We start from the raw sequence: 101836 nt of genomic DNA, 5'->3' as shown, positions 1-101836 counted from the left end.
GCGTGAAAGCGAGACAGACAGACAGACAGAGATACTTGCGCATTTATAATATTAGTATAGATGACGCCCGCAACTCCGTTACGCCAAAAACCGTTTATCGCGCGAGATCCGTGCTTTTTTCCCGGATAAAAATTATCCTATGTTTTTTCCCGAGACTCAAAGTATCTCCATTGAACATTTCAGCAAAATTCGTTTAGCGGTTTGGGCGTGAAGAGGTAACAGACAGACAGACACACTTTCACATTTGTAATATTAGTATGGAAGTATGCATCTTACAGATTTTTGTTTGATGCGTTGCCCTATTGTAATCAGTTCTATTTTTTTCCTAAAACATGCCTGAAACCTGCCATGTGATGACAGCATCACTCATTGTCTTTCGAAAGTGCCACTACCCTTACCCAAATACAGGTACCAAGTACCCACTACCAAGTAAATGCGGTGTATTTCTTTTCTGATAATTTAACCTTAGCAGAGAGTGAAGCACCATGGGATTTTAGTGGGTAGACCCCAACCTGGTTAGTCCCACCTACCTACCCGGGCCGGTGTCCCCAATTCGCCGGGGATGAAGCATTTCCCTATAAAAAAGGGTATAAAGTAACTGTTACTGAAAATAAGAGTTTTACTACGCGTCCACATGCTATCCATACTAATTTTGTAAATATACGAAAGTGTGTCTGTATGTCTGTCTGTAATCTGTATGTTACCTCTTCACGCCCAAACCACTGCACTGATTTTACTGTTTGGTATGGAATATCGAGAAACGTTTAGTCCCGGGACTACATCTAACATTGGAAACTTTTAATGTCGGAAAAATGTACGGTTTCATTCAATTGCGGGAAATTATTCATTAAGTATTAACTATTTAATAAGTCTGTACATAACATAGATTTAACGCCTCCGTGGTCTAGTGGTTAGAGCGTCGCTCTCGACTTCCGGAGGTCGTGGGTTCGAATCCCGCGTTGGAAACATGTTATTTCCAAGTTTGGTTAGGACAATGCAGGCTGATCACCTGATTGTCTGACAAGTAAGATGATCCATGCGTCGGATGGGCATGTAAAAAGTCGGTCCTGCGCCTGATCTCTCACCAGTCGTATCGGTCTTCCGTCCCACTGGGTTATGAGAGTAAAGGAATAGAGAGTGCTCCTGTGTACTGCGCACACACTTGGGCACTATAAAATTACTCCTGCGTACCTGGTCTGGTTTCAATGAAACCGGCCACCGTCACCGAAACCGGTGTGGGGAGTATTATTATTATTATTAACATAGATGACTATGATATTGTAATACTTCATTTATTTTCCAACAAAATTAAAAAGGTAAACTATTGAAGTCTCTTCAGGTTGAGTGATGAGGCCGTGGAAGTTGAGCTCTGTCGCCGGCTCGCACTTGACCGGTTTTATTTTTGGCTGACACAGTTTCTGAAACACCTGAAAAATATTGTGTTGCTAGTAAAAGTAGGATTCATTAAATTGACTATTTATTATTATTTTTAATACACAGTAAAATCAAAACAATACAAGACGGTTGTTTACATTGGTATCTAAGCTGGATTGTAAAGTAAAACTATGTGCATACAACGAATCTGAAATTAACAAGTTTAAGTTCCTTTATTAATATATTATATAATAATACTTAATTATAACATGATATTGTGTTATGTAGTAATATTATATTCATACTTCAAAGTATTTCGAAATAAACTACGACAGTATATTATAAGTTTATGAAATAAACAGTTTTTTTTTCATTTGATTCTCATCCCCCTAACTGTTTCAGGGCTTGTTGCTATCTTATTACATTTATTTTGTACTACATTATTAAAATTTCTTATACATATAATTTCAAATAAATTGCTAAATACCCACTAGGTAAAGGTTCAATAAATATTAAATATCGTTCTAATTAAAATTACAATTTACAAAATAATAATATGTCAAAATTAAAACAATAAAAAAAATAAAAAAAAATACGGCACAACGTTCAACTACCCTAATATCACAGCTTACAATCACAATAGTTTACTACAATTTCTCTTGTTCGCAACACACACTATCGTCTTACAAAAAGAGAGAAACAAATCTCTCTTTTTCCCCCCAGGATGGCAGATTCTCACCCGTCATCGATGTGCCCAATTCTTGCTCAATATCATATCTATTTCTAGCAAAAATTGGACACTCGAGTAACAGGTGAGGAACCGTCTCCTCAACTCCTGGCTGACACAGGCACGACGGATCCTCCTTCAACTTGAATCTGTGCAAGTAGAAGGCGAATCCGCCGTGTCCAGTCAGAATCTGTGTGGTGTGGTGTGTGATGTCTATCTTGAAATAAAAATAAACAGGTTATGGAGGATGTCTTTCAGAATTTTTATTAAAAATGTCCAATTCAATATTATAATCCTTAACAAAATCATTGTGTTGCCTGGCCATGCGCTTTAACGGACAGATCGGTTTATGTGGGTTGGGGCATACAACTTTTAGTAAATCTGGCTAGCGGCTATTATTGGATATGCCGGCGTAAACGAAGAGATTGCAAAATGCAAACCAAACATTTCGTACTCTACTTTCACTTTGTAAGCACTGCTCGAAGTCGAACGCGGTACGATCATCAATTAGAACCGAGTAACACATTTGAATATTCTCTATCTGTGTTCTCTTATTCATCATCAGTCTGTGGCTCAAGGGCGTCGCCAAGGGGGGGCAAAGAGGGGCAGAGAGAGATTCTAAATAAGTTGCCAAATATAATGCAAACAACGACCACTATAAATTAAAATCTGATAATTAAAAAAAAATACAATGTTATAATAACTTATTTACAAGTTTTTTATTGCATCGTCAAGAGCTCGTGCTCGTAGCTTTACACATAGGACTCTGTACTGTCACAGAATATATTATACTAGCGACCCGCCCCGGCTTCGCACGGGTATAAAATAAATTATGGCCTAAGTCACTGAAAAAAATGATTAAAATCGATTCAGTAGTTTGATTTTAAATAATTTATATTCATTATTATAAATCTATTGTGTCTGCGATTCCCATGATCGAGGTAATAATAATAAATATTTACGTGGACTCTCCGGGCGAGCACACCCGCGCGGCGCGCCTTGACGACGCCCAATTCGCAACGTGCAGCAGAAATCGTAATATTTTAATTTCGCCATAACATTAAAACCAAACGTCCAATTTTAATTATTCAAAGACCAAATATTATCTACATTAACTGTACTTAGTAATGAAATAATTTATTTTGATAAGAATTAATGCCATGAGTAAAATAAAGGCATTTAAATGTAGTCCAAAAACATTTCAAGATTTTTTAATAAAAAAATGGTTATTGTGCCTCACTCAACATAGATAGGTATAGTGTGTCGCGGACTTTTTTGTAGATATTTAAAAGATCTACAATTATTTAGTACATTTTATGGTTCTATCTTTTATAGTTTAGGCAGCGTACGCGAAAAAAGTAACATTTCTGGTTGATTTTTTACACCTTGCGTCCGAAAATCCCAAATATCTTACGGAAGCCCATGTTCAGCAGAATTAATGTAGGATTCCAATGGTAAAAGAATCTTGCAAATCGGTCCAGTAGTTTCGGAGCCTATTCAAGACAAACAAACAAACAATCAAATCTTTCCTCTTTATAATAGTAGTGTAGATGTAGATTTATAATATAGTACTAAGATGTTTTTACAATCGCTGTAGACACAATAGACATGTAGATGTAAGGCTCGTAGTACAAGTGAAAACCTTCGTGTGCTGTCGACTTTACCTACAATTCATACCTACTTTTCTCATTCGTAGAGAATGAGAAAAGTATGAATTGTAGTAGGTAAAGTCAACTTGCCCCCCCCTGCGCCATCCACAGTTCATAAATTATGATAGAAGCATTAAAAAAACTAGGCCTTTACATCCGTTGTGGATGATTTATACAGTATTTTTCAGAGCGAAGTAACCACTCTGTTTTTATTATTCTGTGTAACCACTTCTCAAATACTGTAGTGCCTGGGACAAGATTTTTAAATGTCCGTATGGTTACCCAAGCGCATACGGCATTCTCGCATCATAGTCGGCCTAGTCCAGAGGAAAGAACATAATTCAAAAGCACATAATTTCATACAAAAATGACAGAGCGGAAGCGGTTGCGGTAGCGGGAGCGGTATCTGGGGCGATAGCTAAATAAAATAAAAAGTTTTTTATTAGGGTTCCGTACCCAAAGGGTAAAAACGGAACCCTATTACTAAGACTTCGTTGTCTGTCCGTCTGTCTGACTATCCGTCAGTCCGTCAGTCAATAATGGCTTTTTTGAAAATATCAAGTGCCTTACCTGTGTAAGGCACTTGATATTTTCAAAAAAGCCTTAATTATAAATATGTCTACTTCAATAATTATTATTAATAATATTAAAATGTAGATAAGGGGTGTTTTTTATATGGGAGTCCCATACAAAAAAAACACAATTTTTGGCCTATTTCTACTTTATAACGGTACAGAAACCTTCGTGCGCGAGTCCGACTTGCACTTGGCCGATTATTTTAAAACAGCTCAAAACTATATTCCAAACTAGGGGCAACGCAAAGTTTTTTTTTAATAATACAAGGGGGGCAGACGAGCAAACGGGTCACCTGATGGAAAGCAACTACCGTCGTCCATTGACACTCGCAACATTAGAACAAGAGCTGCACCTTGCGTTGCCGGCCTTTTAAGAGGGAATACGCTCTCTTGTTGAAGTTTTGCAGAAAATACTGCTGGTGACAGTTCGTTCCAGAGTTTTTAAAGTGTGCGGCAGAAAGTTTCTTTACTTTATTTTGTTTGATTTATCTTTGAAAATACTTTGAAGCCGTTTCTCTTCCATATTAAAAACTTCTTAGAAATAAGGCCCAATACAGATCATATCATTACAATACAGGGTGTAACAAAAATAATAAATAATACTTTAGGGTGTGTACGTGTTCCTTGTAGAGAGTTCACTGTGAAAGTAGCAGCGCTGAAAGACCAGATTTTTTTTTCACTTTTTTATGGAGAAAATCGTGACGCTCGGGCCCTTGCCCATACAAAAGTGAAAAAAAATTTCGTCTTTCAGTGCTGCTACTTCCACAGTGAACTCTCTAAAAGGAACACGTACACACTCACTTATTTTTGGTACACACTGTAAATGCGAAAGTGTTTGTCTGTCTGTCTGTCTGTTACCTCTTCTCGCCCAAACCGCTGAACCGATTTAGCTTAAATTCGGTATGGAGATACTTTGAGTCCCGAGGAAGGACATAGAGTACTTTTTATTCCGGAAAAATGTACAGTTCCCGCGCGATATACTAGTTTTGGCGCTAGTTGCGGGCGTCATCTAGTTACAATATAAGTTCAAAGTCGTGACTTGCTGGCACACAGCGACTGCCACACCTTGAAATACTTCTTTGTCTCTGAGGCCACTTCCCTGTAACAAAACCACAGGTCTTTGACATTACGTTCAGTGATACATTTCTAAATATTTAGGGTGGGTTGCACCAACTAACTTAAACTTTTACTTTAACTGTAAGTTTAACTACAATGTAAAATGTCAAATCTTTGGTTAAAGTTAAAAATGGACGCCGTCAAGATGCCATATTTAACCATAACCATAGAGCTCGAAAAGTTATTATTAAACTAACGCTGTCATCATACAAAAACGCCATTTTTGACAATTCTCCTTTACCAGCAGCGCCCCCGCCCACGTTCATTTATAACCTTGTTGGACCAGCTGTTATCTGTCAATTTCTCCGGTCAAAGTTAAGGTTAAAGTTAAAGTTAAATTTAGCCTTAACTCCATAACTTTAACTCCTCCGTGGTCCAGTAGTTAAGAGCGTGACTCTTGACTCGGAGGTCGTGGGTGCGATTCCCGCGTTGGAAACATGTTATTTCCAAGTTTGGTAAGGACAATGCAGGCTGAGACCTAATTGTCTGAAAACTAAGATGATCCATGTGTCGGATGGGCATGTAAAAAGTCGGCCCTGCGCCTGATCTCTCGCCAGTCGTGTCGGTCTTTCGTCCCACTGGGCTATGAAAGTAAAGGAAAAGAGAGTTCTCTTGGGTACTGCGCATACACTTGGGCACTATAAAATTCCTGCGTACGTCCTGACCTGGTTTCAAAGAAACCAGCCTCCGCCACCGAAACCGGTGTGGTGATATTATCATAAAATTACTAACTTTAGTTTAAAAACTTTATTGGTGTTTGCAATAATTTTAAAACATTTTTTTTTCGGATTTTATCTTTAACAAAAATACAAAAAGTTTGATAGTACGTAAGTCTTGTATATTTTATTTACCATGTTTTTTCCACGGAAGCCCGGAAATGGACATGACAAACTACACCACAGGATCAATTTCCGGTTTTCTTATTTTCTTCCGATTCTTTTCCTTATTTTTGCAGAACTTGATGTATCTTGTTTTCCTGAAAATAGTGTGTCTTATATTATAAGTGAATTAAAATATTTTACGGCTTTTTAGGTGGTTTGTAAATGGTCTACGACTTCCAACATTACAGATTTTACGTTTTTTAACGAAAAAACCGTAAAATTTTTCGAGATAAAAATAATCCTAAGTACCTATGTATTTCCCTGGACTTAAAATATTTGTGTATAGGTACCAAATTACATAAAAATCAGTTCAGTGGTTCCAAAGTGAAGAAGCAACGGACAGACACACTTTCTCATTTTAATATTAGTATGGTTAATAATATTATGGATATTACAGATTCACAAATTTTTCACAAAACAGAGTTTTGGTGGTCATGTCCGTGGTCATAAACTCCGTGGTCATGACTTTACAAACTGTAACGTTCTATTTCGATTTTTTTAAGTTTATTATAACATAATATAATATTATTATGAACCCTTTGTTAATTATTCACAATATCGCGCACAAGACGTGTACACAGTGTTACAACTTCAAAAAGTACGCTTATAATTTTCCCGCCAAAACTCCGTTTAAGTTTTATTGAAAAAGACTAAGTGCTAAAATTTTTATGTCAATTTTATTTTCCCGTATTTTATATTTTGACAATGGTTTATTTAATATATTTAAAAAAAAGACGGGTTGCACTCCGGGAGTGCCGGCAGAAGTGAAAACTTGATTATTAACGTTAACGTGCATTTTTTTTTGCACTCTTCTTTATCAACATGCAAATGATTTATAATAACAATAAACAAATCACTCTCTGTATAAGCACCGGCGCTGACGCTGAGTAATGAAATGATAAAACGAAACAAATCTCTTCTCACTCGCATGCGCCTGAAAATATATCTAGTACTTATTGTTTTTGTTTCACTGCTGCCGTGCCGCGGCGCCGTGCTGCTCGCCCGCCTGGCACTTGTCGTTTCATACTAACTGTCTGAACCTGTTTTCGCGCGACGCCGCGGTGCCGTGCGGTAAATAGTAGGCATCGGATTAACGATTAACGGACTTCTGCATATTAACGGAAGTTAACGAGTCCGTTAATATGTTTAAAAGTTAACTTAAAAGTTAATCCGTTAATCAAAATGTTAACTTCGGTAATTAACGATTAACGGATTAACGAGTTAATGCCCAGCTATGTTCTTGGGATACATCCTGGAGACAGACAGACAGACATACAGACAGACGGACAGACAACGAAGTCTTAGTAATAGGGTCCCGCTTTTACCCTTTGGGTACAGAACCCTAAAAATGATACCGTACTGAAAAATAATTGTAGGTAGGGTAAATGACTAATAGATTGGACAGTACTAGTCATTGGAAAAAGCACAAAAACAACATATTTATTAATGTTGCTTTAAAAACTGACTGTTTTTCTTTAAAAACGGGCATTTTCTTACTTTAAATATAGGAAATTTTTAGAGCAACATAAATAAATATTGTGTTTTTGTGCTTTTTCCAATGACTGGTACTGTCCAATCTGCTAGTCATTTACCTTACACAAGAATCAAAGGCTAGCCGAAGTGCCGAAAAAAAAATGACACTTGAGTCTTGACACTTGAAAGTTGACACATGACATGTTGTGACATTGTGATTTCGTAAAACTTGAAAATTTAAAGAATTAAAACTCTGAATTTTAATTTGTTTATTATTTAAATGTATTTAAACAAAATATTATAACAAAGTTTTTGCAATGACAACATCAACAACATCAACGGAGAAGGTCCCTAAAGACTGTACAGCGTGCAGACTTACTGGAGCAGTCGGTCTTGTCGGCATTGGAGCATACCTTGCTAATATTGCCTGGAAAAATAAAACTACACCCGGAAAACTTGTAATATCAACACTGTCACTAGGTAAGTATTATCGCTATTCAAGATTTTGTTTCTTATTTACTAAGATATCCTTATACTTAACTGAAAAAGTGTTGGTTGTGAGATGTATGGAAGCTCTGTCATATCTCTAGCTAACTATTATATAGGTCTACCAGAATCTGATGGCAAATTTTGACGGCAGATTTACAAAAAATATTCTTGGTCATTGGATACATTTTTATATTTGCATGTTTCACACAGAATAAGCCGCTATAAGGAAAAAAAAGGATCAAATGTTTTATTCCAATTACCCCGGCATTGCTAGAGTCAATTTAATTTCTCACTTTTTGCCATCAGATTCTGGTAGACCTATTGCTCTTTTATAAATTTATATGAGTTGGGTTAACTTCTATGTAAGTAAATTTTGAGATCGGCATTTTAAAACAAATAGTATTACAGATTATTGTTTACTTTGAGGAACATAACCATCAAAATTTTTTTTTGCTGGTTTTGAATTGTAATAATTGTTTATTTAAAACTATTAACATTTAAGTTTTTTTTCTTTCAGCTTTCATGACACTTGGAGTGCAGAGATATAAAAACGAGTTCCCGTTTCACAAAGTCAACAGTTCATTAAAAACTAAACTATGAATTAATAATGGTAGAGTATTTTTACAAAATTATCTCGATAGATGGTATGAGTATTTAGACAGTATCACTCAATAATCAACTACCAAGTTCCTTCAGTAAAGTGGAATAAGCGGAATATTATAAATGCCAAAATTCAGTTATTGGACAGTAATTACTGTTTATAGAGGCTTAGGGTGGGTTGCACGGTGCACCAGAGGCGTGGTTGTAGTTACAGTTATGGTTATAGTTAACCCATCGATCGTGGAATAATGCGACACAATAGCTTATCTATTGTTATCGCGGCCAGATGCGGCCGCTTAGGTCTTCATGAATTAAGGCTAACTTTAACCTTAACTTTGACAGATGACAGCTGGTCCGACAAGGCTTTAAATGAACGTGGGCGGGGGCGCTGCTGGTAAAGGAGAACTGTCAAAAATTGCGTTTTTGTATGATGACAGCGTTAGTTCCTTTTTTCGCCACATTCATTTTAACGCTTGTCGAGCTCAAGATTATCGTTAAATATGGCGTCCATTATTGACTTTAACCAAAGATTTGACATTTTGCATTGTAGTTAAAGTTGAAATTAAAGTTATAGTTAAAGTAATTTAGTGGACCCACCCTTAATGCTACATTTAACAATTATTCACACAAACTTAACCCAGTCTAGCTTACACAGGTCTGCATAAAGAATAGCAAAGTTTTTGAGCATAAGAGACATTAATTGTCATAATAATTATATCCGTCTGATGTCCAGATGTTCAAAATTGGTTAATAATACTACACACTGTCACTTGACAGGATGAACTAGCCAAGGAGATTTAAAGACAGATACTCCATAACAGAACCCTCAATAAATGAAAATCCCACAGCAAAACATTGTATATTTCTTTTGAACTGTATTATTACAAACTTGTTGTGTGTTGTGTAACTTTTTTTAGGAAGATAGAATAAATTATTATAATATTTTAAGAGTTATGTAGTTCATGAAATCATCTTGTAGTATAAATATCATTATAATTATGGTTAGTTACTTTATTGTTGCAGTTTATCACACTGTTGTTATGCCATTAAATTGTTTATGGTAAGATTAAACAAAATTATTGTAGTTTTATTGTTCCTATAATTACAATTTTATGCATTATGTAGTATGATATTTTAAACATTACTTGTTATTTACTTTTGGTTATATAAAAAGTAAGTAGCGGCATCTGTAGTGGTAGTTGTTCATTAGTTAGAATATTTTGTAACCTTGATAGCGAATATCACTGTTTTCTTGTCACTGCCACATAGTACCAACAGTCTATCATAGATGGCGCTGGAAGTTTTTTTATTTTATATTAGAAATTAGAAACAAGTAGTCAGGGTTCCCTACATTTTTTTTATTACTATCGAGCTAATTTTTTTAAGTAGTTTCATTTTCTATGGAACCCTACCTTACCTAGCCTAACCATGTTCTAGGGAAACCTGCCTAAAGCACACAGATCACTTGATACCGTGAAGCCAAACGAGCGTAATTTATGAGTTGTGAGTCGCAGAATTTCGGTCGCGTAAATATCTTTTCATACAAATCATGACTCACAAAATTACGCTCGTGTGAATCAAACAGGACTTTTGTATGAGACTGAATGCAGCAGAATTTCTGCCAGCCGAAATTCTGCGCCTCACAACTCACACATTACGTTCGTTTGGCTACACTCTTACACTCGCAATAATTGTGGTTTTTTTTTTATGAAATAAGGGGGCAAACGAGCAAACGGGTCACCTGATGGAAAGCAACTTCCGTCGCCCATGGACACTCGCAGCATCAGAAGAGCTGCAGGTGCGTTGCCGGCCTTTTAAGAGGGAATAGGGGAGGTTAGGGATGGGAAGGGAATAGGGGAGGGTAAGGAAGGGAATAGGGTAGGGGATTGGGCCTCCGGTAAACTCACTCACTCGGCGAAACACAGCGCTAGCGCTGTTTCACGCCGGTTTTCTGCGAGAACGTGGTATTTCTCCGGTCGAGCCGGCCCATTCGTGCCGAAGCATGGCTCTCCCACGTAATGTCACTGTTGTTCCGCCCAAACATTTCTGATCGACAATTCTGAATGGATAAAGCTTCCAGTAGCATTATCCATTCAGTCAAACTATCTTAGTGGGAGTTTTGACGTGGGAGAGCCATGCTTCGGCACGAATGGGCCGGCTCGACCGGAGAAATACCACGTCCTCACAGAAAACCGGCGTGAAACAGCGCTTGCGCTGTGTTTCGCCGAGTGAGTGAGTTTACCGGAGGCCCAATCCCCTACCCTATTCCATTCCCTACTTTCCCTTATTCCGTTCCCTTTCCATCCCTACCTTCCTCTATTACCCTATTCCCTCTTAAAAGGCCGGCAACGCACCTGCATCTCTTCTGATGCTGCGAGTGTCCATGGGCGACGGAAGTTGCTTTCCATCAGGTGACCCGTTTGCTCGTTTGCCCCCTTAGTTTATAAAAAAAAAAAAACGGCGGCACTTCGAGGCATTTAATGATTACTTTACTTTAAAAGTTTAAGGTAAAGACAGAAAATGGAAGGACATTATGTCGAAATCCCATTAAATTAAAGTTAAGTAAACATTAAATTATTAAACGAATTCTCTGCCATTAGATTTGTCTTTATCGTATTAACGACGAGTGCATCTCAGTCCCGCTTTGTATAAAATAGAGATATTATAGTTGGAATGATCGTAATAATATACCTATATTTTTAATCCTTTTATTAGTTAGGTACCTATAGTTACTTATAGAATTATTCTATTTAGTTATCTAAACATATAAATAAAATTGGAGTGTATGTTTGTAATATTGAAAGAACCTTTTTTTACTACATACATATGAATGTATATAGGGTACAGACACCAAAACAACATTTTTTTAAATTTTTGTTTGTATGTCTGTCTGTTTGTTCCGGCTAATATCTGAAATGGCTAGAGCGATTTTGACGGGAATTTTTTAGGCACATAGCTGATGTAGTAAGGAACAACTTAGGCTACTTTTTAACCGACTTCCGAAAAGGAGGAGGATATATTTCACCTTTTTATAAAGGAACCCTAAAATGCATTTTTTTTCTCTTCTTCATCTTTGCTTAAATCACATTTTGCTGACGCGGACGAAGTCGCGGGCAACAGCTAGTAACTTATAAGTATACCTACTTGACGCCCGTAACTCAGTGGCGCCAAAATTCGTTTATCGCGCGAAAACCGTACATTTTTCCAGAATATAAATATCCTTAGATGTCGTTTTCCGGGTATCAAAGTATCTCCATACAAAATTTCAGCAAAATCGGATTAGCAGTTCGAGCGTGAAGAGGTAACAAACAGACAGATAGACACACTTTCGCATTTATAATATATAATCTAGTAATAGATGACCGTTGCGCCAAAATTCGTATATCGCGCGGAAACCGTGCATTTATCCGGGATAAAAAGTATCCTATGTCCTTTCCCGTACTTTTATTCCCGACTCATAGTATCTCCATACCAAATCGGTTCAGCGGTTTGGGCGTGAAGAAGTATCAGACAGACAGATGGACAAAAAGACAGACAGACACACTATCGCTTTAATTTATAATATTAGTATGGAAGTGTGGTTAGAACGTCTCGGAATCGTTCAAGGTAAGTATTTACTTAGTAAGAGGCTACGTAAAAAGGCAGCTTAGGGCCACAGTAATAAGAAATGTCTAATTAAGTATATTTAGCGCAGGCTCCTAGGTACCGATTCCCGTAAGTCGAATAAAACTTCGACCGCGGGCCGCCTTACTCGCCCATGATATGCCGTAATAGGCGTGAGTGGGACAACCTGCGAAGCCAGTTTCGAGTTGTGAGAATCGGGCGCTAGGCTCGCTATATAATGTTTACTGAAGCACACACGGTACAGGGAAACCCTCGAAGATACTTGGACTATTTATATCGAGATAAATTAAAAAGTATTGATCGTTTCATTTAAATTGGGGGACAAACATTTACGCGGCTTCAAAAGCTCAAACGAAAACGGAGCTTAATTCGAGACAATTCTGTGAAAAAATATTTTTATTGGTTTTGTAGGTTTCAGGAGCAAATTGCGTAACTTCAAAACTAAGTCGAGTTAAGTCAGGCTCATCTGATAGATCACGACTTTTTTTATGAAATAAGGGGGCAAACGAGCAAACGGGTCACCTGATGGAAAGCAACTTCCGTCGCCCATGAACACTCGCAGCATCAGGAGAGGTGCGTTGCCAGCCTTTTAAGAGGGAATAGGGTAGGGGATTGGGTCTCCGGTAAACTCACTCACTCGGCGAAACTGTTTCACGCCGGTTTTCTGTGAGAACGTGGTATTTCTCCGGTCGAGCCGGCCCATTCGTGCCGAAGCATGGCTCTCCCACGTATAAGGCATCTAAGGCCAGCAATAGACGGACCACATCTTGCAGTCGGTCTCGGTCGGTTGCCGCACGGCGACAGACGCAGTATCTACCTTCTCAAAGTAGGTACTTGTTTTGAATCTGTTCGCAATCAAACATTTATGAGTTTAAAGAGTTTTGTCTTATCAGAGCGCGTTTGAAGGTTTGACATTTCATGAGAATACAATTTTTTAGTTTGATAGGAAACGGGCTGGATTGAACAAGCAATGAGTTTCTAAAATACTTAGTAACATAGAATATCATTGTTAACAAGAAACGAAACTTCATTAATGTTGTATTAAAATATTATAACCTGGGTGCAGATCTTTCATAGAGATAGCACAAAGTTAAAAGTGACTCATTATTCTATTTTTAAACCTTCCAACCAACCAACCTTCGTTTAAAAACCTGTAAGTTCTAAAGATAGCCTAGGTACCTACATCATATTATGTCTCTTAGGTATAAAGCTTATAAGGATAGAGTTAGAAGACTTTATAAGTTAGAAAGTAAAGCTTAAACTTTCAAAGCTTTGTTTAAGCCTTACCAGGCAAAGTAATTGTGTCGAGATTCGAGAAAGTGTTAAATGTGCCAGTATAATATATAACTGATTTCAAATAAATTTTTTATCAAGATAATGTAAATTCTGGGAAAAGCGTAGGATAGTTTGCATGCCGAAAAAATACGAAATAATAAGCTTATTTCAGCGTGACAAAGTTGCTGGTAAAATCTAGACATAATCGGTCTTACTACAAAAGATTTAAACACCTGTTGAACAGTTGATTAGAGAAAAATTCAATACAAAAATGGTATCAAAACAACTGTTCAATAGATGTTTAGTTTTTTGTGGTAAGACCGTAAAATTCTAACTTAACACGTCTAAAAATAGGTTAAACGTGCTTTCATGGTTTCGTAGGGCGCTCGTCAAAAGCTCTAAATGTGTCGTAGAAGTCGAGAAGTAGTGCTCATTAGTAGATATACTTTAAAAAAATTATGATCTAGATTCATATGCCTGCGACTCCGTTGCTCAAGTTTACGTGCTTATGCAAAGTGTAACGAAACTAAGTGATAATACTTTAGGGTGTGTATGTGTCCCTTATATACAGTTCACTGCGAAAGTAGCAGCGCTGAGCGAGCACTTTTTGTGATTGTACGGCCCCTCGTCATGAATTACAAAGGTGAAAAAAAAGTTACTCTTTCAGAGCTGCTACTTTCACAGCGAACTCTATATAGGGGACCCATTCACACCCTAAAGTATTGTGATTTAGTTTTGTTACACTCTGTATAGTAGATTAATTATATGCCTTTTAACAAGACCCAAAGCGTCTCCATACCAAATTGCTTCAAATCGGTTTAACTGCTTATACGTCAGAAGTAAACAGACAGACAAACTTTCGCATTTATAATATATTATTAGTAGGATATGTTTGATCAGTCGTAGGTATAAGTAATCAGACTTCTTTCCACTTCTTAGTTCTTGACTAGTGCAGTAGCAAAGTGTCGGTACACCATCGGCTTATCTTATGAATATTACATTACAATGTTAATGCCCTCTACAATCATTACTTTTCCATGGAAATGACTTGCACTATGAAAATACAAGGATTCCTGAAAGACGTTAAGAGTGTATTTCAGTAGATATGTAAGTAATATCAGGGACTTTTCAAAATCGTAATTTGGTACGGTTATGTCATTTTTCAAGCCCCACTGACAAGACGATTAAGATCAGTGATAGTCAAACATTTTTTTATACGGGCCACGAACATAATATTTTCGTCTTGGTGTAAACCGCACCCAACATTATTTAGGGTCAAAAAAATATCATTGAGTATTCTTAATAAACGATTTAAAAGTGTTTTTTTTTTTTGTTGTTTAACATCACTCGGGCCACCGATAAAGTTGAGAATAGCTGACTTAGAATGACTTGACATAGCCCGTCTAAATAACGTAGGTCCGCCACCAATACAACGGAATTTTAAAATAAAATACAGTTTTCAATTCAGACCATACGAAGAAAGCAGGAAGAAAATTCGCCGAAAATATGTCAGGAAATTAGTATTATAAGGAGCGTACCGTAATATATATATTGTTAACACAAGAAAATGGGAAGATGAAGGGTTTTATAGCCAATTTGTTCAAACACAACAGAATGACTACAACGACCATTGACTTCACATTACTGGCGTTAGGACAGACATTGTTAATGTGTAGAATGTCTCCAATACGAGTGCCCCAATGACCTTTTCAACTTGTTATGTACGGGCTTTTAAGTAACTGGTACAGGCAACTTAAGCAACAGAAAATAACAACAGTGTAATGGAGAAGAGTAAAATAATAGATAATCAATATAACAATTAATTATTAATAATATAACAGTCGCCATTGCGTGCTGTATTTTACCTTTCATTGGAAGTCTTATCAAGAAGTTATTGCCCGTATGGCATAAAGGGCTTAAGTCTTCATCAGTTATAGTCAACACTCAACAGTGTAGATGACAAGAAATTCTATTGTGAATATGAACATGACATTTGTTGCCGTTTCAAGCTGACAAATAAGTAGCTGTACGACGAACTATTATGCACCAATGTGTTGCACTTGCATAGAAACAACAATTTATATGTTCTCAGGGGCCCGTCTTTTAACCGACTTCCAAAAAAGAAGGAGGTTACCTGCAATATATAAATAGATAAATAAATAAACATTTTTATTTCGGTCTATGGACCATATTATAGTGTTAGTTAACATTTTACTAAATATTATCAATAGTGACGATCGCGATATTTGAAGTACGAAGTACTTATTATGAAACAACATGTTGCACAAAAACAATATTATGTTCAACAGCCTATCCTTTCTTCAATATCATAGATAGCGACGCAATAAGGCAACATTGAACGGACCACGCCGCCGACGTAAACAAGTCACGTTAATGATAAGACGGCGCCTCAGTCGCAGCCCGCCCGCCCAACGGCCAACGCACGTAACATGGGTACGTACGCCATATGTTTCGAATTTCGAACGTTTACTTTTTTATTGCAATGCTCTAACGCCAAAGGCTTAGGTATTCGAGGATTTTAGAGTGAGATGTGTTGATTTTATAATTTGAGTACCTATCTGAGATAATAAATAAATTGATTGGTATCTCTAATTAAGCTAAAATATAATTTAGGGTTATTTTTTATTGGCTTTAAGCTGGGTACAATTTATATAAAAAATGCAATAAAGCAAAGTCCAAAGATTAAAAAAACAATTCGTGGTTTTGCATTTATTTTTTACAACGCAGCAACGTTTTATTTCCTATATTTCCAATACAAAAGAGATAAGTGGATCGATGTTCGTTATCAGATAAGTCGGAGGATAGTGAGGCACCCTGGGGGACGCCGAGCACGGCTAGTGTCCTCCCCCCTCAAGCGTATAGGGGGGAATGGGATAGCACTAGCAACGCTTGGAGTGCAGCCCTAGGGGCTATGGGGGGAGCCGGCACCGTGCTGATCATAGCCGCGCTGCTCCTCATCTTCCGGAGACCACGGCGGAGTGACCAGCCCGTACTAGCTCCTATGGACGTTGGACAGAATGTGAGTACCTACAACTTTTACATAGTTAATACAATGTTATACAGTTAGTTAGCGTCGTATGGGATGGGAATGTGTGGTTGCCAAAACCCGATAATAAAGAAAAAGTTATGCAGTTTACAGTGTATAGTATGAGTACACCTTAAGCATATTATGCAATTACAGAGTATAACATGATATACAGTATACAGTGTTCTTGTTTCTACTATGTAGACTGTCTAAATCGTGGACACAAGCTTTTCGGATACCTTAAGGCCTACTTGCACAGATCTGGGTTAAAGTTGACCTCAGATTAAATGTTATCTCTTTCATAAAATATATGAAGAATGTAAGAGATAACACACTATTTATCCTGGTATTAATTTTATCCTAAATCTGCGCAAGTGGACCTAAGAGAACAGAACAATGCAGTAACACATCGCTCGCGCCTCTTTTCCGAGGTGTCAAGCCACTAACATTTTTTACCTTTTATAAAATTCATTACACTATAATGTTATTATTATAATGTAACATTGGAGTCTGCATACTCATGATGGATGTTTTGATTACGAAGTAGGTATATTTTCTATGAGGTACCTGCGAATACTATAATTTCCATTATCCAAATGCCATTACATTTTAATAAAAAATATTAAAACATGTCATCGTAAAAGAGTAAATACCAAAAATAATTAAGGTAAACGTTGTCTAACTCTAAAAATAATTTCTTGCAAGTTTTTCATTTACTTCATAAATGAAAAACTCGCAAGAAATTATTACAGCTTTCTCGAGGCTTAGCCTGGCTTCATTTTAATTAAACAAATAATAATCTATACATTTTTAATCAAAACTTAGGCATGTAAAAACGAAACTATTTTGTATACTTCTGAGATACACCACCAATTATAAAGTTAACATTCACGCACTCAGATACATTTAATAATTAGTAATTACTCAACTATAATTTAATGAAAAGTTTGACATACATAATTTTGAGTTTATGTCAAAGTTTTTAACTTAAAGTTACCGCTGACTGCACTCTGAGTGAGGACTGAGGCCGTTAGGCGATTAAATAATAAATAGTCTCTTGATGTCCATATTTTGTCCTTATATCTATCAATGACCTTTTCTAAGTTAAAGAAAATACAATATTATTTACTGAAAGTGAATAGTGTACGCACTGTTGAAGAGTGTTTATAATATTCAAAGCCATACTAAAGAGCACATACTGTAAACGCAGTCACCGTAAAATTAAGTTGAGGGGTGAGCTGGAATATCTGATAGCGTATTCGTAATGTTATCAAATATCAAATGACGGTGTCATAATATGATATATTGCTACAAATTTTTTCACGCTAGAGGCAGCACCAGCCCAGGCAGTAAGGCTCGCGGCGAGGCGAGCACTCTCAGTGTCATATAATTTTAAACTTTATCTTCATTATTGTAATGCATAGTATCGCTTGAGAAGTCTACGGCCGCCCGTGGCCGCTCGTGGCCGCTCGTGGCCGCTCGTGGCCGCTGGGATTTCTCAAGCGATACTATGTATCACAATAATGAAGATAAAGTTTAAAATCATATGACACTGAAAGTGCTCGCCTCGCCGCTGCCATTCCGGTGTGGCGCGGCCCGAAATAAAAAGTTTTGTTCATTGGTCGGATTGTTTATTGTATGCGCTGGTAGTACTCTTTGCGTTTTATGAATTTTTATATATGAGAAGGTAAGGTTTTTATTACTTTTCGAAAATGTAGCTGTCAATTGTTTCTGCTAATCTGAGATTCACTGCTGTCAAAAGAAGATAGATATAATATTATAATACTGGTACATAGGTACCACCAGCTTTGCTCATTTTAATATAAAAATAATAATATTTTTATTTCATACTCGGTGACCCGGTTAACTTCATATCATTTCCCTCCGTATATAAACCTTTCTCTGAACTTCCACGAATATTTCAAGACTAAAAATAGCCAAATCGGTTCAGCCATTCCCAAGTTATAGCGAGACTAACAAAATTGATTTTGTTAGTTAAAATTCATTTTTATTTGTATAGATTACTTTAGCATGAATGTATGTTAACCTTTTATTAGTATATGTATCCTAGTATGTGTATATTATAATAATTAAGGTTGACCTTTGATTCCAAAGTCTTCTGGCAAGCAAAAAAGGTTTCACGCCGCCTGGGAAATTGATGCGCCGTAACGAGTTTATACCCGCCCTTAACTTTATCTAAATTAAATGGGATTTTTATTTGGACCTTTAACCTTTATTATAGTTTTAAAACAAATCAAAACTTATATTATATAATTATTATTATTAAAAAACATGATTAACCCTTTAACTTTTTTAGTACTTATGTAGTTGACGCCGTTGGTTCCGTAGTTAGTACATTTTTATTTTTTGTATCAGTATACAGTACTATTTTGACTGTTTGTTAACTTTTTAATAAATACAAAATAATTGGGTTCAAATGATCAAGTTGATTGAAGTTATACTCTCAACTCGCCTAAGTTAATCAATTTTCGAAAGTTTATTTAAAGAAACATTCAAACAAGACAAGTTTAGTGTAAAAATAAATTCAGTTATCGTTACGAAAGCTTTTATTTCCCTCATTGCCTTTTTCTATGTAAAGTTGCTCATAACAATAATCCATATAGTGAAGAGAATCACCAAATCGTTATTATGCCCTAAATATATGTAAAAATATAATATTATGATCCTTATCCTGACAGGTATATTAGATTTCGTTTGTGATTAATACATTATATAATCGAAGTGTCTAGTCGTCCGCTAATAAAATAAATCTTAGTCGTCCGATTACCGGATGAATTAAAAAAAAATTAGTCGTCCGGTAAGCGGATGGATTATTATTTTTATATTCATCCGGTAATCGGACGACTAAGATTTATTTTATTCATCCGTATAGCGGACGTCTAGCAACAGCTTACGATGGTGTCTAGTCGTCCGCTAAACGGATGAATAATATAAATTTTAGTCGTCCGATTACCGGACGACTAGCAACAGCCTTATATAACTTCCTGTTTTATTTTACACTTGATTGTAATAAATCTGAACGAACGCAAATGTGTGTCAGTTACCTTTATGTTCAAAATGCAAAACAGTTAATTTAGATGAATTTGATATTGAAATAGATATTATAGTCACTGCTGCACTCAGAGAATATTAATCACTTAACTGTAATTATTAAATGAAGAATTCGACATAAGCATTTAAGCAGATAGCAGCAAGATTTAAGTAATTAATATTCGTCCATAGTGCGACAGTTACCGAAAAGACAGGATAGTTGTTATCGGTAATTACGGTCTCGGCGAACTAATCAAGTTTCGGTTTTCGAAGTAATTACGGGCAATGTCGAGTAGTTTGTAACTTTATCTCACAAACAAAGACAGAATTAATAGAAAAAATACGCTGTAAAGATGGCTGTCCGACCTTTGCCAAAAGCGACCGCGACTGCCATAAATTCAAATAATTAAATGCCACTTTTTGACCTAGGCTATAGGTTCAGTTTTGCTCTACACCGTTGAAAAGTAGCATGCAGAGGCGGCATGGGTCGCTAGACCAATGTCGGTAAATGAAACCAATAGCCTAAGCCACGAAGTGGTATTTTTATGGTTCCCAAAATGTAAATACGCTATAAAAAGCTATTACTAGGACTTCGTTGTCTGTCTGTCTGTCTGTCTGTCTCCAGACTGTATCTTAAGAACCGCTAAAGCTAGACTTCTGAAATTTTCACAGATTGTGTATTTCTATTGCCGCTATAATAACAAATATTAAAAACAAAATAAAATTATTAGTTAATGGGGGCTCCCATACAACAAACGTTTTTTAGCCTTTTTTGCTCTAAATCAATAATGGCAACAAGTAGACACTTGAAATTTTCACAAAATCTTCAATTATGTTATGTGTATTTTCATAATAAAAAATTAAATAGTAGGAGTCCTAAACATAAAATACGGTCCCATCCTGAAGAAAGCGTGAAACTTGGCATGAATGTAGCTGTCATATGTGTGCTTCAATGTAGATATGGAAGCACGTCCAGAAATAATGGTTTCCCCCCTTCTCCCCTCTTTTTATCTCCCTCATTTCGGTTTTTCGAATTTTGGACGAAAACGATAAGACTGAGGAGCTTACTCTTCAAAGATGAAATCATCGTCGATAAATTACCTAAACAACGATACTACATTATATAGTGGTAAGATTAATTTATTTCTGTTTACAGCCACCAACGTATTAGGAAATTGTAAAAAAAATGCAAACTTTTTTTTCTTGCTCCATTTATAGGAAAACGACAAGAGTGGTGTTAAAATAGGTTAAAGAAGTTAGATACCTTATACACTGAGCTACAAATTGACACCTATTTCATAGTCGTAGGGGCATTACTTCCAGAGTTACAGCTTGCCGCGTCCGACTCAAGTACTCGTTTTTTTACCTTTTTACAATTGCTTAGATTTAGAGCTAAGGGTTTCAAGAAATTTATTAAAAATACAGTAAAATACAGTGAAAATTATGTAGTTGTCATATATGTGCTTTAATGTGGATATAGAAACATGCCAAAAATTATTTTTTCCCCCATCATCCCCTCCCCGCCTTCATATATGCTAAATCGTGGTTTTTCTTATTTTTATGAAAACGGGTTCAGCTATCAGAAAACTGTCAAAGAACAATATATTGTTTATTAAATTCTCTACAATATTGTCTTTGGACGTATGTTGATAGGACTTAAAGTTTACAAAATATGTACGTGCAACTTTGAAGTTTTTTTTCTTAATGCAAACATTTTACCATAGATAGTACTATATTTTGTGTACTAAATACCTAAAAGCAAAGCTATGGCGACAGTAGGGGTGCGGGGCGGTGGAGTGGGATGTAGCCTTGCCTGCCCGACCCGACGGGCAACGACCGATCAGTCCGCCCGCTTCGTCTGAGCTACGCGGATGTGGCATGCTTCTATATCCACAATAAAGCACATATATGACAACTAACTTCTTTAGCCTATTTTAACACCACTCTTGTCATTTTCCTATAAATGGAGCAAGAAAAAAAAGTTAGCATTTTTTTTACAATTTCCTAATACGTTGGTGGCTGTAAACAGAAATATATTAATCTTACCACTATATAATGTAGTATCGTTGTGTAGGTAATTTATCGACGATGATTTCTTCTCTGAACAGTAAACTCCTCAGTCTTATCGTTTTCGTCGAAAATTCGAAAAACCGAAATGAGGGAGATAAAAAGAGGGGGGAAGGGGGGAAAACATTGATTCTGGACGTGCTTCCATATCTACATTGAAGCACATTTATGACAGCTACATTCATGCCAAGTTTCATGCTTTCTTCAGAATGGTACCATAAAATTGATTTTTGTTAGGACAAGGAGCCGTACTAAAATTAAAATTGAATTATATTTAAGAAACACAAACACACCTATACAAAAAGAAACACAATTTGGCCTATTTTTGGTCTATAACATTACGGAACCCCTCGTGCGCGAGTCCGACTCGCACTTGGAAGATTTTTTATTTTTATTTTTGTCGGTCGCGGTTGCCACCTTAAGATCGTGATCGGGCGCAATATATTTTCATCAAACAGTGTCTTGGGGAGTTAGATTGAACTTCGATAAAGTTACGAAACAACGTGACGGTACTCGTAAACACCCTGTCAAACGATTCCGATAAGAATTTAAATCAGCAAAGGCCCTCAGGTTTAGTAAATACTTATATTTAATTTAATGTATGTTTTACATAAGCTTTGAACATTTTCTGTGAAACTATATTCATAAAATTAAGGAAATTATGTTTTTTATGGGGCGTTAAAAATAATTAAAAAGTAATAGTGTATGTCTGTCTGTTATCTATTACGTTTTAACTGCTAAATCCATTTAGATAAAATTTGGCATGTAGATATTATATTATTTTTTGAATCCTGGTAACGTAAAATAATTTAACTGCAGATAAATTTACGGTTACCGCGAGGTAAATTAATTTTTGCGTTTCTTATGCATACAAGATTTTCAAGTCTCGAATATGTCTTCTTATTAATTCAATAACGATTAACATAGACCAATCAACAATCAGAGAAAACAGGAAAAGACGTCTGTTTCGTATACTAATGAAAATTGACCTTTCCCTTTAATTAATCACAAAATGTAGGTTAATTTTCTTTCCGACTGATGAAAAAGATAATCTTAAGTACGAGTTGACTTTTTAATTAATTTAATATGCAATAAGAAATACTAATGTTGAACGTTAAGCCTGTTACCTTGTTGTAAATAAATTAAATTAATGTGAAATGAAAAAATTTAAAGGTTTAGAAAAATTAAGGATATTTTAGGCATTTCATTTTTTATTACTAAGTACCTACTGACATTCTGACACTATAAACCAAAAGACTGACGGCGGAGGCGGAGGCGGAAAAGACTCGGAGACATAATATAATTACTCAACGTTAAATGATGAAAAGTTTGACAGAATTTAATATTGACTGTCTTTTTTTTATGAAATCAAATCTTTATATTAATACGTGAGAGAAAAACTTTGTAACCCTTTTTACGAAAAATGGGGAAACATAGGTGCATGAAATTTCGCACAGTTATAGTTTATATGGTGAAGGAGTGTATCGAACTAATATTATTTTAAAATTATGCTTTTATAATATATATTTTTAACAAATAAAACGTTACACACACTACGACACTACCTACTAGAAAAAATGACAGATTTTTGAGTGACAAGCCTATACATTATTTTTTTATTTATGGTTGGAGTCTGTTGACAACAAGTTGACAAATTGAAAATGGATTATTGTTTTTTTTTTATTTAATTTTAGATACTATTAGACAATGCTTAAACGGCCAGTTTGAGATCAGCTGAGTCCCAGAGACAAGAATTGAAAAAAACTATGATGAAGTCAATATTTTTTACAAAATATAGGTAGTAGTCCTAATGTCGTTGCAAGTAAGGTCGAATTTCGACCATTGGGCGATCTCTAGTATTCATTAAATCTCCTCAATCTCAAATTTGGACCCGTACTTTAGGCGCGATGTTAAAACAAAAACCCTTGCATTTGCTAATAAAGGTATTGTATAAAGCGCCATCTGAATTAAGTTCCACGAACTTCACGAAGCTTTTCATGTGGTAGTAGAGAAAAGAAAAGCTCATCTGGGCTTTACGTAATACTCGAAAACGCCAACAGATGTCTCTGATAACATTCTCGTAGCACCCTCTACGCCGTAGAGCCACCTCGTAGAGGCTCTACGAGCGGTCTACGCGAATTCAAAAAATTCTCGTAGCACCCTCTACGCCGTAGAGCTACCTCGTAGCGGCTCTACGGGTGGTCTACGCGAACAACAATTTACTCGTAACGTGTAGTGCCCGGTTTTTGGACAGGAGTTTCTATTTACTAGTGCTTTTGATTGGCTCACATCAAATAGTTACTCAAGAACGCTATTGAAAAGGAAAACTTCTGTCATAAAATCTTAGAAACAGGGCATAGAACATATAACATAATTATTTTCTGTGAGAATCTGTGTATATTTCCAAGAGATTGAAAATAATTGTGTATTCAACAGTTACAAATAGATCATACTACATTATGAGTTCGAAACCATATTGTAAATGTTAAAAGATTGACAATCATGTAATTCATTAGAAGCAGAATAATTAAATTAGTTTAGTAGAGCAAAGCAGGAATTTCTTTCTTTAAGACGTAATACACAAACACGCACGCAAAAGCCTCTGCAGGTATAACTAATAGTCATCAACAGAAACTAAAATCTATTGTTCTAATAGAAATAATTTTTGACTACCTCTGTGGCTCAGTTAGCTAGACTTCGACTTAAGCTGAAGGTCGCGGATTCGAATTCAACTGAGGGGACAAAAAGTTAATTTCTCTAAAAACTTATTTCTCTTACTTATTATAAAATCTGAATTAATAATTATTGTAGGTAAATTAAATTGTTATATTTAGCATAAGGTACGATGGGATTGACATCGTCTTTTTGTACAAAAATTCCTTTAAATAAAAAAAGAAAAAAATCGGAATTATGTATGGCATGAAATAAATGAATTTCCGTTGTCTGGTTAACACAACTTCTAGAACTAAGCACGGGGCCTGAAAAAAAATACAAAAGTTGTAAAGGTTATCTCAGTATTGTTAACCGATAGTACAATATTCACGTGCCGTCGCCCGGCTGAGTGCATCCCGGCCCGATAAAAGCAATAACACCAATATACACCACACCCCTCCCCCCTGCGCCCCCTCCCGTGCCCGCACACCACCTCGCACCGTCAGCAAAACAGATCGTTTTAGATCTGAATTGAAAATGTCAAGAAAAAATCCTATATCTTTTTCCTGTGAGATAATGTATGGTTTATTAAAAAACTTGAGAGGTGTCTAGGGACACCCGAATGGAACGAAGTTATTTCTTATATTCAAAAAACATGTATACACTCAGAACTTCGCTACAAGAATTTTACATTTGATACAGCTAATAAACCATGAAAATGTACTGAGGCACACTTTAGTATCCATACAAATGTTATAAATGCGAAAGTGTCTCTGTTAAATATCTGTAACATCTTCATGTCCAAACTACGAATAAAATAAAAAAACTAAGGAAACGTAACTCCTATACTTCAACCGTTTCAAAGGTTCCATTTCGCACACTACAATATGACAATAGCTACGAAACACTAACACTCAAATTTACGAAAGAAAACCGTTGATAATAATTGTCACTTGTATTAAGACACAAAAATGTGTGTCGAATACATGCATAAATATGCATGTATTCGGGTCACATTTTGTAGCCTCTTGGTGCAATTTTTTTGACGGAGTTACTCTTCCGTAGTTTTTATTATTCGTAGTGTCCAAACCTTTAAACAGATTTTGCTGAAATTTGCTATGGGCATACGAGTACTTTGAGTCCCGGGGAGGGACATAGGACACTCCTTATCCCAGAAAAATGTTCGGTTCCGTCGCGATTTTGGCGCAACAGAGTTGCGGGCGTCATCTAATAATTAATTTTCCATATAAATATTATTCAAATGAAAAAATAAAGAAGATTTTATATTTAACTAGCTGTCCCTTGTAACGTTTCTTTGCCATATAAAGTATTTCGCCCATATTATTTTATTGAAGTGACTAAATAAGTATGTCACCATGGCAACGTCCATCGCTATCCTGTCGCACAAACAATGGTCGCCGTCAGTCTCGAGTTGTAATAATTTACTATTATTTATTCAACAAATGCACTTATCAATATAAAAAGTACGCAGTAGCCGATTCTCAGACCCACTGAATATGCATATAAAATTTGGTTAAAATCAGTAAAGCCGTTTCGGAGGAGTACGCGGCCTAACATTGTGACTCGAGAATTTTATATATAAGATTATAAAACCTTCTTTATTTTGCTGACGCTACAAACAAGCGGTATGCCTTTTTAGCTTTATTGCGTAACGTTATTACAAACTTAACACATTTTTACTACGGCACATTACTATATCCGCTAAGATATTATCGTAAAATGCCATATTTTAATGTATATGTAATATGTATTTATGCGAACGTAATATCTTGATGGTATGCTTCCCAATGTACACAACTATGTATGATCGGAAGTACCACCGAAGAAAATGATTCATAGGCTGTTGACGAACCTACGTCATTTTGTCGGTTTATGTCAATTCAATATTAGTCGCGATCTGTTGGCTGGGCTTAACATAACGCGACCAAATTACGAAGGTCTACAATATCTATGAATCAACTTCTCTGATAGTAGTACTAGTCCAGCACGAATCGGCGCATGAGTACCGAAAACTATTCCACCTCAATTTTTTATGCGATCCTCTTCAAAGTGACCTCCTGCTGATATAAATGCATGTTGCCATGGCGCAACCCGGGGCCATATTGTTTAAACAAAGTTGTAATACTACGAAAAAAAGTTAAAAATGTCGAAATCTGAAGTAGACGAAAAAATGTGTTTTTTGTATGGAAGCACCCCTTAATTATTTAGTTTATTTAATTTGATTAATTAATTATTATTAAAGTATACAACTTAGTTTTTTGTGAACATTTAATGTGCCTATGTAGCTGTTGCCAGAGTTGCATAAAACTCACGTTTTCTCTATGGGAGCACTCTTTGAATATTTTATTTTTTGTATTTGTTGTTATAACGGCAAAGATATGCAGATTGCAGAATTTGTAAAAATATCAAAAGTCTAGCTATAGCGGTTCTTGAGATACAGCCTGGAGATAGACGGACAGACATCGAAGTCTTAGTAATAGGGTCCCGCTTTTGCCCCTTTAGTGCAAAATCCTTAAAACCATTATTACAAAAAAATAATAGAATAAAATATGCTCAAGCCGGAAATCAAATAATTTTAAAAAAATACGTATGATACTCGGAGACTGGCGCGGTAAAGCTATTACATAGCATTTTTATCAACTTAAGCAATAATTATAATTCGCATACAATATCCAGTTGCACGCACACAAACACCGTTCTAAAGTCTGGCAACTCCGCACTGCTGTGCCATAATAAAAGGAGAGGAAGTAAGTTATCTTCATACAAAGGCACCGCGCGCGCCTTATATGTGTGCGCCATAGTATCAATGCGTCGCCACGTACGGCACACAACAAAATCTCGGCGGTACCAGCCTCTAAAACTCGCCGAGATTTTGTTGTGTGCCGTACGTGGCGACGCATTGATACTATGGCGCACACATACAAGCCGCGCGCGGTGCCTTTGTATGAAGATAACGTACTTCCCCTCCTTTTACTATTGCTGTGCCAGTCGGAGTGCGGTGTGTTAGGTTTTTTCGTTACGGGAGTTTTTGATTCGGTCGCCGCGCTCAAAGCCCGCGATAAAAGCTATACAATAGCAAAAAAAATCTACATGTACTATCAAAGGTTAAATTTCAACCATTTTATACAATTTCTAATTGGGCGGGGCCGCGTGCAACTTCTAAGCAACATTACTATTCGTACTCCGTATGGTATCGTGTAGTAATTACAGTACTATAAATCAATATGAGATAGTACGGCGGTAGGGCGGGGGCGGGGGCGGGCGGGGACGTGCGTCACATTGATCGATGCAGTACTTGTTGCCGCCCCACGATGTGCCATCGTAGATACAGTAGAAGATATTTTTTATAAAATAAGGGGGCAAACGAGCAAACGAGTCACCTGATAGAAATCAACCACCGTTGCCATTTTTTATAAAATAAGGGGGCATACGAGCAAATGGATCACCTGATGGAAAGCAACTACCGTTGCCCATGGATACTAGCAACATTAGAAGAGCTGCAGGTGCCGGCCTTTTAAGAGGGAATACGCTCTCTTCTTGAAGGTTTGCAGGTCGTATCGGTTCTGGCTGTCCAGGTATACTTACCTGCGTATTTGTAGCAGTCAATTTTTCTACAAAATAGTTATAGTGTACTTACAGTATAAAATTTTTCATAAAGTTAACAACTCTCTCCGAGCGATCTTAAAATTGCGCCCGCGCCGTAGTGTAACCTCATAATTCTGCACAGCCTGTCAATTATTTGTTATTACAAAACAGAAACTTTTTATTGTCTTCCTAATTAATATTAATAATTATTTTAATCTTATATATAAAATTCTCGTATCACAATGTTAGGCCGCGTACTCCTCCGAAACGGCTTTACTGATTGTAACCAAATTTTATATGCATATTCAGTAGGTCTGAGAATCGGCTACTGGGTACTTTTTATATTGATAAGTGCATTTTCTGAATAAATAATAGTAAATTATTACAACTCGAGGCTGACGGCGACCATTGTTTGTGCGACGGGATAGCGATGGATGTTGCCATGGTGACATACTTATTTAGTCACTTCAATAAAATAATACGGGCGAATTTACTTTATATGGCAAAGAAACGTTTGCCGGGACAGCTAGTATTCTTATAAACTTATCCTTCAGCAGATGATAGAATATTCCCTTACATTAATAAAATACAGATGCAACCACAAACGAATCTATTCATAATGTTGTATCTATGGCCCTGTGTTCAACAGGCACAAAGGCAGGAATATATTTCAGTTTGGAGCTCACCCAAATATCCATGTATTATTTATTATTAAATAATAATTATGTGAGCTGCCATAATCTACAGGTTTTTTGAAAATTTAAACAAACTAGCTTTTTGTGACGAGGATTTTTAAGTACGTGACGTAATATGACAGCTGTTTGAAACGAAAAACCGTACGTAGCTCCCCCTGGTGGCAGATGGTATCTGTTATTTAGAGCTACACACTCAACTGAGATATATAAGAGCTCTAACAGAGCTTCATTTCTTTTTTTTTATCAACATCATAATAGGTATATTGTATGTGCCAAATTTTTATCACAAAACTAGCTGTAACGTTTTTTTTTTTTTTATGAAAGGGGGTAAACAGGCAAACGGGTCACCTGATGGAAAGCAACTTCCGTCGCCCATGGACACTCGCAGCATCAGAAGAGCTGTAGGTGCGTTGCCGGCCTTTAAGGAGGGAATAGGGTAATAGGGGAGGGTAGGGATGGGAAGGGAATAGGGGAGGGTAGGGAAGGGAATAGGGTAGGGGATTGGGCCTCCGGTAAACTCACTCGATCGGTGAAACACAGCGCAAGCGCTGTTTCACGCCGGTTTTCTGTGAGAACGTGGTATTTCTCCGGTCGAACCGGCCCATTCGTGCCGAAACATGGCTCTCCCACGTTCAAAATATTTTGCCTTATAAATTATTTCTATTGTTCTTTATCAATATAAAAAGTAGATTTAACCTATTCTCAGGCCTAACAAATGTACATACAAAATTTCATTAAAATCGGTTGAGCCGTTTTGGAGAAGTTCGCGCACTAATACCTGCTAATACTGTGACACGAGAATTTAATATATTAGATAGATGCATATATCCAAAACAACGCAAGAGGTAGGCCGTAGGAGGTGTAATGCTAAGTACTGACATGCGGTTTTGCTCGATAGTTTTACTGCAAATCGAGTAATAATGACTGTGTGGACCGCAAAACTGACAGCTCGAAGGCTCGCATCAAGTCGCTCGAAGGCTCGCATCGAGCCGGTTTGATGGAATGAAATATCTCGATTTAGAATAAAACTATCGAGCAATGCTGAATGTGTGGACGAAATCCCGAGCCGCGGGTTTTGCTCGACGTTATGGCTCGATCGAGCAAAACCGTATGTGAGTACTTAGCTTTATGTTGACTTGTAATTAACCAGTTTCATTTTTTTTTTTAGTTTGTTTTTTTTTTTTTTTAACGGACGTTGTTCGTAGAGTCCACATCCTGAGGATACTCCGGTGTTGGGGCGAAACGCGCGTCGAGGTTTTCAACCTGCATGGTGGTGAGGGGCCTTGCACGGATTTGCCAACATTATTGCTTGTGTGGTGGTGGTGTTTGCAAGTTCTTGCATGCGAGTGTACGCATAGGCAGTGTGGGAGGAGGGAGGTGCTGTACGCATGCCTATGCGTACACTCACTCATTTACTTAAAGGTGGAAGTTTATTTCGCGGAATATTGCTAAAAAAAAATAACAAACTAAATTTAAACTATGGATTTCCGCAAAGTAACGCCTGATTCCATTAACTAGTTTCATTTCTATCTCTCGCGACTCGTGAGTGATGTTTTTTTTTCTTTCTTATATTGAATCGGCAATATGTTTCAGTTCATTCGCGTTAAATGAAAGGTATTGCCGATCCTCATGATGATTTGTCTTTCGGAGCGAAAGACGCAAAATGTAAAGGGAAAATAAAGTACATTCCAAGTACAAGTTATCCGTGATATTATATTAAAACTGCTAGACATTATTACTGACTCCTTACTTGTTTGAATAATCATAATTAATCGGTCCTTCAATAATTTCTACTATATACACTTACAGTAAATTATACATATTCAATGAAAGACATAAAAATTTTAAGACGTGCCACTGAGGCACACCAAGAAATAAGTACGTAAGGAAGTGTACCGCCAGCAAAAGGCTGCACGCTTCATAAACCGAACTATTCTCAACTCGACAACTGACGACATTAACTTTTACTGCCCGGGTAGGGGGGCAGGGGGGGAAGAGAGAGGGAGGCCACATACACCTCGCCAAGCATAAATTATATGCTACGTTAGCTGTAGCTAAAGGTGCTGTTATGCGAAGTGATTTGAGACGAAGCGATATGAAGCGATCTGGCCAAAAACCGGAGCAGGCAACACCTATGTCCAGTGTCCACAATATGCAATTTCATCTTCAATTTTCGTGATCGTCTTTTTATTTAACTTTCGTTTGGCATATTCATTAATTGAATGCGTCAAAATCCACCCGCGTTGGTAAGAAAAGTGTCATAGCGTCGCGGGCATGCCTCAGGTGCGATGTTGACTGCGCTATAACGCATGCCCTTGATGAACAAAAAAGGCACAGTGTGGACGGACAAAGCTAACGCGTATGTTTCATTTAATTTCGTATCGTCAGGCGTCCTGTCAGGCTGGCTTGCAGTAAGTCAGACGTGCTAGAATAGGTTCTATATTTTTATTATATCATCTAGAGATGATAACGACAGATTTTATCTTATCTTATATCTTTAAACGAGCAATAATTCTTGTATATAATTGGAATCTCTTAATCGGCTCCAACGATTTTCATGAAATTTAGTAAGTATATAGGGGGTTTCAGGTGCGATAAATCGCTCTAGCTAGGGATCATTTTTTGAAAATGTCATTATATTCGTGTTTTATCGAATACCGAGCAAAGCTCGGTCAAATAGCTAGTTTTTATTATATCGTGCAAAATCTGCTATCAAACGTCTATTGCTTACTTATCGCCGTATTTTTTTAAATTACCAACATATGACGCGGCAATTGCGCGACCTTTCTGCAAAATATCTCTTTAGATCGTCATGCAGATCAATCGGTCGCCCCCTTTTGATCGAGGCAGTCTAACTAACCCCTAACATATTCTGTGGAAGCTATTAGCTATAAATGCAGCACTAAACCGCTGAACTGGACTTTTATAATCCGAAATGAAATTGTTAGCAAAAATATTTTCACTTGCCCTATTCAAAGGAAAAGTTTACGAGTTCTAAGAGCAAAAACTTTATCAAAATAAGTCGAAAAAATAAATATGTATCTACTTAATCAAAAATTTTATTACAAAATAATTAACTTTGATATTTTTTAAACAACCCACTTACAATCTATGTATTGGATTTAGAAATAGGCCGTACAGGCCGTGCGGCCTAGGGACGGCAGCGTTTATAGAGGGCCGAAAGATTTCGTACATGGGCGGAAATAAAGTGACTCATAAAAATATAAATTTGGCACTGCTGAGTGTTGGTATATAAATATCCATACTTCCATACTAATATTATAAATGCGAAAGTGTGTCTGTCTGTCTGTCCGTCTGTCTGTCTATCTGTCTATCTGTTACCTCTTCACGCCCAAACCGCTTAACCGATTTGGCATGGAGATACTTTTAGTCCCGGGAAAGGACATAGGATACTTTTTGACACATAAAAATGCACGGGTCCTGCGCGATAAAGGAGTTTTGGAGCAACGGAGTTGCGGGCATTATCTAGTTAAATATATAAAACACTTTTCATTAAAATATAGCAAGCTCGGTAAAGATCGTGCTATGGCGGTATCTCATATTAATGATTACTTTTAACTTTACGAGTGTTTATAAGATATAAGTTGGTAAGGTTCTTGCACACCTGAACTTGGTAAAACCTCTCTCTTCAACTTTTGATGCTTAAGTTCTTAAGCTGGGCATACACGAGCCATTTATTCGAAACAGTTGCAATTCACACACTTCAAATAGAAGGTTAATTTGTAGATTTTTGATACGACTTTTCATGGTGTTGTATTTTAATTAAAATTGCTAAAAACAATCATGAACGATGTTAGACCTTGAATATGCCATTTGGTTGTTCGGATGGCTCGTATATTTCCTTCTTTAAAGGTCCTTCATAGTACGATTATTTTACTAAGGTTGATGACAATTTTAGGATTCCGTGCCCAAAGAGTAAAAACGGACCCTATTACTGAGATTTCGATGTCTGTCCGTCTGTTTGTCTCCAGGCTGTATCAGTATCTCAAGAACTACTATAGCTAGACTATAGAAATTTTCATTGTGTATTTCTATATATAAAAGTTAATGTTTAAGGGCTGTCATACAAAAAAAAAACACAAATTTTGCCTACTTTTGCTCTGTAACGGTACGAGTCCGACTTGCACTTGGCCGATTTTACAATTTACTAAGTAAGTACTAGGTTACCATAAAAAGCCTATTTGAGTATAATATTGAATATCTCAGTCGTAAACGCGAATATTCCTGTGTTCCTGGTTTATAGTACCATCGTTATGAGGCTTAACACCTTTTTTATGGTGTTTATGTCCTTAGAACATAAAACTCAGTTTAGCGCTTTTTAAGATGCTATGTATTTAAAATGCCAATAAGACGCGGGAGGCAGGAAAACGATTTGTTAATAAATCCGTATGCGTTATTCAACAATAAAATGTAAAGAAAACTAGTACTAAGAAACTAGATACAAGAAAACTGGAAGAAATCGAAAAAAGTTTCTTATCCAATTGGAGTTAAAATGTTTCAGGGATGTTTTTTTCTTTATTCATAATCATACAAGTATAAAAATGTTTCATACAGAGTAAATTTTTTTAAATGCGTTTTATATTATGCAAACAAAATATTTTTAGTATGTCATGGGAATCTGATAACATTTGTGTTGGTTCAGTGCACACACAGAATATTGTTTTTTGTTTCGCAGTGCGCAGCGTCAATATTTCAAAAGACTTGAAAATAGGGTTGGTACTGAATGGCGAAAATGTGAAAACTCCGACCGAACGTATATTCGACAGAAAAAATTTCTATACAAGGAAGACGCCAACTACGTCAAAAACCTCATAAATGAAAGTGGCCAAGAACACAGAAGCGGGGCCATTAATTGGACCAGCTTTTTGCCTCCTCCATTATATGCAGAAAAGTCCCATCTACGCCTCTAGAGACAACTACTAAGAAGTGTAGCATTTTTTGTGTAGCTGAAATTTTTTCAAGTAGGAAAATTACGCTGTTAGCACACCCACGATGCGAGTGCGAAAAAGCGGCTAACAGATCTTCTATTTCAGACGTCAAACGGCAAAAATATGTTGCATCTCGCTCTGTCGCTATTTCTTCGTGTTTTCGCAGTTTGCATCGTTGTAATACTAACGATGTTACTGCAGTTGAATATTTTGGGTACATCTAGCAGTGTTATCATTATGCAATGTTTGAAAGCTAGTAACATTATCAAGCTGTAACTGTAGACTAAATACAACATCAATATGCTTCATACTTTAGCAATATAATATTATTTACTATTTGACGTGGGAGAGCCATGCTTCGGCACGAATGGGCCCGTTCGACCGGAGAACCGGCGTAAACAGCGCTTGCGCTGTGTTTCGCCGAGTGAGTGAGTTTACCGGAGGCCCAACCCCTTACCCGTTTCCCTCCTCTACCCTCCCCTATTTACTTCCCTATTACTCTATTCCCTCTTAAAAGGCCGGCAACGCACCTGCAGCTCTTCTGATGCTGCGAGTGTCCATGGGCGACGGAAGTTGCTATCCATCAGGTGACCCGTTTGCTCGTTTCCCCCCTTATTTCATAAAAAAAAAACATGAATACTATTCAGTCTTAAAATTGTTATGAAATAAAAATCAACGCTATAGAGATATTCAAGTTTTTCAATTATGATTCGAGTCAAACTTAGGTATGAAGGTGAAACAAAAAGTTTGTAAAGAATACAAAGTGTGTTGAGACCCTAACGTGAGTTACGCGCCTGAATACACATGGGAAGAAACGACAAACAAAGGTTCGCTCCAAACGTATTGTGCAGAGGTTCTCAAACTGTTTTGTTTCATATAACTTTTTCACTTCCACATTCAAAGTTTGGTTGGATCTGGTCGGCTCCTGAAGCTATACTACCAATTTCTACATCTCGAAATAAAATGAATATTTACTTTCGTTTTCATAGAAAGATTTCATAGATATCTACTTGGTTTTTACGAGTAACGCGCAGAACCTCCTAAAAATATTCAACTGGCCATAATTTATTGATAGGGGAAGTAAACTAACACTTAAATTTATTTGCATCCATACGACGTACCATACCCCGCTCACGATTATGGTTGATCATTGTTTGTCGATGTAGACCCCCGTCAAGTCTCACTTGAACCCCTGGGGGTCCATCTGGACCACCTTGGGAATAACTGGTATAATGTATAGGTATAACATAACTTCAATAAACATTTCGAAGTTGTACGTTATTGCTAATTACCTTGTCGCTTCATTAGTTTGTAGTTTGTGTATTCTATATTGCTTCACATGATTAGCGTTATAGCTTTCTTTATCTATCTATATATTAATACGTGAGCCAAAAACTTTGTATCCCTTTTGACGAAAAATAGGGAAACGTAGGTGAATGAAATTTTGCACAGTTATAGTTTATATGGCGAAGGAGTGCATCGAGCTAATATTATTTTGAAATTATGCTTTTATCATACATTTTTTTAACAAATAAAACATTACACACACTACAACACACACACTAGGAAAAATGACAGATTTCTGATTGACAAGCCTATACATACGAATTATACTCTTTTATTTATGGTTTAAGGTGACTAATTGAAAATGGATTATAGATTTTTTTTTATTAAATCTTAGATACTATTAGACAATGCTTACACGGCCAGTCTGAGATCAGCTGAGTACCAGTGACATGAGTTGAAAAAAAAATGATAGTCAATATTTTTTTTACAAAATATAGGTAGTAGTCCGACCTAATGTCGTTGAAACTAAGGTCGAATTTCGACCATTGGGCGATCTCTAGTTAAACTTAGTTACTTTTTATGTTTAAGGACAAACGGTAGTCGACAGTGGTAGATTAATATTCAAACTCATCGAGTTGCGATATTGAGAAATCTTTTTTATTTGGTAGAAATAAACTCAAAAAAAAAATCCGGGGTTAACAATATTTTTCTACGAAAAAAATTACACGCTTGTCACATCTCTCACATTTTTAAGAATGGGCTATTGAAGCAGATATCGTCGACGTAGAGTTAGCGATGTATCTGTATTAGATTCTATACACCAAACTGATATATTCTTCTAAATTTTTGAACAGATTTACCATATTGTACTATCCAAGCATATTATATCATAGACCTATTCATTCCAACGTTCCAAAATACAACCCAGTACACTGGCAAGGGCCCACTACGTAAAGAGTTTGATGTTATACATTCAAGTTGTTCCGAAATATTTTGGCAGTGCAATGACGTAGACCGTATATAACTTTGTCGGGATGTCATTGTGGCAAATGTGACATAGAATATTTTAAATAGTTGACACTATTGTCTCATCAGTTTGAAGTGGTGTCAGATAAATCACGTTACAGGCACTAGTCGGCACACTGGGCTATATTTCAGAACCTACGCCGTATGTACCCATGCTTTGTCACGTGAAACTCTCATATTTATGAATGCATAACCTTCCGAAGTCATCGATTCAGGCTCTAAAGGTTAATGCTGCCTTAAAGTTGCGTACGTGACAATCACCAGGTATTCCACACGTACAAAATTGGAAGTAATATCAATATCATTGTGTACTCCACTCATACATAATTTACAAACTTGTTTTCGTATGTAAAAAGTTTGAATATAAGTTGAATCACTTTGCATATTTGCATATTTAAGGTTGTGTTTGCTACAAATTCTATTAAAATAAAGTGCGACTAATTTAATACATTCAGCAGCCAATTTGATTAATCGAATCACTTAACGTAGTGAGAATACTATTTTGCTGTTTGATAGGAAACGGAATGGATTAAACGAGAAATTAATCTGCGTGTAGTAAAGCTTGACCGCTGTAAAGTCGACTCTCGTAGCGTACTCGTAGCATACATTTAGTATGCTACGAGGGTCGACTTTACAGCGGTCAAGCTATAGGTAACATTATAGCATAGTAGCTGACCCGGCAAATGTTGTTTTGCCATATAAATTATTTCTAGTATCAATATAAAAAAAAACTTTTCTCAGGTCTAACAAATGTACATACAAAATTTCATTACAATCGGTGAGCTGTTTTGAAAGAGTTCGCGCACAAACACTGTGACACGAAAATTTTATATATGTATATAATATTAAAATAAAACATACGTTTAAGTCCGTCTAGTGTTTTGTTAAAACGAAAAACATTCTTTATTTTAAGTTTTTAAACTCGGGTTTTTAACTTAGTTTTATCATGCGACCATAACGGGTTAAGTTTTCGCTAGACTATAAGTGAACTTCGTTAAAAGCACTTCCCCGAAGTTATCTTAAGAGATAACTAGTTAAAACACGTGATAATGGATTCATTTTAAAATATACTTAAAATTCTCGACTAAAAAATAAATGTGAAATCTTTTTTCTTCTCCTTTTGGCTTTTTTGATTTGGCTAACGTCGCTCTTAAAATAATCGTTCAATGAAGATTAAAACGTGGACAATATTTATAGAGTAATACAGATAAGGTAGGGCAGAACAACGTTTATCGGGGGGACAGCTATCGGGTCGAATATCTCGTCACATTAAAATCTACAACCGTATTTTGAAAATGTTGGCAAAATCAAACCCTTCATAATCGTTTTTTTTTTATAAAAGTTTCTACACCTCTAGATTTATTCACACAGTTTCATTATAACTGCATCAAACATTTTTAAAATGATGGCAAAACTCCCAGTACTTAAAACTCCCACGTATACGTGGGAGAGCCATGCTTCGGTACGAATGGGCCGGCTCGACCGGAGAAATACCACGTTCTCACAGAAAACCGGCGTGAAACAGCGCTTGCGCTGTGTTTCGCCGAGTGAGTGAGTTTACCGGAGGCCCAATCCCCTACCCTATTCCCTTTCCTACCCTCCCCTATTCCCTTCCCTTCCCATCCCTACCCTCCCCTATTACCCTATTCCCTCTTCAAAGGCCGGCAACGCACCTGCAGCTCTTCTGATGCTGCGAGTATCCATGGGCGACGGAAGTTGCTTTCCATTAGGTGACCCGTTTGCTCGTTTGCCCCCTTATTTCATTAAAAAAAAAATGGAAGGAAAACATTTTTTTCATAAAAGTTTCAATAGCTCTAGATGTATTTCGGCGGGGCTTTCAATTAAAACCGTCGCTGGCAAGTATTGGATACCAGTGATTGAACGCTCCGGCGGATTCAATATACTTCTTGTGTTTTTTGTACTCGTTAAAGAGGTGATCCATTGGCGAGGTAACGGTTTAAATAGTTGGTACGTTGGGTTGTTGGCTCGTGTTGGTAATCCAATATGCTCGATTTCGTGGTATGGCCGCTACTTCACAAGCAAACAATTGTTTGAAAATAGCGGGTCGAGCCGTTATTTAAATAATTTGTTATATATTATTGCTTGTGATCTCGCGGTGTAGCGGCCAAATCGCTCGTTCGCGTGGACGCATATAAATCCATCCTTAGCGTGCCGATGGGTTTTCGCAGCGTAAATTCAGAATTTCAATCATGCATAAAGGAGCTAGCAAACAAATCCGCCGCCGCCGCCAGTGTTTAAGTCCGCAGACTTAAATACTCCGTTGGTGATTTAAACCCTTGGCCCACGAGTTCGTTGGCGTACCAGCGCGGCGGTTTGCTCGCCAATGGATCAACCCCTTTGAGTTGAAAAATCAAACATACGAATCATTGACACATTGTATGCGGAATTTTGTAAATACGTACTTTTTATGTTTATTGTACTGTTTCCCACGGGAAATGTAATCTCGAAATCTGCTGGATTTTACATACAATAAATTTATCCCAGAAACTTCGAATAACTTTTGAGGATTGCGCGCTGTTTAGCCCACTGCAACAATATTTCGGGTATAAAAAATAGATGTTGACAGACTCTCAGATTTATAAATTTGACTGATCATCTTTAATTAAGCAGTAGCTCATATAGCCACAATCTATCATTGTTTTTGCCACACCTTATACCACTCCCAATTATATGAAACAAAGTCGCTTCCTGTTGCTTTCTTTCCCTATATACTTTGATCTTTTAAAATCCTCAACGGTCGGGACGGGACGGTCAATATATAGGTCCAATCAACACCCAACTCAACCAATCGACCTGTACCAGGTCCATCCTGGCTGACTTGTACCGGTTGGGGCAAAACAACGTTTGCCGGATCAGCTGAACAGTGCACTCAACACCCAACTCGAGTGCAGCATACGCCCTGAGGGACCGTCCTGGCTGACCTTTACCTGTTGCGCGCCGAGAGCGAGTGACGCGACCCAATGCGCCGCCGCCCGCGGTGCTGCCAGCCCCAAAGTAGTCCTTGTTGCATGGTAAATGTTGTCCTTAGATTATATTTGTAGGAAAATTTAGGTCATGAAACAGTAGTTTTGTGAATAAGATTGTTGCGTGGAACATTTTATCCTTAGATTAGGTAAATGTGTAGGAAATTTTGGGTTATGAAACATTTGTAGCTGTTATGAATAAGATTATTTAGTAGTGATACATAGATTGTGTTGTAGATACGTACTCGTTATATAAGTACTATTTAATTAATAGTAGATTATATAATATATTTTACGGTTGATTTATTTTACAATAATTTTGAATCGAAATTTTGTTTACGCATTCGATATTGCAAAATATGGGCATAGACGCAATGAGTCTTTTGTATTTTAATAATTTTCAATATATATAATCAACCTTTAACAAAACGTAAAATAATATCCTGCGGACAGGATATTTTGTGGGAAATTTTCCCTACATGAGGCAACACTATGCCCGGGCGGCGGCAGTTTGCGCGAGACGCGGTGCCGGCCGCGCGGCGCTGTACGCCCTAGCCCCGTGTACCCGAATTCACCCCAAAATCTTCCAATAAGTGCTCAAATATCCCCTAGGTATCAAAAAAGACCCCATCATAAAAACTCGTAGCGAAACCGTAGACCCTCTACGCGCGTGCTACGAGATTCGTAGCTCGTAGAGCCCTCGTAGATAATTAATTTCGCTTAATCGTGCGTGTATTTAAGCACCTTATATAATTGTGTAATCTTAATAGAAACAATTATATTATATAATTTTAGATTAACGATTAATAGCCTAAATAGAGAAATTGGGAGAAACATAAAATATTTTATTTATACTTTCGTAGCGTAAATACATTTCATAATATGTAATTTAATATTAGCCACAATCCAATAATTTCAATTATTTAATATTATTGTGTCAATTGTTAAAGTTTTAGAAGGTTGTTATATCAAACCGTACCTACAATAATAAACGTAGTAGCTTATTTAATATAGTAGAATAGTATTGTCATAAAATATTTTAGTACTCAATCTAAGTTAGATTGAAAATCATACGAATTGAATAAGAAAAATTGTGAAACTCTCACCGGACATCCGGGGCGAGATTACTCTCATCTGATGAGATTTACTCGCGGAATAACTTGTGAGATTAAAAGGAGAGTCGTTATTTAAATCCCCCTGCGCAACAGTTTGGTTCACTCCGGGCTAAAATGTACTCTTTTATTTATGAATCCAGTTCATTATAAAATATTATAAATTGTACACTTTTATTATGAACCGAGTTCATTATGATATAATGAGATAATGGAAAAGGATCATTATAATACGTTTGTTTTTTTTTTTTAATGTTGGGCGTAACGTTGTGCTCAAATCGGTTGTTTTAAGAATAAGAACTTTTATCAAAAATATAGTAGATACAATAAAGATAATTCAAATTAGCTAAATTTCTATTTCATACAAGGTAATAATGAGTTAAGGATGAAAAGATTTTCCGATGTACCTTAATATTTATTCTGTACCTATCTTAAAATCGGTATTATAAGTATCGATTTCCATTTTTCTTACTCGACATTAATTACGGGAAATGAAAATCGAATTTCTATATCGATATATGAATATTTACTTTAGTTTTGTTAAATTATTTATATTTATGTTTCTGTAGATTATTGTTATTGTTAATTTTATATTCTGAATAGTGTACCTAATTATCTTAAAATTTATCATATTTAGATTTAACATATATTTGTAGATTTTATTTTCACGCTTATAAAATTTTTAAAGTTAATTAATTAAAAGTAGGTGTTAAAAATGTTATACCTTTTCATAAAATAATGTGATTGTATTCCATGCCGTTTAATATTAAAATTTGTTATGCCATGGTTAATTGAAAGGTTCTTAATTGAAAGATAACATTTTGTATTAAATTTATTAAATTACGAGCTTTTGCCCGCGGCTTCGCTCGCGTTAAGAAGTATTATTATATACAAACTTTCATCCCCTATTTTAACCCCTTGGAGGTGGAATTGATCAAAATCCTTTCTTAGCGGATGCCTACATCATAATAATGTTTTTTTTTTAATAATTTGTTGATATGTTTCCACGAAATTTAAACTTGCATATTACAAAAACTTTTAAAATATTCTAAACCGAATATTATAATATTTTATAATCATGAACCAATCTTCACTAATATTATTAAGAGGAAAGGTTTTTGTTTCGCAAATTCTGGCCTGATTTTAATGAAAGCCACATACCAATGAAGCTGGGATTTCTTTCACAGCATCACGCCAGCATGGCTCGACTGGTTTTGATCACATTTTGCACAAATATAGAATAGACCACGGGGAAGGAAATATTACGGAAAAATTCACGGTTCACTGAAATTTTATATCACTCGTATGATCGCGGAAACAGCTAGTTTCATATAAAATTGATAACTATTAATCCATATAAGTCAAGTTCAAATCTCTGGGGTCATATTCGTCGCGATAACATCGCTACTGTGTCACTGTTTGATTTATAACTTCTACCTATTAAGTGGATTATTCGACCCTTGGGTATCGACATGAAATATTATGATGATATGTGGCAGATTTATCAAAATATATATTTTTTTAATTTTTAATCCTCAAATAAACTCGCCTAAAAACGTTGGCGGTCGACGATGTTTGTTGATGAATGGTTTAAAATTTAAATAGTTTTACTGCCAAATAATGTCCATAATTAGGTACCTTATTATAAGAAATAAAAAATAATATAATAAGAAATAAAAATAATATAAATAGGATACAAATTCTAACAGCTTATATACGCGAGAGATAATGCTGAAACATACACCTAAATACATCTTACTGTCTTCTTATGATTTTGTAAAAAAAACTATGATGAAAAAAACCCAAATATTTATTGTCTTTACGCATTAAAAAAGTTGATAACTTATTTATAGCCATTCTCTTAATTAATACATGATTGTGAAAAAGACTTAAACTAATTAAAGATGTGAGTGGAAGAACCAGATATCTAACATTTTATAACATAAGGCCTATAACTAATTTTTCCCTTATAATTTAAAATCACCTTGTTACTTACCTACTTAATCATCTCGCTAATATTATATCTGGCTACACATACAATCCACTTTTTTTTTTTTAACTCATTTTACCGGCCTCCTCTATTTGTGCGAAACGACGACATTTTTTTACTGTTACTTGCCTGCTTTATGGTTAATCTACAAACAGCTAATTCGTATAATTTTGACAGCCCCAACGCGAAAAGACTATAAGACGTCTCAGATCAATTATGATTGATATGAAGTATGAGGATGAGGTCACGGGAGGACATCACGTAATCAATATACGGTGTACGGTGTCTGGCGCGTGGGCGACTGTTTACGTCGCAACGACCACTGTAGGGCGACCTGGGAATACTAACTATACATACAGAACCAGAGCTCTTGGATGCTGGTCGGTTGTATACTATAGCTGGCTTAGCGAGAGCTGTCGTGGGAAGAAGGGTGTAGGGAGTTAGAGGTCTTGAATGCTGGACGCACCGTCTGAAGTATTACTATTAAATACTCTATAGTGTTTAATAGTATTCTATGATGGATAGTTATGAACAGTACAACGTGATCTATCTTGCTTGAATAAGTACGAGTCTTTTTGTTTGTAGTTAATTTAACTTGTATGGTTGGTGTACCCCTTTTTGACGAACTACTAGTCTTCAGTTTTTTTGTATGAAACCTGCGTTAGCAACGTTGTGTACTTTTCTGGGGGCACTTTTACGAGAGTAGACCGGCACGACGTACCTAGAAAGGAAAATCTTTTTTGGAGATACTTTGAGTCCCATGAATGGAATACTTTTTATCCCGGAAAAATGTACGGTTCTCTTGCGATAAATCAATGTTTTTTTTTTAATGAAATAAGGAGGCAAACGAGCAAACGGGTCACCTGATGGAAAGCAACTTCCGTCGCCCATGGACACTCGCAGCATCAGAAGAACTGCAGGTGCGTTGCCGGCCTTTTAAGAGGGAATAGGGTAATGGGGGAGGGTAGGGAAGGGAAGGGAATAGGGGAGGGTAGGAAAGGGAATAGGGTAGGGGATTGGGCCTCCGGTAAACTCACTCACTCGGCGAAACACAGCGCAAGCGCTGTTTCACGCCGGCTTTCTGTGAGAACGTGGTATTTCTCCGGTCGAGCCGGCCCATTCGTGCCGATGCATGGCTCTCCCACGTATAAATGTTGGTCCAATAGAGTTACTAGCCTCCAATTTTATATATTTTACAACATATTTGTAACATAATATATGTTGTAAAATATAAAACGGATTAAAAGCTGTTGTAGGTTCAATATAATATTTTGTATTAACGACACATGTTTTAGAACAAGTTGACCTACTAACATTCGTCTTACAATACATAGATCGATACAATACATAGGCTATTATATCGTATGAATTATGACTTCGGTCGATTTATCAAACGTAAACTGAAAAGGCCATGCGACTTTGTATAGGAAATGAATTTCTCATAATTAACTTCTACTGTTATTTAAATATGAACGCCTTAAATTGGCAGGTAGATCAATATAAAATACATCAATTTCGTGCTTCATTTTAAGCGACAAAAAACTGGAGGTAACTTTTTTTCCACGGGGAGGGCGGGAGAATCCTCGTGGATTCCTTATGGGCCGGCCCATATGGAATGGATATATGCGACTTTACTGTGGTGTTACCCAATTACCTACGGACTAAACTTCCTTCTGGTCTGCTGTCAAATTGCAGCACCAAAAAACTGGAAGTATCAGGTCAAAGCGTATTTTTTGTGTTACGAACGAATAACTTGAGAGCTATTTTTTAATGTTACCAAATGCCCATTACCAAAGAGTTGGTGATAGGCGTTGGTAATGGGTTAATGTTACGTATCTTGACACAAGCAACACAACCGGTATAAATATAGCAAAATTAATGTTTCATTGAAATGAATAATAATAATAATAGCTCCCCACACCGGTTTCGGTGACAGTGGCCGATTTCATTGAAACCAGGCCAGCTACGCAGGAGTAATTTTATAGTGCCCAAGTGTGTGCGCAGCACACAAGAGCACTCTCTATTCTTTTACTCTCATAACCCAGTGGGACGGCAGACCGACACGACTGGCAAGAGATCAGGCGCAGGACCGACATTTTACATGCCCATCCGACGCATGGATCAACTTACTTGTCAGACAATCAGGTGATCAGCCTGCATTGTCCTAACTAAACTTGGAAGTAACAAGTTTCCAACGCGGGAATTGAACCCTCGACCTCCGAGTCAAGAGCCGCGCTCTATACCACTAGACCACGGAGGCATCATAAAATTTAAATGAATATAAATATTTCAAACCTACACTATAAATTTCAAAGAAGACGTAAATTACTTGTTCGTACATTTACATTCATAAACCTTATTTTTCATACTGCGGGTACAAAGCTAAATAAATAAGGTACATGATATTGCCGGCGGACATTTCTCCTACCTCACATAAATCTGCAATACTAAGAGGTTTTCATTTATCTCGCAATACGCTGGCCATTTGTAGCGACCCTCATTATATTACCTTTATAAAACCTTATGACAAGTATAAATAATACAGTGCATTATTAGTATTTCTTATGCTAAATACTCACATACGTTTTTGCTCGATAGTTTTACTCGAAATCGAGCAAAAACCACCGTGTGGACCGCAAAACTCACAGGCTCGCATCGAGCCAGTTTGAAGGCTCGAATCGAGCCGGCTTGACAAATTTTTTGACACTAGTTTTTATTATTCGTAGCTAATTTCCTGCTGCTGCGAACTGGAGTAAAAGTATCGAGCAATGGAGCCCGAGCCTTGGTTTTTATTCTACGTGATTGCTCGATCAAGCAAAACCGTATATGAGTACTTACACTTATGCTAAGTACTCATACACGGTTTTGCTCGAAAGTTTTACTCCGAATCGAAGGAAAGCTTCGAGCCGGCTCGATGGAATCAAATATGTCAAATATGTCAATATTTGACATATTTGATTCCATCGAGCCGGCTCGAAGCGAGCCTTCGAGCTGTCAGTTTTGCGGTCCACACGGTGGTTATTGCTCGATTTGGATTAAAACTATCGAGAAAAACCGTATGTGAGTACTTAGCATTACATTATTCTTATACGGGGTGTGTAACATAGTGATAATAGTGATAAATTAGGGTTCGTGTGTGTCCTTTATATAGCAGTCACTGTAAACGTAGTAGCGCTGAAAGTGTTACTTTAAAATTATGATGTAAGGGCATTTTTTATAGAGACATAGAAGTCAAAAGCAACTCTTGCTTGCTCATCCAATTGATACTGAAATGAAATTGTTTATTTTTCTAAATCGATACCGCCGGCTTTCAATGGTACAAGCGGGGATAAAAAAGTTTAAAGGGGATATTTTAGCCTTAATTGGTATTTCGTTATGTATTTACATAATAGTACCTGATCAGCAATAAAGTGTTAAAATAGTGACAACGAATATCGACCTAATAGATTTAAGAGGCAAAGACATCTCCTAAAACTTTAAAGACTGTGGCCTAAACCGACGTAGCGTTTTAAAAAAAAATAAGTGTCAAGAAATGTCAACATGAGTGGCCTAGGCCCCCCTGGTGTGTGGGCGGCGCACAAGCGACTGGAATCCTGGGCGAAGGCGGCCAGGGAGAGGACATCCAGCGCCAGCAGTGGGCAAAGTCACAACTCCACTGACAGCTTCGGCGACGACAAGTATCATGGCAGCCCCAGCGTAAGTGACAGTGACATTGTTTTTTTTTCGGTACCATACTTTGTTGCAATGGAAATCTGAGAACGAAGTACTTTTGTGGATGCTTCTAGTTTCGCGAGACGTAACTGACTGGTTATACGGTTTGGAGATAAATTACCTAACCGGAAACTTTGTCGTGATACTAAGGCGTTCTTCACATAAGGCGTGCGCATTCCTAATATGGGATAAGCCTTATGTATCATCAGCAGAATAGATTCATAGGCAATTGGAGGATCAATATTATTTGGTTGCGTTATGTCAAGTCAATGTTAGTTTGTGGTCTGTAGGTCCTCTTAATTTCTATAATAGTACATATCCATAGAACTTACGCTTCTGAAATGTCACGGTAATGTACGCGCTTAATCTATACGCACAGTATACATGACTCATGTACCTTTTTAGTTTTCTATCATCCGCCTTCAAACTTTCAATTATTTTCAAACCTTATAAAACTAAGATTGAATTCTTTCTATCCAGTCGACTCTGCAAAGTCTGGTAAAAGAATATGTGCTATATTTACCAGCGCAGAATGTTCCCCTGTGTTTTGCTCGTAGCCGTTAGGATTCTAGCGAGAATAGTGCCAGTGTTTCTTACAGCTATCATAAAACCCACACTGCGGTAATGTCTATTTAGAAGCCTCGTTTCTCCTTGGCTTTATTTCGTCAAATACTTTTTCATTATATTTTTTGTTAATTATAGAGTAAAGTTTTTTGAGTGACGCAGTATGATATCGGATTAGTAAAATATATCGGATTAGTATAATGTTAAATTATGAAATCTATATACAGTGTGTAACAAAAACTAGTAATAATACTTTAGGGTGTGTACATGTTCCTTGTAGAGAGTTCACTGTGAAAGTAGCAGCTCTGAAAGACGAACATTTTTTTCACTTTTGTATGGGGCAAGGGCCCGAGCGTCACGAGTTTTCCCATACAAAAGTGAAAAAAATTTTTGGTCTTTCAGCGCTGCTACTTTCACAGTGAACTCTCTACAAGGAACACGTACACACCCTAAAGTATTATCACTTGTTTTTGTTACACCCTGTATATATAAAACTCAAAGGTGACTGACTGATTGACATAGTGATCTATCAACGCACAGCCCAAACCACTGGACGCATCGGGCTGAAATTTGGCATGCAGGTAAATGTTATGACGTAGGCATCCGCTAAGAAAGGATTTTGATAAATTCCAACCCCAAGGGGTTCAAATAGGGGTTGAAAGTTTGTATATAATAATACTTCTTAACGCGAGCGAAGCCGCGGGCAAAAGCTCGTTTCATATAAAACGTTTCAGGGGCCGTAGAACCAAAATGTTTTGAGACTCAAACAATTGAAAGAGAATGCTGCGTCTTGCTCTAACAACCTCATTTCACGTTTGTTAGAGTAAGACGCGGCATTTTCGTTCGATTGCTTGAGTCTCAAAACAGTTTCGTGGTACGGCTCCAGGCACCAGTTTGGATGCCACGATGCCACGGACAGACAAACAGACAGACAGACGCATACGTCAAAATTATAACATTCCTCGTTTTTGTCTACATATGTGTGAAGTGACATTAGTTTTAGTATATTAAACATATTATACTTACTTTTTCGTCTTTATTTTCTGTGATATCTGACAAAACTTATATACTAAAAAAGACGCTATTAGGCACACCGCACTTAAGGCATAAGGGCATTTTCTGACTATCGCATCACATAATGAAGTATAGATGCTTTTTGATTGTCACTACACAAAACTGTCCAAATAAAATCAGCCTTAACTTTAAATATTTATGTTACGTAACGTGATTAAGGTTTCCACATGATATGACAGATCGTTTATTCTGCTTTAAAATCATGAGCAACTTTATTTAATCGGCTTATACGCCGTTTTAATTAAATCCATTCGCCGGTTAAAAATATCGGACACGGCTCCGATAATTCTGAGGACATTTCAGCGTCACATTTTCCTTGGGTTTTTTTACCCCTTTTATTGGATTAAACTAGCCGTTTAACTCGTGTAATTTTTTACGCTTTAGCTTTAAAAGTATTAATTGCTTGAGATAAAACAGTAGGATTTAGAAGAAAATGTTATCGAATAGCTCAAATGTTTGAGTACTCGTAATATGAAATTATCATCCTGTATTATTCTACTATCAGAGAAATTTTAAGTTAATTCCTAGGCAGATGGGGGACCTACGTAGTTTGGTCGCGTTACATCAAACCCAGCCGACAGATCACAATTAACATTGAATTAATAATAATAATAATAATCTTTATTTCATTTACAAAAGTTACAGTTGAAGTACAATGATGGAAGCTAGGTAGCTTCACAATGTTGCCTGATACAGGCTAAGCCTACTAGGTAGTAGGCTTAGCCTGTATCAGCCAACATCCCATCTACTTTCCACATCTACAAGGGAAATAAAGAAATCTTTTAAGTAAAGTGAAGCAAACTAATCTTAGATACTACTAAACTCTTAGTTCTAATACAGACTTATTATATTATAACAAAAAGCTAAGATAAAAAAAAATGTTACAAAATTACAATATAAATTTTTAGGAAAACAATCTTATGTACATAATATTATTATATTTTATTATCTACTTATTGATAGTTTTGTATATGTGTGTGTGTGTGTGTGTGTGTGTGTGTGTGTGTGTGTGTGTGTGTGCACGTGTATGTGTATACAATATTTAACTATTTTTTATACGTGGGAGAGCCATGCTTCGGCACGAATGGGCCGGCTCGACCGGATAAATACCACGTTCTCACAGAAATCCGGCGTGAAACAGCGCTTGCGCTGTGTTTCGCCGAGTGAGTGAGTTTACCGGAGGCCCAATCCCCTAACCCCTACCCTATTTCCTTCCCTATTCCCTTCCCTACCCTCAACTATTCCCTTCCCTTCCCTTCCCTACCCTCCCCTATTACCCTGTTCCCTCTTAAAAGGCCGGCAACGCACTTGCAGCTCTTCTGATGCTGCGAGTGTCCATGGGCGACGGAAGTTGCTTTCCACCAGGTGACCCGTTTGCTCGTTTGCCCCCTTATTTCATAAAAAAAAAAAAACTATAGTTTAATCGGCTCAATTATTTTCTCTACTTCATTGTAGCTTAAAGTTAACACGATGACGACTAGATGACGTGGGTTTTTCAACAGCCTAGGAATCAATTTCCTCGATGGTACTATCAGATGAGACTTGATTCATAGGCAGATGGTGGACCTACGTAATTTGGTCCCGTTTTGTCAAACCCAGCTGACAGATCACGAATTACATTGAATTGACATAATCCGACCAAACAACGTAGGTCTGTAAACTGTCTATAAATCAATTTCTTCGCTGGTACATAATATTTATCTGAGTTGAAGTCAAATTTCATTTACATTTATTTAAAATCTTTTAAATAAATGCAAACTAAAAAGTACCAAACCATAATATTTATTTTTATAGATCATGAAAACATGAAAGCTGTAAATCTTTGATTGAAAAGCAATCAAAGATTTTACTGCGCTTTGATAACCCCGAGGCAGACGCTGGCTGCATAAATAAAGCTGTAACTTCAGCAGTCGCAGTAAAGTTTTGTAGTGGCCGGACGGAAAACGCCGCCGGACCAATTGTACCAACTTGTCCCATTGATTGAACAAGTGGTTTCACTCATATCGTATCGACGGACAATATCTATCATAATTTGATTTGTGTACATTTTTCTCTGCATCATTATATTTTTTAGTATTGGTTTCGGCAAGTGCAACGTGAGAAGAGAGCATGAAGTCCTTCCTGTAGACAGACAGGTTATCGTAACATTTTCAAGACCAAAATATTATTTCAACGGGTCTGTCTACAGGAAGTCATTCTCACTTCTCTGCATTCGCCATATATAGATATCACAAGTAAGTCCTACGTATTTCAAACTTATTAAAAATATCAATAGACACATCAAAAACATAAAATCACAAATATATTTTAAGTATCAAACTGAAATCGCAGTCGCTTTAACTAACAATTTGTGTGATTGAATTTATGTAGAGAATAAATAAAAAAGTTGTATGCCTCGCGGGCCGACTCGCTCGTGAACAATTAATTAAAAAGTAGCTTGGGACTGCCACGAATAAAGAAAATTAAAAGTACAGAGAAAGAAAAATAAACGAAATAGTGGGAACGACAAAGCATAGCGAGAATTGGAGGGCTTTTAATGTAATTCACATTTTTTAGTAAAAGTAAAAATCTCAGGGGACAATTCTTATTAAATCTTATCTATCTTCTTACGAGATGACTGAGCGAAATGTGAATACTGCCACGAAATATCGTGCTATTTTACAGCAATTGTTCTTAATAAAAATACGACTGATTTTGTCGGTTTTGACACAAAAATAAAGAAAAATAGGGAAACAATCCTTTCGGCACCCCTAAGTTGATATCATTTAAAATCTATTTAGATTCTTTATCGGCATCTTATTCAAATAGATATTACGCAAGTCCCCGAAATCCTCGCGAAGTTCCCATTTACAAAAAGTCTTTGTTTTGTTACGATTATAAATTATTTATTAAATTATGTAAGGAAAGTTTTGAGCTATTTTAAAATACAGTTGCTATTCCGTAGCGTTCGAGGGACGTACTGAATTATAAATTACCACAATACTGCAATATGAAAAATGAGCCAGCCATCGGAGACGACACTGCCAGGGCTGTCAAAAGGATTTTATTTATTAAAATTTAAATTATCTCAAGGCTGAGCTGCAAATTGTATTATTGATTTTCATTGATGGTCTACCAATAGGCAAATAGTTTGTAAGCTGGGATATAACATTTGGAAGGCTTTTTAGGACTTAGGTCGTGCCTCGTCGTGGCTATGGTACCCTGGGATTATGTGAGTCTCCTAACCCCCAAAAACCTGCGAATTCCTTTTGCAACGTATAATGTTTCATAATATTTTGTTTCCTTTAACAAAATATTAAAGGAAACAAAATATTATATAAAAAGTTGGCGAAAAATACTTTTTTTCTCACTTTTTTGTCCCCTGTTTGACTATTCTTAACAACTTATTCGCGACTGACAACCCTTAAGGCTTCTCCTTGCTACACATTACTTATTTATAAATGTTCAAAATGGATATATTTTAAAAGTTAAATTCTTTTGAGACAAACCAGCTGAAGGAATTCTGGAATTGATGACGTGCTTGTTCTTCTGATAAATAAAAATATTATTTGTGTAAAACGTGCTACGGACTTTTAAAAAGGAGAATGTCCATAAAAGTATTGATCAAAAACCTGCAGTAAATGTTTACTAAATAATATAATTTTAAACAATCACCAAGTATTTAAAAAGTCGTAAGTAATTGACTTCACATAAAGGAATCTTTGATATTATTAACGACGATTTTAAAAATGATATGGCTCAACTTAATACGAATTCCTGTTTGTCTATGGCAATTCTCTGGTATTATTATCAATATAAGGCTATTTAATGGCTAATAGTAACAATAACAGAATAAAAATAACTGAATATAATAATATAATAGAGTTTCTTAGAATGGGGTGTACACTGTACACTAATGATTGGGGTGGTATACACTATAGTGCAGCCTGCCGATCTGTTAAGGAGATAGTTTTGAATGAAACGAGTTGGGTATTTATTTACTATGTGTGTTCTACTTTGCTATTCATAAATTATTTCAATCCGTTCTGTTTTTTGGCTATAGGTATTAGTTCCGCCTATATAGCAAGCCACATATACTATTATGAAGTAATAATATATTAACGAAACATACTGGACTTGTGTGATACACATAGTATATAATTTTACTTTTTAAGAACTTGCTTAATGAATATACTAAGAATAAGCGTGTATGTTTAATGTAAGAAGGATTCCTTGCTTCTCGTATAACAGATATATTGTCATTCAAATTCAATACTCTATTATAAATGATTATAATAGAGGTTTAAATTGCCCTTCAAAATAACTACCACGATCAAAGACACCCACGGTGTAGAGTGTTGAAGACGTTTTAAAAGGGTTAACTTTATAGTTAATGGTAAATTTTCTTCGCTAGTTTTATACAAAATATTTCTTCTCGGCAATTCCCTTCGCAATAGCGTTCGGTTAATTATAATGAAAAGTCGTGCGGCTGACAGGTAGGATAGGGAGATATTTTCAGTTTTTTGATATTTTTCCAGTTGAAAAACCAGTTTTCTGTGCAGCTATTTTTATCCGATTCAATACTGACACAAGCTTTGACGAGGAGCAATTGCATTTGCTACGAACATTAGATTAGAGGGTGCGTATTTTTAGAGTTCGCTAGGTTTTTTTAATACTAGACGTTCCGCGCGGCATCGCCTGCGTAAATTAGATATTTCACAGACAAATTAGTCCACAAAAATAGCCTATGATCCTTCACGTGGTCTACTTCTTATCTGTGCCAAATAACATAAAAATTGCTCCGTTCGTGCTCAGTTCGTGAGATAAACTCTTTCAAATAATTTCCCCCGTTTTTTCCACATTTTCCTCTATTTCTTCGCTCCTATTAGTCTTAGCGTGATAAAATATAGCCTATAGCCTTCCTCGATAAATGGGCTATCTAAAACTGAAAGAATTTTTCAAATCGGGCCAGTAGTCCCTGAGATTAGCGCGTTCAAACAAACAAACAAATAAACTCTTCCGCTTTACAATATTAGATAGACTAAACTAGATGACGCCCACAACTCCGTTGCGCTGAAATTTGTTAATCGCGTGTGAACCGTGAATTTTCCGGGATAAAATGTATTGTATGTCCTTTCCCGGCACTTAAAGTATCTCCGTACCAAATTTTAGCAAAATCGGTTGAGCGTTTTTGGCGTGAAGAGATAACGGACATACACACTTTCGCATCTATAATATTAGTTTGGATATGGATATTTCTATACTAAATGTCGCCCGCAACTCCGCAGAGTGTCGTTTCTCGCGCAGGTAGTAGGATCCGAACATTTTTCCGCAAAAAACTATCATTTGTCATTTTCCGGGCGTATCTAGAGTATCTCCAAACAAAATTTTATCTCAATCGGTTCTGCGACTTAAACGCCAAGAGATAATAGATAGACGGACTTGTGCATTAGTAAGTATTCAAGCTAGAAAATAATTATATCAGAAACCTCAATATGATTTTTGAAGACCTATCTATAGATACCCCACACGCATAGGTTAGATGATATATTTTTTTTATTTCAGTTTTGTACCTATCCCCTAAAATTTTTAATAATTTTTCCATTTTTGTATCAAAATCTTAATGCGACTACAGACTACAGAGTACCATTGAAACTTACCAAGTTTCAATAGTACTCCTATAGTTTCGGAGGAAATTGGCTGTGACATACGGATGGACAGACAGACAGACATGACGAATCTATAAGAGTTCCGTATTTGGCATTTGGTTACGGAACCCTAAAAATAATATCCGAATTGTATCAAATGCAGTTGCAGTTGAGAGTAATTTGCAATGGAAATTGAGATTAATTCAATGTGCGTGGGATCAATGGACGTGAGAGAGCCATGCTTCGGCACGAATGGGCCGGCTCGAGTGAGTAAGTTTACCCACTCACTCGGAGAAATACAGCGCGTAGCGACTGCATCCAAACTGCACCATCCCGTGCGCTCACTCTAACCTTGTTTTTGCTGCTAATTCCATGCGCGGGAGAGCGGAGCGTGCGGGCGGGTGGGATGGTGCAGTTTGGATGCAGTCGGTATGCAGTTCACACGACTGCACGCCAACTGCAACTGAACTGCAATCCGACTGCGCGTTTGGTTTGCAGTTCTATTGCAGTCGTGTCAACTGCATTCAAACTGCACTTGAATTGCAATTTGCGTTTGGATTGCAGTTGAAATGCTGTCCGTCTGTATAGACCCTAAATGACAGCGCGACTGCGCCGCCGCTATTTAAATAAATCGTTACGTATGTTGTTTGCTTGTGATTCCGCGTTTTAGCGGCCAAACCGCGCGTTCGCACCGTTACATATTGTCAACTTGCAATAACTTCGACAGCACAATCCGAAATTAAAATGTATGAGATTTGACGAAACTTAAAAGCCATTTCAAAGTGATAAGTCGCTTGCTTTATGTCAAACAAACATTTTGCTTTCGAACTTCGCCATCGAAATTAATCTAAGTGCACCTTGAATAACCACTGTGGGTACGGCCCGATTTAAATTGCTTTATGTCAAACAAACATTTTGCTTTCGAACTTCGCCATCGAAATTAATCTAAGTGCACCTTGAATAACCACTGTGGGTACGGCCCGATTTAAATTGCTTTATGTCAAACAAACATTTTGCTTTCGAACTTCGCCATCGAAATTAATCTAAGTGCACCTTGAATAACCACTGTGGGTACGGCCCGATTTAAATTATCTTAGAGTAGACCTTAGTGTTTAGGAGAGTATTATCGTACAACTTGAATGGCAAGTTCTTTAGTGCGCTGCGAGTAAAAGTCTACATTTCTTCCAGTAGATTATCATTTCATCGCCACAATGAACGTCAAGCAATATTCTACAACTTCGACAGTGAAGTTAAAAATAAAAATGTATCATGTTGCTGACATTAATGGCGCTTACCTTGCATCAAATTCCATTTTCTTATTTCGCCGTCGAAGCTACCCAAATGCTATTTGGCTAACCTGGTTATTCAAAACTCGTTAAAACGTAATCTATAACCTATTTTAGAATAATTATTCTACTACGCCTTTATATATTACTAGCGACCCGCCCCGGCTTCGCACGGATATAAAATAATATATATAGCGTCACTCACTCACCGGTGGTAGGCAACGTAGTTTCTTCGTTCGACTTTCAAAAAGTGTATCATGATACCCATTTTGAATAAAAAGATATTTTATTATTTTTTTTATTTACTGAAAAAATGATTAAAATTTAAAATCGATTCAGTAGTTTTGATTTATATTCATTACTACCCGTGGCTCGCAATAATGGCCGGTACCGCCGCAAAAGCTACGTACCGCAATTTTTTAATCTATAATATCTTCGAAAATATTCATTTAAATCATATGCTGTAAAGAGCCATATAGCTGATCTATACAATGTATTTAAAGTTTTTAATTAAAATAAGGATTATTGCCGTATTGGTTAAAATCGCTTCGAAAATTAGCCATTATTTGTAGTAAAAAGTAAATGACAAAAAAATGTTATTGTGGGATATCCTTAAGACTTAAGAGATAGACATAATATACCATCGCGGAGTTTTTTGTTGATCTTTTCATTGTGTACAATACTTGGTACATTATTTTGATAAATCTCGTAGGGTTCAGTCTGCATTTGCAATGTAAGCGGAAAAAAATGTAATTATTTGCGACATCAGATTAGAAACCTTAAAAATAACAATATTTCTCCACTATTTAATTATTGTTAATATACTTACAAACCTTCCTCTTGAATTACTCTATCTAGTAAAGAAAACCGCATCAAAATCGGTTGCGTAGTTTTAAAAGTTAAAGGGAACAAAGGGACATGAGGGAAGAAAAAGCGACTTTTTTTTTACTATATAATAAAATTGCAAGCTAATTTTTTATATTTGTTGCAGGAGATGCTCATACCGAAGGAGCAATGTCGCGTGCAGCCGCCGAGCGAGAGCAGGACGGCAACATCTCTCCCTCACGCGAGACTCGCGCGCACTCCCTCTATCTCCTCCCAGAGCAGCCTAGACAGCGCTACCTCTAGAGCTACGGTAAGTGAAAATAGAGATGTGTCCAAAACATGATATTATTGACCGACTTCCAAAAAGGAGGAGGTAATACGTTCGGCTGTGTGTATCTTTTTTTTAATTATATTTTAAGCTATTGCATAGTTTTTATCGCAGGCTTTGGGTGCGGCGACCGAATCAAGAAAATCCGTAGCGAATAAAACATACACCACACCCCCACTCCACACACATATAGCCACACTTCGACACGGTGTGTGTGTGTGCGTGCAACTAAACGTATACGAATTATAATTGCAAATGCATAAGTTGATAAAAAATGCTATGCAATAACTTTACCGCGGCAGTCCTCGAGTGCCACACGTATTTTTTTTATAATTGCCTATTTTGGGATGGGTTAAGTTATGCTCGCGTGACTCAAGACTCACAAGAGACAGGTCACCTGATCGAAAATTCATAAGACGGAGGGAGAGAAAAGTGAAAACGTATTGTACGTAGTATGTTGACGAGTAAAAAACAAGAACAGTTGCTTCGTTTTCACACCACAGAGTACTTTATTATATACGGGAATTTCACACCTGCTCGCATCCCGTTGCTGTTTTTTAAGGTTCCGTACCCAAAGGGTAAAAACGGGACCCTATTACTAAGACTTCGTTGTCGGTCCGTCTGTCTGTCCGTCTGTCTGTCTCCAGGCTGTATCTCAACCGAACCGTTATAGCTAGAGTTCTGAAATTTTCACAGATTGTGTAATGTATATATCTGTTGCCGCTATAACAACAAATACTGAAAACTAAATAAAATCAATATTTAAGGGGGGCTCCCATACAACAAACATGATTTTTTTGGCCTTTTTTCCTCGATATTAATAATGACAACAGGCAGGCAGTTGAAATTTTCACAGAATCCTTAATTATATGTGTACTTTAATGATTAATAATAAAATTAAAATTTAAGGGGGGCTCCCATACAAAACACAACTTTTGGTCAATTTTTTCCTTATAACGTTACGGAACCCTTCGTGCGCGAGTCCGACTCGCACTTGGCCGATTTTTATAATGGAGTTATCCCCCAAGCCACGCATCTTCCCTATTCTACATAATCTTAGCTATAGCATATTATGCGATAGTAGGTTAATATAAATAGAGCAGCCGGCCGCAGCTAATACGTATTGTAAAAGCTTTATTGCGGCTCAGTCAGCCATTAAGGCCATCTACCGTGACTGATGGTCTAATACACGCCATATAACATTGTATTTGATTGGCGGTGTGGGTATTAGGTAAATGATGACATCGGTATAATGTGCCGTTGAGCGCTACACGTGTTGTTTCTGAAGTAGTAACTTGTCGTTTTGTACTATCAGGGAAATTGATTCATAATAGCGAGATTTTTTTAATAGCGAATTACTTGAGGGCGACTAACCCAAAGAATCAAACATCGTCCTTCTCTCTTCACACTCACGCCCGTCTTTCATATGCCAGGTGAAAAAGGACGACACGGATGCATCGCCAAATTAGTATTTTCTCAATAACTCGATAAATATACAACATTTTATACGTGGGAGAGCCATGCTTCGGCACGAATAGGCCGGCTCGACCGGAAAAATACCACGTTCTCACAGAAAACCGTCGTGAAACAGCGCTTGCGCTGTGTTTCGCCTAGTGAGTGAGTTTACCGGAGGCCCAATCCCCTTCTTTACCCTCCCCTATTCCCTTCCCTTCCCATCCCTACCCTCCCCTTTTATCCTATTCCCTCTTAAAAGGCCGGCAACGCACCTGCAGCTCTTCTGATGCTGCGAGTGTCCATGGGCGATGGTAGTTGCTTTCCATCAGGTGACCCGTTTGCTCGTTTGCCCCCGTATTTCATTTAAAAAAAAGTTTACCTTAAAGTCGAATCCAGACGACAGATCACGAGTAATGTTGATTTGATAGGTATAAACTGACCAAATAACACAGGTTTGCTATCTACCTATGAATCAATTTCTTAGATGGTACATAATTGAAACATAGGCCTAGCTTGTCTCAGAAACTAGGTATTTTATTGCCAACGTTTAACATTATTTGGCTTACAGCGGTGGTGTAACAAAGACAAAGACAAATTCCAGTTTGCATTCTAACCTGAATTCTAAAATTGTAATTTACACTTAAGTGATATTCCGTCCTTGTCTGACGTATACGACAAGTCTGTTGACAACTGAACATTTTCATTGCTATATAACATTTTATCAGTAACATTAATAATAATAATAATAATATTTATTTTTGCAACACAAATACACATTCACAAATTTTACAGATTCATACAGTTACAAAATAAACTTTCTTATTTACATAGACTCAAAAAAAAACTATGTGCGAATAATCAAGGATAAGACATACAAACACTATCTGATATACAAATCATAAACAACACTACCTATATGTGATCAATGCAACATTGTATAGATAATACTGTACGGGAGCCCTAAAACATTTTTTTTATTTCTATCAAGCTGATTTTTTATGAGTAGCTTCATTTTGATAAGACGAACAACATTTTTATTTGCGAAAAATCTCGAAAGTGGTAGTTAAAAGATGTAGAAAGGATTTCTTACTTTGAATTGATGGTCCTAAAATATGGACTGTTTTATTTGTAAGACAATGTTACTCTTAAATTATATGACTATTGATCTATCAATCTTCGTTGCACTTCTGTAATATTTGCATTGTAACTTGTAAGAATATGCTAATCAAAGCGGTGTGCATACAATTAAAAAAAAAAGAATAAATTGAGCGAAACAACATCTTGTAAATAAAATAAATAAAATAAATAAAAAATGTTTTATTTCTGAGTAAATTTGAATCAAATTTTTTCAGAATGTCTACCTGATGCCTACCACCGGTTCGGGAACTACCCCGGCGAGAAGAACCGGCGTAAGAAACTCGCACGGGTTCCACTTTTTACCAAAAAAGTGAGAGAAAAATTATTCTTTTAAAGTAAAGTTTACAATTTTGTAACTTAATATTATATACAATGTCAACATACATAATTGTAAGTCATAATATAATAATGTAGAAGTAGCCTTGCAAGAAGCCATCCTACTCCCAAGATGTGCCATCTTCTATGAAATCATTGACCTTATAATAAGCTTTGGCACACAAACGCTCTTTGACTACTTTTTTAAATTTATTAATGGAAAGATTTTGAACGTTTTCTGGGATTTTATTGTAAAGGCGTATACATTGACCTTTAAAAGATTTACTGACTTTACTAAGTCTGATCACTGGCATGTCCAGCTTGTGCTTATTTCTAGTATTTCTACAGTGAATGTCACTTTTAACTTTAAATTTATTTATATTTTTTCTAACATATATTACATTATCCAAAATGTATTGAGAAGCAACAGTTAGAATACCAATTTCTTTAAATTTATCTCTCAGAGATTCTAAAGCAGACATTTTATAAATAGAACGTATGGCTCGCTTCTGCAGCACAAATATTGTATTAATGTCGGCAGCGTTTCCCCATAAAAGGATTCCATATGACATCCTACTATGAAAATAACTAAAATATACTAATAGTGCCGTGTCTTCGTCAGAAATTTCTCTAATTTTTCTGACTGCATATGCTGCAGAACTGAGCCTACCTGCTAGATTAGCAATGTGAGGACCCCACTGTAATTTACTATCAAGTGTAATACCTAGGAATACAGTGTTATCTACCAAATTCATCTTCTCATCATTTAATAGCACATTGGTTTGGACTTGCCTAACATTGGGCAAAGTAAACTTTATACATTTAGTTTTACTAGAATTTAAAAGTAAGTTATTAACATTAAACCAATGTACTATTTTTGAGAGAGCACTGTTTACCTCGTCGTAGTTCGACTGTTGTCGCTTCACTTTAAAAATAAGTGAAGTGTCATCAGCAAAAAGCACTATCTCATTATTATTATCCTTTACTAGATAAGGTAAGTCATTTATATAGATGAGAAAAAGAAATGGGCCTAAGATAGATCCCTGTGGGACACCTAATTCTATTTTGGTTCCATTGGACCTTTTACTATTTACCTCAACCCTTTGAGTCCTATTTTTAAGGTAAGAAGTCAAAAGGCTGAGAGCAGAGTCCTTTATGCCGTAGTGGCGCAGTTTCCTGATCAATGTAGCATGCTCAACACAATCGAAGGCTTTGGAGAGATCGCAAAACACACCTAAGGCATCCTGCGACTCCTCCCAAGCTTCAAAAATACTACAAAGAAGTCCTATACCAGCATCCGTTGTGGATCGACCCTTAGTAAATCCGTATTGGTTATCGTGCAGCAAATTATTTGAATTAAAATGCACTAGTAATTGTTTTAAAATAATTTTTTCAAATATTTTACTAAAGGTCGGTAGAATCGATATAGGCCTGAAATTAGTGGGATCCGATTTAGTCCCGGCTTTAAATAAAGGAACAATCTTGCTATGCTTCATCAAGTCAGGAAAAACACCATTTTTTATGCAGTTATTAAAAATCATTGCTAGATGAGGAGCTACGATATCAATTATTGATTTAATAATTTTTGTAGACATGCCCCAGAGATCTGCAGTATTTTTAATATTCAACAATTTAAAGGTATCAATAATATCTCTGGGGTTAATTTCTCTAAACTTAAAATTGACATCACACTCCTTTACATTGTCTCTGAGTAGCTTTTCGGCAGCTTCAGGTGAAGAATTTAAATTTTTAGTCGTTGAGACCGGAATGTCAGCAAAAAACTTTTCAAAGACCGTCGCAACTTCTTGATGATTAGTAATCTTTTGTATTTTGGGGAAATTTTTGTATTTTGGGGAACTTTCGCAGATCTACGTAAAGACCGTGAATTTAAACGTGTTCGTTCGAGAAGTAAGTACGAAATGTCAAGGGACCTAAAATTAGCGGTACTTAAGAGGCCGGGTGCCATCGAAATTCTCATACAAACGTAATACCAAGATCATTACAATTTAGTATGAACGATTACAATTTAGTATGTAAATATTGTAATCGTTCATATTTTTGGTATGTAAATATTTTGCAGTTAATCTTTGTACAGTAACCTAGGTAATCTGAATATAATCCTATCTTAAGCTGAATAATAACTCAAATAAGGTAAATATTCTCGTATGGGAAATGATCTTGGTATTACTTTTGTATGCGAATTTCCATGGCACCCGGACTCTTAAGCAACTGCCCTCAAAGTTATGCAAAAGAATACTTTAATGCAGATTGCAGGTTCTTATTTAAATATAATGCACGTCTACGGATTTCTACAAAGCACTTGACTATATTATATTTAATATCAAATTTTCTAAAATGTCCCATGAGAAATTATTTTGTTATGAAATTATTTTGTGGTGTAAAATAGTTTTAAAAAGACAACATGAAGCATAAAAAAAAACCGTCACTATCAACCACCTGTCAACAATGACATATCTAAAAAATAACGTTACCTCATTAGTTACCTATCCGGCTATTCTCCAGGTTGACGATGACATTGACAGACGTCATAATAAACGTAACACCTTAGAGTATACATTAGCAAGCTATAGAGCGCGCGCATCGCTCGTTCCCCGTTGTGCCGATCGTAAGCAGAAGTTCTATAGATACTTGTCAAACGTATAACGCAAGTCTAGTGATGTTCCATGCGCCATCGTTTGACGCTTATAGGAAAATATGTTCACACTCGTGCTTACAGTTCATACCTTGTTAGAAGCACTCTATAGCTTGCTATAATGTATACTCTATGCGTAACACACTTACATTGACAGTTTTTTTCTTTTGTAAAGTGTATTGGAATTAATCGTTCAGACGTAAGTATGACGTCACTTGGCGCTTACGTCTCTTTAGAATACGAGGGATTAAAATCTATTTTTTAGGTATCATAAAAACATAATTTTGAAAAAGCAAGAAACATGTGTCGCCTTATTTTAAGTCTACTTTCATATAAAATAATAAAAAAGCCATGTTTAAATTTTAAAATGTTGTCAATTATGCACCACATAAATTAGTAGATACAAAATTTCACAAACGATATGATACCGTTTATAACAGAATATACAAGTACGCTTGTATAACACAAGTGCCACGTAAAATGTACTATAAACGATTCATAAAATAAATACAGTCAGCAAATATTTACGTTTTATACTTGGGAGAGCCATGCTTCGGCACGAATGGGCCGGAGAAATACCACGTTCTCACAGAAAACTGGCGTGAAACAGCGCCGAGTGAGTGAGTTTACCGGAGGCCCAATCGCCTACTCTATTCCCTTCCCTACCCTCCCCTATTACCCTATTCCCTCTTAAAAGGCCGGCAACGCACCTGCAGCTCTTCTGATGATGCGAGTGTCCATGGGTGACGGAAGTTGCTTTACATCAGATGACCCGTTTGCTCGTTTGCCCCCTTATTTCATAAAAATAAAACTGTTATAGCAAAATATAATATTATCTATAATGACTTGTCAAATTAGCTAGCCGATGCATTAAATAATAAATTATTTGACCCAATGAACTTCTTATCATTTTTCTCTTTAACCCTCCCAGCCAGCTTAGCATGCGCCAACGAGACATACGTCTCATTATGTCAAAATCTCGACATTATCTCGACAAAACTCGATAAAAATGTGTTATTTCGATGACAGATCTACACGAGAAAAAATGTTTGTCATGCTAGCAGCTAGGGTCAATAGAGATGAAGAGACAAACCATCGAACATCGAGAAAACGTGTAGACAAAATTTTCTCGTTTGCGCATCTTAGGCCGGCTGGTCTTTCATGAACAGGTTCGTGGTGGTCAAGACCAAAATTAGCCAAATACGTTCAGCCGTTTCCGAGTTTTAGCGAGACTATAACTGTTTGTTTGTGTTTCAATTCATGAGACACAAATAGACAAATATTGGACAATACTATTATAAGTTACATAATAAAATAAATAAAAGTAAAAAAAGCCTCACTAATAACATAATATTTCGAGTAACAGTTAAGAGCATTAATGTTTGTGTTAGTAAGAACCCCTCGCTTCGAAGGTGAAGGCCTCCTCTAGAGTTTTCCATGCTTCTCTATTTTTTTTTTTAATGAAATAAGGGGCAACGAGCAAACGGGTCACCTGATGGAAAGCAACTTCCGTCGCCCATGGCCACTCGCAGCATCAGAAGAGCTGCAGGTGCGTTGCCGGCCTATTAAGAGGGAATAAGGTAATAGGGGAGGGTAGGGATGGGAAGGGAAGGGAATAGGGGAGGGTAGGGAAGGGAATAGGGTAGGGGATTGGGCCTCCGGTAAACTCACTGACTCGGCGAAATACAGCGCAAGCGCTGTTTCACGCCGGTTTTCTGTGAGAACGTGGTATTTCTCCGGTCGAGCCGGCCCATTCGTGCCGAAGCATGGCTCTCCCACGTATGCCAAATTTATTTTTCGCTATCTCCATCCATCCTTCGCCAGCTATCTTTATTATGTCGTCAGTCCATCGAGTTATAGGTCTCCCTCTCGTTCTAGTGCCTATGGGTCCTTTCCATGCTGTTATTGTTTGAGTCCATCTATTATCTGTCAGTCTCGAAAGGTGGCATAAGTTACATAGATTTCTATTAAACAAAACAGACCATTTACTCGCTATTTATAATCAAAATATTTATTGTTTTTGCCGACCGTACCCATTCAAAATGGCGCCGCTCGGCGAGAGATTTATAAATCAATTAAAATCGTAATTACCTGTTCACGGCCCAATTAATATAACAATAAACACGATTTCATATTGATCCGATCTATCTTTGAGTCTGTATATAATATAAGTAATTTGTCAATGAGGCGAATCAGTTTTTAAACTCCGACAAAAAAGAGGGGGGGTATATAGTATTATGTGTCTTTCTGTCATGTCTGTGTGTGTGTTCGTCCGTCTTTTTATTTTTGTTTGAAAGCTGACAATATGATCGAGTGTTTTAAGCCACTGTTCATCATCATCGGCTCGTTCTCTGTTGTAGAATGTTGAGAATAAAACTCAAACTCAATTTTTTTATTCAGAATATTTTTTTTCAAATGTTCTTTTTTTATGAAATAAGGGGGCAAACGAGCAAACTGGTCACCTGATGGAAAGCAACTTCCGTCGCCCATGGACACTCGCAGAATCAGAAGAGCTGCAGGTGCGTTGCCGGCCTTTTAAGAGGGAATAGGGTAATAGGGGAGGGTAGGGAAAGGAAAGGAAGGGAATAAGGGAGGGTAGGGAAGGGAATAGGGTAGGGGATTGGGCCTCCGGTAAACTCACTCACTCGGCGAAACACAGCGCAAGCGCTGTTTCACGCCAGTTTTCTGTGAGAACGTGGTATTTCTCCGTTCGAGCCGGCCCATTCGTGCCGAAGCATGGCTCTCCCACGTATATGTTCTCTGAACGTCGGGACTACTGGTGCCTATCACCGGTTCAAAACATCAAATTCCTGGTGCAGTGCTTCAGTACTTACTACTTAGTTACTTTCTAAAGAAAATATTATTGTTTGTAAAGTACATTAAAGATTTACATAAAAGATGTTATGTACGGAGTGAAATGCAGGCTCTAACTTAACTTGATCTAACTTCGCAACTTGGTCGCCTTTCCGCTCAGAAGTTGATAATAGCTAGTTAGGCATTGTTTCAAGCACTCAACTTCGGAGATGCAGAGACATAGAAGTTTAAGATTCTATAGATATCTTACAGTAGTAGCTACAGAATATTATAATATTCATTCTGAAGTGATGTAAAAACCAACAATGTTAATAATATAACATCGAAAACTGCAAAAACTACTGAATGAAATTTTCAACTTGATGACAACAGTTCAAACTCTACATTAACCATCAATCTCCAAGCGGCACCCGGCTGTCGCATAACAGTTGAAATTCTATTGTGTCTGCGAGTCCTACGATCGAGGTAATTATTATTATTATTTATGTGATACTTTTATACCGAAAAGTTGTACTCTCGCAGAATATTTACGCAGGCGAATATTTATTTGCATGCAAATAAAATATATTCGACTGCGATTGTCTTATAACTTATTTATTAAAATAATAATATGATTATTAATTTAATAAATAAGTTATAAGACAATGTTATGAAAATGTTAACAAAAGCTAGCAATTAAAAATTAAATAAAAACTAGAACATTTGTATCATATTACTTATATAGTTTAAAATAATAATTATTACTGTATATATAATAAATATAGTTTGAAGTAGTATGTAATACTACTTCAAACTAGGGTTGCTGAGGATTCCTCTTCCGCTTCCTCATAATGAGGAAGTTCCGCAATATTTTAGGTTCCTCATCCGTTACCGCATCCTCATAAATAAAAATAAAAAAATCCTCTTCCGCTATCGCTTCCTCAAAATTTAAGAGGAATTTATGAGGAATTTCACTGCGCATGCGCGTCGCGTATCCAATCATGGCAACGCACACGCCAGAGCGCGAGAATTGTATCATTCACTCATCTTAATAAAAACGGGACCCTATTACTGAGACTTCGATGTCTGTCCGTCTGTCTGTCTGTCTCCAAGCTTTATCTCAAGAACGGCTATAGCTAGCCTTCTGAAATTTTTACAGATTGTGTATTTTTGTTGCCGCCATAACAACAAATACTAAAAACAAAATTAAATTAATACTTAAGGGAGGCTCCCATACAACAAACTTGATTTTTTGGCCTTTTTTGCTCGTAATCAATAATGGCAATAGGTACTCACTTGAAATTTTCACAAAGTCCTTAAGGACTTACAATTAATTGTATGTGTACTTTAATGATTTATAATAAAATAAAATAAAAAATTAAGGGGGGCTCCCATACAAAAAACACAATTTTTGGCCTATTTTTTCTCTATATCGGTACGGAACCCTTCGCGCGAGTCCGACTCGCACTTAGCCGATTATTTTTGTGTGCGTGTGTTGTGTATGTTACTGAGCTCCTCTTAACTGCTGGACCGATTTTGATGATTCTTTATTCTGTGTTTTGAGAACAGTATAGATTCATAGTTTGGTCCACTGGAAAATACCCTTTTAATTATTTTTTGTGTAATGTATGTACCTAGTTATGTACAGACTGCACAAAGGCTTTTGGTTTGGGTCCGCTAGTATTTATAATTTCCTATCATCCTATTCCTCATCCTCTTCCTCATCCGCATCCTCTTCCTCAAAAAATATCCTCTTCCTCATCCGCATCCTCTAAATTTGCGAGTGACAATTCCTCTTCCTCCTCCTCTTCCTCATAATCACTTCCTCAACAACCCTACTTCAAACTCACTAAACACTTACGCTACATCCTAATCATTGTGCCTGAAAATTTAAATATTACAAACTATAATAATAATATAATAATATTTATTAGACACTGAACTGCATAATAATAAAGTGCGGTGAAGCGCCTGCTACCCTAGATAGGTTAGGAAAATTGTAGTTAGGGCTAGTAGTCTTATTAGTATTTTTCATATTTTTCATTAAGTACCTAAATTATGATTTCCACGGTCCAAGTGTAAATGAACTTTGATCCAAGATCGAGTTCCCGCAACTCGCAACAAAAACCATTAAAAATCAATTATATTTCGATCCGTTAAGACTTTGTATCCAAAGGTCAAGCGGGGAATAGCGTGTGAACTTAGCAACCTTAGTTTTGTTCATATTTTCTTCAAGGAGAAAAATCCTCAAGTCTTGTTGAAACAACGATAAATTGTAATATCCATACTAATATTATAAATGCAAAAGTGTGTCTGTCTGTGTTTTACCTCTTCACGCCCAAACCGCTGAACCAATTTGCTGAAATTTAGTATGGAGATACTTTGAGTACCGGAAAAAACATAGGATACTTTTTATCCCGGAATAATGTACGGTTCCCGCACGGTAAGCTAATTTCGGCGCAACGGAGATGCTGGCGTCATCTAGTGTTTTACTATAAAACGAACAATTCAGAATTACACTAGATGACGCCCTTTTTACATAGGGACATTATACGTGGGAGAGTCATGCTTCGGCACGAATGGGCCGGCTCGCCCGAAGAAATACCACGTTCTCACAGAAAACCGGCGTGAAACAGCGCTTGCGCTGTGTTTCGCCGAGGGAGTGAATTTACCGGAGGCCCAATCCCCTACCCTATTCCCTTCCCTTCCCATCCCTACCCTGCCCTATTACCCTATTCCCTCTTAAAAGGTCGGCAACGCACCTGCAGCTCTTCTGATGCTGCGAGTGTCCATGGGCAACGGAAGTTGCTTTCCATCAGGTGACCCGTTTGCTCATTTGCCCCCTTATTTCATAAAAAAAAGTGAAATGCTTTGCGCATCCCCGGCGAATCGGGGTTATCGGCCGGGGTATGTGGGCTCCTCCGTAGGGTCTACCCACTAAAACCCCAAGATGCTCCACTCCCCGCTTAAGAGTCCGGGTGCCATCGAAATTCTCATACAAACGTAATACCAAGATCATTTCCCATACGAGAATATTTACCATATTTGAGTTATTATTCAGCTTAAGATACTAATTACCTAGGTACAAAGATTCCCTGCAAAATATTTACATACCAAATATATGAACGAAATACGAGCGATCGTCCACATCGTGCTACCTGTCATACAGATGCCTAGATGCCTAGATAGCGCCCACAACTCCTTTGCTCTACATTCGTTTATCGTGCGGGAACCGTATATTTTTCTATTGAAAATTATATTTTGTCCTTTTTCATCTTTCAAAGTATCTATACCAAATTTCATCTTAATCAATTAGGTCGTTTAAACTTGAAGGGGCAAAGGCATTCAGACAAACTTTTGCATTTATAATGTGAATTTTCGTTAAGGTGACGCCGCGTTAAAGTAAAAAACCGTATTGGATATGTTTTGGCCCGGCGTCTCATAGAAAACAAGCAATGGGACAGCAAAAAATGGAAAGGGCGTAACTCGTAAGCAACAAAATGGTTTTTGTCGCGTAATTTAAAAACCATGAAAACATTTCATGTAAGCTATGTGCAAATTAAAGTGTATGTTTGAACCAATTTAAGTATGTACAAATCAATCTGTTGGCAAAATAGGAATCCCTTTTTTACAGAGGTCTTTTTGATTGATTATTTTGTGTAAAAAAAGTTGACCAATCGTGTTATGCTATGGGTAATTCAAAGACAAAGACATGATGAATACTGACGTCTGACAATGAACTTTAATTTCTTAGCATTAGTCAATTATTGCTGAGAAAAATCGATATCGCTACAGCCAAATTATCATGGTGTCGCCTTAATCTTTTAATCTTATCTTTCGCTCCCTTAAAGTTAATTTGAATTTTAAAAAATCATCTTAACACTCGCGTTTTCTGTATTTATGATATTTTGAAAAACGGCATAAAAGCGTTTGAGATTTATAAACATAATCGTACAACACAATTTCCGCTGGCGTTATCGGCGATCGTCGTGATTGGCCGATCGCGCGATAGCTCGCAGCACGCGATTGATAAGAGCTATTTCAATTCCATGCTTATTGCGGCTTTAATGAGGAAACCCATGTTTCGAGCTGTGAGACCGAGCAATTTGCAGATTGTATTACTTTTTATAACTGAGCGTCCGTGTCCTAATGGTTAGACCTTCGGTTCGCACTCCTAGAGGGTGCAGGTTCGAACCCGGCATTTTCAGATCTCAAGTAGGTACATAATACGGACGCTCGGTACGGTGAAGGAAAACATCGTGAGGAAACCCGCACATAGTTGATCCCAGACGTATTGACTAGTTCTTTCCTCTGGACTAGGCCGACTATGGTGCGAGAATGCCGTAGGTATGCGCTTGGGCAACCATACGGACATTTAAAAATCTTGTCCTAGGCACTACAGTATTTGAGGAGTGATTACTTCGCTCTGAAAAATACTGTACAAATCATCCACAACGGATGTAAAAGCCTAGTTTTTATAACTCCCGGCTTCATAAAAGTTAGGAAATCATTAAAAATGTCACTATAGTCTTACTCAGTGCTACCACGCACTTCTTCCACAACTCCGCACAAATGGGGCATTTCTTCGCGAAATACTGTCTGTCTGTCTGTTACCTCTTCACGCCCAAACCGCTGAACCGATTTGGCTGTTTGGCATGGAGATACTTTGAGTCCCGGGAAAGGACATAGGGTACTTATTGTTCCGGAAAAATGCACGGTTCCGGCGCGATTAACGAGTTTTGACGCAACGGAGATGCGGGCGTCATCTAGTATCTAATATATCGATGATGAGAACTTCCATAGCGTCATGTACGATTGTGGAGTTGTACCTCTACAAATCATCGCTGGAGTATTTTTGTTTCTTATTAAATTAATTATCACTATTGTTTCAGAGTCACCGCGGTTCTTCCCCGGCGATCCGCACGTTCGCGCCGGACGGGCGGACGCTGGAGGCGGGAGTGACGGGGGTTCCCCGTTCTCCGTCGCCGCTGCGCGCCGCGTCGCTGGACGTGCGGGGCGCGTCGCACGTGGGCTCGCTCGCCTCGCTCGCTGACTCGCCCGCACCCCCCAGCCCACGACATCTGCCGCCGAGATGTCTCTCGCCCCTGCTCATGCCACCAAGGTTGGTACTAGTAAACAACATAGTGTAATAAAACAAAGTGTACTTTAGGATTGGACATTGGTTTGTGTCCCGTAAGGGGGGCTCCCATACAAAAAACACATTTTTTTTTCTACTTTCACTCTATACAGGTACGGAACCCTTCCTGCGCGAGTCCGTCTCGCACTTGACCGATTATTTCTTTACAACTGAAATATCTCTATCTACCCCCTTGGTATATTACATAAATACATATTATACTATATTATGTTGGCTTGCTCGCTTCGCTCGTCAACACACTTCTATCAAGTCTATTTTAGTCTATCAAGAGTCAAGACCCTTTTATGAATTGTTGTTATTTTAAAATATATTTTAAGTATTCGCCGGGCTAGCTTACGCCAAGCTATTTTTTTAGCTATTTTTAGGGTTCCGTACCCAAAGGGTAAAATCAGGACCCTATTACTGAGACTTAGATGTCTGTCCGTATGTCTGTCTGTCTGTCTGTCTATCTGTTTGTCCGTCTGTCTGTCGACTGTCTGTCTGTCTGTCTCTATGCTGTCTGTCTCTAGGCTGTCTGTCTCTAGGCTGTAACTCAATAACCGTCCTTTTTGGCTCGTAATCAATAATGGCAACAGCTAGGCACTTGAAATTTTCACGATATTCTTAAGTTTATCTGTAGTCTAATAATTAATAATAAAAATAAAATAAATATTTTAGGGAGGCTCCCATACAAAAACACAATTTTTCGCCTATTTTTTTCTCTATAACCGTAAGGAACGCTTCGTGCGCGTGTCCCACTCGCACTTGGCCGATTATTTTTGCTATATTAGGTCGCGATGATTATTTGAGGGGGGCTCCCAAACAAAACATATTTTTTTGCCTATTTTTTCTCTATAACCGTACGGAACGCTTCGTGCGCGTGTCCGACTCGCACTTGGCCGATTATTTTCGCTATTATGATGATGGTATTACTTAGTCAACTCCGTCAGCAAAATGTAAGTTTTATTACCAAGTTTACGAGAGATTTTATTTGGAGCTATCATTTGATTGATTGCAGTACTAACCACAGACATAATAGAAAACTTTCTTGGATATCTAGCCAAAAATTGTTTTTATCGCCACAAGATTTTATGTTCATACTAAATTGGCTTTAGTTCCTACTTCCTACACCAAATTACCTCTTTAATATTTTCTTTATCGCATAGAAATGAGAAAATTCTGTTCAACCAAATAGTTATATTTTTATGTCCGTTAAACAAATAATTTTGTACGAGAGATAAACGATTTCTTTAATTAAGTTAGCCATCAAAATTACCTAGGCCATTGCCCATTAACAATTTAATATAACTCGTAGATATAACTTTTTGAATGAATGAATGAATGAATGAATGAAAAACATTTATTTCAGACAAAACAATGTGCACATAGTAGTGTTAGTGTGTTAGTTACAAAATTATAATAATAAATAATAACAAATGCTTATAAAATATACTAAATATAATGTTAGTGATGTTAGTAATAATTTTCCTTAACTTAAATTACTCCTATGACTATCCTTATCCAATGTTCTTGGATAGGATAGTCAAATCTATATGCAATTACTTTCAGAATGCTGTTGTTTGATTTTCGTAGACGCTGGAAAAGTGAAGCTGTTTTTTTGCGTATTACCGCTTTAAAAACGTCGGTACGCGCAGAGGCAAACATACCAGAGGCGCTACAGCGCCACGGTAGCCCCAGCAGCATTCTGAAAGTATTGTTGTACTGGACGCGCAGAGCGTCACAGGTTCGATTCCTATACCCAACCCATAGGGCACTCGAATAAAAAGACTGGCAATACGAGGGCTGCTATTTATGTATCCGGAATTAAAAAAAGAAACAAACATATATCATTTAATATGGTTTTATTGCTTTTCAAAATATTCGCCGCGATGATCGACACACTTTTGCATACGCTGGAACCAATTTTCATAGCACTTTTTCCATTCTGATTGAGGTATCTCCAAAACGTGCATTTTGAACGCATCAACAGCCTCTTCGCGGCTCGAAAAACGTTGACCATGTAATTTGTTCTTCGCGTATGGAAATAAAAAGAAATCGTTAGGTGCCAAATCAGGGCTGTACGGCGGATGACCAGTCAATTCGATCTTTTGACCCTCCAAAAACTGAGTTGTTTCAGCTGAGGTGTGACAGCTAGCATTGTCGTGATGTAATATGATTCTGCGTTGTCGGTTGTCCTTTCTTATTTCTTCAAAGACTTCTGGTAAACAAATGGTCGTATACCATTCAGAATTAACCGTTTTACGATTCTCTAATGGCACTGTAGCCACATGTCCATTAATTCCAAAAAAACAGGCGACCATTTGCTTCAAAGTACTTTTTGCACGAGTAACTTTTGTTGGTTTCGGCTCATCTTGGAACACCCACACCGTTGACTGTTGTTTAGTTTCGGGGTCATATGCATAGATCCAAGATTCATCACCTGTGTAGATATTATAAACGGTACCACGGTTGTATTTTTTTATCATTTTTTTGCACCAATCGACACGAGCCCGTTTTTGATCGATTGTCAAGTTGTGCGGAATCCAACGCGAACATATTTTTTTTACAGCCAAATGTTCGTGTAATATCTTATGTATGCTCGTCATACTTATGCCTAAGGACGCCTCTATCTCGCGATATGTAACATGACGATCAGGCATTATTAGTTCCCGCACAGCATCTATATTTTGTGGGACAACAGCTGTTTTTGGGCGACCTTCTTTATTTTCATCCGTGAGCATAGACCGCCCACGATTAAACTCACTGTACCAGTGATAAACAGTGGTTTTTGATGGTGCTTCATCTCCAAAAGTTGCGGTGAGTTGAATAAAGCACTGTTGTTGATTTAGCCCACGCCGAAAATCGTAGTAAATAATTGCACGAAAATGTTCACGCGTTAAATCCATGGCAAATGAAGACACGCAATTTTCAAAATGACGCCACAATGGAAAAATAATTGACAGTCACATGAAACAAAATGTATTGTTCAACCAAAGAGTTCTATTTTCAAATGTTGTAATTACTTTTTAAATATTGTTCTTGTAAGTGGCCAGTTCCGGATACATAAATAGCAGCCCTCGTAAGCTTTAAACAATAGAATCTTAACCCGAGTTGCACAACGAGTAAACCTACGGGCGAGCATATTACCTCGAACCGCTAACGCTCTACTTTCCCTCTCCATGTCCTCGTCATCCCTGAGGTCATCGGTCACAATATGACCCAGATATTTAAAATTTTATACCCGCTCTAAGGCAACTCCATTCAGATACACTGGAGGAACACGTTCAGGATAATTCTTTCCTGCTTTGAAAATCAGCAATTCACTCTTTTTTTAATTATATTTAAGACCGTGTTCCTCCGCGTATGACTCACATATGCGCAGGAGTTTCCTCAAGCCACCTATCGAGGGACTCAGCAGCACCATATCATCTGCATAACTAATATTGTTTATACTAATGCCATCTATGAAGCATCCAACATGTGTGCTGCTGAGTCGCTCTATAAGCTGGTTGACATATAGATTGAACAGGATTGGAGAACTCAATCCACCTTGCCTCACGCCACATTCGAGTTTGTACTCGTCTGATAGAGTACCGGCCCATCTCACTCGGTTGGTCTGATTTGAGTACCAGTACCTTAGAAGAGAAATAGTTTCAGGGGGTACACTTGCTCTTTCCAGCTTCTTCCACAGGAGATTATAGTGTACAAGGTCAAATGCCTTGGACAGGTCCAAAAAACAGGCGTATACTGGCGTCTTTCTCTTTGTGTAGTAGGTGACTGTGTGTTTCAGGCTCAATATAGCTGTTTCAGTGGACAGACCTGCCCTAAACCCGAACTGCGCATCATGCAAACGAATAAATTGTTCAAGAGTACCGTTCAATAGACTATCGAGCATCTTAGCTGTTATAGTGGCGAGTGAGATAGGCCGATAGTTAGTTTTGTCGGACGAGTCTCCCGTTTTATTTTTAGCTATCGGCACGACTACGGTACGCATTAGAAGATCTGGCAGATATGAGTGACACAGGCATAAATTAAATAGCAAGGCCAGAACTCTTGGCAAATGCACTCCAGCAAATTTAAAATGTTCGATGCTGAGATCATCATGACCGGGCGATTTTCCTCTTTGCATTCTTTTTATAACCTTATTTATGCTTTTGGCAGTGAATAATGTACACTGTGATCCGGTCATAATGGTGTCAACATGTTTTTATCGTGTTTAAAATCCCTATATATCTCGGAAATCTCAGAATCGGCTCCAACGATTTTCATGAAATCTTCTTTATATATAAAACTCAAAGGTAATGACTGACATGGTGATCTATCAACGCACAGCCTAAACCACTGGACCGATCGGGCTGAAATTTGGCATGCAAGTAGATGTTATGACGTAGGCATCCGCTAAGAAAGGATTTTGATCAATTCCACCCTCAAGGGGCTAAAATAGGGGAAGAAAGTTTGTATAGTAATACTTCGTAAGAGGATACACCAGGGGCTAGTGAAATTAAAAAAAAGTACGTGTAATATCTATAGCTGTCTCCCTTACCTCAAGCCTATACCGCAGAACGCGATAAAGACAACTGCAGAAAATCAACGATTCGTTGTCCCCTGATTCCTTCTCCAAAACTTAACCGATTTAAGTACTTTTTTCATTAAAGATTAAACAAAGGCTTGAGCCAAATCTGTTTTCTGGATGTTTGAACACAGCGGAAAATCTGGCCATTTTTTTGGGTTTTTGAACGTTCATATCTTATTTAATAATTAAATTATGATAAAAAAGAAAACATAGAGACATTGTATTAGTGGCCGTAGATATTCAGGAAAAAAATTATAACTCTACTAGCATTATCCAGGGAGGAAACAGGGGACAACGTCTGTATGGAAAAAGGGCGGTGTGGACTCCTCTTAACGCGAGCGAAGCCGCGGGCAAAAACTCGTTTAGTATATAGGGGGTTTCGGGGGCGATAAATCGATCTAGCTAGGAAGCATTTTTTAGAAAATTTCATTTTATTCGTGTTTTATCAAATACGGTCTGTAAAATAGCTAGTAGGTATTACATAATACATAATATAATTTAGAACGCGTTTAATGAACGGGTAAATTGACTGGTCAATTTAGGATGGCTACGCTATATTTATTAATGGAATAATTTCTGGGCAGGCCTCAAAGTTAGTTTAACGAGAAACTGCCGTATATGACCATTAACCCTAAAGGGTAGACAAGTGGCAAAACGCTTACGCTAACGTTAACGCTAGCGCTACAAAATGTATGGATTTGACATTAGTATTCGCTAGCGAAGCGATGACTTATGTCAAATCGCATACATTTTTTTATTGTTAGCGCTTTGCCACTTGTCTACAGGACCAGATCGGAATACCGCGTCACGACGCACGCAACGTAGTAGGCCTCGTGTCCGTGTGCGGTGCGGTTTAGTGGACGCTGTTTTTTGAGTTCGTATACAAGGCAAACTAAAATCCGTTGCGTACTACGCGTCCGATGCGTGCGATGCCGATAAGTAAACGCTTCCCTAAAAGGTGTGAACGCACTACACGACGCTACACTGAAGCGGATGCGACACGATTAAAATGTATGGAATTGACATAATAAAATCGGCAGACGACGCATGTTATGTCAATTCCATACATTTGATCGGCGATTCTATTAACAAGCGATAAAGAAAATGTCTTGGCAAGGTGCTCAGTACTATGGAACGTGAAGCGTCGCGTCGGTCCGCCGCAGCGTAGTGTCGCTTAGTGTAGTCCAGCCCTAAAGCACACGGATTGTAATTGGGTCCTGGCCGGAGGACTTTGAATTATTAACGAGCTACACCTGAACCACAGTACAGATAATATCATACAGTAGTCGTTGAACACGCTCGACGCGGACGTAGAAACAAATAATTTTTTGACACAATTACGAAACATATTAAATGCAAAGTGTTTCTGTCATTAAACGATACAATATTATAAAATAAATTGACAGCTCCTAATTGGTCACTGTCACTAGATAAAACAACAAACAAATAGTACTATACTGTTGCATAATTTCCTAAAACTAACCTTTCACGACAATACGACCGTGTTCCATATTACTTTGCTACTTCAAGTTACCGAAATCATGCTTATGTATGCGTGCCCCGGCCCCGTTACAAGCAGTACAGCATGAAGATAACGTACTGCATACGTCATTTATATTGTGCCTGACTGTCTATGTCGTATAATATTAATAACTCGTTTGGGTGTAATATGAGTTATGACGTCACTGAGTTACAGTAATAATAATAATATCTATGGATGCTTCACACCACGTCAGTCTGGCCCCGTGCTAAGTACCTAAAGGACGTGTGTTACAGGTACCAGACAACGGAAATATATTTAATATAAAATGCAAGTTGTCTTTCTGTCATCTCTTTCCTGACCAGTCATCTTTTCACTGACTTGGATCAAATTCGGTACAAGTATACATAGTTTGGGTACAAGAAAGTATACAGGACATTTTTTTTAATAAATATACTATGTGACATCACGGGGATTTGAAACTTTTTGTGTACGGACTATAACGGACGTTGTTAAAAGGTTTTAAAGTTGTAACGAGTTATGAATAATATAGATTGTCGTTAGGCCGGCCTGATTATAAAATTACAGGCCCACACAATCATGTTATGACTAATGAATTATAAAGTTTTACGGTTCATACTCGGTTCTCTCTAAGCTAGAAGGACATCAAAACGTGAAGCCAAGGCTAAAATCGCAATTTGTTACGGACACACCTTTACAGTATGCATTTGTGTGTGAATTTATTGACCGAATATAAAATGTTAAGGTGAGGCCAGTTCGAAAAGACTGAATTTTAAACTTCCAATCTGAAGAAATTATGTGGAATTCTCTTACATCAAAATTCATGTAGACACAAAAGGAAAGAAAGTAATGAAAAAACCGAACAGAATATTGAAACGTGGTAATTCTGTAAAAAAATCTTGAATATCACCATAAAAATACACTTCAAATTCGAACATCTCGTAATTTTCAATGACAATGATATGATTTTTTTTTACAAAAAGGATAGCTTTTTTATAGCTCTAGCAAAATTACCGAATAGATTTTTAATAAATGATTCGGTCATTAAAAAAATAAAATATATAATTTTCTCCTATTTCGCCCTATCAACAACGCGGCGAGGGCGCTATACAAGGCGCGCTGATATGAATGTTATTTTAATGTCCTTAACGTCGATATTCGTACTGACAGACATCGACCTCCTAATTCAGGGACAGCTTCGCCTTAATTTATGAAGCCCTAAGCGGCCGCATCCGGCCGCGATAACAATAGATAAGCTATTGTGTCTCGTTATTCCACGATCGATGGGTTAATATCTAATGTGTGATATGCAATAAAAAAGAGACAAAATATTCTATAAATGATAAATCACAATATTATTTCCTGAGTCCTGACAACTTAGTTTTATTTCGGAACCTAGCCGAAAAAAAACCAGTAAGTAAGTATACAGTGAGACGAGTGTGACATATTATAATGACATCCCAAAAAAGTCGAAATATGGCAATGCACTGGGTAGGGTTTCCAACCCTCCCGGATTGCCCGGGAGACTCCCGTAATAATGCTTAACCTCCCGTCCTCCCGGAAACCGATAATTTCTCCGGTTTTTCAAAAACTAAAAATGATTGCATAATATTATATTGACTTAGTGAAAAATTGTAAGATGAGAAATAGTCCTAAATTACTATGTTCTTTCTCATATTAAAACCTATTCAATATTGTTAAGCTATTCCATAGCTTTTATTTTATTACACGTCTAACAATCTAGTACATATTCAATTCTCCCGGGTTGATACTTGCGAGAGTTGGCAACCCTACCACTGGGGGTATATTTCGAAACGAATCAAAAGTATGGATGGCGTCGATATTAGAAGTCGTGAGCACTGGGCAGTATAGTGGGTTCGATACTTATATTTCAGAACATGCCCTTTCTATAAATAGGGACATAGAAAGGGTTTAAATATCTATATCATTATTTAAATATGTATCTCATGCTAACTTTGTTCTTCTCAGTCCTATTAATTTAAGCATCTCCATTTTAATCTATATAATATTCACATACTTAAACTTTTTATCCAGGCGGATAGACCGCAGCAACTCGCTAGTTGAGAGCAGCAGCGGCGCGCCCCTTAGTCCAGGGGCGAACGCCGCAATCAGCGCCCTAGGAGCCCTACAGCCGGACCTCTACACGAAGCGGGAGGCACCCCTGGTCATAGAGCTGGAGGGCTCCGGACCCTCGCTGGGCAGGATCCACCTGCGGCTGAAGTACGACTTCGACAGGTCTGACCTGGAGGTCCATCTTATTGAAGGTAGGTACCAAGGGATACCCTGAAAGAGATCTCACAGAGCGGACGCCCTTCGCTTAAGGGTCAGTTTAGACCGGGATGCGACGCGTAGATGCATTTCTAAAGAATTGCATTGACGGACTTTAAAGTTGAATGGCTTTCCACGCAATTGAAGTCTGTCAAATCCATATTTAAAAAGAAATACATTTACGCGTTGCGTTGCGGTCTGAATTGGCCATAACTCCTAACGGCCGTTCCCAATATTCAATCTATCTCTGGTTTGACCATAGACTTAATATATACTGTCGTATTGACATACAACATTGAATTGACATAAAATAGATGTCTCTAATGTCTAATGTGAGCTATTCCTATCTCTAGTAGGACAAAACCAGTGATAGATCAAATATTGAGAACGGCCGTAAGTCACGAATGTCAGTGGTCGTGGCTTCGGCAAAATGCTGATAGAGTACCAGCCTGCAATCTCTCGCCATTCGCTTCGAGACGAGAGTACTCTCGTGTATTGTGCACACACTTGGGCTCTACAGAATAAATCCAGCTCCATTAATTAGTATGATCGTATTTATGAAGAAAGAACTTAATAACTAATTAAAATAACAAAACACAAAAGATTAAAAACAATGCATTGTAACCAGCGCGGCGATACGACCTACTTTACTCACGTAGCACCTGCATGTAAACAACGCCACAATACAAATACATACAGTAGCGTTACTCGGCTGTGCTCCTGAAATCGTGCTCTTGCAACATAGAAAGTTTTCCCTATTGCTGTATTGCTGCTTAGAGATGTAATTGTCAAGTCAGCAAAATTTCAACCCATACTTAGAATCTGTTGGTAGGTATTCGCATTTCGCCTGGTGGTTACATAAAATAAAAATATTTGGTTTGGGTTATAAGGTGATGTTAAAGGAACTAAAGTTATGTAAAATTGTGCGCGTATTCCGACAGTTTTGTTATGAAATAAAATGTCAAAATTATACAATTCTGTGTCTCGTTATTTTGATTATCGTAATATATAAAGAAACTAACAATAATTTCAGAATGGCATACATGAACCGCCGGTTCGGGAACTAACCCGACGAGATGAACCGGCTTATAAAACGCGCACGGACAAATGAAGAGAAACTACTGTAATAATTAATAATAATAATAATAAATATTTATTTTTCTCACAACAAAATTACACCAATATTAAAGATTCTACATAAATCACAGGTTTTGTGGGAGACTGGTGCCTAAACTAGGCGTTGCCTGTATTTCAGGACACCAGGGACTCCGGACCATCTTGCAAATTACAATACAGTAGAACACTAGTTATTATTGCGACATTAATTATATTTTATAGTGAAGGTCTCGTAGTATTCAAAATATAGTGTTTGTGAGGGTGTTAGTTGGTGTGTGTGTGTGTGTTTGTGTTTGTGTGTGTGTGTGTATATATATATATATATATGTGTGTGTGTGTGTGTGTGTGTGTGTGTGTGTGTGTGTGTGTGTGTGTGTGTGTGTGTGTGTGTGTGTGTGTGTGTGTGTGTGTGTGTGTGTGTGTGTGTGTGTGTGTGTGTGTGTGTGTTGGGTTTTTAATAATTATTTACCCAGGAACAATTATGAGTTCTTCTGTCTCTACACAATTTAAAGTTTGCAGCCATTCATTCAGTTTAATTTTACAAACTGATTTTGTTGCAGGATAAATATTTAATATTTTATTGACCTTTTTGTAGTTTGACTTTTAATATAGCTCGTTGTGCACGCTCTAGTTGCAGCATAATGTTTTTGTAATTATATTGTGACAACGCTCTGTAAAAATCCATTTACCCACGGAGGGGCCTATTATAATAATTTGTAGTTGTAGCTTGTTTATAATCCTCATTATATTCGCGGGCGACAGCTTACAAGTTTGTACGTTCGTGATTGAAACACCAGGAAATATGAATATTTATAACATTAACTATAGTTGTTAAGGGGCCGGGAGCCATCGAAATTCTCATACATTCGTAATACCAAAATCATTTTCTCATACGAAAATATTTAACATGTTTGAGTTATTTTTCAGCTTAAAATAGTAATTAGTAATTACCTAGGTTCCTGCGTAAAAATTTACTACAAAATATTTAAATACTAAAAAATATTTTTTAAAGTTTAAGTAACTATTTTGTAGTAAATTTATTTAGTAGTAAACGAGCTTTTGCCCGCGGCTTCGCTCGCGTTAAGAAGTATTATTATATACAAACTTTCATCACCTATTTGAACCCCTTGGGGTTGGAATTTATCAAAATCTTTTCTTAGCGGATGCCTACGTCATAACCAGGGATGTTGCGGATCCCGATTTTTTCACATCCGCGGATGCGAATGCGGATGCGGATTTTTAGAGGTTCACATCCGCGGATGCGGATGCAGATGTTTCGGATCCTACATAATTAATATAGTTTGTAAAATGAAAAAGTATTCTTTTAATTTTTAAATAATTTGTCACAAAATAATAGTACAGGTTCCCTAGAACAAATTTTTTAATTAATATCAAGCTAATTTTTTGTGAGTAGCTTCATTTTGAAACGCATTTTGAATAGAATAATCCATATTTTAAGACCATCAAATCGAAATATTAAATCATATTTATCTTTGTTAGCTACAACTTTCGCAGAGGAAATTGTTGTTCCTTTTATCAAAATTAAACTGCTTACAAAAAATTACCTTGAAAGTAATAAAAAAAAATATTCTAGGGAACCTGTACTATAATAATCATTTTGTATTAAAGAGATAATAATTTGTAAATGAAAATTACATTAATTCCCCTATATTAAACTCTACCACTTTTTTTAGTAAGTTCACGAATTTATTAATAGGAGCATAAGCCATAAAGCCTTATACTTAAATTATTTAATAGTAATAATGTTCTTTATTAAGTAAGAAGCATAAACAAACTTGTAGTGATTAATTTACACAAAACAATAAATAATGCACCACAATAAACGCGTCGGATCCTGTGACCGTTTTAGGGTTCCGTAATCAACAAGGAACCCTTATATTTTCGGTCTATCTGTCCGTCTGTCTGTCTGTTTCTCCGCGATTTCGCTCAGAGAATAGCCTACGAAGCCTAAATTCGGCATGAATGCACATACATATAAACGGTGTCGACAAAATGGTATATAAAACTTTAAAAAAATTTATGGGACCAAAAATTTATTCCCTTACACACCAAGCGGAGATAAGTCTTTTTATTTTGCGTCCACTCCACCGTGTGTGGTGTTGTTGGATAGGGTTTTTAAAAATATTACGAGTATTATTATTCGAAGAAATATGCAAAGTTTTAAAGTGGAAGAAATCGTTAGTGTTCAGTGTCTTCCCCTTCTACCAGTTATTAGCTAAACAGTTGATTCTGAAAAATATGCGGAAAAATTCAAGGGAGTAGGAAATATGCAAAATTTAAAAAGACTTTATAAGTTATTGAGAAGTACAAAGGAATTTTTCGTTCATATTCCTTTGAATGAAACTGAGATGATGTTGTTAGTAGTGTAAAACATGTTATAATTGTATACAAAACTTATCAAAAACTGGCGGTCCTACGGTACCCTCTATTGTGCGTGGCCGAGACGCACTTGGCCGGCTTTTTCGCTCCCATTGGTCATTTGTCACGCGCAAACGGCACGTGCCATTTACAGACCCCGCCGCTTTTCTTTTCTTGTCGCAACTCGTATGACATTCGCATCCGCATAAAAATCCGCATCGATTTAATGCGGATGCGGATGCAGATGCGGATGTCCAAATATATGCGGATGCTCCGCATTTGTGGATGCGGATGCGGACATTCGCAACATCCCTGGTCATAACATCTAACTGCATGCCAAATTTCAGCCCGATCCGTTAGTGGTTTGGGCTGTGCGTTGATAGATCACTATGTCAATCAGTAGTCAGTCACCTTTGAGTTTTATATATATAGATTTACTACAAAATATTTAAACACTAAAAACTGTTTATTAGTGTTTAAATATTTTTTAGTAAATATTTTACGCAGGAACCTAGGTAGTTACTATTTTAAGCTGAAAAATAACTCAAACATGTTAAATTATTTTTTACATTAAAAAATATGGTACCAGCAACTGTAAACAGCCTGCCATGAAAAATACAAGACATTCACCAACCTAAATTTATTAGGGTTTTAAAGAAGTATTTACTAGCAGGAAATGACTAAAAAAATGAGATTGTGATTTGTGAGCTGTATCTTCAAGTATATTACATTTGAAGCTACATCTCATAAAATATGTTTAAAATATCTAATGTTACATAATATTTATATAGTACTTTGATGAGACACGTATACTTGTCCATAGTGGAGGTTTGAGTTTGGCTGGAACAGAAGGTTTCAAGACCTAATATTATTATATTGTCCTATTCTTGACACCGAAAGTTATATTAATTTATGTAACATATAATTACTTAGTAATTTCACAACGTAGTCTCAATTTGTTTTGTTAATTAATTTTGTTATTATGTTTCGTTTAGTACAATTTTGTATCCAAAAAAGCAAATCGTATGTTTCGTGCGATACAGTGCCCAGATAAACTGATCCGGTTTATGGCGCACTATTTTATGTTGTAAAAAAAAACTGTGTTTCTAACGTATGTATGAGAATTTCGATGGTACCCGGCCTCTTAATGCCGTTTTGTAGTATTTTGAAGTAACATATTATTATTATGTGTTGAATGTTGATGCGAACGAAGTCGCGGCGAACTAGTGTATTATAAAGTAACTAACTGACCTGACAAATGTTATTTTGCCAATAAACAAGTGCGAGTCGGACTCACGCACAAAGGGTTCCGTATCGTACCATTATAGAGCAAAATTAGGCCAAAATTGTGTATTTTGTATGGGCCCTTAATTTTTTTTATTTATTTTAGTATTATTATTAAATATTAAAGTACACATATTATAACTAAGGATTTTGAGAAAAATTAAATTACCTACCTGTTACCATTATTGATATAGAGCAAAAAAGCCAAAAAATTACGTTTGTTGTATGGGAGCCCCTCTTAAATATTAAGTAATTTTATTTTGTTTTTAGTCTTTGTTGTTATAGCGGCAACAAATATACATAATGTGTGAAAATTTCAACTCTCTAGCTATTACCGTTCTTGAGTTACAGCCTGGAGACAGACGGACAGACATTGAAATCTCAGTAATAGGGTCCCGTTTTTACCCTTTGGGTACGGAACCCTAAAAACGATATTTCGATTATGTAAAATAAATGATGGCCGATTCTCATTACCACCTGATAGGCACACAAAATTTCATCATATATTTTGATAAATCTAGTCATTCGTCCCACTGGGACGAAAATGTATGGGCCAAAAGACTCAACTACTCAGATATCCTGGGTAGGACTGGAGGGGGCAGTTGGTACTCTGAGTGATAGCTGTCAATAACGTGTCATCGTCTCTTCGAGATCTGCAAATGACGATCCGTCTGATCATTGATCTTTTTGCTGTTTACCAGAATTAATAACCATAGTCGGCCTTCCGTACGCATACCTACAGCCGTTCATTCAAACGATCTTAATTCTTAAGGCGCTGTGGTTGTTGCAACTACGTAAACTGAGTTTTTTAAATAATGTTTTTTGTAAAGAAAATGTCATTATTTAAGTATAAAAAAGTACCGTTTTAAAATTGAGAAAATTTCCTATACGCGAAGGTATATCAGTACACAATTTGATAAGTTCTGCTCGATAGAAAAAAATCTCAAAGATGACTGTTATAACGCTGTTTTTCATAATTAAATCATTTTATGGCTAAATTACACACTTTCTAGAAAAAACAAAAAATTTTGTACATTTGTCGTAACCTAACCTAAACGATTTGATATATTTGATTTGTGTAATACTAAAAACAAAAGGTTTTTTCTCCTATTTCCTATTATCAAAGCACGCGGCGAGCGCGTAACCGCCACTGTACAAGGCGCGCTGAAATGAATGTTTTTTTAATGTCCTTTACGTCGATATTCGTACTGACAGACATCGACCTGCTTATTATAGGGACGACTGGGCCTTAAAATTGCTCACCTGCCTACATAGTTTTAGCAGGCCTTTAAATATTTACGTGTTTTGCGTACTAAAAAATATACCAAAACACGAGTGTTGCTTGTAATAGCTGCCTGCTATAGGCGCTAGTCCATATCTGCCAGCTATAATTTAAAAAACCGTCTCGTTTCTTATATTGTACCTTTCATTAACTTCAAAGTTCAAACAAATGGCTAATTGCCTATATTGCTTAGTTTTAAATTACGACTATTTTACAGTTGTAATAGTAACCTTTTAAACCTTTTCCAGCTCACGACCTAGCCGGCTACGAAGCGGGGGGCTTTAATGACCCGTATGTCCGCGTCAGTCTCCTCCCGGAAGTGGACTCGAGGGTCCGTCAGACCCCTGTCCACAGGAACGAGGCCAACCCCTTCTTCGATCAGCACTTCAAGTTCCCCGTCAGCCATGATGAGCTCAGCGACAAGACGCTGCTGCTGCAGGTGTTTGATTACGACAGGTGGGATTACGGTATAGTATATACCGTACAAGGTGTACAGGTGTACTTTCGACAATAGGCATAATTTGGACTAAATATGGCTAAATTATATTGGACATTGATATACATTGAACCAATGATAGGAATACTTTGAACTATCGACATTCATTTGATAGTAGATATACTTTGGACTACAGGCATCACTGACCTCCATTATACAAGTACGCTGGATATGACGGCTATTTTTTGTACCCATTTGAAGCGAAATCAGCGCCCCCAATGCGGGGGAAGAGAACTAAATCTGACGTAAAAATGACGTTTGAAAGTCGCCATATTGGCGCTGATAGCAGTAGTGGTAGTACTTGGAACTAATACTAGTTTCTACGACCAATAGCGATTAAGCGGCCATTTGCAAGTTACGTCAGATTTTGTTCTCTTCCCCCGCATTGGGGGCGCTGATACCGCTTCAAATAGGCACAAAAAACAGTTGGGTATCATAAGTCCATAGCGTACTTGTATAATGGAGGTCAGTGACAGGCATACATTGAGACATTTGTAACTATTTAATATGTATTTACTTTTTTGTTGATGACGTGAGTTATTGTAGCGAAGTTTTCACATCAAAGTTTTCTTATAAAATACCGCTATTGGCTTCGGCACGACCACATGCAACTTCTACATTCTTCAATAGGTACCGGTAAGGTCGGGTTTCTTTAGCTCCTGCGGGCAACTTTGACTCAAATCGGAAAAATGTTTAAACTTCCTGCTACGTTGCTGCTAATGCAACACTCGATTTCGTTCAAGCGGGATTCATTAGATGGCATTAATAGCGCTAGTTTTTAATTGGTTGGGCACTTGTTTACGAGGTATGAAACGGCCATTTATTTTCATGTCGGAGTTCGGACATGTAACAACGTGCTTAATTTACGTGTGCAAACTTTATAGTGAAACTGAAATATTACGGTGAGTTTCGTTTAATATTATACTAATTCAGGTCAGAAATATATTAAGAACTAGAAAGATTAAAGAAACAATTGCTTTTTTTACGAGATTTAAGTAATTGATAAAATTTTGTTACAAAGTGTGGAGATACTTTGCCTCGTCAATTCGGGTAACATTGGCTCTTGAGCCAAAGTTGAATTTATTACATTTCAGATCTCACAATGCCATCAAAATATCGCCGTAATCCAGGTAGTCGTCGCTATATCGATTATACAGATGAAGAACTTGAAGAATGCTTGAATGTTGTGAGGTCCAGGGCCATGCCTCAGCGAGAAGCTGCCGCTATGCTTGGGATAGTATTATCCGTAAGATGAATGTTCCCGAATTTCAAAAAAAGGATGTTTCTCAGTGCCTGAGCTAGATAATTAAGTAAATATATAAGAATCGATGACTGACGTTGTAGAAGGCTGTGCAATCATAAACGCCATAATAATATGATTATTTTGTAAGCATTTATAGTTACTACATTATTTAACAAGTTAATACTTTTGATAGATATATAGGTTCAAAGTTAATATTTTGTTTGTAAGTAAAATGCTATTATTTATAAAACCTACTCAAGATGATTTTCATCAATAAAACGGTAGGTAAATGTAAGTTTTTGTTAAAAATATATAATTTTTTGCAAAAAATATAGAATTTTTGATGTCGAAATGTCTATTATTGTTAAACCTGTTATTTTAGCGAGTTACTTTAGCTCTGTGTCAGGATAAATAAAAGTTTTATGCTAAAAATAATCTGATTATAGATCAACTTTGGCTCAATTTGAAAATAATAATAATGTTTGCATATACAGATTTATTAAATATGTCATTTATTTATAATTAGCATATATCATTATTAACCAAATAAAATCAATATCAAACTTATAAGTCATCTAGCGCCTCTATACCAGATAGATTTATAAAAAATTAAGAAAAAAGTAGTCAAAGTAACCCGACCCGACGGTACTTGTTTTGGGGCTCTCTCATAATATTATCCTACTTTTCCAGGTTTTCTCGCAACGAGGTAATGGGCTCCGCGAAGGTGCCTCTCTCGCGAGTGGAAGTAGCCGGTGGGGCTGAGGTCTGGGCGGAGCTGTCTAGAGAGAGACGACCGCCGGAGGAACTGCAGGAACTATTGTTGTCTCTCTCCTATCTTCCTTCTGCCGAGCGGCTCACAGTCGTCGTCCTTAAGGCCAGGAATCTACTGCCGCCGCAGGAGGGAAAGGATGCTTTAGGTATGAGCTTAGATACTAAAGTGAGATGACTTCTGTTGCTGTCTCTCTCGTTTCCTAAAACTGCAAGAACTATTGCTGTCTCTCTCCTACCTTCCTTCGGCTGAGCCGCTCAGTCGTCGTCCTGAAGGCCAGGAATCTATTGCCGCCGCAGGAGGGAAAGAATGCTTTAGGAATGGGCTCAGTACAAAATGGTCTCAAAACAACTGTTCAACAGATGTTTAGTTTTTGTGGTAAGACTGTAAGTGTTTAAAACCTATTTTAGGGGGTTTTTATGAATAAGCCCCATTTTAGGCCTTAAAGACTTGCAAGACGTTAGTGCATGTAACGCACTGTACAATCAGAGAAATTGATACGTAATTTGGTTGAGTTATTTTAAGCCAAGCTGACAGATCACAACTTACATTTGACATACGAGTAGAAAACCCATTGCGCATTTTGCTTTTTGCCGCAGATGTATACGTGAAGGTGTATTTGCTGGTGAACGGCAAAAGGGTTAAGAAGAAGAAGTCAAACAGGAAGGAGATAACCAACCCCGTGTGGAACGAGGCGCTGTCCTTCAGTCTGTCCTCCGCTAACCTCCACGAGGCATCCATTGAGGTAATAATAATTACTCCGACACCGGTTTCGGTGACGGTGGCCGGTTTTTTGCCGGTTTCATTGAAACCAGGCCAGTTACGCAGGACTAATTTTATAGCTAATGTGTGTGCGCAGTATACAAGAGCAATCCCTCTCCCTGTACTCTCAGACGGACGACCGACGGACGACCATAGTAAAAGGAGCGCGCGCGGCTTGTATGTGTACCATAGTATCAATGCGCCGCCACACACGGCACACAACAAAATCTCGGCGGTACCAGCCTAGTAAAACTGGCCGAGATTTTGTTGTGTGCCGTACGTGGCGACGCATTGATACTATGGCGCACACATACAAGCCGCGCGCGGCGCCTTTATATGAAGATAACTTACTTCCCCCCTCCTTTTACACGACTGGCGAAAGACCACGCGCAGGACCAACTTTTTACATCGAAAGATGGAGGAGGGAGGTGTTGTACGCATGCCTATGCGTATACTCACTCATTTACTTAAAGGTGGAAGTTCATTTCGCGGAATATTGCTAAAAATAATAACAAACAAATTTTTTTTTATCGAAATATATTCCATTGCGGCCTCCACGCATATTCCTACTCAGCTATGACAGGGAGAAATGAGATTGGTAAGCCGCGAAACATTTAAGTCCTATTACGAATAAAAAGATTTCACTTTATAAGAATCTTTCGTGTGTTGAGTGAGTATGTAAGCTTTGAATTCTAAAAACATATAAGGGTCATAGGGGGGTATTACATTATCATTTATATATGATCATTCCTATGATCATATATAGGATCCAATATATATGATCATTTGATCATATCTGTATATTACATTATCATTTTTTTTTTAATATAAAATAAGGAGGGCAAACGAGCAAACGGGTCACCTGATGGAAAGCAACTTCCGTCGCCCATGGACACTCGCAGCATCAGAAGAGCTGCAGGTGCGTTGCCTGCCTTTAAAAGGGAATAGGGTAATAGGGGAGGGTAGGGAAGGGAAGGGAATAGGGGAGGATAGGGAAGGGAATAGGGTAGGGGATTGGGCCTCCGGTAAACTCACTCACTCGGCGAAACACAGCGCAGGCGCTGTTTCACGCCGGTTTTCTGAGAGAACGTGGTATTTCTCCGGTCGAGCCGGCCCATTCGTGCCGAAGCATGGCTCTCCCACGTATAAATCCTACTTTACGTCATATGTGGTTTCAATAGCCAATGGAGAGCGTTAACGCTGACAGGTATTGACGTCAGGGTTACTAGATCTCAGAGAATTCGATTTGTCAAAAGACATCGTCATTTTTAATATGGCTTGTTTTTTGTTATTTCAGCAAGATTATCCAAGTATATAATTAGAAAAATAATTACATTACATTATTTGAAACATATTAACGAACAAGAAATTAAAAACTCTTTTTTATATTAAATAACTGGCAACACCTATTTCTATGACCGTATTGGATCCAATCTCTCAGCAAATGTCAAAAAACTATGATCAAGGAAGAAATGAATCATATGTCTATATTACATTATCCAATATCATTGACTCAATGATCTCGAATCCAATATATATGATAATCTAATATCCCCCTTATACACATCCTAAAGCAGGATGACCGCGGTCCGCATCCGGATCCGGACCGCCGTGTGCGGAACAAGCATTTTCGAAAATGAACTTCGTTAACAAAATCGGTCTCTACTTACTGATGTACATGCATCTCTAGGATTAAATGTGAATAGCTTGCACCAATTTCACTCCAAACTTCAGAGAGATAATACTAATTAGCAACAAAAATTGACACTTTTCTTATTGATGTTTAATTTCCTTTGTAATTTCCGAAACCTTTGTTACCTTTGTTTAATAAATATTTTTTATAGAATGTGTGGACCGCGTAGGTCATTTCGTTTCTTAAAATGGACCCCGGGCAAAACTAATAATTGGCCCCTGTCCTAAAGTTAATCACTTTTATCGTAAATCCTGTTCTCTGTGCTCCAGGGTAGGTTATATAGGTATACCCTATATAACTTTGGTTATTTACATCCTGTTCATTGTATTCTAGGTGTGCGTGGTAACTGGCGGCGCGGGTCTGGTGGTGGGGTGGTGCTGCGTGGGCGCCGCCGAGCCCGCCGCCGAGGGCCGCCACTGGGCGCAGATGGCACAGGAGACGCGGAAAGCGGTCGCCATGTGGCACACGCTCAGATAAGCTGACACACAGTGCCGCGGCCGGTGTAAACACTACCAGTGCCCTGGTCGAAATTTCTTCGAAGCCCGGGGTGCTGGAAGTGCCCCTTTTCGTTTGCCTTCGGCGCCGTTTTGTCCGGTGCCCTGGGCGGTCGCCTAGCGTCCCCCCCTCCCCACCTCCCCTAACGCAGCTACACACGTCGTGACACACGTTGCAACGAGATGCACAATGCACGTTTTCTGAGGGTTATGTTTTTGAGACTCTCCTGTATCATCATGACTATACAGGCTGTAACAAAACTAAGTGATAATGCTTTAGGGTGTGTATGTGTTCCTTGTATAGAGTTCACTGTGAAAGTAGCAGCGTTGAAAAAGCATTTTTTTGTTATTTGTATGGGCAAGAGCCCCAACGACAAAACTTTGCCCATGCAAAAGTTTGAAAAAGTTACTCTTCCAGAGCTGATACTTTGACAGTGAACTTAATACAGGGGACTCACACATACCCGGCTGGCCTCACACAGCCGGAATGTTACTCTGAATTCATAATCTGAATACATGTTATTAATTCAGAAAGACCGGAATATAATACAATATCAGTATGCTCCACACACATTCAAATTTTTTCAGATTATGAATTACTCAGATCGATCTGTAAGAATGATACTGACGATACCCACGACGATAAAGGATGAACCCAGTATTTGTGTTTGCATTTCTTTTTTTTATGATATAGAATTATAGAGCCAAAAGCAATGCGATTAGTATTAATTCTTCTTTCATAAAGACGTTTATATGTGCGGGGAATCACGAGACTACTGATCAATCTGAATTTTTAAGATATGTGTGAGGTAAGGTGCCGAAATTCAGATTATGAATTTCTACCACAACGCGACGCGTAGATGCATTTCTAAATTTGTATGGATTTAACAGATTAGCGAGACGTCTCACACAATAGAACACATAAAAGACAATTTTTCGTTTACTTACATATAAAACACTTATAAAACACAATAGAAGTCTCAAGTCTGTCAATTCAATACAAATTTAAAAATGCATCTACGCGTCGCGTTGCGGTCTGAACTGACCCTAACGAGAAATGCATCGCGTCGCCTCCGTGTTGCAATGTGAGCTGACCTTATCGATGCTACTGCACAGTTTTGTCACAGCAGAAAATATATAATGATGATTATAATAAGGTGCTTAAAGGCTTGAAACAAGCATACATAGATCTTTACCTTAGTCCAGCTCCAGGGGTCGACGAGTAATTTTAGGTGGAGTCCGGTTACGGTGGGAAAATTTTAACGAGGTCCAGAAAAAACACACACTTGTCCTGTGTAGCTTAAAAATATTATTTTAAATAATAAAGTACTATAACTATATAACCTTATGCATAAAGTACATATACCTATGTATTAATATAATTGATACTTCCGCGGTCCGCCTGTTGCCTACCGCCGCCCAGTGCCCAAGTCTATACAGCCCTAAAATGTTATTCTCAGAATAAAAACTCAACTCATGTTTACGAAAAATAAGGGTGGGTTGCACTAACTTACTTTAACTATAACTGTAAATATAACTTTAACGTTAACTACAATGCAAAATGTTAAATCTTTGGTTAAAGTTAAAAATTGACGCTATCAAGACGCCATGCTGCGAGTGTCCATGGGCGACGGAAGTTGCTTTCCATCAGGTGACCCGTTTGCTCGTTTGCCCCCTTATTTCATTAATAAAAAAAAAAAAATATATATATAACTATAGACATGGGCGTACCGAGGAGGGGGGCAGCTGCCCCCCCCCCCCCCCCCCCGGATCATGTTGACGTCCCTACTAAATATACTATTATCTAGTACTTTCGTCTATAAAAATTAAAAATAATAAAACGAATTTTTGCCATTTATTTGCAATACAATATTTTTATAACTAAAAATTATGAATTTTTTATTCTTTATAAGCACCTAGCTTATAAAAAAATCTGATTTGCCCCCCCCCCCCCCCTGGCCCAGAACCTGGGTAATTTGCCCCCACTGGCCCAGAACCTGGGTACGCCCATGACCATAGAGCTCGACAAGGCTTTAAATGCACGTGGCGAAAAAAGGAACTTACGCTGTCATCATACAAAACGCCTTTTTGACAGTTCTCCTTTACCACGGTGCGCCCCCGCCCACGTTCTTATAAAGCCTTGTCGGACCAGCAACGTCTTCTGTCAAATTCTGTGGTCACAGTTAAGGTTAAAGTTAAATTAGCCTTAACTATAACCATAACTTTAACTTTAACCACGCCTCTGGTGCAACCCAACCTTAGTTTAGTAGAAAAAAAATTGTTCGAATCTATTTTTTTTAAACGTCTATACTTAATAAGGTATTGTCTAATTACTAGAAAAAAATATTTTTCACGTTATTTAAGCAAACACGTCATGACGTGTAGGTAGGGGACATGTATCTTGACTCTTGAGTCTCTACTGCGATCTAACTGTGCAGTTTTATCGTTACGTATGTAGCGGCCGTATGATCTTCTTACACTCCACTACCTAAACAGCCGAATATCTACACTACTATTATAAAGAGGAAAGATTTGATTGTTTGTTTGTCTTGAATAGGCTCCGAAACTACTGGACCGATTTGAAATATCCTTTTACCATTGGAATCCTACATTAATTCTGCTGAACATAGGCTAAATTTTATTTTAGGAAAAAATAGGGTTACTCATGGCATTCATTCTTATCAAAATAAATTATTTAAAAATCAATGACCACGAATGATGCGAAGCCGGGGCGGGCCGCTAGTATATATAAATATATATATCTCCTCCTTTTTGGAAGTCGGTTAAAAATAGCAGAATAACAATATGGACGATGTTAAAGGGCTACCTATAAACGCACAAGCACAAACCATTATTTAATACTTACTTACAGAAATTTAACATTTGTCGCAAATAATACCAAACCATACATTACAGTAGGTACTTTAAATTATATTTAAAAATATTGTAATTACAGTGGATTGTAACAAGAATATAATATTTAAATACCTTACTAGTTATTTACTCGTAGTTTACGAATTATAATATACTTATCTATAAAATAAACTTCCACAGTATGTCTACATACAATGCTACGGTTGTTCCAATAATTTTATTATGACATTGTTAATGCCAGGAGTTCCCAACCGGGGGCACAAAATATAAAAAGGTTGAGAAGTTCTGACAGGCTACGATAACAAACCTTTGGTTACAAAGCAGGATGGTAATAAAGGTCAGAGTGTGGACCTACCCAAAACTCGCAAGCTATGTCATTAGATATAAGTAAAATAAACTTTCCTTCTAATGATAATATTTTGGTTGTTTACATATTAGATAGGGAACGTGCAAGAACTGTAGGTAGGTAGGTGGAAGGATATGTCAAGTAAATTATGAGGTACGACTTATGAATTTCGGATTAGCGACAGTGGTTCCCACTTCCCAGCACCTTGGTTGCGCACGTTCCCTATGGGTAAGGTCCGGTAAAACAACGTTGGAACATCATACTTTCTAAAACTTGTGTATGTAGATATACTGTTATATTATTGTGGTAGCTGAAATGAGTGAATGTAGTCAAAGAATGTCATTCTGCCCAATGTTTTGAAAAAGTAAATCAAAAAATGGTTACTTACTAACTTACTAATAATTGTTCAAACTCATGCAACTTATGTTCATTCAAATAGAAAAACCAATTATTATAAGTAACTAAGTGTCTAAATATATTATTATAAAAAAGATTTCTAGACTGAAGGTGCGATTGTAACAAAAAAAAATACTGGGCATGACTTAGAGCGAGTTATATTAAAATGTCACAGTAGGTATTATACTTATTTCAAGAAGGTTTATTTAATAATTTTGAAAATATTAAGTACGAGAATACTCGCCTGCAGTGTAGAAATCTATTTTCTTTAAATATCATCGTACCAAATACCAATACTAATAACTAGCTAGTCTGCAGGGGCGTAGCGTACCTTGGCGGGGCCCCGTATAAAAATTTGTTTGGGGGCCCATAGGAAGGGTAAAGATTTCTCAAAAAAGAAAAAAACATATTTTGCATAAAATTAAAAGAAATATTTATTCATCATAATAATTAATTATCTATCTGTCACATTATTTAAAAACAATTCAAATTAAATATTAACTCTCCTTGCCCTTTTTCGGCAAACTGATTAAGTAATTAAATCATTCATAGCTGATGATAACTTTAGTTTTTCTAAAGTTTCTGCCTCTATGGACAATAGTGACAGGTCTGACCGAAGTTCTTAAAATTTGAACGCACGCTTTACTCGGGAAAAAAGAAATCGTTTTTTTTTACTTTTCTCTTTTCTGAAATTTAAAAAATTTGGGAAGTTATTATTAATTTTTGCTTACGCACCTTGGGGGGCCCTCGTAGGTCGGGGCCCCGTATAATTGATACGGCTGATACGGCGGTAGCTACGCCCCTGCTAGTCTGCCCTTCTTATTCACTTACGTGTCTATCTGTGGGCCTATCCTATTTCTTTAAGGACATTGAAACAAGAGTTCTTTTGTTTTGTAACAATAATATCAATATCAAGTTAAGAAATCACTTTAAAAAATGGCACTACTAGCGCCATCTAGTGTGGTATTTTATAAACCACGCAACCAATTCAAGACAGGCACAGGACGATATTTGAGTCGTATAGTATCAAAAACAGCAATCTGACTTTTCACTAATTATCTGTAATTATGAAAAGTAGTTCCACTATTATAATCAACAAATAATTATTTTTCCGTGTATATAATTATATAGTTCTTCGATTTTTGAATTCATTATTTAAAGATTTAAATACATTAAATTTGAATTAAATTTATAATTAATAACTTAAATTATCAGATTGCTGTTTTTGATATTGACTTCCTAATATTGCTGAATATGATACTAAACAATAGTTAGATTGCTGCTTTTGATTCTAGCCAAAATGAAAGATACATAGGGTTGTCAACTTAAATCTTATATTGCTAAATAAAACTTCATAATTTTAAATAATCTCTTTATTTAGTTAATAAAAAAGAAGAGAGGAGGGTGGGACATAGATAGCTGATAAAAATGTAATGCATAGTGTTAAAAGAACTAATTTCAACATGTGCTTTCCAATTTGCTGGATCTCTTTTCTTTTTTCTCGCAAATCTATTGTTTACGCGTGTTGGATGTACATCCATGTTAACTTTTTTCACCTCCAAACGAATTATTTAACAATATTTTAACAATAAAATAACAAAATACGCACATGGATCTTCAGACGAAATCAATGCACACGCCATCTTGACAGGTGACCATTTGAAGGCCTGTGATTGGTCGAGAATAACAGATTGCTGCTTTTGAATCTCATCATATACAGATTGCTGTATTTGATACTAATATGGGTTTTACAGTCTGGTTTTTGATGAAATATTTCTGTTTTTGTTACTTTGTGACTACATAAGTAAAAAATATTTTAACGAGACAGTGTTACCATATTCATAACCCGAATTGCGTAAAAATGACAGATTGCTGTTTTTGATACTATACGACTCATTTATATCCCATATTAATATGTAAATACTAATATAATCCCATATTAATATAATCGGCAATATCGTTAGTAAAAAAAGTCTCCGTTTTACGTAAACAAAGGAACAATCGAAGAATTGTCGAGTGCCGTCAGCAAAATGGCCCTAGTTCACAATATTAGGATCAGCAATATTATAGCTGTTCCTAATATATTTTATAAAGCCATAATGGCTTTATAAATTTTTTTAGCCGTCGCCTTATGTCTCTAGAGAAACGAAGATTGCCGAAAACTTAGTTTTATAAAACAGTTACCGCCGTACTCAGAGACATTTAATTACGATTAACCTTCAATTTAAGAGTTTGACAGATAATGTAGGTACTCATTAATTAGAAAGAATTATGTCAAAATTTTGAATTAATTAGAATTAAGTAATTAATGTTCGACTCTGAGTGGGGCGTGCTATGTGCAAAAGAGCTCTTGTCTGAATACAATTTTGTACAACGTAGTAGGTAAAGTGTATCGATCGAAATTGTTGGAAAAGAACACCAAACAAATCTTATGAATTTATGTACTTAGTAAATTGTAAATTATTTTAAATATAAACGTGTAAGCTCATGTTCATATTTGTATATTGTCTTCGCCCACAGTATCTATAATCTATAGTGACATTAAATATAGATTTATAGCCTGGCCAGGAGCATAAAAACCAAAGCTTCTACCAAAAAAATTCCTGGATTTTTTTGGTAGAAGGTTTGGTTTAAATTTAATAGGGTGACATCTGCAATAAGAAAAAAAACAGTTTTTCTCTTTATCAAAAATGTATTAGTCTGTAAAAAAACTGACGCCCTCCTGGTTTTTATCATTCTGGTGTCTGGCTGTAAATCCATACTTGATCAAATATACGTATTTTTGTCTATATAAATGTATCGGTGTGATGACTTAAGTGGTATTTTGTTTTACTATTCCAGAATAAAGTCTCTTTATATTGATTTGTTTTATTGTGCTAATGACCAGTGTTACTTGCCTACATTTTAACCAGGGACCAGCCATACAATTTTAACATAATTTTAACTTTCCAACTTTAAATAAAAGCAAAAAGGTTGGATATTGAAATGAAAGACCAATATACAAATGATATCTTTATTCATATCTTTTGATACACATTAGAATTGGAATAAATATTATAATCTAAAACACACACTTCCGGCGAACTGTTCTGTAGTCCCGTACTCCTAAATAATGTCATTTAGCACTAATATTAAATGTACTTGTAACTTACCACCGAGGCGCCGACCCGCACCGCCAACTAGAATTGTATAAAGATAATGTTAAAAAATAATTAAAAATAGTCACGATTTAAAAAAGCATGAAAACTGGATAAAGCATGAAATGTTAAAAAAAGAAAAAAGGAGCTTATCATAGTCAGAATTACTTGAAATATCCAATGTCAATTGCATAAACATTAAAAAGCAGCACAATTTTAAAGTATCAAGTACAAGTGTAAAAATATTAGAACAAAAAAATTCAGTGACTAAACAGTAAACACATCATATTAGAACAAAAAGAAAATGTGCCTCATAAAATATGGTAAAGTTAAAAATGTACTTGCTAAAATCTATCTTGAAACAGCCATAATATTTTTCACTATAAATACATTATTAAATATAAGTATTTTTATTTCAAATTTTAGCTAAGTCATAATTTTACTAGTGCCTGTTAGCATCAATAGTTTGCAAAATATCATGTCCTCTCTTTCATTCAAGATTTTGAACAAAAGAACAGGATTTACTCAATAATTAATTCTGACAGGCACTGGTAAAATTAGAATTATGAAAAGAAATAAATAGGTAAAAATAAATACCATTCATGACAAAAGTAATACATTGCAAAAAAAAGAGATATATACTTAAAAAAAATTAAACTTAGCCAAAATTAAAAAGTTGAATTTCACTTTAAATTATTCAAGTTTTACAAAAAATCTGACTCATAGTTAAGTTTTTGTAAAACTTGACTAGGAGTCATAGTTATATCCTTTCATACAAATAAGAAGCATTCAAATGAGATATCTACAGATAATACATTACACGTTGCTGCTGTCCAGTCGAAATACATTAGACGAGGGGAAGTGTGTGTGTATGGCAGTGTATGTGTGTATGTCATTGTGTTTTTGGGTGTATGTGTTTGCAGTCGGGATCCCTGCAGCTGCCACCAACTTCGAACGGGCAGAGAAAAGCATTAGGGTCTTCAACCCAACTGAAAACATTTCAAAGGGATCAATAGAGGCCAATATTATGGACAGTTACGCCTCTAGTACACCGACACTGAGCAACGCGAAACAGCGGCGAAGCGATTTGCTGTCTCACTCGCCACACGGCAATGCGTTATATGGCATCTCGCTCTATTCCTGTTTGGCAGAAATTTCGCGTTTCTCAGCGTCGGTGTACAGCTACAGTATGTTACAAATTTTTATTTGTTATTTATTTTTCTTAAAAATCATAATATATTTTTATGGAACCATGATGTTTAGGTATGTCCAACATGACAATTGACGACCCATTCATATCTATTCTCATAAAAGTATCAAGTCATAAAATTCTTGCAAGTTATTTACATACCTTTTATTTCTTAACGAATCTAGTGGGGATTTGTAATCGCTAATTATTTCTTCTGTATTTCCCAAATTATTTTCAATTTGACCACTATCATCAGGAGTATGTCTTGTATTGGTATCTGAACTACTTCTGATTTCCTCTCTTTTGTTGCTATTCGTAAAATCAACAATTCTTTCTTGAACTGGATTTGATTTTACAACTTTCTTATTATTTGTTATGTCTACTTGAACGGATAGCCTCGGATGGGGCATTTCCGGGTTAAAATCGTTGACGACACTCACTTTGACTGCTTTCAGTGTTTGTGGATTGTTTAAACCTTTTATTGATGGATTGTTTTCCTTTTGTAATTTATTTGTAATCTTTACAGGCCTATTTAAAGGGGTAGGAGCTGAAACTTGGGTGGAATGTTTGGCATTCGTTAAGCTGAAAAAGAAAAAGCAGGGAGTAAAGTTGCTAAAATTATTATCTGCCTCTCACTCAAGTCTTCTACAACATATTATCACACAATAGTTACAATATTACCTTTTCAAAAGACTCTGGTGTTGTAATCTACTAATACTTAAACCGTTTTGCACAGTCTGTTGAAATTTTTTGTTTATCCTAATTGCATTTCTAACATTTCTTAGTTCAACTTGCAGTAATTGATATTTCTGCGATAGCTTTGTGGCTTCCTCTTTTAATTTCAGCATTTTTGCTGATTCGTCTGCTATTTTTCTCCTGTTAATTTTAAGAATAAAAAATTAACTAGACATCTTATAATTTTTTTAAACAATTAGAACAGTAGCCTACCTTGATGCAGCAATTCTCTCATCTAATTCTATAGAATTGATAGTTGCTGCTTTAACAGTATTGCTAGGTTTCAATGTATCCTTTACTGGAGGCATTTTATTTCCCATATTGAGCAATGTCTGTCGAGCATTTTTAATTTTTTCCAATTCTTGCATTCTTTTAACTAAATTCTTATACTCTATCTGTTCAGACCTCGGTAAACTGTTCATGGTCTAAAATAAAATAAAAAAAAACTGACAATAGTTTTTAAAGAGCACAAGACATACAATATATAAAGTTATAAGACATTGTACCTTAGGAACAAATTTTTGCATTGGTTTTTCTGAAGGAGTTTGCACAACATCCGGTAAAATATTCTTTTCAACCTCCATTCTGGAAGATTTCAGAAACATATCTAATTGACGTTGGAATTCCTCCTGTTCCGAAAGTTTTTTGTGCATTTTCGCTAAATTTTTAGTAGCTTCATGTTCTCCATCAGAATCTGATTCGCCGAGCTGTATTATAAACTTTTTCTCTTCTTTAGTATCAGGTGGTTTAGTTTCTTCTATTTTTTTAGCTTTAGTAGGCTCATCTACAATGCTATTCAAAATTTGAGGATCTACAAGATTGGGAAGATTCTTAGTTAGGGATGTTAAAAGTTTTGCTCGTAACAAATCTTCATCTTCTTCAATATCATCGTCTTTAGATTTGGTGTCTGTCTTTGTATTAATTTCATTATTACAATTGCTATCAATAATGTTACCCCTATTTTTATCATCCCCATCAGAACCGATATCCATATCTACAGACTCAACATCCGTCTGATTTTCTCCACTGTTTAAATCTACATCAAACTCAAGCTCACTTTGAGATTGGGACAACTTTTTTTGTAGTTTCTGTTTCTGTTTCATTTCTATAGCTTTTTTCAATAAAGCTGATTTAAGACATATCAATCGCAATTCAGTTGTATCGCTGTCTTCGTCTTCAGATGAAGGTACATTTTTTACACGATTAGACTCTTTTTGACCTTTACTTTTGGAAGATTTGGTTTGAAGCGCATGTTGCCTTAATAATTCTATATCCTCATCTGAACTCGCTTCACTGTTTGCCACCTGATTGCCTCTATCAACAACATCAAGTGATATCTCTTCACTTGTTTCTTTCTTATCATGATCAGCAACTGAAGGTACAATACATTCACTGGATTTGGAGGATGCAACTGAAACAACTGCTTCTGTCTCACCTTCTGTGATGTCTACGACTACATCTGCATCATTTTCACTCTTTCTCCTTTCAATTTTTTCATTGTTGCTATGGCAGTCGTCAATTTTTTTTCCTGATAACATCTTTGTTATTCTATCTTTTAGTGATGTTGTATCATTTTTTGGTTTATTCAGTGATACAGCATCTGCTAACTTTTGTCTTTTATTTCTATAATCATCATCTGAATCCTCACTTGTTTCACTTTTCTTTCTACGGACAATGTTTTTCTTTCTCTTACTTTTTCCATTTTCTTTGTCAATATACTTTTTATGTTCTGGTTTTTTATATTTGTAGTATGGTTTAGTATGTTTTGGCTCTTTTATTACCTTACATTCAACTTTTAAAACTCCATCTAAAATTATGTTACAAGAACAAAAGGTTTTTTGAATACACATAATCACAATATAATTATTGTTAAACATAACTTTAAAACAAATAAATTTCTTAGTTCATTACTTAAATAAGACATTGTTGTAACAAATTTATACTTAAATGCTCCCAAGGGCAACTAGATGTAATAAGATAGTGTGATCATTGAAATACATACTTGAGCCCAGCGAGATCTGCTTAGCTTTGGTTCGCTCAAGGACATTGTTATAATTTTCTAACACCTGCAATCTTTCTCGTAATAAAAACTCTTCTTCCGAAGAAATATCAGATAAATCATCCAAGTCATCAACAATTTCACCCTCCTCCATTTCAGAGTCTGCATTTGCAGTTGTTATTCCTATACACGCCATTGTAAACCTTTAAATGTAATATTAGTTTAATGAGCAAGTAATTACCACCTATCCCAATTTCAAATATAACCTCTGTTACATCATAAATTAAAAAAATGTGGATATAAGGATAACTTACACTTCAAGTAATACAACTTAAAATTCAGACGACAGCAAGCATTCCTGGTCAACAGTAAAGTCAAAGTATAAATAAGTTATAATTCAAGTCGTAATATAATTTTTACTATTAATTTCTAATAAATTAGAGTATAGATTTTAGGTAAAACAAATATTTTTCTGCAAAATTGCAATTGAACATTGAACATAAAACATTTGACAAGCGTAAAAACTGTCAAACAGCCATGTTGTATTTTGATTTTTTTAGCCTCTGGCGGGCGCCAGACATGTGATCAAATACGCCAAGTGTGGCACTGACATTTGCCTATTTGTGCAAATTAATTGCTGGCATTTTCCTATTTGTGCAATGTTTGCTCAAACTTTGAAGCCCATGTCTGGCGCCGGCTTACGTACGATCTGTACAGAGCATGTACAGAGCATGATACTTAAAGGGCCCATTCACGGCAAGACTGCACGGCAGTCCTGCAGTGAATGGGCGTCACTGATTGGTTCGCACTCGGTGTTGCCGGCCGGAAACACCGAGTGTGATCCAATCAGTGAGGCCCATTCACTGTAGGACTGCCGTGCAGTCCTGCCGTGAATGGGCCTTTTTATGGTCGAACGTTGTCGGTGTTACGTAGTATATGACATTCTTTTTGGTTGTCGGATCGCCGGCGCACCCGACAAGCCGACCGCCTGACTGAATTGGAACGTCTGGAAGCTTTGTCCCGACGAGGTCCCGACCAAATCGGCTCAGTCGCATTTGTAACACCGCCGTTGCTAGACGTCATTATGAACGCGGAGGGAGTAACGATTTCAAACCGTGAGATATGCATGCAGGCATGATGTTTATGCATCAACGGCAATTATTATAATAGCCTACTATAATGCCCGCAACTTCGTTGCGCCAAAACTCGTTTATCGCGTGGGAACCGTACATATTTCCGGGAAAAAAGTATCCTTGTATGTCTTTCCCGGGACTCAAAGTATCTCCATGCCAAATTTCAACAAAATCGGTTCAGCGGTTTAAGCGTGAAGAGGTAACAGACAGACAGACACACTTTCGCATTTAGAATATTAGTATTAAGTATTATAATATTAGTATCCTACTAATCCTACTAATATTATAATTTTGTGAGTTTGTGAGTTTGTGAGTTTGTGAGTTTGTATGTTTGTATGTTTGTTACTTCTTCACGCTTAAACGGCAGGACCGATTTTGACAAAATTTTATAAGGTGGTAGCTGACATCCTGGATTAACACATAGGCTACATTTTCAACCGATTTTCAAAATGGAGGAGATGTTATGATCGTTTTCATTTGATTTGTTTTTGTTCAACGACTACTCTGCTGTTTTTGAGCCGATTTCGACAAAAATTTAGCCGCTAGCTGATATCTTGGGTTAACACATGGTCTATATTTTTAACAGACTTCCGGAACGGAGGAGGTGTTATGTTCATTTTTAAATTGATTAATAGGCTTTCGTCCTGTCGCGTGCTTGGGGGGGCTGCGCCCCCCCCCAAACCCCCCCCCACCCTCCTGGAACTGTTGCTTTTAACGTGGCTTCACGTGGCATCACGTCGTTAGTGCTGAGTTTTAATTATCCTTTTTACAAACAATTGAAGTAATTAATTATAAAAGTGAATTTATTGTAACCTAAACTAAACACACGGATTTCGAGTGTCATTTGCTTAATAGGCTTTCGCCCCGTCTTCTGCTTAGGGGGGCTGCACCCCCTCAAACCCCCCCGCCCCTCCTCCTGGAACTGTTGCTTTTAACGAAATGGTATCGCTTCGTTAGTGCTGAGTTTTAATTATCCTTTTTAGAAACAAACTG

The 101836-nt window shown here is 36.9% G+C and overlaps 3 protein-coding genes across 4 annotated transcripts; 2 read left to right on the top strand and 1 right to left on the bottom strand.

Moving 5' to 3' along the window:
* The first annotated feature begins 8071 nt into the window (after positions 1-8071).
* On the top strand, positions 8072-16997 carry LOC121729091. The gene is made up of 5 exons (XM_042117477.1): positions 8072-8275; positions 8802-8883; positions 16170-16237; positions 16594-16823; positions 16986-16997. Exons 1-5 carry the CDS (start codon positions 8113-8115, stop codon positions 16995-16997), a joined length of 555 nt encoding a protein of 184 aa, XP_041973411.1. The 5' UTR covers positions 8072-8112.
* Positions 16998-39712: 22715 nt separating this feature from the next.
* Positions 39713-89157, top strand: LOC121728909 (synaptotagmin-5-like). The gene is made up of 9 exons (XM_042117237.1): positions 39713-39758; positions 45641-45944; positions 55502-55645; positions 68909-69138; positions 77283-77512; positions 83826-84033; positions 86007-86233; positions 86685-86830; positions 88874-89157. Exons 2-9 carry the CDS (start codon positions 45789-45791, stop codon positions 89015-89017), a joined length of 1485 nt encoding a protein of 494 aa, XP_041973171.1. The 5' UTR covers positions 39713-39758; positions 45641-45788; the 3' UTR covers positions 89018-89157.
* A 6492-nt stretch (positions 89158-95649) lies between these two features.
* LOC121728643 lies at positions 95650-100195 on the bottom strand. Of its 2 annotated transcripts, none has more exons than XM_042116866.1 (8): positions 100022-100195; positions 99714-99913; positions 98218-99518; positions 97925-98136; positions 97658-97852; positions 97139-97558; positions 96608-96776; positions 95650-95829 (listed from the first exon to the last, which is right to left on the bottom strand). In XM_042116866.1, the coding sequence occupies exons 2-7, from the start codon at positions 99904-99906 to the stop codon at positions 96680-96682; spliced, it is 2418 nt and encodes an 805-aa protein (XP_041972800.1). In that variant the 5' UTR covers positions 99907-99913; positions 100022-100195; the 3' UTR covers positions 95650-95829; positions 96608-96679. The 2 variants fall into 2 exon arrangements, with proteins under 2 accessions (XP_041972800.1, XP_041972799.1); XM_042116865.1 differs by having other exon boundaries at positions 100025-100195.
* Between the last annotated feature and the right edge of the window lie 1641 nt (positions 100196-101836).

This window comes from Aricia agestis, chromosome 7 (assembly GCF_905147365.1).
Source record: "Aricia agestis chromosome 7, ilAriAges1.1, whole genome shotgun sequence".
Classification (NCBI taxonomy): Eukaryota; Metazoa; Arthropoda; class Insecta; order Lepidoptera; family Lycaenidae; genus Aricia; species Aricia agestis.
Note: the sequence above shows the minus strand (reverse complement) of the source record. Positions and strands in the feature narration are given on the sequence as shown.

What these genes read in the sequence shown, in the direction of transcription:
- LOC121728909 (XM_042117237.1), top strand. Translation starts at nt 45,789, where the DNA reads ATGAGTGGCCTAGGCCCCCCTGGTGTGTGGGCGGCGCACAAGCGACTG. An exon ending in GGAGGGAAAGGATGCTTTAG is followed by an intron (nt 86,234 to 86,684) that starts GTATGAGCTTAG and finishes TTTTTGCCGCAG; the next exon opens with ATGTATACGTGAAGGTGTAT. An exon ending in TCCACGAGGCATCCATTGAG is followed by an intron (nt 86,831 to 88,873) that starts GTAATAATAATT and finishes ATTGTATTCTAG; the next exon opens with GTGTGCGTGGTAACTGGCGG.
- LOC121729091 (XM_042117477.1), top strand. Translation starts at nt 8,113, where the DNA reads ATGACAACATCAACAACATCAACGGAGAAGGTCCCTAAAGACTGTACA. An exon ending in AATATCAACACTGTCACTAG is followed by an intron (nt 8,276 to 8,801) that starts GTAAGTATTATC and finishes TTTTTCTTTCAG; the next exon opens with CTTTCATGACACTTGGAGTG. An exon ending in GGCCAACGCACGTAACATGG is followed by an intron (nt 16,238 to 16,593) that starts GTACGTACGCCA and finishes GTTCGTTATCAG; the next exon opens with ATAAGTCGGAGGATAGTGAG.
- LOC121728643 (XM_042116866.1), bottom strand. Translation starts at nt 99,906, where the DNA reads ATGGCGTGTATAGGAATAACAACTGCAAATGCAGACTCTGAAATGGAG. An exon ending in CACCAGAGTCTTTTGAAAAG is followed by an intron (nt 97,559 to 97,657) that starts GTAATATTGTAA and finishes TTTCTTTTTCAG; the next exon opens with CTTAACGAATGCCAAACATT. An exon ending in GATTCGTTAAGAAATAAAAG is followed by an intron (nt 96,777 to 97,138) that starts GTATGTAAATAA and finishes AAATGTTTTCAG; the next exon opens with TTGGGTTGAAGACCCTAATG.